Source organism: Mercenaria mercenaria, chromosome 8 (assembly GCF_021730395.1).
Source record: "Mercenaria mercenaria strain notata chromosome 8, MADL_Memer_1, whole genome shotgun sequence".
In the NCBI taxonomy this organism is placed as follows: Eukaryota; Metazoa; Mollusca; class Bivalvia; order Venerida; family Veneridae; genus Mercenaria; species Mercenaria mercenaria.
In genome coordinates this window covers 14,376,447-14,520,625 of record NC_069368.1, presented here as the reverse complement: position 1 = coordinate 14,520,625, position 144,179 = coordinate 14,376,447, and the positions used below count along the sequence as shown (strand labels likewise).

The 144,179-nt window shown below is 35.9% G+C and overlaps 4 protein-coding genes across 4 annotated transcripts in view; 2 read left to right on the top strand and 2 right to left on the bottom strand.

Annotated features, from left to right (window-relative positions):
- Positions 1-38,214: 38,214 nt before the first annotated feature.
- On the top strand, positions 38,215-95,549 carry LOC123523015 (importin-11-like). The gene is made up of 26 exons (XM_053549417.1): positions 38,215-38,291; positions 43,619-43,764; positions 47,178-47,278; positions 48,165-48,237; positions 50,663-50,866; positions 52,201-52,330; positions 53,197-53,304; positions 56,290-56,360; positions 58,585-58,678; positions 59,023-59,115; positions 60,361-60,513; positions 61,253-61,293; positions 70,479-70,617; positions 72,567-72,672; positions 74,167-74,330; positions 74,944-74,984; positions 75,191-75,256; positions 76,109-76,273; positions 77,609-77,801; positions 79,403-79,482; positions 80,126-80,302; positions 86,621-86,734; positions 89,088-89,209; positions 89,892-89,993; positions 91,379-91,454; positions 92,961-95,549. Exons 2-26 carry the CDS (start codon positions 43,627-43,629, stop codon positions 93,120-93,122), a joined length of 2,913 nt encoding a protein of 970 aa, XP_053405392.1. The 5' UTR covers positions 38,215-38,291; positions 43,619-43,626; the 3' UTR covers positions 93,123-95,549.
- Positions 95,550-98,236: 2,687 nt separating this feature from the next.
- Positions 98,237-106,936, bottom strand: LOC123523016 (aquaporin-3-like). Its single transcript, XM_053549418.1, has 5 exons — positions 106,370-106,936; positions 105,430-105,694; positions 104,591-104,709; positions 102,734-102,951; positions 98,237-98,811 (listed from the first exon to the last, which is right to left on the bottom strand). Exons 1-5 carry the CDS (start codon positions 106,454-106,456, stop codon positions 98,625-98,627), a joined length of 876 nt encoding a protein of 291 aa, XP_053405393.1. The 5' UTR covers positions 106,457-106,936; the 3' UTR covers positions 98,237-98,624.
- A 7,103-nt stretch (positions 106,937-114,039) lies between these two features.
- On the top strand, positions 114,040-132,746 carry LOC123523017 (peptidyl-prolyl cis-trans isomerase B-like). Its single transcript, XM_045300598.2, has 5 exons — positions 114,040-114,247; positions 121,335-121,454; positions 121,917-122,013; positions 123,171-123,355; positions 131,784-132,746. The coding sequence occupies exons 1-5, from the start codon at positions 114,155-114,157 to the stop codon at positions 131,916-131,918; spliced, it is 630 nt and encodes a 209-aa protein (XP_045156533.1). The 5' UTR covers positions 114,040-114,154; the 3' UTR covers positions 131,919-132,746.
- Positions 132,747-143,593: 10,847 nt separating this feature from the next.
- LOC123565857 (transmembrane 6 superfamily member 1-like) overlaps positions 143,594-144,179 on the bottom strand; it is a 13,427-nt gene continuing 12,841 nt past the window's right edge. Inside the window, exon 7 of the mRNA XM_045359632.2 lies at positions 143,594-144,179. This exon is cut by the window's right edge and continues 1,732 nt beyond it. The gene's annotated coding sequence lies outside the window, so the exon portion shown is untranslated.

Below are 144,179 nucleotides of genomic sequence, written 5' to 3'. Positions count from 1 at the left end.
AGTAGGAATGTCATTGGATGAGTTTAAGCAATTTTAAGTTGTGTTTCATATTTCATTTCATCTCATCAATAAAATCACACCAAGTATGCTTATATTTTCCTAGGTTGTGTACAAGCTTCCAAAGATAATTGTTATTTTGTACAATTTTCTCACTGGCGCAGTGGTTAGCAGGTTGGACTACAACGCTAGCGTTCCGCGTTCGATTCCCAGCCGCGGCTGATATCCCGGCTAGTGTTCAGTGCTTGATGATTTACTTGAATTGGTACTTTTCCAGCAGTATCAGCCCAGACTGGGTGCTGGGGAGGTAAATACGACACCTGCCTTGGGCTCGGCTGGAAATAAGTTGTTCCATCCATTCCAGGTGGGGACTTTCGTTGACTACCCACGTTAAACAAGAAAGTACCTTTACTTTTCAAATTCATTGAATACAGTTTTGTAAGCAACATACCTACATTTTTCTGAAGTTCCATCCTGCATTAGCAATATGTATAGTTATCAACAAAGTCATTTATGTACATTGTCTCAAACTAAAAGTGTATAAATGCATGATAATCCACACAAAAAAAACATCCTGTCAGTTTTGACAGATTTTAACGATCCATTTACTTTGAACTTAATTTTGAAACATTCTGTATTTATGATAAATGCTAAACTAATAAAGTGTGACAATGAAATGATGCGCCATTTCGTAGCGTATCCGTAATACCGCTTTCGTCAGTTATTTTATCTTTTTAATAAATGCTATATTAAAAAGCACGTATAATTCATGAAAACTTACCCAAAACGTAGATATATTATATCATGAATATTCGATGTTTTCAGTTTCAGTTTCAGCTTAAAGTCAACCCGTTATTATGATTTCAAATGGCTTCAGTAAGCTTCAATATCGTTTAGAACGTACAATATCAATATAATCATGAAAGTTCTAAACAATCTTCTTCATATTTCTTTCTATTATAATTTCGAACGATTATAATTATCTAAAATTTATTTAGAATGCATTTTGGTAATAATAATACATATTAAGTATGTTTTAAGAAACAATCTCTCAGTGTGTATCAGAATGTTCAGGATATCTAGCAATATTTCAGTACACGTAAATCGCTGTATAATGTTGCCAGTGACTGCATGTTATACAAAATATTACAAGGTTCTTAGTATATTTTTTACATTTTCAAATGTTCAAAGTGACTTCAGTGCCTCTTAGGCAAAGTGAACCGCTGACGATTAAGCTGTCCCTCACCGATGTGTATCCGAAACCTCGATTCGGATGTGGAATTCATCGTAGTAGAAAGCTATCTACTTGCTTACGAAAGGCCGATGGTTTCCACCAGGAGCCCTCGCCCATGAATGAAACAGTGTTCAGAAGGATATCTAGAGTCTTAATCCATCATCAAAAGCTAAGGGAATTGTCAGTTGACCTAGATTGTGTCGATGTAACTCGAAATCCAACAAAAACACAAGAAATATATATATAGTACCATGAATACCTTCCTGTGTTGTATATATTCTGAAATTCAAAGACAGTTATGTATTAAAAGCTATTTTGCCTCAACGAAATACTGCATAGATACATTTTGTCATTACAAGAATTAACAAATCGAAACTATTGTGTACCCAGTTGATATTTTAACTAAAGTTCATCTAATTTAAATTGAAACGGAAATACTAATTATATAATGCTTGTTTCAAATGTTTGGGAATACTCATTGCTTGGAAAACATGTATATACATTTTATTTCACAGTACTTAATAACTTGTAATTTGTTTGTAATATTCTTTTTTGAAATAAACACAAAACTAGTGACATGTTAACGTTACAAGTGTAAGGTATGTAACTAACTGATTTTCCATCAATATTGCGTTACAGGAACTTTTCCATTCAATATTGTTCATAAATAAATACAATTCATTACAACTGCTTTTAACAAATATAAAAAGGTAACGTATTTAGGTTTCTGTGAAATGACTTGCTCACCAACTGGCAGACATCTGCTAAAATTTTCTTGTACAAAAAACTTTCGAAAAAAAATATTTTTTCTAATAAAACTGAACTTCTACTTTAAAGAAATTACAGTGTACATATTTTGGTGACGTAGAAAAATTACACCTTCTTGGCATCACTGACACTCCGAAAGCCAGCTGGATGACTTCTTCATATCATAAATTCTACAGCTCATACGAGGCTTCGGAAACACATCGGTTAGGAGCAAGTGATTCGAAGTCAGTTAACTTACTCACTCGGCCACGGAGGCACGTTGTAAAATGTAAACGTAAAGCGCTAACAAATAAAAGAACTTTTAACAATGATACTGAACTAATAGCTGAATAGTAGGATGTCCGATCTGAGTTTGGGATGCCGGGGGTTCGGTCTCTGGCCGCTTCATTCCAAACACATGGTAGTGGTAGCCTCCTTTCTTGCCACTCAGTATATAAAGAGTTTACATATGTTACTAAATACTTTACTGGTGCCACAGAAGCATTGTATTAAGCTTACCGTTACTTTACAGTGCGGTGGTAAACTCGGGCTCTTTTTAATAGCTCGAGGATGGACGCCGCATCAGGAAGCTTTGGAAGTGGCCATTAGCACTTTCTCCAGACAAACCCGCTTTTAGCCAGTGCTACAAGTATTACAATATTGACATGATATACTGTATACACATATAAGACATAAAACAGACCATCGGAATGGTACATTCAACACACGCACGTACGCACGCAGTTGTGGTGATTTTCTCCTTTAAAGGTATTGATATATGTTTGATTCTTTTAAGTCTGTCTTCAGTATCTCATTTTTACAACAGAAACCTTTAGATACACCTTGATTGCCAAAGCCCATCTATCGTGGTTTTACATTTATTTATAGAAGATTCTTTCGTCTTTCTTATGCTGAATATGGAACTAAGAAGTACGAAAGAAGCCATTTATCAAAGAGACTGTTTGTAAAAAGCAAAGAAGTATACAAACAAAACATGTATTACATAAAATACATTACGATTTGAAAGGTGAAAACCATCTCTCATCCTGCACTTAGCATAATTGGATATTGTGTCTAAATTGGTCACAAACTAATGCTTCTAGAAAGTAATAATAAAAAGCCACAAAATTTCATGAACACCGCATTCCGACTGCAGGTTATGTAATCCTGGTGTCTGGTATCGCTATAATAGCCAGTCTGAACACAGCAATCATGGAAATGAATCTAGAATACAATAAGGGAATAAACAAAACTTTAAGACTGTAAGATTTTTTTGGTACATTAATCCAATTTTCTTACCATTATGTTAATGTAGACATCGGCGTCATGTCATAATTGCGTATTGGATGGTCAGAAGCCCTGTTGGAGTCAGAAGATATTCCGGAAATGCAACAGAAACACAACAACGTAATTGTTTTGTCAAAATATAAACCTGTTTCCGGAGTACTTACTGTGTTACGAACATAAAGTCCTTTACAGTTAAAACTCGATATCTCAACTCGCTTATCTTCAAAATTCCGGCTATATCGTAGACATTTGAGCCGTGTCATGAGAAAATCAACATAGTGGCTTTGCGACCAACATGGATCCAGACCAGCCTGCGCATCCGCGCAGTCTGGTCAGGATCCATACTGTTCGCTAACAGTTTCTCTAGTTCCAATAGGCTTTGAAAGCGAACAGCATGGATCCTGACTAGACTGCGCAGATGCGCAGGCTGGTCTGGATCCGTGCTGGTCGCAAAGCCACTATGTTGATTTTCTCATGGCACGGCTCAATTTTTCATGTCGCGTCCCGAAAACATGTGCTTAAAATATCATTTTAAGTAGGATTGTGGTTATCTCGAAGATAAAAGTTCCCTTCGAATTCTAAATACCGAGTTTAAGCAGTATGGATGTTCTTTGCAAACTAGAAAATCAGGCATACCCGTATCTGTTGCAATTAATCTGGTATTCAATAACACAAACAAACACAACTGCTGTAGTTTGACATCACGCTTGCTTACACTCACTGTTAGTATTCAATACGATGATCAAAGGAAATGCTAATGTTGTAAGAAAATATTAGCATTCAGCCATTATAACGTGCCTGCAAATAGAGCGATGATCTGACAGGCAGAAAAAAATATAAATGAGCCGTCAATTTACTTTCCTGTGTTTATACTCTCATAAATCAATGATGTTTCCTTTTGAACGATAACATATTCCTTTCTCAATTAAACATTACCGAAAGTAAACTCTAACAAAGGTAAAGTGAATAATGAATAAAAGGCGTAATGAAGCATAAATGTCATAATTAATAAAATTAAAGTAAAGAACTAATATGGTACCACAGTCCCCGTAGCCGGTATTTAAGTAACGCATAAATATGGTACCACAGACACAAAAGCCGGTATTTAAGTAACGCATAAATATGGTACCACAGTCCCCGTAGCCGGTATTTAAGTAACACATAAACATGGTACCACAGACACAAAAGCCGGTATAACGGTAATGCATAAATATTATACCATAGATATCAAAGCCAGTATTTAAATAATGCATAGTCCTGGTACTACAGACACCATAGCATGTATATCAGAATGCATAAATATGATACCAAAGTCACCATAGCCGGTGTCAATGAGAAATAAAAACATGGTAGCCCAGTCGCTATAGCGGGTATTACAGTAATGCATAAATATGATACGACAGTCACCAAAGTAGATGAAAATGAGAAATATAAATATGGTGCGACTTTTACCATAGCCGCTATTGAATTAATGTATAAACATGATAACACTGTTACCATAGCGAAAGGTGTCGTAAAACGTAAATATGTTAAAACAGGTATTACAGTGTAACATAAAATGGTACAATAGACACCATATCTGGTATTAAAGTTATGCATAAACATCCTGTATGAAATTTTACGCACGTCACTGGCACGGATTAGAGACGGAAAATGCTCCATTTTTCCAGGCGGAATTCAGTTTTTAAGTATCAATATAAAACAGAGATTCTGTACCTCATCGGTCAGGAAAAGAGACACGGAATACATAAATTAGCAGGAACTGGGATTTTAAAAATCCACCTGGAAAAATGTCCGTGCGGATTCCGTGTGGAGCAGCTTAACTCACGTCATTGGGCAGGAATATAGGCATGGAATATGTAAATGAGGCAGAACTCAGAACAAAAACCCGTGTGGATTCCATGCGGAATTATTTTACGCACGTCATTTATCTGGATAATTGGCATGGCCCATATGTTTATTGGGTGGACAATGGGTAGTGACCGTTGTACTGAAATAAAATGATCATTATGAAGAGATCCACTGTACATCAGTTTCCTAGTAAAGATGAAAGATTTCTTGCTAATTATGAATGATGGAACATTTTTGACCTTCATTGCCCTGAATTAAACAAAAAGGTAAATATTAGAATACCTTTATTAAAAGATAATGTCTGAATAAAAACTTTGCAAACAACTAACAGCCATGATGATGACACTGTCGTTCTTAGAATTTCAGCAACCTTTAGATTAAAAGTTCTAAAGTTTCATTTTACATCTTCTTTTTCCGTTTTTTTTTTTCTGGCATATGACACCATCTCTGTAATTTGCCATGGTTCATGGTTGTATCTGATGGCTTTGACATTCCATTTTCGGCACACCAGATGATAGTGTATTGACTGAAAAGAGGAATTAGTAACTGATGTTATATGTTAAACAATTACAACTTAAATATAAAAGACATTTCAAGAAATTAAGTCACATCTTACGTGTTTAAATACATGTATTGGGGTTTTATTTTGTTTGTTTTTTTCTTTACTGCAGTAAAATTTTTAATGTTTAAACAGTCATAAAAGCATGTCATTTAAAATCTGCAAGATCACTGTTTTGCAGAGAAAATATGCTCTAAGCAATGTAAATCTACCTATCAGGCTGTTATAGTTAAAAGTATTGAGCATTCTGAGGTTACTGCGTGGAAACAAAACCAGACCAATGGATTAACCAACACAATCACAATATTTATTATGTCCATCTGATATTGAAAGGATTATCTGAGCAGCTTTTAGGAAGAATTTACACATGTGTTTTCATCATACGGTATAGATCTACTGAACATTAAAAATGTTCTGACATCATTAACACTGTTAATATAAACACAGACTTAAGACAAAAAATAACAAAAACACTTACATATCCTTAACAGATAAACAATTTGAATCGAAAAAACTTACCACCAATTCTAATAATTGTGCCAACCGATACAGAGATTTCGGTTTTCCAGCAGGTTTTGTATCCCAGAGCATCTCAGCACTTCCATGCTGTGAAAATCTCCAGCGACAGACAAATCTTTATCATTTTTGTTCACAACACTTAAAGTAGCATCCTCTTGAGAATAAACTGATGCAATGCAATACATTTTTAAATTCCAAATATCCAACTTTTAACTAAAACATCTAGAATTATAGTCGATGCAGCTAGCTTTACATACACATCCTGCTTGTACATAAGATTACTGGACAAAGAACATCTGTGGCTGCAATAAAGGGGCACCAGCTGGGTCATGTCAACACAGATAAGTCTTTTGGTAAATTAACTAATCACAGTCCCTTTGTTATCATTTATATTTCCCCTCTCATGTTCCTCACAGTGTACATTACAGTAGATATACCACAGGCTAACAATACATTAATTAGCTTTTAGACCATGTCTAATGAACTTGAAATGGTTAAATTATGTAACATTAAAGAAAGTGCACTGATCTTTGCAAGTACTTTATTCTGTAGATCTTTAACATTCCTGCTCAGACATACAAAATGAGCACATCTGAATAAAAATATACTAAAAATTAAAAACTTTGGTTGTTTTAGCTGAATGTAACAAATTACTGTTAAAGTTTGTTTATTAAACATGCTGTTAAATGTTTGTAACAATTGCTGTAAAGATTTAATTGCATTACAGAATGAAACATGTTTTTTGTCAATATTACCAACTTCTTAATTATAACTGCTTAATTACAATGGAGCTTACTGTCTGAAATTTACATAATAAATTTATAACAAAAATTCAACAAAATAAGAAATTGTTATATATTTCTGTGAGGTTCATTAAGAAATCTACATAAGCCTAAGGCCTGTGATTATTCAATGATAACCTACAAAATGTAGATGAATTAATGGCTCAAGCGAAATTCTATGGACCCTTTGGTAAATACTGGGGATTGTAGGAGTGTACATATTTCTAATTGGAAAAACTCCATGTTGTAAAAATGCCTATAAGTGCTAAATTCCGTCTGCAAAATTTGATTAAGTCGAAACAGTCTGTGTCTACCAAAATGACGTGTGGGTTGCAGCAGGAAAATAATGAAAGTTCGCACGGAAAAATGAATTTATCCGCACGGAAAAATGAAACTGTCCATACGGACTTCGAAACAAATCCGTTTCCATGTCATTTTCACATGGAATATTGCAATTTCTGCTCAATTCCTGCCTAATGACGTACCTTTTCCTGACGGATTCTGTCTGGACTTTTCGTACAGGATGGTGCCACAGTCACCCTAGCCGGTAATAAAGTAAACTAGAAACTAAATATCACAGACACCATAATTGGTATTAAAATAATGCATGAACGTGGGGAGAGCAACATCATACGGTGTTTATATTTCACAGCTTATTCATTTTGCAAGAGCTTGCTCAAAGTTAGAGGATTTTAATGATAGAAATATTCATATCACCAAAACATTAATACAACAGGGTTACTGTTATCATAAGCTACGGAAAGCTTTCAGTAATTTTTCCTACAGATCGTCGGAACTGTTAAAGAAATATAATACTAACCTTAAAACACTTTTAAAAATTGGTCTTACACACCCGGAATACTATGGAGATGTAGTTTATAAAATTCGGAAAATTAAACATAGTCCCTTTTTTAATCAAATATTTGTAAAATGTGTTAAAAAGTTTATCAAAAGAGGATACGATGCAAAAATCGTGAAGCACAGTGCATGTTTGTTGATTGGCCCCTCTACAGTTAATCGATACGCTTTCCTATTTGATGGTGCGATGACTAATAAAGGGTAAGACTCCTTGATGCTTTTCTCCTAAATCCTACATAAAACGGACGGAGGGAGTGGATTTTTGACTTGCAGCTTTCTTAGTCGCACCCTTAAAGGTGTTCTGACTTCAGACAAGTTGTTGAGTACATTAGTGCAATTATACCTTAGATTAATATAATTTTATGTTTTACTTAATATTATCTAGTATTTTTACATTCATATTAGAGCCTTACTCAGCGGGGAATGTTTTTATTAGTCCCCTACTGGTTGAAAACCAGTTTCGGGGACTATAGGAATGCGCTTTTCCGTTATTCTGTCATTCCGTCATTCCGTCCGTCCGCAATTTCGTGTCCGGTCCATAACTCTTTTATCCATGAAGGGGTTTTAATATTACTTGGCACAAATGTTCCCCATGATGAGACGACGTGTCATGCGCAAAACCCAGACCCCTACCTTAAAGGTCAAGGTCACAATAGGAGGTAAAAGGTCAACAGGGCTTTTTTCCTATCCGGTCCATAACTCTCCAATCCATGAAAGGATTTTAATATCACTTGGCAAAATTGTACCTCATAATAAGATGATGTGTCATGCACAACTTTTAGACCCCTAGCTCAAAGGTCAAGGTCACACTTAGCAGTCAAATGTTAACATGGCATGAACAGCGTCTGTTTCGTGTCCGGTCCATAACTCTTTTATCTATGAACGGATTTTAATATTACTTGGCACAAATGTTCCCCATGATGAGACGACGTGTCATGCGCAAAACCCGCACCGCTAGCTCAAAGCTCAAGGTCACAATTTGAGGTCAAATGTCAATAGGGCTTTTTTCCTATCCGGTCCATAACTCTCCCATCTATGAAGGGATTTTAATATCAATTGGCACAATTGTACCTCATAATAAGACGATGTGTCGTGCACAGCTTTCAGACCCCTGGCTCAAAGGTCAAGGTCACACTTAGTAGTCAAATGTTAACATGGCATGAACAGGGTCTGTTTCGTGTCCGGTCCATAACTCTGTCATTCATTAAGGGATTTCAATATTACTCAGCACAATGTTCCCCATGATGAGACAACATGTCATGCGCAAATCCCGGAGCCCTTGCTCAAAGGTCAAGGTCACCATTGGTGTCAAATGTCAATAGGGCTTTTTTCCTGTCCAGTCCATAACTCTGCCATCCATGAAGGGATTTTGATATTACTTTGCACAAATGTTCCCCATGACGAGGCAACATGTCACGCGCAAAACCCGAACCCCTAGCTCAAAGGTCAATGTCACAATTGGAGGCCAAATGTCCATAGGGTTTTTTCCTGTCCGGTCAAGAACTTAGTCATCCATGAAGGGATTACAATATTACTTGGCATAAATGTTTCCCATGATGAGACGACGTGTCATGCGCAAACCCAGAACCGTAGCTTAAAGGTCAAGGTCACACTTTGAGATCAAAGGTCAAAAGGATATTTTTCCTGTCCGGTCTATAACTTTGTCATGCAAAACAGGATTTAGATATCAGTTGGCACAAACATTTCCCTGGATGAGACAACAGGTTGTGCGCAAAGCCCCGGCTCTAGGTCTAAGGTCAAGGTCATACTTAGAGGTCAAAGGTCAAATTCAAGAATGACTTTGTCGGGAGCATTTCTTCTTTATGCATGTAGGGATTTTAATGTAGCTTGGCTCAAATGTTCACCACCATGAGACGAATTGTCGCGCGCCAGATCCAGGTCCCTAGGTCTAAGTTCAAGGTCATACTTGAAGGTTAAAGGTCAAATTCAGCATTGACTTTGTCTGGAGCTTTTCTTCTTCATGCATGGAGGGATTTTGATGTAACTTGGCAGAAATCATCACCACTATGAGGCACACATTTTTTTTAGAATTATGTCCCCTTGTTGTTACTATAAATAGATTATAATTATTATAACTTTTTTATTACTGGCCGTAGGGAAAAATTGAGACCACTTTTCTGTGGTACAACATGCACGGTACATCCAAATTTAAGGTGTATTTTGATCTATCTCTACCTGGTAAAGAGTTTCTTTTAGACTTATATTTTATATATTTTTTTAGGGTTACCTCCACTTTGTTGTTACTATACTTTTATGATAACTTTTTGTATAATCGGCCAAAAAGTCCAAATGAAAACAACTGTATGGTTTTATATATGCAAATTTTAATCCAAGTGCTTTGTTTAAGAAATAATAAATATGTGCCTATATTTTATCAGTTAATAAAATATGGGCAGGAGTTCGGATGCGTAATAATTAAATCACGAGTGCGTAGCACGAGTGATTAAATATTCGCATCCGAACGACTGCCCATATTTTATTAACTGATAAAATTATTGGAACATATTTATTATTTCGATTCTAACCACGTAAATTCTTCGCATTTTACAGCACTACATTTTAGCTCGATATGTCATTCGGCTGGCCATATGCTATTATAAAAAACCTCCCCACGAATGGAAAGCGTTGCATAAAACGGAATTTTCCGATATTCAACAAATTTTAATTAAAGTATTAAGTAGTTACCTCGGTTAAAATGTTATTTTCAATAACATCTAAGGTCGGATATAGAAATCAGAAGTAAATACTTCGTTCAATGTTTATATATGGAGTTTCTAAAAATAGTGCACGTCACCTACATGATGGCACTGAAACATACACGCCAGAACATTGCGGCGGTATATAAACACGTAAACACTTTAGTCTGGAAGATTGGAACATGAATTACAATTTACTTACTGTCAAAGTAGAATCTAGTTGACATTTGTGGTGCATACAGCGCAGAAATTGTAAACTACAGACACGACCAGACATAGATGCACTGGTGTTGAAGTTGAAACTTACCGGGCTGAAACATTTACTTACGGTAAAATTAAAAACAAATAAATTCATCAGTTACAAATTGTTTGTTTCAGAAAATTTGATGTACTTTTTATTACTAGTCTACTAGATCTACATATCACTGAAAAAGTCGAGTATTTAGTCGGTATATAACAGAAGCAGAGTAGAATCTCGCAGTCGTGTGATAATCGTAGGGTGGAATGGAAGAGCTATATTTTATCGTAGATTCATGTATAGGCGATTTCGCTATATGTTTATATAGCAACTGCTGCGGATCGTGTTAGAATATATTATATTGTATATATAGTACAATATGGTTTATACATCATTGGCAGATATCAGTTCATTATGTTATACTGCAGTAGAGAAAATAAGGTGCCTTCCAGTAGGGGACTTTGTATTGCATGGCAATACTTCATTCACTTGTTTACATTGTGTTGTCTATCTGGTTTAAAATAGGGTAAGTGCGAGGTTGGCATGCCCTAAACGAGTTTAAACCCCCCGTTTCCTTTATATAAGTTAATGACCCTATTTTCAACTTGTTTTCTGTCTGTCTTGTATTTTGTGTTGCGTAGGTTGTCTAGGTTATTGTTAGCGTTTCTTTCCTTTTTCTCCCTACTCCCCCTATCGCCCCCATCCTTATTCCTTGCATTTGCGCCCCCTTGCTTTGGCATCTCCTCCCCTTTTACTATGAGTAAGTCATCATGTCTACCATAAGTTTGGCTGCCGGAATCCTACGGCGGTGCCCGATTGTTGTTTTTTCCTGCGTGCTTGTGTGTCTTGGGCGGTGGCCTACAGTGTTGTTATATTTTACTTGTCTGTTTGTCTTTGTAAGTTATGTGTGTGCGTGCGTGCGTGCGTGCATGCGTGCGTGCGTGCGTGCGTGTGTGTGTTTGTCTTTTGTGCATGAGTGTCTTCGCTGCTGTGCTTTACGTTGTAGGGTAACTGGGATTAAGGAACGTAGCATTCCCTTTCGAACTTTCATCCTTATTCCACTTTCCCCTTCACCCACCCTTTTTCTACCCCCTATCCACTCCTGCCCCCCCCCCCCCCCCCCCCCCCCTACCCCCACCCTTTTTTCTATATTTTGCATAAATGTTTTACATTTTTGAAGCAACCCGTCTATAATATGTTTCCGTTACAGCTTCATTTGTTGTTGGCCTACTTTGCAAATGCGTGGTTCTGAGGTTTTGTTTGTGGTGCTCTGTGCTTCCGAGAAATCTACCCTGATCTATTATCTTTTCTATGGTACCAAGGTCACCCTAGCCAGTAATAAAGTAAAACACAAACTAAGTATCACATAAATCATAACTGGTATTAAAATAATGCATAAACTTAGTAACACAGTCACCCTAGCCGGTAATAAAGTAAAACATAGATTACTTAGCCGGTAAAAAGTAGCATAATATCACAGACACCATAGCTGGTGTTTAAATAAAGTCATCCTTGCGGGTAATAAAGTAAAACATAAACTTAATATCACATACACCATAGCTGGTGTTTAAATAAAGTCATCCTTGCGGGTAATAAAGTAAAACTTAAACTTAATATCACATATACCAAAGCTGGTGTTTAAATAAAGTCATCCTTACGGATAATAACGTCAAACATAAACTTAATATCACATACACCAAAGCTGGTGTTTAAATAAAGTCATCCTTACGGATAATAACGTCAAACATAAACTTAATATCACATACACCAAAGCTGGTATTACAATAATGCATAAACATGGTACAACAGTCACCCTAGCCGGTAATAAAATGAAATATAAACTAAATATCACAGACATCACAGCTGGTATTAGAATAATGCATAAACATGTGCATGGTACCACACTCACCCTAGCCGATAATAAAATGGAATATTCACTAAATATCACAGACATAACAGCTGGTATTAGAATAATGCATAAGCACGGTACAACAGTCACAATAGCCGGTGTTAAAATTATGCACTAACATTGTTCCACAGTCACCATAGCCGGTAAACAAATCTAATTTCACAAATACATTAGCTACTAGGATCAAAATAATGCATAAATATGGTACCATAGTCACCACAGATGGTTTTAATTAAAGCATATATACTGGCAGAACGATGTTAATTTCAATTTCGATTTCAAAACGATTATAACTTCACACATACAATGAACACCAGTGCATTACACATAATTTTGTAAATAAAATATTATATATCGTGACAAGAGATTTGCTGTACGGACCATATAACGGTTATTTTAGGCAATTTTACTCTCAGAAATTTCATTACGTCAATTGATTATAGCAAGTGTAAGGAATACTAAAAATAAATCAAGCTTCAGTGCTTTAATGGTTAACAGTTGTAACAGCTTATATGAAAAAATACTTTTTTTACCTATGGCAGTTCTTTTCCGAACTTTTATAAGCTTGCCTTAAAAGTTATCAAGGAAAACTGGTCTTAACATAACTTATCTTGATAGAAAATGATAATATCTAAACGTTTTCGAAATCTGCGTCCGTTTATGAGATTTATAAGATAAAAACTGTGTTTGTTGATTTTTTACACGGAAATAGTCCTCAATACTAAAATTATTGTAGAATATTCCATACACTTTAGACTATTTAACACAAAATAACATACAGCTTTCCTGTGCTCTTTCTTCCATCTGAGATTTCAAACGATAGAAATGGCCAGTACCCGTATGTCAATATGTGTTTCTGGTATATGGATTGTGGACAAGGCAATTTTTGCACGTACAGGTTTCCGACCTGCTCCTAGCTTTTTCGACTGCGACATGGATGGGGTACACTTATGGGTTGAGGAAAGGATATGTTCGGGCTGTAGAGTTAATACATCACTATTTCCACCACGTCCGAGAAGTTTATGGATTGGTTTGAACCCTGATGTCCAGGAAATAAACACCTAGTCTGTATATTATGGCTACAGTACGAGATGAAGTTGTGGTAGTTGAGTAGCCATGGAGGCAGATTATAGAAGATGACCGGATAGTATTCGAACCTAAAAGTTACTATTTTGACCATAAGGTAAAGTTTGCAATATGGATCAAGCATTATTGACTGAAGCATATACCCATACAATATATATGTGTAAGTATAGGTCCTTGCTGCAGTCTACGACCAAGATAAGATAGGGTACGTTGACTAGATCCAATGGTCATGTCAAATTAAGTAAATTACGGCATGTAAAGATACTATCGTACATTTTGACCAAAGTCCCTATGTGCCGTGTAGCACACTTACTGCAAATGTACCGATTAGCTGTGTAGAAGTCAATATGATGCCTTCCAAACAAGGGGTAAACCTGCCACAAAAGTTAGGGTGCTGGTGCCGGCTAATTTTGCTGAGCCCATAGACCAGCCAGGATGACTATAATGTGTCGTTATACTAGTAGTCATAAAATACCATTACCACTTGAACTGCCCACAATACTTCTGGAATATTACCAACCTAACATTACCAAAGATATTAGGTAAGGGTAGATTTCTCGGAAGCACAGAGCAGCAAAAACACAGCCCCAAAGCCAGACATTTGCATAGTAGGCCCACAACAAAAAGAAGCTGTAGGTCAGAGACCACCAATTCAAAAAAGTACAGGTAACTTACTGGGAATGAGGTAAGTGTATACCTGGGAATAAGGTACACCTGTGCGTTCTGATTGGTCAGTCATGTAAACAAACCCTGGAAGTTATTGTTTTTTCAAAATTGATATTTTTTCACTGCATTTACAGTATTTTATTATACATTTTGACAAAATTTGCTACATTTTATGTGTATTATCAAACGAATTTCTCCCGCCATGTCAATGATGTAAACAGGGGGTCATCTCATTCACACGAAAATTACTTAAATAAAGTATCACTATTCATATGTTTTTCGTCCGATATTTTGGTAGAACTAAGATAGTTCTTGAAAAACTTGTAATTAGATATACATGTTTCGATGTATGGAAGGCCGTACACGCCATAATGTTACAATGTAAGTCAATGGGAAAACAATTGGTGGTCTCTAACCTGTAATGGAAAAATATTTCAGACGGGTTACTTCAAACATCCAACAAGTACATACTGATTTATGCTAAATATTGATGGAGGGGAAGGAAATGGTAAAGGGCGAAATGGGGTCGTGGGGGAGGGGGGGGGGGGGGGGCGGGGCGAGGAACCCGAAGAGGAAAGTTGAACAAGGACGAATATACAAGGGGATGCCATGTTCTTTAAAAACAGTCGCACTAATAGGTAAACCACAATAGCGCAGACACTCATGTACCAAAGATAAACATACAACCACGATCAACTGAATAACATAGAAAAACGAACAAGCAACACATAAGAATGAAGCATGAAGCATGAAAAAGAACAGAAAAGGACATCAGATCTAACAGTCTGGTATTGCAAAAATAAATTTTGAGTAATGAAAATACGATCATCCCTGATACATTTGTCATGAACTTGTGGATATATCATACGTGACAAGGTTGCAAAAAATATTTGAAAGGAAACGAAAAGAGGGATTTCAAAATAGCATTAGAAATAATGAGGTTTTGCCCACGTTCCTTCTTTCATTAAAGGAAGTAAACTCCTCTTAGATTAATTGCAAAACAAGTTAGGATTCCCATCTGCAATTTACAAAAGCATATTCGATTAACTCCCACGTCTGGTTTCAAAAATACATACCACATAAATCTTATTTTTTAATTTGTTTCCTTTAATAAAATATTTGTATAACATTTACTTTTATTTTACATATTTGTTGGGTTAACCCCACAGTTTTTTTTTTTTCAAGAGAATTATTCTGTAGATTTAAATACCTGTCTGCTACTCCAAAGTTTCAAATGAATTTTAAAAAATGAATTACTTACTAAGAAACCGAGTTATTCTCAAGTAGTTTCTTTTTTTCTGTTGAAGATATGAAAGCAATATACATCTTGTCTTTATTTCCGTTCAAATAAAGTTGTACATGTTTTGTACCATATACAAGTCTGCCAGGTACCAATGATGATTTCACGTTCGGAACCCCAACAACAATTCTGGGTGCAATTATGAATTAATATGACTGCAATGTGAACACGTAGTTGAGTCAAGTTTCGCACCTGATATTAGGCAGTATGATACATTGACATATCAACCTTAAGCAACCGGGACGGCACAATGTAGTTAATTCCCTACTGTATGACATGAAGTAGGACCGAGTCTGATAAAAGTACTAATTTGGACCTACTTCTGAGATTTCTAGTGATATGATATAGTCGCTGATAAAAATGCACAGAAATTTTGGTTAGTATCCAAAATACGGCTAACCTAATCTCTATGGCCCATCATAGGCAGCGATACGCAATACCTAAAATCTTGTTTTCTTTGAAACTAAACAGTTACAATGTTTCGAACCAGGTTTTTACCAATGTAAAATTACAAAATTTAGAATACTATAATGTCTACTGTTTTCAAAGTTAGAAATTCTTTGTTAATTGCTAGTACCTATCGTACATAAAGTTCAAGCTGTAGTCGAATAATTCTATATAGAAAGTTGTAGCGGTAATTAGACCAAGGGTTGATCAAATAAAATATGTGACAGCAACGCAACTTTATAACCCAAATTTGGATACGTATAAATAACACTTGATGTAGAAATTCATAACGTTAGAATACGTATAATTATCGCGTATATTACCCTGTATTTTCTATAATGTGAAGAGTTCATAAACACACATAAACCGATACTTTTTGCAACATTGTATGTCCTTAAAAATCATGTTGCGTTTACAGCAATATTTTTTTTAGATTTACATATTTCTCAGCAGTCATATCAGTTTTATTCTTTATTGCAACGAGTTGTTTTACTCTACAAACACTGCCATGCCCAATTAAAAACATATTAACTATATTAAACAGGGATATAAATCATCCACTAATAATGTCTTCCAGATATTTGTAGTATGCATAAACATCATTATATTCTGGTGACATCAGCATGCATATCCGCAGGAAACAGGTCACAAAGTATACGTTATGATTATTACGGGGGCGGGCCAGTAAGTAACCGGCCTCAGTTACTAAACAACAAAATATTTTGGCAATAGTGGCTTCAATGCGTAGAGTAGTGTTTATCAGGAACATTTTATGACAGAATTTATAAATATTAATCAGTTTTCTTTTAATACGGTCACTTGTATACATCTATCCTCCAAAATCTCATTTTCGCCGAAACATTCTGCTTCAGGATAAAAGTATTACAGAAAATTTCAAAATACAAAATGAGATACAGCAACATATCCTATTTACATAAATGAACTGAATTTCATAATAATATAATGTTTCGTTAAGAACTGGGTATTTTATTAAGGTTTGAATCCATGCGGGGAATAGGAAAATCCAATGTTCGCCATTTTCGGGATTACGCCGTCTATCTTTGGATGCAATTATCTTTCCAACAAAATGGTGTTAAGTTGTGAAGATACCTGCTGTATATTGCCAAAGGATTGTGTTGAAGAGCCATGAAAATATGTTTTATTTCTTTGACCTCTTATGGCACTCACATACATGTATATTTTATACAGCTTCCAAAGATGCATGAGCTTGAATTATCTCCCCTTACCTCGGGACATTCATGATTTTAGAATACCAATTATTCTTTAGAAGACGTACAATGCACCAACACATACTTTTAAATAGGTAGTATGTTGACACATATTATTTCCTTGACGGAATGCAACATTTAAGTGAGACCTTTCCCTTTTAAATTTTCGATAAATGGAGGGTAAATGAATATTATATCTCTGTAAAATATTATGATTGCACAAAATATTTATTCCTTCATACTGAGTATGCATAAAGAAGTTGAGATAAGACCGGCAGTGGTCTAGGCTGGATATATATTGACCCGCCCTCGTATTATATATAAAATGTTTCTACAGAACATGATTATTGCCAATATATTAGATAAAGTACATCGTTGTGCAATCGTGTGGCAGTGATATAACCAAAAGGCTTTGCTGGAAAATGCTGAAAAGGTTGACTGTATAGTATACCTAAAGAGAAGAAAACTTGCCTGCACAAAGAAGCTGTAAATTTTAGGTTGAAACATGCTAAACATTATAAAAGCAAGCTTTACAAATGAAACTGTTGTGAATTGTTCCAACAGACGCTGGATACAATCTATAACGGAGGTATTCACATGCATCTTTTTATGTAGGTATTCACGTACATTTTAGGTTGAAACATGCTAAACAAAAGCCAGCTTTACAAATGAAACTGTTGTGAATTGTTCTAACAGACGCTGGTTACAACCTATAACGGAGATATTCACATGCATCTTTTTATGTAGGTATTCACGTACATTTTAGGTTGAAACATGCTAAACAAAAGCAAGCTTTACAAATGAAACTGTTGTGAATTGTTCCAACAGACGCTGGTTACAACCTATAACGGAGATATTCACATGCATCTTTTTATGTAGGTATTCACGTACATTTTAGGTTGAAACATGCTAAACAAAAGCAAGTTTTTTCAAATGAAACTGTTGTGAATTGTTCCAACAGACGCTGGTTACAACCTATAACGGAGATATTCATATACATCTTTTTAAGGGGATCCACACAATGTAGAAAGATTGACCGAATTAACTAGCAAATCGACGAATCGTGTTACGACTATACAAATTATTAGCGTGCAAATTAGAGAAATGGTTGGTAACGTGCATTTTGTCATCAGCGAACCTGTGCCAAGGGATTATATATCCTACTTCCCAAATCAACAAAATATTATTATTTATTAGTTTAATATTTTACAAGGTTTGACAACCGTTACTGCTGTTTTCTTGGAAGATAAAGTTCTTTTGACTTTGAACAGCTTTTCTAGTATTTATTCATATTTACATTAACTTTTAATTTTGTGTAGAAAGAAAACAAATATATATTTTCGTATAAACTACATTGATGCAATATTATCAAATGTCCAATTCCGTTCCATGATTCGATGTCATTTAAAGAAAGACCATGAACAAAATGGTGTAGCTCAAAACAAAATTTCACAATCGAACACAGAACACTACGGTGGTATGTTTAGGACATGCCATTATTTCTTTAGGATTAAATTATCTTGAGCGATCAACATCTTATCTCGTGCGCACGACATCTTATCTTGAGCGATCAACATCTAATCTCGACCGATCAACATATTATCTTGAGCGATCAACATCTTATCTTGAGCGATCAACATCTTATTTCGTGCGCACAACATCTTATCTTGAGCGATCAACATCTTATCTCGTGCGCACGACATCTTATCTTGAGCGATCAACATATTATCTTGAGCGATCAACATCTTATCTTGAGCGATCAACATCTTATCTCGTGCGCACGACATCTTTTCTTGAGCGATCAACATATTATCTTGAGCGATCAACATCTTATTTCGTGCGCACGACATCTTATCTTGAGCGATCAACATCTTATCTCGAGCGATCAACATATTATCTTGAGCGATCAACATCTTATCTTGAGCGATCAACATCTTATTTAGTGCGCACGACATCTTATCTTGAGCGATCAACATCTTATCTCGAGCGATCAACATATTATCTTGAGCGATCAACATCTTATCTCGAGCGATCAACATATTATCTTGAGCGATCAACATCTTATCTCGAGCGATCAACATATTATCTTGAGCGATCAACATATTATCTTGAGCGATCAACATCTTATCTCGTGCGCACGACATCTTATCATGAGCGATCACGATCTTATCTTGAGCGATCAACATATTATCTTGAGCGATCAACATCTTATTTCGAGCGATCAACATATTATCTTGAGCGATTAACATATTATCTTGAGCGATCAACATCTTTCCTCGGTCATCTTATCAATATCTATTAAGGACCTTTGTGTGAATTCAGATCATTAGTAAAAACAAACGGCTGCCACCGTTTTTGTTTTTATTTAGATTATACTTATAACCGTTTTACATGTTTGCAGGGTTAGACATTTAAATATGGAAACTGATAAAAAAAAGGCAACTATTTTAATCTCAGCGCGGGAAACAGACGCGCGTAAACAGACTTGACGTCAGACGTGCTGTGACGTTATAAAGACGCATGCAACATAAAGTTCCATTTTGTTTTATTTTTTGCTGCATAACGGTATGAAATTCTCTTTATGTGAAATAATTTGAATCGAGAAATATACTATAAAGAACAAAGTGCGGCTACAATTTTCATCCTGTTTTAAGCAAATAATTTAAAATTCATACACAATGTAATGAGAGGGCGGAGCTATATCTCTCACAGTGTGAAAATATAGATTTCATATTTTCACAGTGTGAGTGATGAAATATGAATATATTTAACAAAAAAAGAAAGTTGGCAGTCAGAAGTGCGGAAGTTGGAAGTCGGAAGTCAGGAAGTTAGAAGTCAGAAGTGTGGAAGTCAGAAGTGCGATAGTTAGAAGAGGAAAGCAAGAAGTCAAGAAGTCGGAAGTTAAGAAGTGTGGAAGTTGGAAATCAGAAGTCGAAAGGCAAGAAGTTAGAAGTGCGGAAGTTAGAAGTCAGAAGTGCGGACGTTTCAAGAAGGAAGTAAGAAGTCAATAAATCGGAAGTAAGAAGTGTGGAAGTTTGAAATCAGAAGTCGAAAGTCGAAAGTTGGAAGTCAGAAGTGTGGAAGTTAGAAGTCAGAAGTGCGGAAGTAAGAAGTAGGATGTAGGAAGTCAAGAAGTTGGAAGTGAGAAGTGCAAAAGTTAGAAGTCAGAAATCAATTGTCCCTCCAGGGCTTCCATACTTCGCCCATATATTAAACGATTTTCCTTGTTTTCCCTTAATTCGTACATGCAACTTTTCTGTGCGAATTTATCAGTCGAACTGAAATTTGTTGCTGTTCTAACATGCAGTATGCATCATTGATTATGTTCATTTGATTTTGAAGATAGGATGACCAATTATATGCATTGCTTTCCCAATTGATGTGATAAACTTGTACATGTACTTGTGGGAAGTTTAAATAACAGCAGAATAGGCGGGACCCTAATTAACAACTTGTCCGTATGTTTTACTGATGACCTAAATGCACACACAAAGGGCCTTAATATATATAAATAAGATGTCGTACGCTCGAGATAAGATGTTGATCGCACAAGATAAGATGTTGATCGCTCAAGACAATATGTTGATCGCTCGAGATAAGATGTTGATCGCTCAAGATAATATGTTGATCGCTCGAGATAAGATGTTGATCGCTCAAGATAAGATGTCGTGCGCACGAAATAAGATGTTGATCGCTCGAGATAAGATGTTGATCGCTCAAGATAATATGTTGATCGCTCGAGATAAGATGTTGATCGCTCGAGATAATATGTTGATCGCTCAAAATAATATGTTGATCGCTCAAGATAATATGTTGATCGCTCAAGATAATATGTTGATCGCTCAAGATAATATGTTGATCGCTCAAGATGATATGTTGATCGCTCGAGATAAGATGTCGTGCGCACGAGATAAGATGTTGATCGCTCAAGATAATATGTTGATCGCTCAAGATAAGATGTTGATCGCTCAAGATAAGATGTTGATCGCTCGAGATAAGATGTTGATCGCTCAAGAAAATATGTTGATCGATCGAGATAAGATGTTGATCGCTCAAGATAAGATGTTGTGCGCACGAGATAATATGTTGATCGCTCGAGGTAAGATGTCGTGCGCACGAGATAAGATGTTGATCGCTCAAGATAAGATGTCGTGCGCACGAGATAATTTAATCTTAAAAAAAATAACATATGTCCTAAACATACCACCGTAGAACACAAACATTTCAAAAATAACTAAAAGTTATTCTTCTCACAGTGAAGTTCAATACAGAATCACTGCGACTCTGTTTGTGTGTGTGTGTTCGGGTTTAACGTCTTTTTCAACAATTTTTCAGTCATATAAATGACGGTGTCTACTTGTAGCAGTGAGCACAATGCCCAACTTTATAGTGCTGCCTCACTGGAATATCACGTCGTAGACACGTGGCATGATAGCCCACCCAGTCACATTATACTGACATCAAGCAGACCAGTCCTAGCACTATCCTCTTAATGCTGAGCACCAAGCGAGGAAGCTACTAGTACCATTTTTTACGTCTTTGGTATGACGCGGCCGGGCGACTATGTGATTTTTCACTTCATTAACAAATATTGTAAGTAACAATCAGGCACTGTATTTTTATCTGAAGGCGAAATATAATTCAACTTGGATTGTTCTACTTAGATAAGATCGATAGCCAGTCATTTATTTTGATTGTCTGATACTCATTGAAAGAGAAATAAACTTACGTTAGTAGCGAGCAACTGTAAAACTTTGTGTACGTTTAAACTAGCATAAACCACACTTTGGCTTCTTGCATATCATTCAATAATCGCTAGCTCTGTTGATCGATTTGTACGAAGACATATAAAAATAGAGTTCTAATCCTGAAAGTTACAACTGAACAACGTGGTAAGTAATAGTTATAGTATGTGTGAGAGTGTGTTACCAGGATATATCAGAGCTAGGGGTACATCGAGGGTATTTTTCTCTGCACATATCGTCGAGGCCGGTAGGCCGAGACAGATATGTGAAGAGAAAAATAACGAGATGTACCCCTAGCTCTGATATATCCTGGTAACACACGAGCACTACATATTATAACTGTTTTATCGCATAGTTTATCATTAAAATTTATATATTATTTTCATTTAAATTTGTTTATTATTATTTTTACTATTTTGATTCCCTTTCTGCGCCTCGCTGACTGAAACACTAAAACTTCTGTTTTAGAAAATGTGTTCCCCAGATAAAAGTACCCAACAAATTTCTGCATTGGTTTTAAATCTTTGCATTTCATTGGCCAGACATATTGTAAAACTTGTTGTTTTGTTTGTAAAAAAATCAAAGAAAAAGAAACATTTGAGAAATCTCAGAATTTCATATATTTCATGTATTTCTGAATTTGGCAATAACTATCAAGTTTTTGAAATATTCTAGTTTATTTATTCTTTTACTTTATAAATGTAGGTGTTTGTGACAATTCTTTCTCTGTGAACTGTAAATTGGAGCTAAATAATCTTTTCTTTGAAAGGAAAAAATTATACTCCCTTGATAGGACCTCAATAGAGAAAAAGTGTTCCGATATATATCGGAACAGTTTTACTGTGCTGATATATATCGGAACATTTTTTTTCTTATGAAACTCCATAGAGATTTCCGTGTTGATATATATCGCAACAGTTTTGTAATATATCAGCACAGTTTTGTAGTAATAATGTGTGTTACTATGTATAACATGCTGCAAAGATCAAAGGAAAATTGCCGCACTATGCGATAAATGTATATATCAGTCATCAATTAATGGCCAAGATATCTTGATCAATGTTCTTATCTTCAGTAAATACTAAAACTAAATTACATTCAAGCAAAACAGTTCCTTTCTCATGTAAAATTGACCGTTTTTCTCAGTAGCTGATAAACTATTTCAAAATATGACCAGAACAAGTTGGTTTGCCTACAAATACTGGTCAGCAAGACAGTTATTCTTTTTCTAAGCTTCTGCTATCTAAATTGTGTCACATTAGTAAGATTAGATGCGTAATAAAACACTAAATGTATTTCAAAGGCAATCATCTCCAGATTTTGGCTAAAAATGATTTGTTTTAAAACTGAAGTTTAGTCATTCGGGCATAATTTTTTGTGTCTACTCTATCTTAAAAATGCCATCAAGAACAAAAACATGCACGTGTTGGGAATTGAACCCGGGTCGCTGCGACCGCTCTTAACATATTCCTGCGGACTTAACCAATACACCATAGAGGAATACCTACTTAACATAGTCGTCAAATAAAAAGCTTTTATTTTTGTTGTCTACGATCTGGAGGTCAGTGCCTTTTAACGTACATTGCTTTAATGTAAGAATCAAAATGATTAAGACCGACAAGTCTCGAATTTTCCCTCTTAATATACTAGTGATTAGGTAGATAAATAACAAAACATTACAAACGCATCTGCAGCTTGCAAAACAAAACAAGTCCAATAACACCTACTTGCGGTTATGATGTCTAGGAATCTAGGAATAAATTGAAGCACATGACATCTAGCGATTAGATTCTACTTTATATATCTATATTGTTAATACAAAAACTGTATTGCAGAAATATAAATTCAATACAATATATAGTTATGTGTATTTCTTATATGAAAAATTCCATGCATTAATTTTGTTAAAACATGACAATAACGTCCCTCGAGGAACGTCCACAATCGTTCTGATGTCGACGTTATATAGCATATATAAAATAATAATATCATTCTAACATAACTCGATTTGATTTCCAGTTAAACAAACAAGGAAATCGAGCTCTGTATATTCTGCGATAAACAATGGTTGACGCGCGGACCGGTAAGAGAGCATTATGACGTCAATATGACGTCAAATTGCCGTATGTCGCATTACTCCTCGAGCAAATTAAGTCTTGCATAATATTTATTAAAATATGTCAGTGAGCATGTCAGAATGAAAACAATCAAGGCCTTTTTGTGATTTATCGTCTAATACCACGGTTCATCGTTCAGATGCTTCAGTGTTGAACCACTCGGGCTAACGCCCTCGAGGTTCAACTCCTACGCACTCGAAGGCCTTGATTATTTGTTAAATAAACGTCTGGTAAGTCCCTTCTGGTTGTAATGGTACATGCAGAATATTACATGTCAAATTGAGTGTCTTTTCGTACTGAATTTTATTAAACCTCATTGAATAAAATAACAAAATATGCGGCTCTGCTGAGAATTTTATCAATTTTATTCAACTAAATCTGTATATCACATGTTCCCTGCTGGGACAACAAAACTTCCTCTTTCTTTATTTATTTGTTACAGACAACGTTATTAGACAAACTTCCCCTATATCTATATTACAAATGACGTCAACGTCAAAATGAGTTTACACTAGGTATATAGGCTGATAAATGGGAAAGCGGTGCTTTTGAGTGATAATGACCCTTACCATATTCCACGCAAAGCCATGCTCTACCATTTATTCGCCTGTTTATTACATGAGTACCTATAACATAGTAAGACAAGTAAGACTTTTGTAATGTAGTATTTTCATTTTTATTATATTTCATTTATTTATAGTTCAAAATCCCGTTTTTATGAAACTAAAGCATATTATTTCTTATACCAGAATCATTTTAACAACTTTTTAACTAGCTTCTTTTTTTTTTTAATTTTCAATCAATATCACAGTATCATATATCAACAACGAACACATATGCAAAAATTAGAATAGCATGTTCACGTAAGCGTTTTAGAGAGACATTACAGCTTTTTCTGTAGTGCTAAATTATGCTTACAACACCATTAAATGTGCATCCTCCGGAAAATCAACAACATTGGGTTGAATTTTTGATATTTCATGTGAACATTACCACCAGGACCCTGCATAAGAGGAAGATTAAACACGGTTTCTGCATTATTCATGGTTGTGAATTGCTGACAATGCATTTTCAATACCTTGTGATGCTGCAATTAACTCATCGTCTGACAGTGTTCTCTCCATCCAGTTTAATGTCAGCAGAATGTTGTTGGCCCTCTTGCAGAGAACGTACCGTTAATATAGAAGGTACATCACTCGTGCTTTTGTTGTTTAACGGTTGAAACACTATGATACTGATTTAGTAACACGAGATATGTATGTCCCAATAACCGAGTCCCTTCGTTAGGATAGCAGTCAGCATTTGGGATGCTGGAAATAGCCGGGTTTTTGTGTTTGTTTTTTTTTTTGCCTGAGTGATTGCAGTGACTGGAATGAAAGTTCTCATAACCTTCGCAATACATCCAAACTTATTTTTACCAATCGCTGTGGACCATAAGTTTCCTGTTACATATAATACATTGTTATTTTTAAATTGTTTGATGAAAAGATATTTTCCAATTGTCTGCTAAAACATAGCGTCTGAGGCATATATTATATTCAATTTACCTGGCTGTGCAACCACTTTCTGACCCATTCCTCGTTTTTGGTGACTCGTTCCGTAAATGCTACGTATTCTGTACCATCTGCATGCAGTTACTCCTATGTCTAAGCCCAGTCCTCCGCCTTCCTCCCACATCCCCACGCTTCACAAAGCATTGTATGTTCTTGGCGACTTCTCGGACGGAAGTGTACTATGCTTAACCACATCGAGCTGAGCAAAACTTGTGGGGATACTGAAGAGGAAACATATCAGTGCACAATTGTCACAAAACCTTTGCACCAGAAACGAAAATTTATACTGTTCCTATGCAAACATTTATAAATGGCTATATATAGGAATCGGGTAAACGTTAAAACAAAGAGATTTAAATACCCTACATAAAATAAAATCCATTTCCACTTACTCTTGTATTATTATTTTTCTTTTTTATTATTATTTTTTTTTTTTTTTTTTTTTTTTGCTTACTATAATAAATAATTATTTGAAAGTTGTTTATAAAAATACTTTAACAGTATCTTACATATTACCTCACATTATTAAATACACAATCGTGACAATGTTTAATATGGTGAAGGTTAAGGGCCAAAACTTTCAATGGGTCGTTCTATTACACATACACGATATAATTTTTGAAAAGAGGATGTCATAGTAATCGAAAATCAAGGTATTACTTTTCTGAATCGGTGGTCAAATTTGAGAAAATTACAAAAGAAATATTTACGTTCTATGACCTGTCTCCAGTATGTATGATTTTACGAAATTCGCATGATATGTATAATCTTGTATACTAGAATGTTATACATTTTCCCACACAATGGGTCATAGCTAAAATGATCACTTTTATCACCGTCTTTGACATTAATGTTGAAAAGAGTTTGAAAAATCCGATTAGATGGCGAAAGGCAAATATGTCTAGAACACTCGGAGACATCGATTTTAAAGGCACTCGCTACAGTTTTTCCGGACGAGTCGATATTTACCCCAACACCGTGCCAATTTGGTTTCGATGTAGCTCACTGCAGTGTTGGTGCGGTCTTCTGCGCATGTCCGGAAGTGATTATCTAATGTCGCGTACGGCAAAAATTCGCAAATTATTGTATGTTCGCATGCATTTAATGTATAAAAGGTATAATATACTGACTAAAGGTTAGGGTAAGTATCACCATGGTTACAAAATATATACATTTAAAGTACTTTTAGTTCAAATTGCTTCAATCCGACATATACTGGAGTCTGTTATTTATACCAACATTGAGTCACAGCTGTTTCTAATCACGTACCGTACCCGTACCGTACATTCGTAAACTATAGGTTTTGTTGAAAAAAAGGCGGAAACTTTCATCGTTCTATGCCATCAAAATGCTTCAGAAACACCTTAAAATCCGATTATTAAGAAATCTGCCGTTTGATAATTTTATATATACATTTCTAAGTCATTTGCTCAAACACTGAAAGAGTATTTCGTGCCAACATGCGTTGTATAAATGCCCGCCACTACCCCCCTCGTTGTAATTTGATTGAAGCGAAATCTAATATGGTGACCTATCAATTTTCTTTTTGTTTTAGATTAGGTAGACATATTTTCAAATATCAACCCCAGGACCATATCATTTTCGTCATTTTATTGGCTGAACATCATTTGGATACAGTGATATTTTTAACAAAATGATTTAATAAAATTCTACATTGTAAAAAACATATAGTTTTTTTTTCAAACATGCAGAACTACCTTAACGTCTGGTGTTATTGAATCTATACTTGCAGATTTTCCTTACCTGCATCGTTGTTCTGTGCAGATTCAATGAAAGTTACTTAAATATGTCAAGTAGCGATGTCAAAACATCAAAATAACACACATTTTGAAATAAATAGTTGTCTAAATCATTTGAATAGAAATACGGTCTGGCTCGTCAGATGGTCCAAATTGTCCCTAATATAGTCCAAGTTGTCTGGCCCTGGTTGTCCCTAATCCATTGAAAAAAAATGATTAGGAAAAATTCTAGGCTGTAAAACAGTGTTCGTTTTAAATGCGCAAAACTTTCTTAAAATATTCAAAAGAGAATATTTTGCTTCGTAATTGACTGTTAGTTGAGAATTATGTACTTTGCTGTCGATCAGCCAATATGCTAATTGCCAAATGCTAAATGCCAATTACTTAATGTTAAATGCCAGTTAATTGATGCTAAATGCCAATTACTTAATAATAAATGCCACATACCAAATGCTATAACATATTTAACGCTAGATGCCAAATGCTAAATGCCAGACTGCAAATGCTCAATATCAAATTGCTAAATGATAAATGTTAATCGTTAAAATTCTTAAGTTAATGAGTCAATGATCTGTATCTTTACACTAACAAATGTGTTACTTTTAAAAATCTGAAAACATCTACAATGTTCTATCAGTCTGGTTCGAAGCAATAACATGTTCTGTCAGTCATATGCGACCGGGCCGCTCTGGTTGCTGTATATTTTCTATAATGTCTGTTTTGTATAACGGCTTAAGAGGGGTTCAACGTGTAACCCTCAAAGCGCTGGCAGCAGGGACTGGGACCTGTGGTAGAGCTAAGCGGTACCGGTAGTTTCTGGGGGGAATTAACTATGGTCCTATTGGGAGTCCCACTGTATTTTCAGTTCATCCAATGAGCAGCTCAGGTCACGGGGTCCACTCTACTTCCAGTGTGTAGAGAGTAGAAGCAGAATGTAAAACCTCAAGAGAAAACTGTGAAACGTCTCTCGATTCCAACTTAATTTATTTTTGTAACAATATGTAAATGTCCAACAAGAATTATATCTGATATCACAAATGCTCCACAAAATGTTTGTTTATTGTTTCTATTTAAATTAAATAAATTCTTATTCAATATTTTTCCAAGTTTTCCTTTTGATGAAGATAAAGAATAAAATTGCAATGTTTTCTTATCGAGCGTTTTCCCAAGACTGAAGTTCTGTTACCAAACAAAATTCTAACTTGAACATAACAACCAATGAAATTTTGAATATAAAGATAAAAACTGACCAATAAAAATGTCAATACAAAATTAATGACTTAAGAAAACTGGACAGGAAAATTGCCTTATGGCTTCATACCTATCAATTAGATAATCAAAAGATTTAACCAAACAAAGATAGTATGCAAGCTGTAAAATTTACAATCTTTCTGAAAGCTTAATTCCTATGTGTCATAATTATTTGAGAACCAAAAAATGTTTTCCTGTCAAAACTTGATACCTTTCAAAAATTGCCTAAAGTGAAAAAATACTGTAATTTCTAGATTACTTAAAAACGTATAACAATAACATTACATCTGAAAATAAGCATATCAATTAAAAACATTATATTAAATCAACATACACACTCACTTACAAACTTTATCATATTATTGTTATTTACAGAAAGATATTTTATTTTATTATTTTTATAATTTTACTATTTTTATTTATTTTATTATATCATAAAAGTTGGGGTCATTTATGCCCACGGTGGCAGTACCCCCCTCCTTAATTTAGTTCGTCCTCGAACATAGCATTCTTTATAATTACATTATAACAATATACTATTAATTGATGAAGTCGACTTCTATATACAAATATTAAAAATATTCACTGTTCATTCATTGATTCCCGGGAGTTATTTACAAATATATACAGATCATGCATGAATGTTTTCTTTTAAGCACATAATTATATTAGTATTTAGACACACAATCTACTGTTGTGTTGTCACCAGTTCCTTCCAGCACAGTTTAATGTTCTACTGGTCCAATGAATATATTTTTCACTCTTATATAATAAACACATGCAGACCAATTAGTTCCAAATTGAATGTTTTAGAGTTAGGTTATCTGAGTGCAAAATTTATTAGTACACAACAAACATACACCTGATTAAATGTGACCAGTTATATACCCTTTAAGTGGCATTGGCTTACAGAGATAGAGTGAAGGACATTCACTCCACAAAGGACATTCACTCCACAACCTTACAGAAAAAAAAAATCTTAACCTTAAGATCAAGTCCATCCATCAAGTTGCACTGTTCAAGCAGCAGTTTAAGGGTCAAGCCCGGCCGCTGTATAACTCACAAGTGCTCTAACTCTAGGATGAGTAAAAATTTTACAATGAAACATAATACATAGGTGGAGTTGTCCAAAGTAATGAAACAATTAAAATTCATTAACACGTAACACATTTGAAAAATATTTTTACATGACTACAAAAGAATAGTGATAATATTTATAAAAAAAATTGTTTTTGCTTATATCAGATACAATAAAGGTTGGGGTTGATTAAATATGTCGCGACCATATCAAATCATAGCACTATAAGAAACCTACGAATAGGTTGTAAAAATACCTTTAAAGTATCCAAGATCAGTCCACCATATGTAGACTTATTAAAATTTAATAGAAAAATTGAAAATTTGTGTACTACGAAAAAAAAACAACATTTTGTTATAAACTGTTTATAAAATTAATTCCATTTATTAACAAATCTTCTGTAGTTTGCTTTCAAAGTGTTGATTAGCTCATTGTAACATCCAGGTGGAGTGTCATCAAGATCAATCCATTCTGGTGAAATATTTGGGTTCTTGTAATCTACAAAACACTGTATCTGGTCATTTTGGTCAATAGATATTTCATGAATATTGTTTATTGTAAGACACATGTAATAATCTTTGAATTTCTCTTGGTTCAGGTGATGTAAAGTTCTGTTTTGTTTGTGTTGAATGTACTTTATTTTCTCTTCTGTTTCAATCTTTTGTTTCCACTCTTCAAGTTTAAATAAAATTTCCCTAGCAAAGTCATATGCAGCTGTAATTGTTCTAATTTCAGGGGTTTGGTTGCCAGTTTGAATAAGAAAATAGGGTTTTCCACTTATAAATTTAATTCCTACTAGTCTTTGCCTGTATTCATTGTTACTTTTCACAGATGCTGAGTTGATGTTTGTAGATTTTACTTCTTCAAAGAATTTGTGACCTTGTAGAGGTTTCTTTCTCTTTTTCCCTGACATTGTTCTATTTGCGTGGAACTCTCGGATTAACTGCCCTGGAATTTTGCAGTCAAAGTGCCATTCTGTATGGTTGTCTTGCCATTTGACCTTGTAGTACAAAGCTCCATTGCTGCGACTGGACGCTTGTATGGATTTGATGTCTTCTGCTCTGAAGGGTTTACATGTGCCGCTTTTACAGTCTTTGCACTTTGGTGTTATCTTTGATTTAGCTTTCATGAGCTGTTGATTTGGTGACTGGGGTGACTTCTGTTTTTCTGTTGCTTCAGTCCTTGTGTGTTGTTTCTGTGCTTGATTTTTGCTTAAATATCTATCTTCTCTTTCCCTTCTTGGTTCATTTTTACTTTCTTCATTTGTTCTTTTCTGGAAATTTTTCTGCTGAGCTCTATTTGTCTTATCTTCATATTTTCTATTATTGTCTTGTTGACGTCTCTCATTACTGTCATTTTTGGCTCTTGGCCTTTGCATTTCAACATTACTATTATCTTTATTTTTCCATTTTTCTCTTTTTGGCGCCTGTTGCTCATTTCTATGGTTTCGCTGACCATAATTTCTACTATTTTGGGCATTTTGCTGCCGTTGATCTGTATTTCTATTCTCCTGTTTTTCACTTCTTTTATTATCATTGGTTCCTGGCCTTTTATGTTCATTATTTTTAACTTCTGATTTTCTGTTATTTTGTCTGTCTCTCTGGACATTCTCATTTCTTCTTTCAGAATTTCTGTTTTCATTCTGGTTTTCTGTTGGAGTATTTCTGTCATGAATCTCATCAGGATCCAGCTCATCTTGCTCATCCTGTGGCTCTGCTGGCGGATTTGTAGGTCGACTCTCTGGATCAAAGTAGGGTTTTTGCCTCATCGCATTTACCAACGACTTGACCTCCTTGTTTGTTCTGGCGTGGCGTAGCTTGTATGTATAGTTTGATCCCATCATTGTGATGTAGTATGGGCCAACCCACTTCCGATGTAGTTTTGGTGCTTTCCCATGTGGAACTTTGGTGCAGTATAGCCAGACTCTCTGGGCTGGTCTGTATTCTGGTGGTTTGGAGTACTTATCGTGCTGGTGCTTATATTTCTCTTGAGCATGCTGAATATTTTCATTTGCGATTTTTCTGCAGTTCTCAAGATTTTGCAGTATTCTTCCAAGATGCAACTTGTAACTCTGGGGTAGATGGTCTTTTGGTTGTAGCACTGTGTCGATAGGCAACCGCATCTCTCTACCATATAGAAGAAAGAAGGGGCTGAAGTCGGTCGACTGTGTGGCTGGTGTAGATCTATATGCCATCATCGCACCAGGTAAAAGCTCAGGCCAGTCATCTTGTTGTCCTTTACAGTATGCTCTGAAGGCTTGTAGAATGTAAGAATTCTTCGATTCTACCAATCCATTTGTCATCGGATGATATGCACTTGTAAAGGTTTGCTTGATACTGAAGAGTTCTGACAAAGCTTTTACCAAGTTAGACATAAAGTTCTTACCTCTGTCACTCAGAAGTACTCTTGGGGCACCATATCTTGTAATGATTTCTCGAAACAGCACGCTTGCAACTTCCTCACAAGTTTGTGTCCGGAGTGGAAAGCATTCTGCCCATTTGGAGTAGCTGTCAACTACTAGCAAGATGTGTTTGTACTTGTCCTTTGTGGTTGGTAGTCCACTCAGGATGTCCATATGCCATCTGCTGAAGACATCATCAACTGGCTGCGGTTGTAGTGGAGGAGGTTTGGAATTAAATGCTCTTTTGGACTGCTGGCATACTTCACAAGTCTTAACATACTGCCTTATGTTTTCATACATAGATGGCCAGTAGTATTTGTTTCGAAGTGATGCGTAGGTCCTTTCAAATCCTTGATGTCCACCACCTGCGATACAGTCGTGATATTGCTTCAGTACATCATCCCTTAGGATTCTTGGAATCGCGATCTGCATGACAAGACGTTCCTCTAGTGGCACTTGTTTTCCACGTCTGGAGTAGAAGTGATGTAGAACATTGTCAACCAGCTCATAGTTGTAGGATTCTGCAACTACTGTCCTGGCTTTATGCGGATCTTCAGGGACTTCATGATAAGCAAGATAGTTGTAGATATCTCTGAAGTCGGGACATTCTCGCTGATGCTTGGCCAAGTCTGTGAATGTACCTTCTTCAGGATCACTGGCATTGTCTGTTGTTAGAGCTGCCATTATAGTTTCTTTATCTTCACCAGGATACACAAGTGTCACCTGTGCGTATTCCTTGTTGTCTTCTTGTACGGAGCCAATGTGGTCTGCTAACTCACTAGAGGCTGACGGTGTTGAGTCCTGGTAACGTTGTCTTGACAAGAAGTCTGCATTGCAATTTGATGAACCTGAACGGTGCTGGATGTCGAATTGGTATGCTTGTAGAAGGATACTCCATCGGCCTAGGCGACCTTGACAGTCCTTGATTTTCTGGAGATATTTAACAGAGACACTGTCAGTGTATACTGTAAATTTCCTTCCAGCAAGGTAGTGTCTGAAATGTTGTATTCCTTCCACCAGTGCGAGACCTTCCTTATCCGTAATATGCCACCGTAGTTCGTTTTCGTGCAGTGCTCTTCCTCCGAAACAGATTGGATGTTCTCGTCCTTCATGCCTTTGTGATAAAACATAACCAATCGAATAATCAGAAGAATCTACTGCGAGGATAAATTCCTTGTTGAAATCTGGGTATCTTAATATAGGCGCGGTTATTAACTTTTTCTTCAATAGCTGAAAGGCATTAACACATTCTTCTGTCCAATTAAATTTCACATCTTTCTTTAATAAATTAGTAAGTGGTTTTGCAATTTTGGCATAGTTTAACACAAATTTTCTGTAGTACCCAAACATTCCTAAAGTCTGTTTCACTTGCTTGGCATTTTTAGGTCTTTCTGCATTTTTTATCTTATCGGTGTTTTCTGGTTGGACTTTCATTCCATCTTTTGTCACAATATGGCCTAAATATTTCACTGATTGAGTTGCGAATTTGCTCTTTTTCGGGTGTAATTTTAAATTTGCTTCTCTGAGATTTGAAAAAAAAACTAGGTCTAAATGGTGTAAATGTTCATCAAAGTCTTTTGAAAACACAAGGAAATCATCGATAAAAACTAACGCGATTTTAAAGTTCAGGTTTCTGAGCACTTTTGTCATGAGACTCTGGAATGTCATTGGCGCATTGACAAGTCCGAAGCTGAGACGCTTGAACTGGTAAATTCCCTGGTCTGTAATGAATGCACTTTTATGTTTCGTCGACTCATGTAGTGGTACCTGCCAAAATCCAGAGCGAAGATCCAGCGTTGAATATACAGAAGCTTTGGCATCAGCTAGCGTATCAAACACGTCTGTCATGTGTGGAATGGGGAACGACATCGGTTCTGTTACGGCATTGACCTTCCTGTAGTCCACGGCAAAACGCCAATCGTTGTTCGGTTTCTTGACTAGTACCACAGGACTGTGCCATGGTGAAATGCTTTCTTCAACAATGCCTGATTCCTCCATTTCTTTGATGAGCTGATGTAGTATTCTGCGTTTCTCGGGTGTCTGTCTGTATGGTCCTGAACTGACTGGTTTTGCATCGCCAGTCTCAATAACATGCTGATGTAGATTTGTTTCACCCAGTTCTGATAAGTCCTTTGCGAATATGTCACGATTTTATCCAAGAAATTTATATAATTTTTGTCTTTGTTCAGCACTTATTTCTCTTTTATCAAGGTCTATTCCTAAATCTTTCACAATAGTTTCATAATTTGGACTTTGTTCAGAGTCAGAAGCACTTAGATGAGAAATGTTTGATGAACTTTGTTCTTTTAGCACTGATATTGATGATGGATTCTCTATTACACTAACCTTTGCAATCCTTTGTTTTGCTGATAAAAATACTGGTACACTTGTTGGGTTAATCAGCCTATAAGCACCTTTAGAATTTTGTACAATAACTACAGTTTTCCCACCTGCTATGTCTAAATCATGTAAGTTTAACCTAGGTTCTAATAGCACTGTTGTTTCAGACGGTATTCTTGAAATATGAACAGGAATAATTATCTCACTGTGAGGTGGAACAATGACTTCTTTAGTTGTTGTTGCCCATGATGTTTGCGGAGGTGTCTTGGTCCTGGTTGGTATTTTCATTGTTGTAACTGTTGTTGAATTTGGCACTAACATTTCCAATTCACCAAAGTTAATTTGAACATTATATTTCTTCAAAAAGTCTATTCCCACAAGAATTTTAGAATGTAATTGTTTGAAAACATGGAAATTATGTGTAAAAGTCACACCTTCACATTCAAGCGTAATATCTGCCTGACCTAAGACATGATGTCTTTCACCACACACACCAATAATTTGCTGTAAATGACTTTTTCTAAGATTTATATTTGGCGCAACAATGTCCAACAAGTATTTGCTTATAGCACTTATATCAGGACCTGAATCAACTAGGCAAGGTGTATTTTGTTCACCTATTTTGATTGTCATGTAATTTTTCTCCATCTTTGGCTTGAATCCTACATCCATAATCAGCTGTTTACTTTGAGCACTATTTACTTTACAATTTGTTTTCGAGCAACACCATTTTTCCATTTTAAATGTTTAAAGTTGTAATTGGTTTCAAAATTGAAAATGTATATTGTATCATTTTAACAATAGCAAGTGACAAAGAACAAAAAAATAAATATAAAATAATATAGTTTAATTTATGTTATAATAACAAATTCATATAGCACATATCCCAAAAATATTTCTTTTATGCCCTATTTTGCACCTTTTTACAATATTTTAGCAATGATTGGCGTAAACCTTAATACAAATGTGATTTATTCATAAAAATCTCTATCTCTTGCACCCATGTTTCAAATTTGGCCATAGATTCAATATTGGTCACAAATAAACAGGTATATGAGAGGTATGCACACAAAAGATTGCACTCACCCAGCATCAGTGACTAAATGATGTCCTCAAGTGGTCTTCTGCGGCTTGCTCCTTCGTCTGATCCTGTCGTCTTGTGTGACACAACATTTACTTTCTATACCAACAGATTGATCATCTGGCCCATTTATTTCTGGCTTCAGTTTCATCAAAACCTGTCCCTTGATTAGTCCACAATTTAAACGTTTCGCCACCCTGCTTCAATTGTTCATCGTATTTTCCATCCTCTCAGCAGTCTGCTGAGTACCCGGCCATTCAACACCAACTGCGACCGGGCCGCTCTGGTTGCTGTATATTTTCTATAATGTCTGTTTTGTATAACGGCTTAAGAGGGGTTCAACGTGTAACCCTCAAAGCGCTGGCAGCAGGGACTGGGACCTGTGGTAGAGCTAAGCGGTACCGGTACTTTCTGGGGGGAATTAACTATGGTCCTATTGGGAGTCCCACTGTATTTTCAGTTCATCCAATGAGCAGCTCAGGTCACGGGGTCCACTCTACTTCCAGTGTGTAGAGTGTAGAAGCAGAATGTAAAACCTCAAGTGAAAACTGTGAAACGTCTCTCGATTCCAACTTAATTTATTTTTGTAACAATATGTAAATGTCCAACAAGAATTATATCTGATATCACAAATGCTCCACAAAATGTTTGTTTACTGTTTCTATTTAAATTAAATAAATTCTTATTCAATATTTTTCCAAGTTTTCCTTTTGATGAAGATAAAGAATAAAATTGCAATGTTTTCTTATCGAGCGTTTTCCCAAGACTGAAGTTCTGTTACCAAACAAAATTCTAACTTGAACATAACAACCAATGAAATTTTGAATATAAAGATAAAAACTGACCAATAAAAATGTCAATACAAAATTAATGACTTAAGAAAGCTGGACAGGAAAATTGCCTTATGGCTTCATACCTATCAATCAGATAATCAAAAGATTTAACCAAACAAAGATAGTATCCAAGCTGTAAAATTTACAATCTTTCTGAAAGCTTAATTCCTATGTGTCATAATTATTTGAGAACCAGAAAATGTTTTCCTGTAAAACTTGATACCTTTCAAAAATTGCCTAAAGTGAAAAAATACTGTAATTTCTAGATTACTTAAAAACTTATAACAATAACATTACATCTGAAAATAAGCATATCAATTTAAAAAACATTATATTAAATCAACATACACACTCACTTACAAACTTTATCATATTATTGTTATTTACAGAAAGATATTTTATTTTATTATTTTTATAATTTTACTATTTTTATTTATTTTATTATATCATAAAAGTTGGGGTCATTTATGCCCACGGTGGCACATAGAAATGTGGAACTAAAACTGTTTACTCTAAAATGTTTAGGAAAACGTTTGTAACCCTTACCTGCTAAATTCCTATAATGAATGTATCCATCTTTCAATTTGGACAGTTTCATTGACTGTCAAAAGGGATGCTTACCAAAAAGATACTGACTGAATGGCGAACAGCTAGTGCAGACCACGATCAGACTGTGCAGGCTGATCTTGGTCTGCACTGGTCGCAAAGGCAGAATCACTTGCGACAGCAGGCAAAAGGTTAATAGGGACAAAAGTTATGAAACAAAGGCCAATGATTATAAATAAAGGAAGCATAATTTTAGAAAGAGCACTTAGAAATAAGAATTTGGCATTTATTGTTTTTCATTTAGCAATTAAAAATTAGCATTTATCGTTTGACAATTACCATAATACAGTCAATATTAAACAATAAGCATTTAGCAAATAGTATTTTGCACTATCTATTGGTCAATTGAAGGGGTCCGTGCAAAAAGGTACCTATCTCCATTTTTGGTCAAAATGGAATTAGGGCATTTGTGGCATAAAAAAAAGAACATTCCGCGCCTGATTAACTCCCCCAGCAGTGTATTCTGCTGTTTAAGAGTGGAAAAAATGGTATTTCACGTATGCAACATTGGGTTTAACTCCACAATGAGTTGACATGAAGGAGTTCAGGGCTTTGATGACTGTTTTGATTAATGAAAAAGAACACAAGCCTAATTTAAATAGTGTATACCAATAATTTTAAAAGTCATCAGGTATGTGAAATTAATATATTGCATTGATAAATTTAGGCAAAAATGATTCGCAAATCATGGTTTAAATGCAACAGTGGTCCTAACTCCATGGACTTAGAACCTTTGTTGTATAACTCCATGGACTTAGAACTCTTGTTGCATAAACATAATCGACAAAAACAAGATTTTTTGTTATAAAAATGATATAAATATTGCAAAATACACGAAACTTTGCAATATGACTGTTTAAATAGTATACAATGTACAGCTGCAATTATTTTGGGAAATATCATATTTCACCGAAATTTTACAAAAATGCGTTTTCCCAACATTTTTACTAAATGGAGATTGGTTCCTTTTGCACTTTTTTTACATTCCATAGTTGCCGTTGCCGCTACAATAGAAACGTTGGGTTTTTGTTCACGTGCGGTACCGGAAACAGTACTTACTTCAAAGTAAAGGGAAAAATGAAATTTCATACAAATTTGTGGTAATTATGTTAATTAAATTGTTTTCGTAATCGTGAATAACTTATTTCAGATCAGTAGATAAACATCTCTGAATAGAATATGAAAATATATTTCATCAACATTACATGACAAATTTATACAGCTTTTTTCTAGCGGGTGCGAATATTCGTACGTTGTAATGTTCGACCTCTCGTTCTTGATTATCAAATTCATATATATGTAACAATCGAATATTTCAAGGGAATTGAATTTGAAAAAGTTTTCAATGGCATATCAAATTGTTTATTATTACTAACAAGTCTGATAACATATGGTAGGCAAAAAAATGGTTCGGATGGGCACAAATATTGATCAGGTCGGCGTGACGTCACATCCGGAGCAATCGATTATGCAAATTACCTTGGAGGTGAAAGCAGGACCTCGCAATTCGTAGCGAATTAACTAGCGGTGTGGGTTGTGATGTTTTAATTCTCAAATAAAACAAATCAAGAGTCATCTTTTTTATCATCTGCAGTCCTTACGCTATGGTACAATCTATATATTTTTCAAAAAAGTAGGGTTTTTGTGATAATTGATTTTGTGGCATTTTAAAACGGTCTGGAAAAAGTGACAGATTATGTATTGTCTGCTCTTCGGCGCTACGGATCAGATATAATTAAAACAAGTTCCCAAGCTTATTCAACATTTTCTCAGTTTGCTATATATATATTAATCCAAACTAAATATCTGAGAACAAAACATTTTTTTTATTCAACTTCTTTGCTTGAAATCGTAGCAGTTGTTTCTTTCATCTCTTTCAAGTGTCTTGATTTTTTTTTTCTTTTTAAGAAAGAACAGATCAAATAAATAGTAAATTAATTTTCTGATATTTTTATGTCTTTTTTAAATAAGCTGATTTTCTAAATGTTTTAATGCTCTGAAATAATTATATTGTTGCCATTTTCTGAAATGTATTTTGTGCGATATATTTTATTTAGTTAATGTAAAATGCTATAATGTCGAAGTACATTAAGTATGAAAGTCATTTAAATAAAGTTGAAAACTTATACTTTATTCTATATGTAATCTTATTGCAGACATTTTTTTTTTTGAAGAAATGTCCTTCCAGCCAAAAAATAGTTTGGTGAATTAATTTTAAAGTTTCAAATGAACTAAATGTTCGGGCATGTGTATTGGTTAAAGTTTTTTTTTATGTAGTAGCTCTATTAATTCCTTTGTCAACTGACACGCAAATAACAATAATGTGCATCTTCCAAATATCATAAGACCCTGAAGGCATACATCAAACGGATAAGACAGGAAATTACCATAAGGCCCCGAAGGGGTACATCAGAGGGATAAAACAAACAGGAAATCAATCTATTAATAAGTGATAGTCATTAGGAACTGGTCAAAACTGATTTTCATCAATATACCACATACTGATTGGTTTCCATAGTGATTTATGACTGGAATGAATGCTTTAATTTTGTGGTATGTGGAAGCAGTCAATTGTGACAGTCTAACAATTAACAAAAAAAATGGATATTGAAAACTACAAGATATGACTAACATTATTCTAGACAAAGCGTGCAAATCATCGTTCTCAGTTTTAAATAATTGACAAAACAGAGATCAGTATTTTTTTTTAGTATTTTCGTAATTGGAAGTCATCAATTTATTGATACGTCCTGGCTTTTCGTAAAAAAGAAACTAGCATGCAGTTATTATATATATCATTTTATCTCCGCGTGTAACACGGTAGCTCTAGATGTCATATTACATTTAAAACAATTGTAACATATAAAAAACCGCTTTGTGTTATAAATGCTTTTGTGATCCTGATACCCTTCGAGGGAGAAAAAAAATCCCTTCTCCAGTATTTACGCATAATGTGCTATTAAGCTTTAAATTATGACACCTCTCATTAAATTTCATACGAATGAGAATTTAGGTAAGAGATGTTGATTTGATTAAATTTGGAGTGACTGAATCACTTTTGACACCACAGTATAAGCTATCTGGCTTTCAGAACTATTTTAATGGCAGGCTACTAAATAGAACGAGAAAAGTGAAACGAATGGAGAAACTTAATTAGATGAAATAGATTTTCTGTTTTATTTACTTTAAGAAGACCTCCGATTTTTTAAATTATAATTTTCATCCAGTCCGTCACAAATATGAGACCTTGCAGCTTACACGGATCAATGATGAATATCACGTCTGAAACCTAAAAAAGAAAGGTTTCTTTCTCGGGAGTGGTTTCTGGAACATCATGCTACATTATAAATTCACTGACTTTTTAATATTTCTTTAAGCAAAGAAAAACAACCAGCACTAGTGAAACATGAAACGCTTTTCAATTACAATTTAGCGTTTGCTGTCACCTCCGCTTGTTGCTACGCAACGCGATACGCTGAAGTGCCCGGATATCCGACCTGATCAATCGTGCAGGGTTCTACCGGTGGAAGGGTAGTACCGGTGAAATCTCGTTCGCATGAATGAAGTCATCAAAAAATTTGCATATCTATGTAAACACAGACTTCATGCCGGTCTGTCTAAATACTTTGAAGCCCTAAAATGAGTTGCCTGCAGGAAAGAATTTTATATTTTACCAAAATATCATTAAAAGTGGACCATTGGTCGAGAGGGCTAATACACTTTCCTACGGAGGTGAAGGCCCCTGGTTTGAATCCTGGCTACTCCCATTGCGGTGTGTCCTTGGGCAAGGCACTTTATCACGATTACCTCAGTCGACCCAGCTGTAAATGGGTACCAGCAAATTGCTGGAGGTGAGGTATAATTAGTTTTAACTGTTCTTAATATAGGGTCGCAGAAAAGCTCTATAGAGCTTATGTTAATTGTTTCACAAAGTGACGGTAAATGAAACTTACCTTTTTTTTTTTTTTTTTTAAAGCTCTATAAACTCCTAAAAGTTCCTGCTATTATTTTATTATTTATACTAAATAAATCCTCTACAGCATAAGATTGCCCCAGAACGCTGGTTGAATCGTAAGAATAACACACTGTGAAAATTTTAATTATAGGTCAAACACACCTAAGTAAGTTAAAATTTCAATTTTGTTGAACCATATGTTGGAGTCAGTAATGTTAATAGTTATATTTTGCAGCTTTCAACTTAGCTGAAGAAAAAGAAAATGCAGTATGGCCCCAGCCTAATAGAATCTGCATACCATGCGGTGTCTTAGGCAGTGACTTAAAATGTCAAGGATGTGATCCTTCATTGGCTTCAACAGTTTTATAAACAAATGAAATGTTTAACCTGTATATAAGTTCAACTTCCTATGTTGGCAAGTTTAATTTTACAGAACTTTGAAGAAATATTTTAGTACCTGACCAGTTAAAATAATGTTTATGTTTGTTATTTGGTATGGAAGAATGTGCAAACTTGATAAAACTGACAAAGTGACCCCAATAATGAGACAGAGACTCAAAACTTTTAGTTGTGTTTGACCTATGACGTAATAAGAGACAAATGATCAGATGCACCGGTAATACCCACCAAAGTTGTTTCTAAAAGTAGACTCGATAGTGTTTCCATTTGTCACAGATTTACCTTGAAGAAAGATAATTCAAATGATTTTCTTCCACCCTGTTTATTGATTAAAGTCAACTAATAAAGGAAAGCAAAGAAGACTATAAAATACATAGAATGGCAACTGGCTGTAATCTCGCGTGATCTTGTGTCAGAGCGTGAATTGGCGTTATCTTAGTAAAAACAAACATCGGCAAGCATGGAGTTACAATTTGTACCTTTAAAACTACATTTAATATACATGTTAGCTTCTAAAACAACAGTAGTTTAACGTGAAATAGTCTTAAGACACAAAGTGCATGTTTGTTACCATCAAAAGAAGCGTGGTCATACGGTGATAATTAATTTACCAATGAATAATTGCTTTCGCATACAACATGGCGCGTGGAGAATACGTCACTTCCGGTAAACAAGATCTCATCCAGTTGTCACGTTTTTTTTGGCGAGATCTGCTCTATATGCCTTTCAAGTTACCAATCTATTTATTTTTATAGCTCTTTGAGGAAAGATATATTTGATCAGTTAAGTTTTCTTTTTGTTCAATGTATTTTCCATTCAAAGTTTAAATACACTGGTAATACCCCCGACCAGTATACTCCTTAGGAAGTCCTATGAAATATTGTATCAATTAGCTTGCAGATGTCTATTTTAAAAAAATGAAACAACCTATATATGAAATAAAAACCAGGAATGAAACGCAAAAATCCAGGGTCATCTGAAAATACGATCAGAACACGGTGATCGCAATCTAGCAAGCATGCTCGATGAAAAACACCAAAATACACCTACCCAGCTCGACAGTCGTTGAATCTGTTACACTTTACGAGAGTAATCAAACATTTCCGGCAGTTATCAGAGATTTTCAAACATCGCTGAAACCATTTGCTGATGTCACAATAAAACAGTTACAGTGCAAGAGCAAAGTGGTAAAGTGCAGGTGTCTCAACAATTTTCATCTTCCTTTAATCTTAAATAAGGAGGTACCTAGATCTGTACCTCTATCTATCTATCTTCGTATACTGCTTAACTCCCCATTCGAGTATTATTAGCAGATTATTAGAATCTGATTCAAGTGGTAAAGATCCGTACCTCTAGACAAGTCTGTTGGGGAGTACAGGCCTCCTTTTTCCAGATGTTTTGGGTTATTTACATCCTAATTTGGTAGAAAATAAAATTTCAAATAAGATTTGATAAATATTCAACTAAAACTTGAATCTAAGTGACTTATAGATACCAGCATTCACCTGATCTGTAACATTTTATTTCGAAACGTTAATAATCAAAGAACTCCAGATGCATTACATGTATACACTGTTCAGTGCCGATTAATTTATTGTAAACTAAACTGTTGATAAGACATTAATAAGCGTATTGAACCCTTTAATGAATAATATTTCAATTTGAAATACAGCAGAAAAAAATAAACTGATAAAACAAACTTTACGATATGAAAAAGTATATGCACCCATTTATGTTGTTAGTAAATGGTAAATAATTGACACAGAACAGTTTATTTTATAATCAATAAACTGTATATCGTAATGATCACCAAACATACGGAAAGTATAATTATTGCCCTAATTAATATAATCAGTGGTTTGTCACAACATAATTAAAGATCATTTTGTCAAAATCTGTTTTGTGTCAGTTCGATTCCTTGTCATTTTTTTGGTGTTCCTTGGTTATTTATGTTTGAAAGCAAATGTTAACACTGGCAAATGCTGGTATCAGGGAACAATTGAGATTCAAGTTTTAGTTGAATATTGGTTAATTGTTGAAATAGTTCATTTATTTGCATAAATTTATTTACAGAAAAAAGAATGGATATGGACACAGCAGGATCATTGGTCTTGGATGTCCTTACGAAAGCATGCAGCCAGGATCCAAATGTTCTAACCCCTGCAGAGCACCAGCTGATGCAATGGCAAACACAGCCAGGATTTTATACAGTACTCTCGGTAGTCTCCCTTCTATTCAAATTTTAATCCATATCTCTGATAGTTAACACATACTGTGAAATCACTGATATTCATAGGGTACTAATTTTTTGGGATTTCATCTGTTGAGTCAATCCATTAAATTAAATCCCAAATGAACATTAAAATCTGTAAAAAAAAGATATTTTGGAAGCATAGAATGCAACAAAGAACAATAATAGCAGACTCGGTTTGATTGAATCTGTTACAGGTTATGAAATGCGCAACACCTCTCACGCCACCTAGCTCTGGCTTATGTGGAACTCTACTATACATACATTAAATGAACTCCATGATCACAAAGGATCAGAAAATACAACAACACTGAATCCAAGTAAAGGGAGACTTTTTACAGCTGCCAAGTTTAGAAGTTAAAATCCATGAATTGATATCCTCATGAAATGTCAGTTTTGCAAACCATGAAATTATATACCCACCAAATTTACTGATTCCATAGTATTTCAAATGTAAAACCACAGGGCTCTCGCGAGTGGGCGACTTGAGCGAAACAGGCGCTCTAGAACTTCAAACTTCGCTCAAATCTAACCTCAAAGCGAAATGCAAGTCGCCCGATTTTCTTTGATTTCCGCACTCGCTAATTAGTGCTACCCGGACTGTTGACAATTTGCACGGTGTCATAATGAGTGCAGAATACACAAACACACGCCGGTAGCATAATTTAAGCTCCTCCTACTTCAGGTACTTGCGAGATTTTCCCGAGAAGTGTGAAAGCGAATCAAATTATCAGATACACCTCGTTGATTGTGTTCAGCCAATTAGCGTCGCGTTTACGTCTTTGACACTTCGTTTTTAATTTTGTCAACATGTTCGAGTGCGAAAAGCAAAGTGTTTTTTTTTTTAAGAAACTACTGATTAACCATGCGATTAATTGGAATTTGGTACACAATTATTTGTTATCTATGATAAAAGAACGACATGTAATGTATTAACAATGTTTAAATTGACTTCCATCGATGAATTTATTTGAATATGTATTTCTAGATTACACAGTTTACTTTCAGTTTCATTCGAGTGAGATTCTGACATTCCTGGGTGAATGACTCGGTGTTAATAATAAACACTTCATACAAGATATAACCAAAATTTGGCGGGTTACATTTACAGAATCGGCTAGAATTTTGAAAACGATTTTTTTCCAGAATTTTTTTAACGAAACAATAACCACTGTATGGGAAATGATCTAACTAAGAAAATGAATGGTCACATCAATACTTTTAATCAAGAAACAAGAAAATTACAGCCACCTTTCGAATCACTCCACATCATTGCGGTAGGAAAAGTCTTCCCACTTCTCCCTAAAGTCTCCCCACTTCTCCCTAAATCTGCTTGAGGGAGAAGTGATTTCTCCCAAAAAATTGGACCTAGCTAGACCCCTGAACCATATCAAATAACTTAGTAAAAAGTGAGTTTAGAACAGTCTTTCTGTTTTAATTAGCTCACCTGTCACATAGTGACAAGGTGAGCTTTTGTGATCACCCTTCATCCGTTATCCGTCCTTCGTCCGTTTACAATTTCTTGTGAACACAATAGGAGAGATCGCCCTGACGTCACGCATGAACACCTGTTTATCTGGTGGTGGGCAAAACAAAATATTTTTTCATCGTTTGTGTATGGGATCGGAATTTTTATTTTTTAATTACTTTTTCGTTCATTTATGGATTTTAATAATTCAAAAAGTTTTGAAATGCTTACGATTTTCATATTTTCTTATTCAAATATCTTTTTACCGTTTTAAACGACATATGATTTTAATAGCGGCGTAGTGATGTCCCATAACTTTTAGAAAAAACACTAAGTTAAGCGTTCATAATTAATCCATTTTATTTCGAAATGATAATTAAAAGTTATCAATAAATAGCTTGTTTTATATCCTTTCCATTGATCAAAAAAATTATAGATATTATTTATGTTTTAAGAAAATTTAAGCAGTTAGAAAAAACATCACTATTAACAAAAAACATGGTCGCTCGGCGTCTGCCCACCCGATCTTGGTCTTATCAGTTCTAAAAATAGAATATACAACGGATTTGTGTACAAATTGACCACATTTTGCAACCAATTTTAATCAGTCTTGCACACAACTTGTATTGGCATAATATCTCGGCTCCTTTTGAAAACTGGCCAGATCCCATCATTCGTTCTAGAGTTATGGCCCCTTAAAGGGCCAAAATTTGTTGTTTTGGCTTATGAACACGATAGAGACCACATTTTGCAATAACTTTAATCAAACTTGCATACAACTTGTATTGGCATAATATCTCTGTTCCTTTCGAAAACTGGCCAGATCCCTTTATGGGTTTCATAGTTATGGCCCCGTAAAGGACCAAAATTTGCTATTTTGGCTTTTGCAGCCATATGAAGACTTCATTTAAGGTTTGATTTGATACAAACTTGCAAAATATCTTTATAAACAATAGATCTTGGATTTCGTGATGAATCCGTCAGATCCAATCATAGGTTCTGGAATTATGGCCCCTGATTGACCCCTGAAAGAGCCAAAATTTGTTAATTTTTACCTTGTGAACACGTTAGGATTCCATTTTAACCACACTTACACACAACTTAAGTCACAATTAGAGTTTATTTCCTTGGGAAAACCGGCTAGATTCCTTCATGGGTTCTAGAGTTATTGCCCCTGAAAGCCGCAAAATTTTCTATTCTGGACCTTTCAGCCATATAGAGGTTTCATTTATGCTTTGATTTGCTACAAACTTGCACAGAATGTTTATCTTGATGATCTCTTGGCCAGGTTTGAAACTGGGTCATGTGGGGTCAAAAACTAGGTCACCAGGTCAAATCAAAGGAAAAGCTTGTTAATACCCGAGAGGCCACATTTAAAACCTATCTTCATGAAACTTGGTCAGAATGTTTATCTTGATGATTCCTTTGCCATGTTCAAAACTGAGTCATCTAGGGCCAAAAACTAGGTCACCAGCTCAAATCAAAGGAAAAGCTTGTTAACACTCTTGAGGCCACATTTATGACCCTATCTTCATGAAACTTGGTCAGAATGTTTGTCTTGATGACCTCTAGGTAAAATTTGAATCTGGGTCATAATTATTTATGGGGTCAAAAACTAGGTCACCCACTCAAATCAAAGGAAAAGCTTGTTACCACTCTTGAGGCCATATTTATGACCCTATCTTTATGAAACTTAGTAAGAATGTTTATCTTGATGATTCCTAGGCCCAGTTTGAAACTGGGTCATGTGGGTTTAAAAACTAGATCACCACTCAAATCAAAGGAAAAGCTTGTTAATACTGTAGAGGCCACATTTATGACCCTATCTTCATGAAACTTGGTCAGAATGTTTATCTTGATGATTTCAAGGCCAATTTTAACAGGTGAGCGATATATAGGGACTTATTTTTCAGAGCATTTTCTGTAATCATGAGATAGCAGTAAATGTGAGATGGTTAGCAGTAATGTACATCAAGAATGGAGTGGACAGATACTGGAGGAGAACTGCACCAAAGTATGTTGTCTTACATTACTCACAGTAAACTTATTGATAGTGGCAGTACTAAATTGTAAATATTAATTAGTGTACATTGTGGTCTAGTAGTCAAAATTTTGATGTTTAAATTATGTATATAAATATTTCATATGAAAAGGAATCCTGCTCATTTGGACTAACCAGATGAACATTCTGTTTTCAAATGGGATATTTGGGAGGGGTGATGGTGGATGTAGTGGGGAGGTGGTGTTTTGCATTTAATGGTTGAGGAAGAACACATATGACTAGTTCACCCACATGGCATTTTGTCAAATATAGGCAGACACTTCCATAAATCTTGCACATAGCTTGCTCATATGTCAAATTTCTACAGTTTAATAAGATTTGAACCCATTATGTGTAGGGGTAAGTCATTTGGACAGAAGTCAGGGTAATCAGTGGTCATGTGGTTAAGGCCGCTGAGTTGGATTCAATTGCCTCTCCTTACTGTGTGCTGAGAATTTAGAATTGAGAATGCTCTCTAGAAAGTCTATGGCTCTATACAGATTCCCAGCCATGCTTGAAACAATTCCCAGAGGGGCACCTTTGGCCTTCCCTTTACCACCAAAAGCTGGAAAGGTCACGTATGACCTGAATTTTGCCCGTATGACCCCAGTATTTTAGGAAGTCATCCAGTTGGCTTATGGAAAGTTTGTGGTTCTACCCAGGTACCTGCCCTTGATGAAATAGTAGGAGGGGCACCAGGTGTCTTTTCCTACATGGAAAGCCGGAAAGTCGCCATATGACTTACAGCTGAGTTTGTGTGATGTTAAACTCAACAGTAAAAAAATGGAAATCATGGACATTTTCATAATACAGTCTCTACTTCTACCGGGTATTATTGTTTAGTTACACATTTTTTCAGTGCAATGAAAGAAGAAGAAAAAGAGATAATACGACAAAGGCTTCTGGTGAACTTCAATGAGCCATCGGCACAGGTATACTGTTGATGTTTCGGAAATTTTAAGCTTTATTGTTGGGAGAACAGATAAAGTTATTGCACATACCCTTTACCTGGTTGCCTAGTCAGTTGAGATTTTGTATGTAAGCTGGTATCCGGGTATCATAGTAACTGCTATTGGGAATGGATTGGAACTTCACACACTTGTTGTGATCTGACATACAAACAACCATAAACAAAGGTTATGAGGGGTAAACTGGAGTAACCATGTTTGTGCTTCCATCTGTCCATCCGTGCACCTAAGGTTATACTTGAATGGATAGTTGAATTGAGTTCATTTTTGATAATAGGTATATAATCATAAGATACAGGTTGGGGAGGATTTTCATTACAATCCACTAACTTTTAGCTCAGCTATTCAAAGAATAGGTGGAGCTATTGGACTCACCCGCATCCCAATTTGGTTAAGCTTTTGTATGTAAGCTGGCATCTCAGTAACCACTTATGGCAATGGATTGAAACTTCACACTCTTATTCACTGTGAAGAATTGACTTACATTGCACAGGTTCCATAACTCTATTGTTGTTTTTATGCCCCCGGCATCTACTGATGTTGGAGGCATATAGTGGTTGTCCGTCCGTCCGTTCGTCCGTCCATACGAGGTTAACCAAATGGAACCGTTTCGTCTAGCATCAATACCCCTTACTAGAATGACTTGATACTAATGCAGATGTAACCTGTGACTATTCCTCATCTTCAGACATCACCTGACCTCAGTTTGACCTTGACTTCATTTTGGACTTAGGTTGCTTTATATGGGCCATCTCTTGGTTAACCAAATGGGACCGTTTCGTCTAGCATCAATTCTGCTTACAAGAATGAATTGATACTAATACAGATGTAACCTGTGACCATTCCTCATCTTCAGACATCACCTGACCTCAGTTTGACTTTGACCTCATTTTGGACTTAGGTTGTTTTATATGGGCCATCTCTTGGTTAACCAAATGGGACTGTTTCGTCTAGCATCAATACCGCTTACAAGAATGAATTGATACTAATACAGATGTAACCTGTGACCATTCCTCATATTCAAACATCACCTGACCTCAGTTTGACCTTGACCTCATTTTGGACTTAGGTTGCTTTGTATCGACAAGGATGCCACCGGGGGCATCAAGCGTTTATTGAAAGCAGCTCCTTGTTTTTCCAAATTATGCCCCTTTTTCAGCTTGTATTTTTTCAGTTGACAGAGCTTTTGAATAGTCGAGCATTGCTGTCCTCCGACAGCTCTTGTTCCAAAAGTTATTGCCTCTTATCTTCCTTTAAATTCAACGAAATATCAATGTCCATGTGGTAACTTTTTAAAGAATGATTGAATTGAATTCATTTTTGGTGCACATATAATTATTAGTTACGAAATTAGAAAATACAGGTCAGGTTCAGTCTACCAATTTTGATGGAGTTAGGCTCCTTTCTGTCTTAAAATTTTGTTGTCCATTGAGTAAATTTTCATTTTAAGTAGAAAGGTATATCACGACAGGTATATCACCATAAGATAAAGGTCAATTTTAGTTACAATCCACCAATTTTGGCCAGTCATGGTCCTGAATTGGCAGAAGTATAGCCCCTTTCTTACATAAAATTGTGCAAACCTTTTAAAAAAATGAATGGATTTGAATCCAGTTTTTGTACACAGGTATATGATTATAAAATGAATAAAAGGACATGTTTGACTTCAGCTACACTCCACCAAATTTTGATGCAGTTATAGCCCCTTTTTGACTTCAAATTTGTAAAACAAGTCTTGCTTTCCTTACAAGAAGGTGGTGGTCATGGGGCTATTATTTAGTCTGCCAAATAGGCAACAGTTTTAGTTGTTTTTGTTGATATACATGTAATGTACAAACTTTTTCAGACAGCCCTAAAATTTGTTTATTTGGATTTAAAATTAAGAAATTTAACATGGTTTAGTTTGTTACATTCCGATATGAAATAAATGGGTGTGTTTAGAATAAATGTGTGAAGGTCTATTACATACCCAAAAGAAGTTACTGAACAGTGACTTGTATCTTGTATTTAGTTTAGTTTGAAATTAGTTCTCTGAAACCACAGATCACCTAACAATGGCTGCTGGAATAGGAAACATTCTAACTAGCACATATGTGAAGCATGCTTTCCATGGGAAATGTCTCAATGGTAAAATGCACACATCTCATATGGCAATGTAACATATACATGTAATGGAAGGTAGCTTTTCCAGCTTTGTGGCCATTTGAACGATCGGTCTTGACATGGTGTCATAGCCATGGGAGTTTATTGGGAATTGTACACAAGCAGGTCATATAAGCTTTGTGAATGCAGTAGCAATTTACATGTAAAGACAAGAGGTGTTTGATACAGAAAGCTTCTGAACATGTAATGTTTTATTAACAATGTCTTTCTACATTTCATTTTGTAGATATGTACACAGATGGCAGTTTTGGTTGCAAAGATAGCTAGATTAGACTGTCCACGATTTTGGCCTACGTTGTTACCAACCTTACTCCAGACTGTGCGCTGTGATAATTTACTCCTGCAAGAACGCTCACTGCTTATACTGCATCATGTAGTGAAAACACTAGCATCTAAACGACTTGTATCTGATCGGAAGCTATTTGAAGATGTAATACATTATGTTTTGTTATTTAGTGTTGTCTGACCAAAGTCTAGAAGAATAAAATGGCCTGCAAGTAGATTTAGGATTAATGGAAACTATACAAGAAAAAACAGTTTTTCCACTTCATTAATTTTTTTCTCCTTTTGAATAGAATGCACCAAGGTAAAATGCAGTTGAATTTGAATTCAAACAATGCTCTGTCTTACAGCTGCATCATTGTAGAAATTTTAGCATGCAGCTTGTAAATTCAGTATCTGTTTTGGAATTATTATAAAGGTAGTTTCATACATGTAAGCAAAAGAAAAACAGACCAGTTTACTTTATTGTATATATTATGATACTGTGGTCTGTATTGAAGAGTAGGGGGCAGGCGGAGGGGGGGGGAGGGGGTGGGGGGTAAATTGTTTTGCTTATAGTCAGTCGGGTGATCGATGGGCCTATGTGTTGAGACCAATTAGTTTCCAATCAATACCTGGAGAATGTTTGGGCTCACCATGGTCAAACTTCATAGGATGATTTCATGTGGTCAGTACACAATACCTATTGTATTTGGGGTCAGTAGGTCATAGATCAAGGACACAGTGACCCTGAAACTGAAAACTGATTCTGCACAGTAGAAAAAGGATGATTGCTTGTAGGCTGTAGACAACCTATATTGTTTTTGGGGTCAGAAGGCAAAGGTCAAGGTCACAGTGATCACAAGACGGAGAATGGTTTCAGCTCTGTAACTAATTAACACTTAAGCCTGCAGCCATCAAAATACATAGGATGATTGCTTGTTGTCAATAAATGACCCCAATTGTTTTGGGGGAATTAGGTCAAAGGTAAAGGTTGCAGTGATATAGGCTGAAAAAAGTTACACTGAACAACTAGAAAACGCTTTGGCGTACAATCGTCAACTTTCATAGGATGATTGCTTGTAGTCTGTAGAATTGTTTTTGGGTCAGTAGGTCAAAGATCAAGATCATAGTGACCACACTGAAATGGTTTCTGCCCAATAATTAAAGAACACTTTAGCAGTCAATCTTCACTGGATGATAACATTTGGTCTGAAGATGGTATAGGGGTCATTAGTTTAAAGTCAATGACTCAGTATATTTCAGACCTACTTTTCTCGGATAAGTCCTCATAGGGGACAAGTTGGTTTAATTAATAGCAGTTGTTTCATTTGAATTTGGAAATTTGGAGAAGACACATCACTTTACCTGCAGGGCATGAGCCCTGTCCCCAGTTTAAGGGAGAAACAAATACTGCTTAGTGTCTGCTTAGATTTCACCCAGTTTTATGATTATTGTGAAAATAAAATGTAAATTAATATGCATTTTTTCTAATTTTTTCAGTTAACCAATGAAATATTTGGCTATATATATGGCTTATGGACAGATCAGTTGGCAGAATTTCTTCAGTTAGCGTCGATGCACAGTGAGGAGATGAACACCATCATTGACAGAACTACCTTGTCTTTGAGAAGTAAGATACTACATTAAAAGCAGAAGTTTTCGTGAGGGTTTAATTTTCACTATATTTCCAAGGCCCTACATCTAGCGAAAATTAATCCTAACATAAATATGCACCATTAGTATAAGTCTAGTTCAGATAGGATACCCTTTTTATAATTTCTTGAATATTAAACTTGCGAACATACTCAAAATTTCAAATTTGCAAAATTTGGACCTAGCGAAAATACGTACTTTTACAGTAAATTTTATTTTATTAGAGATGCCAGCGTTAGAAATATTTGTATGTTGTTACCGAGCAAAGGCATCTCTGTACCTCTTTATTTCAATGACAGAAGGAAGAGTGGGGAACATGTACTTTAAAGTAAAGCTGTGTCTAGTTCAAAACTGTTAGCTTCCATGCTTGAAAATGTTACCATATCTTTAAACCAAAATCCTTAATGATGGTTCTCCACTGCCCACACAGGCTTCCTTACTAGAAGATAAATGTCAAGGGCTGTAATATTTTCATCAAAAGTCAAGAGTTGTAACATTATCACCAAAAGTCGAGGGTTGTGACGTCACAACCCACTGCCACTAAACTAAAATTAATGGCGATGGAGAGCTTTAAAGAAGCACTCTGCACAGTTTTCACTAAAACATTTTATCATCAGATTAACTTTGAATGTATAAAGTCATTAACAAATGTATTTAGTTGGAATGTTATGGTTCAGTGGTTTTCCCTAGTTATGACCCTTAATTTTTGGCATTTTACAATATCCGCATGGTAAGTGGTGAGAAACGTATGTTTTTCCTGAAAAACAATCTGTTTTATTTATAGGTTTATTTCAGGCGTATAAATTTCTTTTCTCTGATGGCTTTGTTAATGCTCTGTTTCAGTTTTACGACGGTTGGTTGTGTTTGGTTTTCGAGACCCTGCTAGTAACCAGGAAGCCATGAGCTTTCTGAATGATGTATTTGTAAAACTAGATTCTATGCTGGAATGCCGTAAGTACCTGGCAATGTTTTTTCAGTAGTAGGAAGTGATAGCTATAATTTTGAAAAGCACTTGATACCTGTTTCTTAATCTTGCTGTTTGTTATTTAAGAAAATCGTTGTCTGAAATGGAAATTAAGTTCAGTTATAACAACAGTGTAGGGATAATACACGTTTTTTTGTGTATTAATGTCTGCAGAAGCCCGCGGGATTGTGACCGAGACCGAAGGTCTCGGTCACAAACATATCCCAAGGGCTTCTGCAGGCGTTAATACACAAAACAAACGTGTATTGTCGCTATTCTTGCATAAAAAACATTACACGACGACTAAATGCATTGTTTTTGTCGCCGACGGCCGCGCTACGCCCTTTGATGGGGAAGGCAGAGCTGGGACAAGATATTTGTTTGTCTATTTGTCTGTATCAATATCTAACAAACGCAGGTTCGATTACTCAGAAGATGTATTCTATATAATTTAGATGACCTGTAACAAATAATGAAACAACATAAATATATAATCTCATATATGTATATATATGTGGTTATTGACATTATGAACGGTGGTGTGACGAATGAATTACGGACAAAGCAAACAATGACCCGACATTTCAAACCGAATATCTCAACAAATATTGAATAACCAACTAAGATAATTATTACATATATGGCAAAAATATACAACAATATAGGACAATCATTTACCTGTAGATATATGAATGTATAACTACAAAAATGGCATTTTCATTTGATGCACAGAAAATGGCGTTTGTTTATTTGTATTTGAATAATGGCTGTAAAGTGAAAGTAAGTAATCGATTGGTTATGACAGTCACGTGTTAGAGTTAGTAAAGAAAGGTAACCGTGCAATAATATCTCTAAACTACGGAGTACTGGACTGAACTTCTAACTTAGAATGACTTACGATCAAACTACTTCAAATACTACTGATAGACAGCTAAACTAGACTAAAGTAGACACGGAATAATTGCAATGTATGGGGAATAAGAAAATAAGTGAACACTGATACTATTTAATTTTAAATATGATTTATTACTTATTAATGGATATACACCCTATGACATTTTCATATGTGATGACTTGACGATTCTGGTACATTTTTTATTTACCATTCTTGTTGTTCTTGGAAACGGTAAACATGTTTTAAATATCCATAACCGGGGCACACATAACAACAACACTACTAAAAGCGTGATTTGAAAGTTTTTGAGCATCTTATTTTTATTTTTAGTTATTACAAACGTTACATTACACATAATTTTGCATACAACTTAAAAATTTGATAAACAGGAACACAATTATTTTAAGAATAACAACTTTACATTCGAATTAATTTGAGTACGAACAAACAGAGTATGGATGAGTACGAAGCTAGTGACTAGCTTTCGAGGTTTATTATATGAATTCTGCGAACAATCAGGTAAAAACAAACAGACTGATACTAACAAAAGTCATTAATATAATACCTAAAAACGGGCAATAGCACAAGTTACACGCGATACTTATTTATTCACAGTTATTTACAATAACTGAACAGACGCTTTGTAAAGGGAGTAAACTCTAAGAGAAGCTAGTGCGTACATTGATGGGGGCAGTACGTTTGGGGTTAGAAACTGATACAGCTAAACATACTATGGATTACATTGTGTCTATAATGCTACAAGAAGAGGTTATTATGGAAGAAACAAGATTCAGATGCCAAATATCAGTCTGCGCAGAAATACATACATACGTCCCTGGCAAAGCATTTCAAAAATAAAAATCATGTATTAACAGCATGTGAATTGCCTTGTTTGCACACGATTTTTCTCCCGTTTATACATGGGCAGATCCAGTGAAAAAAGTAGTTTTTATGCAAGAATGTATGTTCTCTTGCAGTAATATTATTTTCTCAATGACATTCTTTTTTATCAGTAAAAAAAATTGTTTGACAGAAAAAGTACGATTAAGGAAAAATGCTAGACAGAAAGAATAAGGTTCATGAACATTTGTATGAAATTTTCAGAAACATATTTCTATACTAAAAGGAATAAGATGAAACAGGTATTATGTATACAACTTGTATACAACATTGTCAAGTATTTTCATAATGTCACTATAAAGTCACATGCCCTTTTTGCACATACATTAGTTCGGTCAATTTAACATTTCTTAGAATAAAAACACACTAAGAATAGGAGCACTCAGAAACCATGGCAGATATTTCTTTAACAGTCTTTAGTGTTGTCCACAGATCTAAACATGTCTCTTCTGTGTAGGTCCATTACAGAGTATGTAATTGCAAACTTACAAAACCACGGAAGTAATTGTCTTAATTATTAGGGTTAGATAATATGTAGTAGAATTTCTAAACTATTGTTGGAAGTAAGCCTGAAAAAATATTGCAAAAAATTCCCCAAAGAGAATGTGCCCTGGAATTATGACACTATAGCAGCACTAATTTTTATCAGGGCTTTTGTTGGCCATGCACTATACTTGAGTGCAAGGTTTGTTTGTTTTGTTGGGTTTAACATCGTACCAACACAACATTAGGTCATGTGGGGGCTTTGATAGCGTTGATGGTGGAGGAAGATCACAGGCCCCCCTCCGTGCATTATTTCGTCATTGGCAGGCACCAGGGTAGAACCACCAACCTTCCATATTCAAGCTGGATGACTTCCTCATATGAAGAATCGACGCTCCGACTGAGGCTCGAACCCACATCGGTGAGAGGCAAGTGATTCTAAGTCGGAGACCTTAACCACTCGGCCACGGAGGCCAAGGTGCTTTTTCATAAGCATCCATACTTCGATTCTTCTTGGGATAAATAAGTTTACCAATTGAAATTATTGATCTTGTCAAGTAAGGTTAGTGTCACTACTTGGAAACAAGAGACAATGAAAATTATAAGAAAGTGTCAATGTACTTTATGTATTTAAAAACAAAAATCTTCTGTATGAAACAATGCATGCAATATTGAAATGTGATATCATTTACAGGGCAAAGTTTATGGGGTGATCACAGAATGCTTGAAAAATGTGAAAAGATGATCAACATCTTGACCAAAGTCGTAAGTACTTATATCATTTCAAACCGTATAAAGTTTATTTTAAGGTCTTACAAGATTTTAAAGTCTTACCTAGGGATAGGAAAAGATCTAAAATTACCAATTGTAAAAAACTTCCAAGAGTGATCTGGGATTTAGGATTGGCATTGTCTCAAAAATTTATCATTACCTGCGGCCTATTGGAATGCAACAAGTAGTATAGCACATGGAGACTGGGTGATTTCATGTGACTTTTTACCGATATGCGAGTGGCTTATCACATTTATGGAACGCCGTTTTTGCAATATAGCTAGCACTCTATATGATATATAGAGAAATGTTTGTGACCTGAATTCCTCACTCATTATTTCATATAATTTATTCAAACTTACAGCAATGATCAATATTGATACCTTATTGTGCATAAGGGTTTTTATGTTAATTGCTCTTCAGTTTCCTAGATTATGGTCCTCTGTTGTCAAGCAAGTCCAGGTGAAGACATGAATCACATTTGTGAAAGCTCTAGTAAAGTATTCCAATAGTCAAGGAATGCAACCAGTTGTGCTTAAAGTTATGTTATACATGAAAGGGAAATTGCTCAAAACAATAACTTTGAGAATTAAGAAATACATAGTTCATATATCTACTTGTAAATCATGTAGAATGGAGTAATATTTCTTACATTAAAGCGTAATGGTATAATAAAAACAAAACAAGTACGTTATTCACCCATAAGTTACTATCAACAATATCTGGTCTGTATAACTTCTGGCCGCAGGAAATCTTTCGACTTGTTTCTTACAATTGTATGTTGGAAAAAAGTTTGGTGAGTGGTTAGAGCCTTCAGGGCCCACTTGTTTCTAATTAAGGCGGTCAGCATCCAAAGCATGTCCACTCAGTCAAACAGTTTTCATCCGATCTTCACCAAACTTGCTGGCAATGTTTGTGGGTATAATATCTCGGCCAATTTCGATATCCAGCCAAATTGTCCTAGGCACTCGTGGGTTATGGCCCTTGAATTCCTTGAAAAACAGCGAATTTAGCCTTGTCCGCTCTCTAAGTCCAACAGTTTTCATCCAATTTTCACCAAACTTGCTGACAATGTTTGTGGGCATAATATCTTGGCCAGTTTCGATTACCAGTCAAATCGCACTAGGCACGTTTGGATTATGGCCCTTGAATTACTTGAAAAACAGCGAATTGAGCCTTGTCCGCTCTCCAAGTCCAACAGTATTCATCCGATTTTCACTAAACTTGCTGACAATGTTTGTGGGCATAATATCTCAGCCAAATTCGATAACCAGCCAAATTGCCCCAGGCATTCTTGGATTATGACCCTTGAATTACTCGAAAAAACTGCAAATTTAGCCTTGTCTGTTCTCTGTCGAACAATTTTCATCCAATCTTCACCAAACTTTCTCTGACATTGTTTGTGGGCATAATATCTCAGCCAAGTTGTCCTTGAATTACTCAAAAACCTGCAGATTTAGCCTTGTCTGTTCTCTGTCGAACAATTTTCATCCGATCTTCACCAAACTTGCTGACAATGTTTGTGGGCATAATATCTTGGCCAAGTATGATAACCACCCAAATCGCCCCTGACATTCTTGGATTATGCCCCTTGAATTAGATCAAGTTCGATGAGGGGCGTATTTTGTGACAGTCACTCTTGTTTTACTTTTCCTTAGTTAGCAATGTTCTTGTTAACAACATTATTATGAATTTTCACTGACAGATGGAAAAACCATGGCTTTTATTGTCATAATTTTAACTACAAAAATGCGAATATTATAACAATATAATTTTATTTTTATTGAGTTTTAAGCCACACTAAGACAATTTTCGACCATCTGCCATCTTTCCAGCTTGAGATGGTTAAAGAAGACCTAAGGTGTCCATCCTAGTGTTCTTTCAGGCACAAACAGGCACCTGAGTAGAACCACTGACCTTCGATAAGCCAGCTGGGTGCATTCTTTACATAACAGAATTCTACTCCTCGAGTGGGGTTTCAAAACCTACAGTGGCAAAGGGCAAGTAGTTTCAATCTTTCGAGCCTGGATGCCAGTACATATCTGTAAATTAAAAACAATTTAAATGGCTGACTTACTTGCCCTACATTATTGTTCATGTATTTGAATGCAATGTATTCTATTATAAATAAGGCCTTTGTGAAACATTTCAGAGTTTTTGTTTTAATTTCTTATATTTTGATTTATGATGAAGCAGAATAAATGTTGTATTTTTGCAGTTACTGGACTCTCTGGAACACCACCCAGTCTGCTATATGCAGTTTATACAGAGAACACTGCAGTTTGTTGTCAGATATAACTTCTCACAAGCAGGTAGTTAACCTTTACCCTGCTAAATTTCTAAAATGGACTACACTATCATTGAATTTGGGCAGTACCATTTATTATTGGAAGGGGTGTTCACTGAAAATTTACTGACTTCATAACGAACAGTGCAGACCAAGATCAGACTGCATTGGTCGCAAAAGCAGAATCACTTGCCACCAACAGGATAACAGTTGATAATGCTCTATACACAAGTTGATATTTATTGTTGACTAATATATGTGGTTTGCCGGTTTATCAGTTGAAGCAATATTTACTGCAAAAAGTTTAATCACTCAATTTAATGAACATTTGACTGTAAGTATAATTTTTTTCTTTTGTTATTTTGCCAGGATTGTTGTACGAGAGATTTACTGTGAATAGTTTCAACCTGATGAAAAACATACTGTTATGTGATACCTACAGACCTGGCAAACATGAAATAGGTAAGATAATGTATATAGTCATCTGTTTATAATATGAAAACAAGTAATCTTTGTAAACGGGTCGTCTGTCACAACAGGTAAATTAGCAATGTTTATAGGTTACAGAGAAGAAATGGTGACATTTTAGGAGGTAGCCTTGCAAGTGATTACGGTCCCTGGCTTCAAATGACTTGCCCATCACCACTTTGGGTTTGAAATCTAGCTTAAAATGAAGAATTTTTGTTGCGCGTCCACCCAACCTCACTCGCCATACATACTCAATGAAAAGATGTGGGTCAAAATTTGTGTTGCATTTGTTATTTTTTTTTAATATTACAGAGTAATAAATCTTTTTATGACCCCGAAGGTGGGCATATCGAGGGGTGAATGCGAAAGAGTTCTTAGTGCTTCTTTATTTATATGCACTTAGAACTCTTTCGCATTCACCCCTCGATATTAAAATCGCACTGTCCGTGTGTGTGTGTGCGCATGTATTTGGCCTTTGTGCCTGAAATTATGCCTGGAAGGGCACCGGACTGTCATGAAAAGCATCAGAGTAGCCAAGTGACATAAAAAATGTGTGCCATTTAAACCTACCCCACCACAATCACCACCACCTTCAACCAAGAAAAATGAAAGGTTGTGATCTTTATTTGCGGAGGTGGTCTGTAGTAGAAATTTGACTTTAAACTATGCAGTCACTCATTTTCTGTACCAGTTGCATTTCGAGAAATTTGTGACATTCAGGTAACTTGACAATTTGAAGTAATTCATTACATAACTCAAAACCTTGAAATGCTTTGAATGAGTCTATGCGATTCACATACGTGAAAAATAACTGGATTTAATATCAGATCTGTTCCATTCTTAACTTTGTATACATTTCCGAGCATTAGTATATATGCAGACTTCTGAAATGACGTATGTAAAAGCAGAAATTTTCAAAAGGGTTTAATTTTCGCTATATTTGCGAGGCCCTACATCTGGTGAAAAAATAATCCTCACGTAGATATTCACCATTAGTATAATTCAAATTCAAGTATGATACCATTTTTACAATTTCGCAAATTTCACAAAAACCACATGAACATACTCAAAACTTTGACCCAGCCAAAATATGTGCTTTTACAGTATATCTAAAGTATATATATATATCAAGAAAAAACTTCATTTTTATGCACAATTGTGTCTGTACATAACCTTTTATTGTACTTCGTCCAGTTGCGATATCTTGACATCTTGTATCACAAAATATTGATATTTCAGAATCGGACAGTATCAAGGTGCAAGCCCATAAGATAAAAGGAGCTTTCTTCACATTTGATATGTTGACCGAGGTTTGTCATCGACTGATTTCCCAGTATTTCCTTCTCAATCACGAAGACTTGTCTACCTGGGATACTGATCCTGAGGAATTCTGTAAGTTCCAAGGCTAAGTTGGACAAATACATCTAAAATTTGATTATTTTTTTTTACTTTTGTTTGATTTTGATCTGCGTTTTTTCTGGAATATCACATGAATATTATCTGTATTACTCAATGCGAGTTATGCTTGGTTAAGAAAAGATTTGTATATTAGGACTAATCAAATTCTACTTTTGTATAGCATTAATAACTTATGGTTTTTATGGTATTAGCTCTGTTAACAAGACTGCAAGGCTAATAAGATCTGAAAAGTATTTACCAGTATTGTATTTTATAAGTATGCATAAGAAAAAGTGTTGATCACCTGAAATAGGAAGAAGAGATCTTTTAAGGTAGTGGATCTGTAATGAAAATCAGTAATTTCTGTTCGATTTCAATTTCTTCATTTGCATTTTTGGTATTCTCCGATTGCTATCAAAACCATTTCTTGTATTAGTTACATTTGTTGCCAAAGAGTGACGAAATATCAGACGAGAGAATATGAATTGTCACAGAAACTGTTGATTGTCATAACTGGTCCACTACCTTAATTTTTAGTTGCACAATAGAACTGTGATGTAAAATTTAGATATACATGTACTTTACCTAATATTTCCAAAGACATCAGCTGAAATAAACTCATTCACAATTTTTGAAATGTATGTTCTGAACTACTCTCTCTCTCAGTTTGAATGTTTTTGAAATCTTGACTTTTGTCTGCCCATTTAATTAATGTGTTTTTCTTTCAATTTAGGTCAAGAGGAGGCAGGAGATACCTATAAATATGCTTTGAGGGTAAGTAGCAGTATAAATACACTTCGGGTAAGGATCAATATAAATACACTTTGTAAGGAGCAGTATATATACACTTTGTGTGAGGATCAGTATAAATATGCTTTGAGTGCAGTATAAATACACTTTGGGTAAGGATCAGTATAAATATGCTTTGAGGATAAGTAGCAGTATAAATACACTTTGGGTAAGGATCAGTATAAATACACTTTGTAAGGAGCAGTATATATACACTTTGGGTGAGGATCACTATAAATATGCTCTGAGTGCAGTATAAATACACTTTGGGTAAGGATCAGTATAAATATGCTTTGAGGATAAGTAGCAGTATAAATACACTTTGGGTAAGGATCAATATAAATATGCTTTGAGGATAAGTAGCAGTATAAATGCACTTTGGGTAAGGATTAGTATAAATATGCTTTAAGGGTAAGTAGCAGTATAAATACACTTTGGGTAAGGATCAGTATAAATATGCTTTGAGGATAAGTAGCAGTATAAATGCACTTTGGGTAAGGATCAGTATAAATATGCTTTGAGGGTAAGTAGCAGTATAAATGCACTTTGGGTAAGGATCAGTATAAATATGCTTTGAGGATAAGTAGCAGTATAAATGCACTTTGGGTAAGGATCAGTATAAATATGCTTTGAGGATAAGTAGCAGTATAAATGCACTTTGGGTAAGAATCAGTATAAATATGCTTTTAGGGTAAGGAGCATATCACACCTTAGAGAAACAAATTTGTTAGAAAATCCATTTGAAGCAAAGAACTTAACCAAGCAGAATAATATCTGTATGTGATAGAGCCTATTCATAGTAGAATATGCAAAGTGTAGTACCCCAAATTTCCCTAATCACCAGTGTAATCTGAACTATTGTACTGAAATACGGAATAGGTTCCATGGTACCAAAAGACACGTTTATACATGAAATGAAGCCAAACTGATTTATTTAGTTAACTGAAAATACATTACCATAGTCATCATTTTTCTTAGTTGTATTTAATAAGGTTAGTTTTTCAATTGTCTTAGGATGTTATATACCCACACCATTGTTACTTTGGACAAGTCCGTGACTGCAAACCACTTGACTTGCTTAGTAACTGCAGGTCCTTCAATCTGTGTAAGATAAATGTTTTTACATAAGTCAAAATATATTTTTATTTTGCATATTCAGTAGATAACCTCTCATTTAAAGGTCAGTTGGTGATGAAACCAAATGATTTGGGGTCTGTTAGGTAAATTAGGGCCGCTGTGGCCAAATGGTTAACCCTTATTATGCTGGACATGACTGATTCTGCCTTTGCAACCAGTGTAGGTCATGGTCAGCCTGCACATCCATGCAGTCTGATCAAGATCTGCACTGTTCGCCATTCAGTCTGTATCTTTTTTAGCTCACCTGTCACAAAGTGACAAGGTGAGCTTTTGTGATCGCGCAGCGTCCGTCGTCCGTGCGTGTGTACGTGCGTAAATTTTTGCTTGTGACCACTCTAGAGGTCACATTTTTCATGGGATCTTTATGAAAGTTGGTCAGAATGTTCACCTTGATGATATCTAGGTCAAGTTCGAAACTGGGTCACGTGCGGTCAAAAACTAGGTCAGTAGGTCTAAAAATAGAAAAACTTTGTGACCTCTCTAAAGGCCATATTTTTAACAAGATCTTCATGAAAATTGATCAGAATGTTCACCTTGATGATATCTAGGTCAGGTTTGAAACTGGGTCATGTGTGGTCAAAAACTAGGTCAGTAGGTCTAAAAATAGAAAAACCTTGTGACCTCTCTAGAGGCCATATATTTCATAAGATCTTCATGAAAATTGGTCAGAATGTTCACCTTGATGATATCTAGGTCAAGTTTGAAACTGGGTCATGTGCCATCAAAAACTAGGTCAGGAGGTCAAATAATAGAAAAACCTTGTGACCTCTCTAAAGGCCATATATTTCACAAGATCTTCATGAAAATTGGTCAGAATGTTCACCTTGATGATATCTAGGTCAGGTTTGAAACTGGGTCATGTGTGGTCAAAAACTAGGTCAGTAGGTCTAAAAATAGAAAAACCTTGTGACCTCTCTAGAGGCCATATATTTCACAAGATCTTCATGAAAATTAGTGAGAATGTTCACCTTGATGATATCTAGGTCAAGTTCGAAACTGGGTCATGTGCGGTCAAAAACTAGGTCAGGAGGTCAAATAATAGAAAAACCTTGTGACCTCTCTAAAGGCCATATTTTTCATGGGATCTGTATGAAAGTTGGTCTGAATGTTCATATTGATGATATCTAGGTCAGGTTCGAAACTGGGTCATTTGCAGTCAAAAACTAGGTCAATAGGTCTAAAAATAGAAAAACCTTGTGACGTCTCTAGAGGCCATACTTGTGAATGGATCTTCATAAAAAGTTGTCAGAATGTTCATTTTGATGATATCTAGGTCAAGTTAGAAAGTGGGTCAAGTGCTTTCAAAAAGTAGGTCAGTAGGTCAAATAATGAAAAAACCTTGTAACCTCTTTAGAGGCCATATTTTTCATGGGATCTGTATGAAAGTTGGTCTGAATGTTTATCTTGATGATATATAGGTCAAGTTTGAAACTGGGTCAACTGCAATCAAAAACTAGGTCAGTAGGTCTTAAAATAGAAAAACCTTGTGACCTCTCTAGAGGCCATACCCTTGAATGGATCTTCATGAAAATTGGTCAGAATGTTCACCTTGATGATATCTAGGTCAGGTTTGAAACTGGGCCACATGCCATCAAAAACTAGGTCACTATGATAAATAATAGAAAAAACGACGTCATACTCGAAACTGGGTCATGTGGGAACAGGTGAGCGATTCAGGACCATCATGGTCCTCTTGTTTGGTAAGCACCCCTTTTAACAGTTAATGGTACTGTCCAAATTGAAAGATGGACAAGTTGATTATAGAAATTTAGCAGGGTAAGGGTTAATGTTGTTGACCTTGAATCACTTTCCTCTCATGAATATGAGTTCAAAACCTCTTTTTATCCCCCGACGAAAGTCTGAGGCATATAGTTTTGGCGTTGTCCCTCCGTCCGTCTTTCCATCCGTCCGTCTTTCCGTCCATCCGTCCATCCGGAGCCATATCTAGGAAATGGTTGGGAATATTTATTTAAAACTTCATATACATGTTCACCACTATGAGTTCTTGCGGCCCGTCAAGTTTCAGTCAGATTGCCCAAGTAACACCAAAGTTATGGCCCTTAGAACTTTCTAGTGTTAACTATATAGGGTACTATAAATATGGCAATTTCTGCATCATAACTTTTGATATATTTGACCTAGAACTATGAAACTTAAACAGAATTTAGATCACCATAATGTGATTGTGTACACACAATTTCATTCGGATTTATTTGTTAATTAAGAGTTATTGCCCTTTAATTGTATAAAAATCCACATATTTGTACATAACAAACTTACCATTTGGTAGAATTTCATTAAATTTCTTTCATTCTTTTCCATGAACATTTATTGTAAACATGTGAAGTTGTGTACCCACACCTGGTCACCCCCTTACCTTGATCACACACCTCCCCCCCCCCCCCCCCCCCCCCCCCCCCCCCCCCCCCCCACCAAAAAAAAAAAAAAATCATTCCTTATTTTAGATTTTTTTTTCAAACAAACTTCATATACATGTTTACCACTGTGAGGTTATGGGGCCCATCAAGTTTCACACAGATTGCCCAAGTAACACCAGAGTTATGGCCCTTAGAAGTTTCTAGTGTTAACTATATAGGGTACTATAGATCTATAGATATGGCAATTTCTGCATCATAACTTTTGATACATTTGACCTAGAACTATGAAACTTTAACAGAATTTAGAGCGCTATAATGTGGTTGTGTACACACAATTTTGTACGGCTTTCTTTTGTAACTTCAGAGTTATTGCCCTTTAATTGTCTAAAAATCCACATATTTGTACATAACAAACTTAACATTTGGTAGAATTTCATTAAATTTCTTTCATTCTTTTCCATGAACATTTATTGTAAACATGTGAAGTTGTGTACTCACACCTGGTCACCCCCTTACCTTGATCACACACCTCCTCCCCATCCCCTGACCCCTCCCCCCCTCCCACCAAAAAAAAAAAAAAATCATTCCTTATTTTAGATTTTTTTTCAAACAAACTTCATATACATGTTTACCACTGTGAGGTTATGGGGCCCATCAAGTTTCACACAGATTGCCCAAGTAACACCAGAGTTATGGCCCTTAGAAGTTTCTAGTGTTAACTATATAGGGTACTATAGATCTATAGATATGGTAATTTCTGCATCATAACTTTTGATACATTTGACCTAGAACTATGAAACGTTAACAGAATTTAGAGCACTATAATGTGGTTGTGCACAGACAATTTTGTACGGCTTTCTTTTGTAACTTCAGAGTTATTGCCGTTTAATTGTCTAAAAATCCACATATTTGTACATAACAAACTTACCATTTGGCAGAATTTCATTAAATTTCTTTCATTCTTTTCTGTGAACATTTATTATAAACATGTGAAGTTGCGCACCCACACCTGGTCACCCACTTGCCTTGGTTACACCCCCTCCCCCTCCCAACCTTTCTTATTTTAGATTTTTTTCAAACCTTCCAAGTTGTACCATTCCCCCACCTCACTTCTCCAACCACTGATCAACTGATCATGTCATGTATCCTCCCCCCCCCCCCCCCCCCACCCAACTTCAACTTTTTTTTTTTTTTTTTTTTTTCATTTTTCATTTTTAATTTTCAATCAATATTTATAATCCGCATGTGAACTTTTGTTTCCTCTCCCATTCCCCTGCACCCCCACCCCCTAAAAAAAATATATATACATATATCTATATATATACATTATATACATATATATATATTTCCATTCCTTTTTTTTTTTTCTTTTTTTTTAAATGTTCAAACCTTCAACATTACATGTTAAGTTGTGACTGCACAAACCTTGCCCTCAGCCATGTTCAAGATATCTTACCTGTGTTCTCTCAAGGACATCTGCTCTTTTAAGTTCAAATGTATATGTTAAACAGCAACACCTGGTGCCAAACCACTCAAAGACAACATTTCGTTCCAGTTAAACTTCAAGCTCACATTTCAATTAACTGCATTTAATTTTAAAAGCTAAGCTTATTACAATAAGCATATCCCATTTAAAATAAATTCTTTAGTCAGGATCAAAGTATCATGCATTTATTATGTACTCTTTAATTATGTCTCCCCCAGGAGACATATTGTTTTTGCCCTGTCCGTCCGTCCGTCCGTACGTCACACTTCATTTCCGAGCAATAACTGGAGAACCATTTGACCTAGAACCTTCAAACTTCATAGGGTTGTAGGGCTGCTGGAGTAGACGACCCCTATTGTTTTTGGGGTCACTCCGTCAAAGGTCAAGGTCACAGGGGCCCGAACATTGAAAACCATTTCCGATCAATAACTAGAGAACCACTTGACCCAGAATGTTGAAACTTCATAGGATGATTGGTCATAAAGAGTAGATGACCCCTATTGATTTTGGGGTCACTCCGTTAAAGGTCAAGGTCACAGGGGCCCGAACATTGAAAACCATTTCCGGTCAGTAACTTGAGAACCACTTGACCCAGAATGTTGAAACTTCATAGGATGATTGGTCATGAAGAGTAGATGACCCCTATTGAATTTGGGGTCACTCTGTCAAAGGTCAAGGTCACAGGGGCCTGAACATGGAAAACCATTTCCGATCAATAACTAGAGAACCACTTGACCCAGAATGTTGAAACTTCATAAGATGATTGTACATGCAAAGTAGATGACCCCTTTCGATTTTGGGGTCACTCCATTAAAGGTCAAGGTCACAAGGGCCCGAACAATGAAAACCATTTCCGGTCAGTAACTTGAGAACCACTTGACCCAGAATGTTGAAACTTCATAGGATGATTGGTCATGAAGAGTAGATGACCCCTATTGATTTTGGGGTCACTCTGTCAAAGGTCAAGGTCACAGGGGCCTGAACATGGAAAACTATTTCTGATTAATAACTAGAGAACCACTTGACCCAGAATGTTGAAACTTCATAGGATGATTGTACATGCAAAGTAGATGACCCCTATCGATTTTTGGGTCACTCCATTAAAGATCAAGGTCACAGGGGCCTGAACATTGAAAACCATTTCCGGTCAGTAACTTGAGAACCACTTGACCCAGAATGTTGAAACTTAATAGGATGATTGGTCATGCAGAGTAGATGACCCCCTAACAATTTTGGGGTCACTTTATGAAAGGTCAAGGTCACAGGGGCCTGAACATTGAAAACCATTTCCGGTCAGTAACTTGAGAACCACTTGACCCAGAATGATGAAACTTCATAGGATGATTGGTCATGCAGAGTAGATGTTCCCTAACGATTTTAGGGTCACTCTGTTAAAGGTGAAGGCCACAGGGGCCTGAACATGGAAAACCATTTCCAATCAATAACTTGAGAACCTCTCGACCCAGAATGTTGAAACTTCATAGGATGATTGTTCATGCAGAGTAAATGACCCCTATTGTTTTTTGGGTCACTCCGTTAAAGGTCAAGGTCACAGGGGCCTGAACATTGATAACCAGTTCCGATCAATAACTTGAGAACCACTTGACCCAGAATGTTGAAACTTCATAAGATGATTGAACATGCAGAGTAGATGACCCCTATTGATTTTGGGGTCAGTCTATTAAAGGTCAAGGTCACAGTGGCCTGTTCATGTAAAATCATTTTTTGGAAATAACTTGAGAACCACTTGACCTACAATGTCGAAACTTAATAGGATGATTGGACATGCAGAGTAGATGACCCCTATTTATTTTGAGGTCACTTGATCAAAGGTCAAGGTCACAGAAGCCTCAACAGTGACTTGAGAACCACTAGGCCAAGAGTGTTGAAATTTTGCGGGATGATTGGACATGTAGATGATCCCTATTGCAGCCAACCATCAGTGTCTCTTTGACTTTCGCTCCTGACCCCTATTGACTTCTTGCCTATAGGACTTTGCATTGGGGGAGACATGCACTTTTTTACAAAAGCATTTTCTAGTTAAACATTTGTTTTCTGTTAAATTGATTTTGACTAATGAAATTATTTGCTTCTTATTAACATCCTTAACTATTTGCCGGATATATCTTTTTGCCATTCCTCACCACAAACCCTTTCGACGGGGGATACCAATTCATCGAATTTGCTTGTTGGATGTAGAATTCAAGGGAGGATGTCTTCCAGCAGGCTTATGAAATATGAGTGGTTCTACCTACTTGCCCGCTCATGCCCGGTGCATGCAACAGTGCCCTGATGGGCTCCTCCTGTCTTCTTCCAACATCAGAAGGCTGGAAAAATTATTTTGTGACCATAATTATGTCAGTGTAATCTTAGCCCATCCCCCCACACATACACACAGAAAAGGTCAGGTTTAGGTCACAGCAATCATTGTCTTGAAAATAGTTTCTTATCTTTAACTTTTGGCCAAATTTCAAAGAATTCTTGCGTTTAAGTCAGCGGGTTGCATCTTAAGGAGGTAGGTTTTACCTTGTTACCAGGGTAAATTCAGATTAGTTGAACCGCAGCAATTTTTTGTATTTTGTGTAATTTAATGTTTTAACTGATAGAATCTCAATTTCGTTTATCTCTGTCCCTTCAAGTACATTTTTTATCCAGGTTTGAAGTACATGACCCTCAAAAGGTATTTCATATTAAACGAAGAAGGAAAATACGGATATTTAACACTCTTTAGTGTACTTTGGTTTCATAGTTATCCGTAGAAGTCTGTATAATTGATAATTTTACTAGTATGCGTGTTAGCTTTCTAATATAAGCTTAAAATGTATATGTCGCGGGGCTTGTGTTTCCATGGTAACGTATTTTTCTCTCATTTTTGAACAACTATGTATGGAAACGTGTTTTTCGACGGCTTCAGTGCCATTCTGTTAATGGCCAACATGGAATATTTGGGTAATATTATTAGCAAAATGCCAAGCACTTTACATGATACCCTATTTTTCTTAAAGGTTAAAGTAACCATGGCAACAGCGATGTTTAAAATAGCTTATATCTTGCTTTTTATTGAATTTCTTATAAAAAAAAATATGAAATAAAATTATATTTCTTGTTAATGTAGCTTTAAAACATCTTATTTCTAACGTAAGTAATATTTTCGTGTTATTTGCATTTATTTAAACAAATTTCACAGCTTAAAATACTTTACCCCTCGTCTGACATTTTTTATGAAAAAATCGTTCTGCATGCTGCTATTCTTCTCATGGATATTGTTGAAATGCAAATAAAAAGCCGAAGCTGTGTTCCTTACATAAACCAGTGTCAACACTTTTGAATTTTACATTTGGATTTATAGGTCACGGGCTTAGTTTCCATGGTAACATCTATTTAACTCAAGAAACCACAATTTTCTACTGAAATTTGAACAACTTCAGACCTTAGTTTTAGTATATAAGTAAGAAATTACAAAGGGAAGCTGAAAAATATGTATTACAAATCAAACTGCCCAATTTTTATTTGAAAATGGCCATAATAATTAACCTTTCACCCAACTATATTCTAAATAACATTAATTACCATCATCCATTTTCTTACATTCTGCATAACATTTCAATATAGCTACATAAAAGAAGCAAACTATTGATCATTATTCAGAGTGAAAGACTCATAAAAATATTTCAGCAAATAATGGCTGTTTAAAACTATTTCAAATAAAGAATATACATAAAATTACGTACTTTCAAAATAAAAACTATCAATTTTTGCGCGGTAACTGACCGGTAATGTCATGACGTCAGTGACGTCATTTTAAGGCAACAATGTTTTGAAGTGTTTCTGCGGCAATTTATTCATTTTTTCTGCCTTATTAAACCGTTAAGCATCAGATTGGAGACAGGTTCAGGATTTGTTTTTAGAAGAATGGATATACAAACACATTTAGTTTGTCGTAAAATTCGTCGTAAATCGTCACGGTAGCTTCCGGTTGGGCATGCGCACATACATATATTAAGGTAACCTACCTCCTTAAGAGCCTTATTTACTAAATAACGTTTTTGGTTAAATTGCTGCACTTTGAATAGGTTAATATGGGTAAAACTTGATTGCGAATTTGTATATATGGTGAATATGTGTTCTATCCGAAGTAACATACCAGATTTTTCCTGCTCTTATTTCAGCCATGTACAGAAACATTGTTTTTAAGCCTGTTTAAAGAGTATCGGTTATCTCTGAGTTCAGTGTTGATAAAGATGGTACGTGAAACACAAGGACCATGTGATGTGGAGAATATGTTGCCAATACTGAGAAAAGATGCAGGTATGTATAACAGTCAGTTTTCAGAAATTGCTGTCAGTCTTCATGGCCAATCGGTTAATGTCCCTGAGGTCAAATAATTTGTCTGTCACCATGTAGGTTCAAAACTGGCTCAGTGCGTAGAATGTTTTCATTTGAGGAAGCTATCCAGCTGGGAAGTGGAAGGTGTCAGATTTGAGAAACACCTGATGTCTTACTGAAACTAACTATATTTAAACCTTTAAAGAAGTATATAAGCCTACCCACGTAGCTCAGTAGGGGGAGTGCAATGCGGGATCTTGATTCAGTTTCCAGGTGAGGCGTATATTCTCCGTGACGAATTGATTAAAGACAGTTTGTCTGAAGTCATTTGTTCTCCACCTCTGATTCATGTGGGGAAGTTGGCAGTTACTTGCAGGAACAGATTTGTACTGGTACAGAATCCAGGAACACTGGTTAGATTAACTGCCTGCAGTTACATAACTACAACTGCTGAAAAACGGCATTAAACCCAAAACCAGCAAACAAACATAAAAATGTATAAAGCATCAACCCTGCTTCATTGAGTTTTGTCATGTTTTTGACATATTTGTTTTTAGCTCACCTGAGCCAAAGACTCATGGTGGGCTTTTGTGACTGCTCAATGTCCGTTGTCAGTCATCCGTCGTGGGTCCGTCAACATTTTCTAAAAAAATCTTCTTGAAAACCACCGGGCAGAATTACATTAAACTTCACAGGAATGATCCTTGGGAGGCCCCCTTTCAAAATTGTTCAAAGAATTGAATTCCATGCAGAACTCGGGATGCCATGGCAACCAAAATGAAAAACTTTAAACATCTTCTTGTCCAAAACTGCAAGGCATAGAGCCTTGATATTTGGCATGTGATGATTGTTCAAATTGTGCCCCTGGGGTGAAAAGAGGCCCTGCCCTGGTTTTACATAGACTTGTATAGGAAAAAACTTTGAAAATCTTCTTGCCTGAAACTGCAAGGCCTAGGCTTTTGATATTTAGTATGTTTCATTGCCTTGTGGTCCTCTACCAAAATTATTCAAATTATGCCCCTGGGGTGAAAAGAGGACCCGCCCCGGGGGGTCCCAAGTTTTACATAGACTTGTATAGGAAAAAACTGAAAATCTTCTTGCCTGAAACTGCAAGGCCTAGGCTTTTGATATTTAGTATGTTTCATTGCCTTGTGGTCCTCTACCAAAGTTATTCAAATTATGCCCCTGGGGTGTAAAAGAGGCCCTGCCCTGGGGGTCTCAAGTTTTACATAGACTTACATAGGAAAAAACTTTAAAAATCTTCTTGCCTGAAACTGCAAGGCCTAGGCTTTTGATATTTGGTATGTTTCTTTGCCTTGTGGTCCTCTACCAAAATTATTCAAATTATGCCCCAGGGGTGAAAGGAGGCCCTGCCCTAGTGGTCCCAAATTTTACATAGACTTATATAGGGAAAAAATTAAAAATCTTCTTTAAATTTCTGAAAGTTCAAGGCCTAGGCCTTTGATATTTTTGGTATGTAGCATTGCCTAGTGGATCTCTAACAAGATTATTCAAATTATGCCCCTGGGTTGAAAAGAGGCACCGCCCTTGGGGTCACTTGTTATATGAGTAATATAGGAATAAATATTTCAAAAATTATCAGATCATATTTCCTAGACTGTTTCATTACAATTACCTGATGACCCCAAGCGATTAGGAGTCACTTGACTGTGACCTTGACCTACTGACCTACTTTCTTGTTTTTTAAGATACAGCCTTGAAATTTGGATGATGTGTACAGTTTTGCATTCCAATCAAATTCTTTCAGTGACCATGAATGTGACCTACTGATCTACTTTCTAATACTTTAGCGTCAGTTTGCCATTTGAAACATTTGGCTCATACTACTCAGGTGAGCGATTCAGGGTCATCATGACCCTCTATTTTTTTTTTCACACACAAAAGATTTTGAATCTATATGTGAATTTCAGTGTACAATGCAGTGGGACTGGCAGCATTTGATCTGTTTGATGATATAGATTTTGATCAATGGTTCACAACACATTTGCTGGAAGAGCTGAAAATATCACATATAAAGTAAGAGCTAGTGTTTTCCTAGTTGTAAGGGTGTTGATATCTTGATCTGTTAGAGCCTGTTGAATTTGTCTTGAGGAGAGACAGTTGCTTTAAAATGCTGCTTGTTTAACAAGGGTAAATGTTCTCCTAGTTTCCCATTTTTAATTCTGATATTTTAATCTGTTACATGTCATTTTATTAGCTCGACTATTCGAAGAATAGGGGAGCTATCCTACTCGCCCCGGCGTCAGCGTTAGCGTGAGCGTTAGCGTTAGCTTGAGCATCACACAAATGTTAAAGTTTGCGTACCACCCCAAATATTTTCAAAGTCCATTGAGATATTGCTTTGATACTTTGCATACTTGTTTACCATCATGACCCCAGTCTGTAAAAAGGAGGAGGCAACTCTATCAAGCATTTTGACTGAATTCTGGCCCCTTTTCGACTTAGAATAAATGTTAAAGTTTGCGTACCACCCCAAATATTTTCCAAGTCCATTGAGATATTGCTTTGATATTGTGCATACTTGTTTACCGTCATGACCCCAGTCTGTAAAAAGGAGGAGGCAACTCTATCAAGCATTTTAACTGAATTATGGCCCCTTTTCGACTTAGAATAAATGTTAAGGTTTGCGTACCACCCCAAATATTTTCAAAGTCCATTGAGGTATTGCTTTCATATTTTGCATACCGGTACTTGTTTACCATCATGACCCCAGTCTGTAAAAAGGAGGAGGCAACTCTATCAAGCATTTTGACTGAATTATGGCCCCGTTTCGACTTAGAATAAATGTTAAAGTTTGCGTACCACCCCAAATATTTTCAAAGTCCATTGAGATATTGCTTTGATATTTTGCATACTTGTTTACCATCATGACCCCAGTCTGTAAAAAGGAGGAGGCAACTCTATCAAGCATTTTGACTGAATTATGGCCCCTTTTCGACTTAGAATATGCTTATTGTAATGTTAATAGTTTTACTCATTGCTTATATTATACTATCAAGCACTGAGAATAGTCGAGCGCGCTGTCCACTGACAGCTCTTGTTATTGCTGAAACTGTTACATGTCATTTTATTATTACCTAAACTGTTACATGTCATTTTATTATTACCTAATCTGTTTCATGTCATTTTATTATTACCTAAACTGTTACATGTTATTTTATTATTACCTAAACTGTCACATGTCATTTTATTATTACCTATGCTGTCGCATGTCATTTTATGATTACCTAAACTGTTACATGTCATTTTACTATTACCTAATCTATAATATGTCATTTTATTATTACCTAATCTGGTACATGTCATATTTTATCATTAACTTACAATTCAAATAATTATGCTTTTCTTTTCATTATGAATTTTTTGCCTTTGACTCTGCTCACTTGTACAAAATTCAGCAATTTCTTTTAAAAAAATAAGTAAAAAAAAATTTTTTCATTTTAAGTACATGTGCAGTTTTGGTAAAAAAGTTCATTGTGTATAATTTTCTGGTATAATTTTCTTATTCAGTTATAGAATAATACGACGAAGAGTGATATGGCTTTGTGGTCAGTGGGTGGGTGTAAAATTGTCTTCCTCTTTACGTCCAGCTCTATACCAGGCCATCTGTCCCCTGCTTCAACACACAGAGGATCTGGTTGTTAGACTGGAGGCAGCAAACACTCTAAAACTTGATATCCTTTTTGCTACATCTGCAAATAGTTTTGTCTACTAATGCATAGTTTTGGCTATGTAGACATACAATGTAATATTGATTACTGATGCATACATTAACTGTGGATGTATATTTTTGGTTGAATATGTGCACTTATAGGTACCAGTACTAGGTATGCTTGGTTTTGTCTACATATGCATAGTTTTTAACATTTGCATAGTTTTTACTACATATACATACTTCAGGCTACAAATGTTTGATACTGATACAAATTTTTGGCTTTGTAGCATACTTATGGCTACATATGTTTTGCAAGGGTTGCTTGTTTTTGGCCAGGTATGCATAGCATTGACTACATAATTATGTTAATCCAGCAAGAAATTTTCAATAGCCATAAACTTTATGTAATTTTGCAGTTACTTTTATTTAAAGAAATTTCAAAAGTTTATTTAGTATGATGTAATAATTTACAGGTATGTATATCCTAGCCCCATTAAGTACTTTATGATATAATGAATAATAGCTTTCACCTTGACTGTTTTTTTTTTTTTTTTTTTTTTTTTTTTCAAAATTAGTTGGCAGAGGATCCTCGTTGATATTCCAATGTTCATTATTCCTTAACTTTTTCTTACCTGTAGATGATTTTGAATTCAAAGTTGACCAGTTTCTCCCTGTAAGTATATATATAATACCTCTAAATAATTCATAAGAATCTCCCAGTTTGTATTTGTTAAGGTATGGAGCTTTATGGTTTCTCTTAAATTTGGTATTTATATGTGCTATTTGCCTTGTTTAGCACATGACCTTAATTGTGGAAACTAAATATTATAACTGTACTATGGGTTCATGTTTGATCTAACCATGTTTTCATATTTTCAGTTTTTGGAAGTGGTATTTTCTCTGTTATTCCAACTGTTGAAGGAAGTGAAAGAGTGTGATACTAAGGTAAGTACTAGGTGCAAGGCAATAGCGTAAGTTTGAGTTTTAGAATTCAAGCAAGTGACAGACTGTCTTTAGTACAGTTTCAGAATTGACCAATATATCAGCTGACTCATTTGAAACTGACCATCAACTTACTCGTTCAAAATTGAACAAATTATCAACTGAATTTCTTTCGAAATTAACCAAATTACCTTTTGCAAGTACAGTTATAGTTTCATATAGTGTTGATTGAAATAGACTTTTGCCTTGAATTTTCAGGAGGTCAAGGTCACCCATTTCACATCACTCCCCTCTAACTGTTAGTATGGACTTACTTCTATTTCTAAGACTGCCAGCTTTGAGTATTTGATCAAATATTCAGATAGTGCTTAGTTTGTTTTGACATGAATATTGCAATTTCACATTTATGTGCACCCCGGAATGTTTTGGGAGAAGTGGGGGTCACTCAAATTTGCCCTTGTTAGTCCATGGGTCCTTTCATCCATCTGTCCAAATTTGTGTTGTGCGTATCTCCGGAAAAGTTTTTGACCTATAGTCATCAAACCTCACAGGATTGTTATTCAGCATGTGATGTGAAGTTGTGCATCTGGCATTTTAATTGGGATCACATACAGCCAGGCCAGAGTTATAGCCCTTGACTTAGTTAGAATATGCATACAGTGATAGGAATGGGGGCACCAGTGTCCTATGCAAACACATGGAGTAAAATATAAAATTATTGCGAATTAATTGTGATTAATTTCTTTTTGTTGCAACACAAAATCTAAAGAAATGGTAGCCCCAATTAATGTTAATTATTTTACAGTAACCTGATGGTATTAAAGAGATAAAATGGAGAAACATTTTATGTTTCAGATGCAAGTGTTACATGTGATATCATTTGTGGTGGAGCGTGTGGGAGTACAGATCCGACCACATGCCACATCCCTAGTGTCATACCTACCCTCATTATGGGAGGAGTCGAAGGATCATAACATGTTAAAATGTGCAATACTTACAACACTGATACATCTTGTACAGGTAGGGATGCAATATTTACCACCTTGATACTTAACCCTTACCCTGCTAAATTTCTATAATGAGCTTGTCCATCTTTCACTTTGGACAATACCATTAACTGTTCAAAGGGATGCTTACCAAAATGATACTGACTGAATGATGAACAGTGCAGATCATGGTCAGACTGCATGGATGTGCAGACTGAACATGATCAACACTGGTCACAAAGACAGAATCAATCATGTCCATCATGATCAGGAATAATGGCTTTATTTAACTCCCGCATTGAACATCAAACATGTGATAAACAGTATTTTTCATTAGTACATTACACTTGAAAAGAAAAAGACTTAAAAGCACATTGTCTTGTACTTTAAATGATATTTTTAAATAGTAATATGGATCTACTACAAGTTTTGATTGGAATACTTAAGAAAGAGGACCTGTAATGACACTCAGCATTATTCTTTGTATGTGATTTAGGCATCCTTCGGGGATTAATAGAGAGGCAATTTACTGTTATGGCCGAAGGATGCTGAAACAGCATATGAAGAATATTCAACCCTTATCATGCTGGACACGATTGACACTGCCTTTGCGACCAGTGTAGATCATTGCAGTCTAATCAAGATCTGCACTGTTCGCTATTCAGCCAGTATCTTATTGGTTTTAAAGCACCCCTTTTAACTGTTGATGGTACTGTCCAAATTGAAAGATGGATAAGTTCATTTATAGAAATTTAGCAGGGTAAGGATTAACTGCTTGAAAATTGCCTAGTGTCATTACAGGTCCACTACTTTAAAAAATTGAGGGGAATTTTTGTCAAAGTAGGGGGGGGGGGAACACTTGAAAGAGGAATGGGTCAGAATTTTTTCTCCAAAAATGGCCCAATAAGTTATTTTAAGGACTGATATTCTTAACCTTCAGCCTGCTGGCATCAAGTGATTCTGCCTTTGTGACCAGTACAGACCAAGATCAGCCTGCACGTCCATAGGATCAGTCGTGTTTAGCTTGATAAGGGTTAAAGAAGGCTGTATTTGAATCAAAAATAGCCCAGACATTATCTGCAAGCAAATGAAACCATGAATAAAATATCTGTATAACTCATGCAAAATGCTGATCTTGTTTATCAGTCTTAGTGTTTCCAGCAGGTACTCTAAAGGAACAAAATTGTAGTCTGATCAGATGAGGTGGTGAGGCTAATTGTTAACAAAAAATCTGAATGTTTCACTTGAATAATCTTGTCAATCATTACTCTCTTCATGATTCATTGTATGCCAGAAATGTACTGTTACAGTACAGGAAAGATTGTCAGTGTTTTGTCGTGTGATAATAAACATTTGTCTACATTTCCAGGGCTTCGGAACATTAAGTTCTACAATGTATGAATTCTTGCTTCCTGTGATAGAGCTGAGCACTGACACTAAGCAACCTGAGCACGTGTACCTGATGGATGACGGTCTAGAACTCTGGCATATTACATTGAGTAATGCAGAGAAAGTTACTCCAGAACTTCTTAACTTGTATAAAAATATGGCAGATTTACTGGGTATGTATTGTCATAGATAGATTTTTATCAATTTTTAATCACCTTAGTGTAAATTATTATGCAAGTTTGATAAAAGAGCAAGTACATGTGAATTGCCTCATACAGTAGGTCCGCCCACTCAGTAGGGAGAGCGCAGATCTACAGATCTTCGGGTCCTGAATTAGATCCTCGGATGAGGCGCATGTTCTCCATGACGATTTGATAAAATACATTTGTGTGTAAAATTGTTTGTGCACCATCTCTGTCTCAAGTGGGCAAATTAATTTCCACATGCGGAGAATAGGTTTGTACTGGTACAGAATCCAGGAACACTGATTAGTTTAACTGCCCATCGTTACAAAACTGAAATACTGTTGAAAAACAGAATTAACATTCTAAGGATTAAAACCTGTTAGTATACAACTGTAACATTTTATAGGATAATTGCCTTTATGAGTAGTTGCACGTTGTTGCCTTAGAGGCTAGAAGGTCATAAGAAAAAACTCAAATGACCTTTAAACTGAAAACCATATTAGCTGGATAAAGAATTTTTGCAAATTGCCATCTGACATTTAGTGTTTACCCTATTTTTTGTGCCCTTCAAAATTTTTGGGAGGGTGCACACGTCTGTCCGTATGTCAGCTCGAATTTGTTTTACGCATATCTCAAAAGTTTTTGTCCTAGAATGATCAGACCTCACAAGATTTGTGAGTCTGTGAAGTTGTTCACCTGGTGTTTTTAGTGGGATTTCACACAGACAGATCAGAATTATGGCCCTTGACTTAGTCAAAAATATGGATACAGTGACAGGAGTAGAGGCTGCAGTGTCCTATGGACACACATCTAGTTTAACTTATCACATGCAAGACATTTCCAGAATTTTCCAATATTCATTCAGGTGTGATAGTATATTAGCCTCTTTATTAGGTAGTGTGTTATCAAAAGGCTGATCTTTTTAGACCTGCACAGTAAAAATAGTAGAAACAGTAAGTCAGGTTTAGGCTTCTGTTACGTCCCTTTGGGTTTCTTAATTCTGAAGAGTTTTCTTCATAGCATGTACCCAATACATGATTGCTGCTGTCAGTAGATGATTTAACCCTTAACCTGCTAAATTTCCATAATGAACTTGTCCATCTTTCAATTTGGACAGTACCATTAACTGTTAAAAGGGGTATTTGCTAAAAAGATACTGACTGAATGGCAAACAGTGCAGATTATGATCAGACTGCACGGATGTGCAGGCTGATCATGATCTTCACTGGTCGCAAAGGCAGAATCAATTATGTCCAGCATGATAAGGGTTAAAGGTCAAAGTCACACCTTTGCCTTGAAAGTGTTACTCAGTCCTGAACTGAAGAAATCTTAGGAATAAACACAAATCAACATAGGATAAATGCTTCGATCTCATATTACTCTTACTGATCTTGGAGGTTTGTTTTTCTTGTTGTTGTTGGATAAAACTGCAGTTTGGAATCCTAGGGCAAAATCCTCACTTCAGAACAGTAACACAAGAAAGGCATGAACTTTTTATAACAATTGCTCATTGTCATTAAATGGTTTGCACGTCACAGGCCATGGTGTGTACACTCATATTCAAACTGGATTTTTCTTCTAACTTGCAGAAGGGAGCACAGAGAACTTGAGGCTATGTTTGAAAGTAATGGAAGAATATATATTGCTAGGTCCTAGAGTGTTTATGGAGGTGTGTATACAGAAATCTGTCTTAACCTTTACCCTGCTAAATTTCTTAAATGGACTGCTCCATCATTCAGTTTGGTACTATTCAAAGGGATGTTCACTGAAAATTTACTGACTGAATAGCAAACTGTGCAGACTATGACCAGACTGCATGGATGTGCAGGGTGATCTTGATCTGCACTGGTCACAAAGGCAGAATCACTTGCTGCCAGCAGGCTGAAGGTTAAGGAATTATTATTTGAAGTCAAGTAAGTTAACTTCATTGCCATAGCATAATGAAAATATACAATTTTGTGCAGTAGCTTGATTGATCTTGGACTGAAATGGGCAGTCAGTGCTTTAATTGGTAGTTAATAGTGTTCTGGCAAGGGAAGTAAAAATGTAAGCAGATTTTCAGACATAGTCATAGCTTCTGTTCCATCTAAACAGGTGGCCGTATGTATTGACATGCTGCCATTTGCTGACTGAGATCCAATATGGGTAGCCAAATTCTGAGCTCTCTCTATAGATCAATTGCAGACAGAATTGTTTTTATTCAAATATTTGTTAGTATTTGTTCCTAAAAGTTCTGTCCTGTAGAAGTTAGTTGAATATGTGTGTCCTTTATAATTATCTATCACAATGTGTTTTGGCTTGTTTCATTTCAGCGATATGCAAGAGATCTGGTAAAGTCATTGTCTTCACTCGTGACAGACTTACGAACAGAGGGAGTGATTCTGGTGCTGAAATTAATAGAGCTTGTGTTCCGCTCGTTCCCATCAGAAGGTCCGGAAGTCTTCTCTTCCATGTTACCTGGATTTCTCCAGTCTGTTCTCAATTCAGATGTAAGTATTTCAACTTTGAAAGATGGGATATATTGAAGTTACACACATTTGTCTGTCTGTCATTCCTTTCTGGCAGCATATTTATGTCTCCCCCAGGAGACATATTGTTTTTGCCCTGTCCGTCCGTCCGTCCGTACGTCACACTTCATTTCCGAGCAATAACTGGAGAACCATTTGACCTAGAACCTTCAAACTTTATAGAGTTGTAGGGCTGCTGGAGTAGACAACCCCTATTGTTTTTGGGGTCACTCCGTCAAAGGTCAAGGTCACATGGGCCTGAACATTGAAAACCATTTCCGATCAATAACTAGAGAACCACTTGACCCAGAATGTTGAAACTTCATAGGATGATTGGTCATGAAGAGTAGATGACCCCTATTGATTTTGGGGTCACTCCGTCAAAGGTCAAGGTCACAGGGGCCTGAACATTGAAAACCATTTCCGGTCAATAACTAGAGAACCACTTGACCCAGAATGTTGAAACTTCATAGGATGATTGGTCATGAAGAGTAGATGACCCCTATTGATCTTGGGGTCACTCCGTCAAAGGTCAAGGTCACAGGGGCCTGAACATTGAAAACCATTTCCGATCAATAACTAGAGAACCACTTGACCCAGAATGTTGAAACTTCATAGAATGATTGGTCATGAAGAGTAGATGACCCCTATCGATTTTGGGGTCACTCCGTCAAAGGTCAAGGTCACAGGGGCCTGAACATTGAAAACCTTTTCCGATCAATAACTAGAGAACCACTTGACCCAGAATGTTGAAACTTCATAGGATGATTGATCATGAAGAGTAGATGACCCCTATTGATTTTGGGGTCACTGCATCAAAGGTCAAGGTCACAGGGGCTTGAACATGGAAAACCATTTCCGATCAATAACTGGAGAACCACTTCACCCAGAATGTTGAAACTTCATACGATGATTGTACATGCAAAGAAGATGACCCCTATCGATTTTGGGGTCACTCCATTAAAGGTCAAGGTCACAGGGGCCTGAACATTGAAAACCATTTCCGGTCAGTAACTTGAGAACCACTTGACCCAGAATGTTGAAACTTCATAGGATGATTGGTCATGAAGAGTAGATGACCCCTAACGATTTTGGGGTCACTCTGTGAAAGGTCAAGGCCACAGGGGCCTGAACATTGAAAACCATTTCCGGTCAGTAACTTGAGAACCACTTGACCCAGAATGATGAAACTTTATAGGATGATTGGTCATGCAGAGTAGATGACCCCTAAAGATTTTGGGGTCACTCTGTTAAAGGTCAAGGCCACAGGGGCCTGAACATTGAAAACCATTTCCAATCAATAACTTGAGAATCTCTCGACCCAGAATGTTGAAACTTCATAGGATGATTGTTCATACAGAGTAAATGACCCCTATTGTTTTTGGGGTCACTCCGTTAAAGATCAAGGTCACAGGGGCCTGAACATTGATAACCAGTTCCGATCAATAACTTGAGAACCACTTGACCCAGAATGTTGAAACTTCATAGGATGATTGAACATGCAGAGTAGATGACCCCTATTGATTTTGGAGTCAGTCAATTAAAGGTCAAGGTCACAGTGGCCTGTTGATGTAAAATCATTTTTTGGAAATAACTTGAGAACCACTTGACCTACAATGTTGAAACTTAATAGGATGATTGGACATGCAGAGTAGATGACACCTATTTATTTTGAGGTCACTTGATCAAAGGTCAAGGTCACAGGAGCCTGAACAGTGACTTGAGAACCACTAGGCCAAGAGTGTTGAAATTTAGCGGTATGACTGGACATGCCAAGTAGATGATCCCTATTGCAGCCAACCATCAGTGTCTCTTTGACTTTCGCTCCTGACCCCTATTGACTTCTTGCCTATAGGACTTTGCATTTAGGGAGTCATGCGCTTTTTTACAAAAGCATTTTCTAGTTATGTCTTGTTTTGGATTTAAGTGATAGCTTGTGATAAAGCGATAATTTGTTGACCATTGAATTTTGGATTAACAATATAAAAGTTTTTTTGTAAATATGGCAATTTTTTTGTTTCCCTTGGTATTTCCCTGACTTCCCAAATACAACAGTTTTGCTTAGTTATAAGTTTTATAACGTTCTATAAGAGGGATGAGTATTTAAACAGAAGCTTTGCATTATTTTTATCATTTTCAAGGCATGTTTGCATGAAAATTAAGTTCAGTCAGAATTTTGCATAATTGTGATTTTGGTTTTCATGATCAGGATAATGATACCCCCACAAAACGAAGTTTGGAGTGGGGGAGGGGGGTGTATATAGGAGTGAGCTTGTCAGTCGTCTGTTGGTTTTCATGTTTTCCAGACAATAACTCGCGAAGGGCTTCACAGATTTAATTAATTTTTGGTACACAGGTGTAACATTATAATATACAGGTCAAGTTCGACTTCGAGGTCAGTAGGTAAAAGGTCAAGGTCACAATGACCCAGAACGGTTTAAACGGTTTCTGGATGATAACTTGAGAACGCTTGGGTCAAGGATCATAAATTTTGGTACACAGGTGTAACATTATAAAATACAGGTCAAGTTTCATTTTTACATCAGTAGGTCAAAGTCATGGTCACAATAACCCGGAACAGTTAAACGGTTTTCCTGGATGATAACTTGAGAATGATTTGGCCTAGGATAATATATTTTGGTACACTGGTGTAACATCATAAAATACAAGTCAAGTTCGACTTTGAGGTCAGTAGGTCAAGGGTCAAGGTTACAATTACCTGGAACAGTTAAACGGTTTCCGGATGATAACTTGAGAACACTTGGGCCTAGGATCATTAAAGTTGATAGGGAGGTTGGTCAGGGATTTTTTTACCGTTTCAAACCTGGGGCCCGGGGCCCATTCAGTTGGGGAAAATGGCGCATAAAACCTATAAATTGGGAAATTCATAAAATAAGTTTTACCATCATACAACCTTTATTTCAGAACTGTTTAATTTTTGTTTTTGTTTTAAGTCACATCAAAAGTCTTTTATTTCCTTTTTTTTTGTCTTGAAAGTGTTGAAAACCTGAAAATTGAGACTAGCTAAAAATTGGTATTTTTTGGCAGATTTTTGGGAAATTTATACCTCAGAATTGGGAAAATAAGCAAATTTTTGGAATTGGGATGGGGCCCATATTCGGCCCCAAAATCAGCCTTAAAAAATCCCTGTTGGTCATGACCAGCAGATGACACCTATTGATTTTGAGGTTCGGCTTTGACATTGGCTTACTTCTGTGACAAGGCTTTATTGTGGGGGTATAATTTGTCAATCCTATGATAGCACTAGTTTTAAAACAATCAGCAAATTGTAGACAAGATTTTTTTATACATTTTCTATTCTGATAAAAGAAGATTGTCATACCTTGGTGATTGAGAACTTAAATGTCAAAATTTTATCTCAAACAGTGTTCTGTGTTTCAGTTTTTAACTTTTCCCAATTATTAAGATTGAATAATTGTTGAATTCTAATCAAAAGTGTTAACATACATAAAGCTTGATCCATTTTTAAAAGCCTGAAATTTCACTCTAATTTCACTGGAAAATACACATAATATTAACTGGTTATACTATCTGCATGTATATCTATCATTGGAAGTGCAAATAAGTTCATGTTAATTGATATGAGGCTATCTATAGATTATCAAGATGGTTTGCTATAAAGTATAAGGTCAAAATTAATTAAGAAAACAGTACATTGTTGATATTGTGTCATGAAGTTATTGAAACAGATATGCACAATATGAAAAAAAAAAAAAAAAAAATCAGGGATAATCTTAGAATCTAGACATTTTAACCCTTACCCTGCTAAATTTCTATAATGAACTTGTCCATCTTTCAAAATGGACAGTACCATTAACTTTTAAAAAGGGGTGCTTACCAAAAAATTACTAACTGAATGGCGAACAGTGCAGATCATGATCAGACTGCATGGATGTACAGGTTGCACATGATCTACACAGGTCACAGAGGCAGAATCAGTCGTGTCCAGCATGATAAAGGTTAACAGTAATAAAGTATACAAGAAATAAAGTACCTCTTAAATGTTGTTTATCAGATTTCAACATAATAAAATACCGTTTTCTTCAAACTGATACCACTCGATTCTTACCTGACAAAAGGAAATGACTGTTTCTGTAAATCATTTAAAAAAAACTAAGCTTAAAATTCTTGAATCAGTAAACTGTCAAGTCAATAAGATAAGCAGGACTGATACTTTAAACTTTGACATTCACATGTTAGTGTATTCACATATATTTTATTTTTACACACTAAACTGTCAACATATGGGATTGAGTGTTTATCTGTATTGATCACTTGATTTAAGAGATAGAAAAACTTTATTAAATACAAACAGTTCACCTTATTGCATGAATTTCCAACTGGTAGTAAAATCTACAAACCAAGTTGCTACATGTTGAATTAAACTGCTGACACATCTCCCCTGTGATCAGTGAAGTGATTTAAATATGTCATACCAGAGTTAGAGAGGTGATAAAAGTGGTTGCTAAAACAGACAACATGTCAGTTTACCAGTATATAAATTGCTATCTGGGCTAGTTAATCTGCACTAATCCCTTGGCTGTTTGGTGATCATGTTTTCAGACATAACATATTAATAAATGCAATCTGGAAGGAATTTATTGTATTCCCATCTGTTATGTTAACAAGTAACTATGTATAAACACATACTATCATGATAAAACAAGATACAGGCATGACCTAGGTCACTAGGCAAGGGTAAAAAGAGTTTGTTGCTTCATATCTTGTATACTACTGGAAAAAAATTTTCATACAAGTGATATCTATTGTTACCTCATCATGATCATATGCAGAGAGCTTGTGCAAGGTCACTAGATGCAAGGTCAAGGTCACACTAGGAGGTCAAAGGTCAAATTCATCACTTTCATTTTAGAGCCATATTTTCTTAACCACAAATGTTATTTTGTATAAAACTAGCATGAGTTGTTTACTTCACCAAGATAATATACAGAGCTCTTACCTTCTCAGAGTGGCATATTGGTGTATTAATTCCTAACAGTTAAAGCTTTTAGTCTAGTTTTTGGTTGCGGGTTTATACCGCAAACAAAGTTAAGTGTATTTCTGACAATCATGTAGCTTCTTTATTTGATTCCAAATCACAACTAAAGGAATTTGTTCATGTGCTACACAAAGGAGTCCCATTCATGAACAATGCGGATGAATATTATCAATGATCAAGCATTTCTTATTCATCCTCTATCCATTCACACTGGCCATTTAGATTATATAAGATTTGTCAATGATTAGGTATTCCAGCCCATGGTTACATCACTGACTTCCAGCTGTTCATGTAAGGTCAGGCAGAGTTTATCTTAGATAAAGGCATATTAGTATTTGTTTCTTATACATGTATATTTATAGATTGGCATTTAAAATAAAATAAACATAGCAAAACCCGCAACCACCAGACATCTCAAGGCTTTGATTATTGTTGTCCAGTAATCTGTCTCATGATTTTCACCAATGGTATTTATCCCAGTTGCTAGAAGTGTGTCTAGGTTTTTTTCTGTGCATGCCTTTTGTCATGAAAATTATATAACTACAAGAGAAAGTTGCAGTGTGGAAAACAGCTTAAAATTCTCATCTTTTTTCTTGGAAGTGATTAAGTTCATCTTCAAAACACTATACATTTAGTCACTTTAAAATTTGTTTCATGCTTGTGTTGTTTCTTTGTAAAAAAAAAAAAAAACTGCATTCTTTAAGAGTAATTTCTGCTTGATAAATACTGGTACTACATTTGCTAATAATATCTTTGCTGTCTAACTCCGGTATAGTTTTCATAGATGTAGATGCCATCAGAAAGAAAATGTCAGAAAAAGGCAATGCTGTAACGAAAGATAATGTTGTTTTATAAGTGTGTTAAATTTAATATCATTTTCTATTTCCCTGTCGGTTCAGATTTGGTTTTGATTAAAATGGAATATGAAATTTACTCCTTAAAATAAGGTTAATATAACTCTGTGACCAAGTGGTTTAAGGTTGCTGACTTTTCAAATCACTGGCCCTTCATCAATGTGGATTCCAGACTTCAAATCACTTGCCCCAAATCGATGTGGCATACGGAAGGTCAGTGGTTCTACCCAGATGCCCCCTCGTGAGAAAATAATGCACAGAGGGGAACCTGGAGTCTTCCTCCACCATCAAGCTGGAAAGTCGCCATATGACCTATAATCGTGTTGGTGTGACATCAAACCATACAACAACAACAACAAAAAAGTCCTTTTTGTGAGTATTTCTACAATTGTACCTATTTATTATAATTATACAACTGAATTTCAGGAACATCCAATGGTTATGTCAATTTATGTGACATTGTTTGCACGCATCATCTTACAAAACCAGGAGTATTTCTGGACATTTCTTGAGAAGATTGCTGCAGAATCTCATACTCAAGTAAGAGCTTTTAACTCATTTAAAAATAATGAAAAGCAGTTTTGTAGTTCTCATTTGGTATGAAATAAATTGGTTTTACCATGACCATGGAAGGAAAATTACTCAAGCTGCGATTCAGATCTTATTACGTCTCCCCCATAGGTGGAGGAGACATATTGTTTTTGCCTTCACCGTTTGTCCGTCCGTCCATCCGCATTAAGCTTGTCTGGCTTTCACAGGTCAAACTGCCTAGTTTTGCTTCGCTGCACAAAATGGCTGCAAGAGCTAAAAATAGAAAAATCCTGTCCGGCTTTCACAGGTCAAACTGCTGGCCGGATTGCGTCGAAACTTCACAGGAGTGATCAGTACCAAGCCTAGTTGTGCATTTCGCTGACACATCCCGCTTCGCTGCACAAAATGGTCGACAGAGCTAAACATAGAAAAATCTTGTCCGGCTTTCACAGGTCAAACTGCTGACTGGATTTCGTCGAAACTTCTCAGGAGTGATCAGTACCAACCCTAGTTGTGCATATCGCTAGCACTTTCTGCTTCGCTGCACAAAATGGCTACCAAAGCTAAAAATCAAAAAATCTTGTCAGGCTTTCACAGGCCAAACTGGCGGACAGATTTTGACGAAACTTCTCAGGAGTGATCAGTACCAAGCCTAGTTGTGCATATCATCAACATATTCTGCTTCATTGCACAAAATGGCCACTAGAGCTTAAGGTTTACATAGGGGTGAGACATACGTTTTTGTGACAAAAACACAGTATTAATTTACAGTTTTATTTTCTCTCATTTTCATTATCTGAATTTAATTCTGTGTTGAAACTTAAGATAAACTGATGAACAAATTTATATACTAATAGAGATTATTGGGTCAGGGTACAGTGCAATTTGTCACCACATGATCACAAAGATTCTTTTATCAGCCAAGAAAAGGTAAAAAATGTGTAAATACAGTGGAACCCCTCTAAACCGAACGGCCTCTGGACCAGAGAAAAAGTTCGGTTTGGATGGATTTTCGATTTACAGGTAGAGGGGCTTTGCCAGTGGAATATGAGCTTACAATACTAAAATAATAATACAATTACCAAGCAACTTGATTCATTTTAAATCCTGATCTTGTTTGGTAACTGTATGAGACAACACCAATAATGTTTTTATGGACATGGGCAACCATGTAGAGTAATCTCTGATAATGATGATAAAAGATAAGTACCAAAATTCTGATTACCTTTAAAATTGTTTGATTTTCAGGGGTAATTTTGTGTTGATAAATGAAGATTTGTTCTCTCTCCGGAATAGAAGGGTTCTGACGTACAGGGGTACTTTCTAAATGAAATAAGAAGGCCAAATTTCAGTACTGCAAGATTAGTTCAGTTTGGGGGGAAGGGGTGGCTTCATGGAGTTTGGCTTTTGGGGTTCCGGTTTAGAGAGGTTTCTCTGTATTTCCTATATACATGTAGGCACTGATAAACAAGTTCTGTTTATCAGATGCTGTTTCTGCGGAAAATCTCTCCTTTTGTTCAAGAAGATGAATTTAATCATTGTATATAGTTTTATATTAGGAAAACACAGTTACACTGCAAATTTTTATCATTTGTCAGAAATCAAATCATTTTGAAAGGGTAGGTTTTAACTTTGGTTAAAAGTAAAATTTAATATCTTGATTGTGTGTCTTTAAAATAATTGTGTTTTCTTAAATTCATTTGATAAGATATGGGGACAAAAAAATTGTCATTGATAACTTCTATAATTATGTCTCCCACCACACAGTGGTGTGGGAGACAATCATATTGATTTACTCCTGTCTGTGTGTCTGTCACAAATCTTGTCCGCACTCTTAAGTCAAACATTTCTCATCCGATCTTCACCAAACTTGAACAAAATGTGTTTGACCATGAGTCCTTGGCCAAGTTCGATAATTAGCCAAATCGGCCCAGGCACTTAGGAATTATGGCCCTTAAGTTACTGAAAATCCGCCTTTTTACACTTATCCGTGCTGTAAGTCGAACATTTCTCATCCGATCTTCACCAAACTTAACAAAATATGTTTGACCATAAGTCCTCAGCCAAGTTTGATAACTAGCCAAACCAGCCCAGACACTTCAGAATTATGGCCCTTGAATTACCCAAAATCAGCCTTTTTACTCTTCAAAGGTATATTTGTAGTGAGTAAACAGTATATAAAGACTGACTTTCTATTTAGATGATTAGGAAGTTGTGGGAGACATGCGCTTTTCTCAAAAGCAGCTCTAGTTTTGTATAAGTTTGAGTATATTGATATTTAATTGTATAATCAGTATTTCTCAGTGGATCTGTTCATGAAAAATTTCTGTCACTGCAGCATAGCATCTCATTGTATTTTCAGAGCTCTGGATTAATGAAGTCCTTTTTAGCAGCTTGGATGGAAACAATAGACAGTATGACACAGCCAGAAAGAAGAAAATTGTCAGCACTTGCTTTAGTTAGTCTGATAACTGTAAATAATAGGTAGGCAGAGACAGTTGGACCTTTGCTTTAGGAAGTCTGATTACTATAAACAGGGGCCTCCATGGCAGAGGGGTTAAGGTTGATGATTTTGAATCACTTACCCCTTACTTGTGTGGGTTTGAGCCTTACTTGGAGCATTGAATTCTTCATGTGAGGAAGCCATCCTGCTGGCTTATGCAAGGTCGGTGGTTCTACCCAGGAGCCCGCCCATGATGAAATAATGCCTGGTCTTCCTCTACCATCAAAGCTGGAAAGTCACCATATGACCTGTAATTATGTTTGTACAACAAAAAATACTTTAAACAATAGAAAAGTAGAGACTGTTGACCCTTTGCATTAGCGAATCTGTTTACTGTAAATAATAGTTAAGCAGAGACGGTTGGATCTTTGCTTTAGCTAGTCAAATAATTGCAAATATGTTAGGATTTTCATTGGAATGTCCAAGAACTGATAAGGAATGTTGAAATTACTGTAAACAACTACAATTTGAACTATGTAAAGCGCCTTTGAATGTGAAATTGATCATGGAAAGGGCACTATATAAATCTGGTATTATAATTATAATTATATAATAAGCAGGAGAAAAAACTAGAGGTGATAGTATTGATTTTCAAGATTTGAATTAAACTGTGTTCTTTTTGATAAGGAACCTGTGTTTTAACAAGATATTTTAATATTGCAGTGTGGTGCTAGAAATGTTTGGTGGTATTCTATGTGTATGTGTTCAAGTTTTACATGATGTGTGCAGAGTACCTGTCGATGAAGAAACTGTGATACAATTTGAGTAAGTTTTTAGCTCGACTATTCGAAGAATAGTCTAGCTATTCTACTCACCCTGGCGTCGGCGTCGGCGTCGGCGTCGGCGTCACACCTTGGTTAAGTTTTTGCATGCAAGTACATACAGCTATCATTTAAAGGCATATAGCTTTGAAACTTATTTATTCTTTTTCTAGGTCAATTACCAACCTCACTGGGTCAAGTTCCATAACTCTAACATGTATTTTGAGCAAATTATGCCCCCTTTTGGACTTAGAAAATTCTGGTTAAAGTTTTACATGCAAGTTACTATCTCCAAAACTAATGCAGATATTGAATTGAAACTTCACATGTGTCTTCGGGGTTATAAAACTAGTTGATAGCACCAAGTCCCATAACTCTGACCTTCATTTTGGCCAAATTATGCCCCCTTTTGGACTTAGAAAATTCTGGTTAAAGTTTTGCGTGCAAGTAGATACAGCTATTACTAAAAGGCATATAGATTTGAAACTTATTTTTTCTTTTTCTAGATCAATTACCTACCTCACTGGGTCAAGTCCCATAACTCTGGCATGTATTTTGGCCAAATTATGCCCCCTTTTGGACTTAGAAAATTCTGGTTAAAGTTTTGCGTGCAAGTACATACAGCTATTACTAAAAGGCATATAGATTTGAAACTTATTTTTTCTTTTTCTAGATCAATTACCTACCTCACTGGGTCAAGTCCCATAACTCTGGCATGTATTTTGGCCAAATTATGCCCCCTTTTGGACTTAGAAAATTCTGGTTAAAGTTTTGCGTGCAAGTACATACAGCTATTACTAAAAGGCATATAGATTTGGAACTTATTTATTCTTTTTCTAGATCAATTACCTACCTCACTGGGTCAAGTTCCATAACTCTTAACATGTATTTTGAGCAAATTATGCCCCCTTTTGGACTTAGAAAATTCTGGTTAAAGTTTTACATGCAAGTTACTATCCCCAAAACTAATGCAGATATTGAATTGAAACTTAACATGTTTCTTCGGGGTTATAAAACTAGTTGATAGCATCAAGTCCCATAACTCTGATATGTCCCCTTTTGAACTTAAAACTCTTTTGATATTTAACATTTTGGGTAATAATTTCCAGCTTCTGTGACAATATTTCGAAAAGTCGAGCTTGGCTGTCTTATGGACAGCTCTTGTTTTTTATGAGATTAGTTCCCTTGTGGTGTCAGACATACATACATTATTTCAGTGCTCTTGTGATATCTGATATGATGTGTTATTTCGGTGCTCTTGTGATATTTTACATGATGTATTATTTCAGGGCTCTTGTGATATCTGACATTATATGTTATTTCAGTGCCCTTGTGATATCTGATGTGTTATTTCAGTGCCCTTGTGATATCTGATATGTGTTATTTCAGTGCCCTTGTGATATCTGATGGAGATGAGAGAGGGGAAGAGGAACATGAAACAGAACATGAGAAGAGGAAAAGATCTGTAAGATAATAAACTTTGTCTGATAAATGAGATTGAATTATCTTTCTTGTACTATTAAATAAATAAGTGTTAAATAACAGCTTAATAAAAGCTGGTTTTCATTAAAAGCAGTAGTAGCATTGTAGCTCACCTGAGCCAAAGGCTCTGGGTGAGCTATTGAGATCGCTCACCGTTCGGCGTTTGTCCGGCATCCAGCTACACTTTCCTTTAAACAACATCTCCTCCTAAACCACCAGTTTAATTTCGATGAAACTTCACAGAAATGATCCTTGGATGGCCCCCTGTCAAAATTGTTCAAACAATTGAATTCTACACAGATCTCTGGTTGCCATTTGTCCAAATCTGCAAGGCGTAGAGCCTGGATATTTGGCATGTAACATCATCTAATGGTCCTCTATGAAGTTTGTTCAGATTATGCCCCTGGGGTGAAAAGAGGCCCCACCCGGGAGTCTCAAATTTAACATAGACTTGTATAAGAAAAAACTTTAAAAATCTTCTTGTCTGAAACCACAAGACCTAGGCCTTTGATATTTGGTATGTAGCATTTCCTTGTGGTCCTCTACCAAGATTGTTCAAATTATAACCCTGGGGTGAAGAGGCCCTGCCCTGGGGCGTCTCAATTTTTACATAGACTTAATATATAGGAAAAAACTTTAAAAATATTCTTGCCAGAAACTGCAAGGCCTAGACTTTTGATATGTGGTATGTTACATTGCCTAGTGGTCCTCTACCAAAATTGTTCAAATTATGCCCCTAGGGTGAAAAGAGGCCCTGCCCTGGGGGTCCCAAGTTTTACATAGACTTATATAGGATTTTTTTTTAAATCTTCTTGTCTGAAAGTTCAAGGCCTAGGCCTTTGATATTTGGTCTGTAGCATTTCCTATGTATATTTTTTTAACAGATTTCAGAAGTTATTTTGAATAATTTTTACCATGACCTACTCAACTAGTTTTTGAACCTATAGCAAAGAAATTTGTTCAAGCAAGCAACTAAGCTCAGATGAGCGATATAGGGCCATCATGGCCTTCTTGTCATTGAAAACAGATGCAGCTTTTCTTGACAGCTGAAGCAGCTTTTCTTAGACAGTAGAAATAGCTTTTCATAAACAACAGATGTAACTTTTCATTTACAACAGACAGTCAGTTATCTTGTCTTGAAATGGCTGAAAAAGTAATGATAATGATTAATTTTAAGAAAGAATTCTTTCAGATTCTTTTGTTGATATTAACTATTACCCAGCTAAATTTCTAAAATAGACTGGTCAATCATTCATTGTGGGTATTATCATTTATTATTTGATGGGGTGTTCACTGAAAATTTACTGACTGAACAGCCAACAGTGCAGACCATGATCAGCCTAGCCTGATCTTGGTCTGCACTGGTCGCAAAAGCAGAATCACTTGCCACCTGTGAGGAGGCTAAATGTTAAAGTTTCACAGCATTATGCGGTTGCTTTCATGCAAATTTTAGACATGTAGTTACCTCACTTACAACTCTCCTTTGCAGTTAACCAAACAAGACCCAGTTCACACTATACCACTGAAAGACTATGTGTTCCAACAATTGAGACAATGTCATAATATCCATGGTGATAAAGTGTTTGATGAACTCACACATCTGATTGATCCAGATGTTTATTTACAGCTGCAACAGTTTACAAAGACGTGAGGCTTCCACAGTTACAGTGACCGTGATGGACCTGATAGAACCATGATTACTTTGATAGTAATAAGATATGATGTAACCATGGTTACCATGTTCATAGTGAACCTACTAGAGCCATGATTGCTTTGATAGTGATAAAAAATAATGTTACCATAATCATGATAAACCTGAAAAAGTCGTGGTTGCTTTGATATTTCAAAATATTATGTCACCATGGTTACCATAATCATGATAAACCTGTTAAAGCCATTGTTACTCTTGTACAATGTAGTGATAAAATATTATGCCACCATGGTTACCATTATCATGATAAACCTGATAAAACCATGGTTACTTTGATTGTGATAAAATTTGATGTTACCATGTATTTGATCATGATAAAGCTGATAGAGCCAAAGTTACTTTGATACGGTAACTGATAAAATATGATGTCACTGTGGTTACCATGATCATGGTAAATCTAATAAAACCATGGTGTCTATGATAATGACAAGATAAGATGATGCAGTAGTTTCTATAACATCATCCTAATAAATATGATGGAGCCTTGTTAGTGATAAAATATGACATTGGATTTTATGATCATTTTAGTAAATGGAAATGTTTCCATTGTTACTGTGATCAATATAAGATGCAGTCATGATAACCACTTTTCTAATACAATGTGATATATCAAGGTTTCCATGTTCATTAAATTTGATGTAGCTATTGTAAACTTTATTCTGATACGGCATTTTATATCGAGGTTACCATGGCTCCATTTGATTTGATGTAGCCATGGTAACTTTTAATTCTAATTTGACATGTTATGTCAAGGTTACCATTGTCAGAAGATTTGATAAGTTATGGTATCTTTTCTTCTGATATGTTAAGGTTACTATGCTCATAAGATTTGATGTTTCTCTGGAAACCATTAGTATAACAAGACTTCACAGGTTCTAAGATTGTATTAAGATTTTATGTTGCATTGGTCTTGATATGCCTTGCTATGATTACCTTGCACTAAATAAGAAAAATGTTTACACAGCTTTTTCTACCAATCACATCCAACAAATTGTCTAATGTTAATGAAGAGTGTACAAATTGTAATATATGAGCCGTGCCATGAGAAAACCAACATAGTGGGTTTGCGACCAGCATGGATCCAGACTAGCCTGCGCATCCGCACAGTCTGGTCAGGATCCATGCTGTTTGCTTTCAAAGTCTATAGCAATTTGAGAAACCTTTAGCGAACAGCATGGATCCTGACCAGACTGCACGGATACGCAGGCTGGTCTGGAACCATGCTGGTCGCAAAGCCACTATGTTGGTTTGCTCATGGCATGGCTCATATCTGCGACTTTCCTATCTTTCTGAAGTTACGATGTTAAAACGTGACATCCTAAATAGTTTAAAAAAAATTACTTAAAATCAGTTTGAAATGGTCAAATATATATCTCAGATATAAGCACAAAGACCTATACAATTTATTTGACCCCATTATATGCCATGTGTTTATTAAGGACTTTTAGAGTTATGTTGTAGAAAAATTTCTCTTAGTGAAAATGTTATCAAAATTGAGATTTTCCATTATGAAAAGTTGTGTGAGGTCAAATTAATCAAATCTGTATAGAAAAAAATCAAGCACACAACCCAATCTTTTTATTTACGGAATTTTCTCAGTGTATTCTGAAGTTTTGAAAAATCAAGGTTTAATCAAATTCTACATTGTAGAAAAAATTTTGATCCAGACTTGCAAAACTACCGTGTTGGTTCCTTAATAATAAAGAGTTTACTTCAGTTTCTCTCATGTCTTACATCCATTTAGCTGATGCCAAAGTCTGTACAATTATATATAGATTTGACTTAATTATTGTTACTGTATCTATTAAATGGATATTTTCTTCATGCTAATGTGGTTATGAATGTTTATAATGTAAATAGAAACCATTTACCAGAGGACATATATCACACAAGCAAATACCCTTTTTCAATCTTCATCTTGTGCATCAAACTGGCAATATATAAGCATGTTCAGATATTTTATAATTTTGCTGAAATGTTATGATAATTTTTTGTGTGTAAATTTTGCATTAAGTTGTTGCCAATGTTTGCTATCAGGTTCATGGGTGAAAGTTACTGGAAAAATAGGAAAACGTGCGACCTGAGTAGGGTCATGTAGTAGTAGGCCAAAGCCATGATAGGAGGTCCCGTTCTGTACCGGTATATGTTGTTTTTTTGTCATTGGAATGCTGTTTGTTTTGCATTTTCCTCCAAGAATTTAACGCTGATCATGTTTTCAGCAGGTCTAGTTTCTTCAACCATTTGCCTGATTCATTTGTAATGGAAATTCCTTTTCATTTACCCATTTCAGTCTCGATTTGTATCATCTGTCTCTAACTCAGAGTATCTAAATAAGCATTTAGAAATGTTGTTTGCTTCATTTTTTTTTAATAAACGCATTTGTAGTCCTGTTTGGCGCCATATAACCTATCCTGTGTTGGTGCGCCATAAAACCCAAATAAATAAATAAATAATAAATGCTTTTCACAGAGACAGAGTAGCATCTCTGGGGACATCTATTTCTCCTTACATTTTTTGTAGCTGATTTTCTACATGGTATTTCATCCATTTTGGTTTAATTTAATGGAAAAACTTTTAGTTTAATGCATGCAGTACAATGAAGTTCCACTCAAAGCTTGAAGGACGGTTATGGCCCTACAACCCCCTCCCTCCCACCCACACACACCCACACCCTGCCAGCACCACCACCTCAGTTTCTCAACGGATTAACACTATCTGCTAAAATGACTTCTAACACCATTCAGAAACCAGAATTCACAACTTTCACCCATGTAACTTACAGCTTCGTGTACACATTGCTACCTCTATTTAATGTTGTTTTTCAGTAATTCATAGTCCATTATAGCGCTTCTGAGCTGTTGCTTTGTCCATCAGTCATATCTGTCCGTGTGTCCATTTAAAACATTGTCCATGTCGGGAGTGTAACTCTTAGGAGAGAGAAACTATAACTTGTATTGAATAGTTTTGAAATTACCTCCCTTTTGTACTTTGTTTTTCTTGTCTAGCATAACTCTGATTTATTTGGAACTTTAAATATGGATGAAGATGAAAGGGAGTGCTGTGTGTAAGAACCATAATCTCTTTATAATACTTTTCAAATTATCTCCCCCTTTTTTACCTAAGATTTTCCTTGTTCTGATTACATCTCCTGAAATGCTGAAGAGATTCCATTGAAAGTTAAGTATATATAGGATCAGAGAGAGTTAATCTTTATTAATATTTGTTTTCAAATTACCTCCCTTTATTTATGTATAACTCCAAAGTGACTGAAAAGATTTCAATGAAACTTGTTAAATAGATAGATTTCAATGAGGAAGAGAATATACACAACAATAAAACTTTAATAATATTTTTCAAATAATCTCGCTTTATGTTCTTGGCTTTTCCTGTCTGGAACATAGTTTCTAAAATGCAAAAGACATTTAAATAATTAAAATATAGGTAGATATCAGTAAAAGGGAGTGCTGTGTATCGGAGCCTCAACCATCTTGTCAAATATTTTTCAAATTATTTTCCTATTATATGCCCATGGTACTAGATATATAATGTGATCACCTGAAGTGGCTATTGGCATCCACAAATTTGTTCCCAGTCTAACTTGAGCATTATTAGCACATGTTCACTAAACTAGTCACAATGTTTATAGGCATAATATCTTCAGCATCTCTCAACAGCCCTTTGAATTCCTCAAATCGCAAGTATTGACAATGTTCGCTCTTTATATTGAGAAGTTCCTTTCCATTGTTCACCAAATGTGCAAACAATTTTTATAGGCGAAGTTCAGTAGTCAGCAGGATTTTCGAAGTCTGTCTCGTATTTTTGGCATTGAATGACTTAAAATTGCTTCATTTTCACCAAACTTGTTCTCGGTGTATATGAGCATAATATATGGACAAAGTTTGATAACCATGCAGATTGTTCCAGCGGCCCTGGAGTTACTGCCTTTGATTTATTAAAAATTGTGAAAATTGACAGTATCTGTTCTCTTATTTGTTCATAGAGGTCACAAGTTCAAACATTGTCACTTTCCCCTTTAAATAGTAATCATTAGTAGAGTCCACTTACTACAGTAGATTTATTCTTTATTTTAATAAGTATGATACTTTCATATGTCGCATCTGTTTCCAGTTTTAGTCATATGTTGTGTTTAATTTGATTAACCACGCAATCAATTTTATTAACTGAAGTACATGTGTTGAAGAATTTCATTAACAGTGCTATAATTGATATTGTGTTGAAGAATTTTACATTAAATTATTTTTGCACATGCTAAAGGATTTTGTCTTTACTGTAGTTTTCTCTGAAATTTTGTAACTTGATATCGTGTTGAATATAATAATAAACCCCCTCCTAATATTACCAGATTAAATCTTGCATTCGTCTTTCCTTGATGATAATATTTGAAGATTCCATCAGGCCTGTATGCGGTATTCACAGTTAGACATAATGATGTAAAAGAATGAGAATTTCGTTTCAGAATGTCCTGTTGAAATTTTGTAACTGAAAAATATCCTGTCGATATAAACGTGAAAGTACTTTGAAAAACCTTTTATCGTTCATATAGTAGTTTGCATTTATTTTCAAACAAATTGATATATAAGCAGATGGATGTGGTCAAAATTTTTTGCAACATCTTAATGACAGATCTCCATGTATCCTGTCCGTGCAGAATTATGGATATTACCTAATGTAGATTATTATTTACAGAACGCCATTATTAAGGGCTTGCATTTCATCAATTATATTTGAGCCATGCCATAGTGGGTATGCGACCAGCATGGATCCAGACCAGCCTGCGCAGTCTGGTCAGGATCCATGCTGTTCGCTAACAGTTTCTCCAATTCCAATAGGCTTTAAAAGCGAACAGCATGGATCCTGACCAGACTGCGCAGATGCGCAGACTGGTCTGGATCCATGCTGGTCGCATACCCACTATGTTGGTTTTCCCATGGCACGGCTCATTTAAAAATAAACAGCATATTCAACCAAATGAAAGTTCTGAGTATGAAATTTACTTATTCAGACATACACCGAAGAAACAATTAAAAATAGAAAAATGTCTTGTATGTTTACTTTGAAATGAAAGGTTGCATGCCTTGAATACAATGAATAAACAATATTTTGCTGAACTGCTCAAACTCTAAGAGTATTTGAACTTTCAGTAATGTCTGCATTTCCAGCCCGAGTTGTCACAAGAAATGAACATGAGGTAGCAGATTAGGTGTATCTTCCAACATTTGACAACATAATATGTCAGACAATTTTATTTTACATCTGCATGATGTGTGTGGTACTATTACCTGAACCCCTCACTTGCCCCAAGTAGTTGAACTAGAACAAACACTTTTAGGTACATACAGTATCAATACACTTTTGTTATATATTCAAAACACACGTGTATATAGAATGTAGATTTTTCCAGAAAGTATGTTGATCAGGGTTTCACATATGAGTATTAGATGCACAAGGTCCATTATATTCATGCTTTTCAGTAATAGGTACTGGGTGTGAATCCTGGTCCTGTGACGGCCAGTGTAATCCCACACACAACTGATAGGTGAAGGCACCAATCACACCGCCCAAGTGAGGCCCCAACACAGGTACCCAGAAATAGTTGTGCTCGCGGTATCTGAAACAAAGGAACTTTGAATAAAGAACAAGCATAAAAAGTATTATAAGCAAAGTTGACGATGACTTTAGACTGAAAATGAAGAACATTTGGCCGTAGATACCAGATACAAAATTGTACAATCTTACTTTAATTCAATCAAAGTATCATACTTAAACCCTCGAACTTGATAGAATGAAGATCTTTGGTCGTTAGATCACAGTATCATTTAAGAGATGTTAAAGGTCAGCGTCACATTGATCTTGGGACTGAAATTGTTTCAGATCTGTATCTCTCCAGAACTAATGGATATAATGACTGGCAGTCTTTAGAGGCGTTTAAGTGGATCCTAATGTTTTGGGGTCAAGGTCACACTGGCTGCTAGACAAACAGTTTCTAATAAACAACGTGGACAAACGTTATAAGATGAAGTCCGGTGGCCGATATAGGTCATTCCGCATTGCTGCTTTTAAGGTCATAAGGTCGAGGTTAAAGCATGCTGGACTCGCTGACACATGTGTACAAACCGCTCTAGTTTTGATTTAAATAGCGCATTCTATGCTATATCAAAAGTCTTGAAAAAGACTTATGTTGGTTTTTAAACAGTATAATATTTGGTAGTATCTTATGTCAATGAAACCTTTAATGCAAAGCCAGTTAAAGTAACTCGATTCGTCTTCTTTACACACGTGTCCCGTTGTTAAGGCTCTTAGTAGAGGGGTGTGTGATTTGCAATAACGACAGTCCAGTCTTTAGATCAGTACGGATCAGTTTACCTGTAACTTTTGGCTTTTGTCTTATATATAGCAGAGACAGAAAAAATAAATAATCGGGCAAATTATTCATACGGCTAACAAATAATAATTATGAAACGATGAAAAATGCCTCCATTTTATGTATAATCAGAGAGAGCTACAGAATATGTATCGCTTTTTAATTTGCATTTTACGCACCGATCTATCAAGCAATACTAGTTTTTATGCATATAAAATTTAAGACTCATTATTCTTTCAGTCGAAATATCTAAATGTGAGGGATGAGGTAATATGACACGACTGTATCACCACGGTGGTGAAACGCACGCCGAATATAGCCCAAAACAAGAAATATCTTTAAAAATGATGGTCGGCGAATTGTAATAAGGAAAGAAGTTTATGAATTTTTCATCTAACATTCATCTTTCATCTAACATTTTTCAAATTGCAAAACTAAACACCGCACTTTAACAATTTAAATGGTTCTCTTTTAATTTTTCGCAAAGGTTTCTAAGGTTGCAATTTTGTTTCGTTTATGCTTAGACGAATAATTACAGCAGTAGTATGATGAAGATTCATGAAGCGGTTCATGAGAAGAGGTCATTAAACGTGTTTATATTTTAGCTAAATTGGTCCCTATCCCTATTTGTAACAAAATAGCAGGAGACCTTACGATATTGTTACACATCGAGTTTGATAAAAATCCATTACATTTTAGTGCTTAATGCAAAGAAAGGCATATCTACTTTTAGCGATAGTGGTACCTAATAGGGCCCAAGTTCCTATATAAATAAATTTGGAAGAGGACCTTATAATGATGCTCCAGACCAAGTATGACAAAGATCCACCAAGCTGTTCATGAGACGCTGTATAAAGGCATTTCTAGTTTCAGCTCTAGCAGCCCCTAAAAGGGGTCAAATGTCCCAGCTGAACAAAGTTGGCTGCGGGCCTAATAAAGATGCTACAAATCAAGTTTGATTAGAATACATGAGAAAAATCAATTAAAGGATTTTTTTATTTATTATTTTTATTTATTTCTAAAATAGGCCTTCTGATCCCGCTTTAACAAATGCATATTCGCTATTCATGAATCTTTGGACAATGACGTCACACCTATAAAAAGTGAAGGTCAAGCAAAACATACAAATATAATTATTTCAATATTTCTGTTTCATAAGCAAAGTTCGATCATTGTCATAACACATTGATAAACTGTATGCAGCGTACCTTCATTTCAGTGTAATGAGATTCAGTCATTATATAGCATATATATAATGAAACAGATTTCAACTGAGTTCAATATTTGCATACCATACTAAAGAAAGATATTCATATATAATAAATCAGTTAAATAATTCATAACAAATATATCAAAGCAAACAAGTACTCATTTTAATATGCAATCTGAATAAGTCACAAAAGCAAGAAACCTTTTCATATACAGACGACAATTGTAACAAGGATAATCTTTTAAAAAGCACTTCTCTACATAAAAGACTCTTATCACACCCTTATTCATGTGATACGCACACCGTATTCAGCTCTTTCTTTAATTTGATATATGTTGATATTTGAACAGGTTTTTATCATATTTATTAAACTTACTTATCATTTTGAGATATATCAATATTCTTGCTAAATATACTGAGCCAAAGTTAGCTTTAAAACTGTGAACAGCGTCGTTTAGGATAAACGCTTTGTCTACATTTCACTCAGCGTAGCACAATCAACAGAGTGAAAGAAATTGACACTCTCGTCCAATCAGGCAGACTGTTGCATAAATCTTCCATTTTGATAAATTATCTATAATGCGTTATCAAGTAGTTTGATTTGCAAACTGAAGTCACGTGGCATAGGTAACGAAAACCAATTTAGACGGCGTCGCCGAAAAATTATGAGCATGCAAATACGCATTGGACTTCGCTATCAGGTTAGTGACATTCATACCAAAAAAGGAGGGTAACAGATCTCTTGATGTATGAGTGTTATTGAAACATATCTGTTCTGATATCTGTTCTGCTATATACTAAACCAACTATCGCTGAAAGATGCATGATCGCACAGAAAAAAAGCTCGCATCAAACAATTAATTCAGCTGTTTGTACATTACGATGTTTTGTTGTTTTACGGAGATACACTTTTTGTACCCCCCGACAACAAAGTTGTAAGGGGGGTATACTGGTTTCAGGTTGTCTGTCTGTCTGTCCGTCCGTCCGTCCTTCCGTCTGTCTGTCCGTAGACACAATCTTGTGCGCACCATCTCTCCTCATCCCCTTGACACAATTTAATGAAACTTCACACAAGTGATCAGTAACAACAGTAATTGTGCATGGGACATGTTAGGTTCTTTCAGAAAAAAAAATGCAGAGTTACGGGACTTTGTTTTTTGTTACTATACTATATACATAGACACAATCTTGTGCGCACCATCTCTCCTCATCCCCTTGACACAATTTAATGAAATTTCACACAAGTGATCAGTAACAACAGCAGTTGTGCATGGGGCATGTTAGGTTCTTTCAGAAAAACAATTGCAGAGTTTCGGGACTGTTTTTTGTTACTATACTATATACATAGACACAATCTTGTGCGCACCATCTCTCCTCATCCCCTTGACACAATTTAATGAAACTTCACAAAAGTGATCAGTAACAACAGTAGTTGTGCATGGGGCATGTTAGGTTCTTTCAACGACAAAAATTGCAGAGTTATGGGACTTTGTTTCTTGTTAACATACTATGTACATACAGTCTGCAAATGCAATCTTGTGCGTGCCTAATCTTCCGAACCCTTGCACACAATTTAATGAAACTTCACACAAGTGATCAGTACCAACCCTAGTTGTGCATGGTGCATGTTACGTTCTTTTAGATAAATATTCTGCATAGTTATGGGACTTTGTTCTTTGTTACTATACTGTATACATACAGTCTATATACATACAGTCCACATAATTATGCAATCTTGTGTGCGTCAAATTGCAATGTACTGTGTCAGTGCATGCGGGGGGTGGGGGGGTGCGTACATTCATCACCTTTAGTGATAGCTCTAGTTGTTACCTGCAGGACTAAGTCAGTAAATTACTACACAGAGAGTAACTAACGTTGTTTTTTAACACTTAAAATGTGGTATTATACAAATAATACACCATTGAATACGAGATGACTAACATATATGTTTATACTAACGTGAATGGGTCTGATCCCCAACCTGCTACGGCAGTGAAAATTCTTGGTCCCAAGTCTCTTGCAGGATTAATAGCATAGCCACAGTTAAGGCCAAAGGTCATCCCTATGACGACAACAACAAGTCCTATGCTTAGTGCTGTTACACCTTTTGTTGGCTGCATGTTCCTGGGGTCAGTGACTGCCAGAATACATATCAGCAATAACGCTGTACCAAACACCTGATGAAATATTGTATGTCATTAACAAAAGAAAATCTCATGAATTACACGCAAGGTTGTAGATGTGCTCAATACGTGTATAATAGGCATTTACCATTATAAGTAGTGTGTGCTAACAAAATGTTCCGCTGAAATAATTGTTAGCATAAAATGTACGACTAAATTTAGCTAAAATGATCTGAATTTTGAAATCTTATAAGTAGCCGAACAACGTTAACGTAATGCGAAAAATAAATTTCGTTCGCAGACATGTATCACGGTACGGACTTGGTCACGTTAGGGGACAGCGGTAGAGCACTCGCCCTGTAAGCGAGAGGTCCCAGGTTCGAGCCCCGTACTGACTGTACATTTTTTCTCACCCTGTGACATTTGGCGCCCCCAGCATGGGACCGTGATGGCATAACACTGGTTAGTCTCCGACGCCTGTAACTGCTTATATATGAAGTACCCACTGAAATTCGAGGACGAATTTCAAAATGGTGGAGAAATATGTCACGGTATAGAACTTCAATATTAAAACGGGTAGAAGATGTGTAGGCGGCCGGGTAGCTCAGACGGTAGAGCATCGGAACGGTATTCCTAGGCCCCGGGTTCAAATCCCGGTCTGGTTGCACATTTTTCTCACCCTGTGACATTTGGCGCCCAACTTGGGACCGTGGCATGCTTGCTTGGTCAGCCTTACGACGCATACAATAGTCTGTACCTCCGGAACTCGAGGACGAGTTTCCAATTGGGGGGGGGGGGGGGGGGTGCATGTCACGGTACGGACTTGGTCACGTAAGGGGAGAAGATTTATCAGGCAGCCGGTTAGCTCAGTCGGTAGAGCACTCCCCCTGTTCGTTCGTAGACATGTGTCACGGTACGGACCTGGTCACGTTAGTCACGTTAGGGGACAGCGGTAGAGCACTCGCCCTGTAAGCGAGGGGTCCCGGGTTCGAGCCCCGGACTGACTGCACATTTTTCTCACCCAGTGACACATGTATATAGTATAATTCGAACATATGTTAATGCAAATGCATGTTTTATATAGCAGTCTGTTTAAAATCGTATTTATCATCACTTTCAGGTAAAAACCTATATATAAGAGTTCCTCGAATATTTTGCTATTTTGCGTAATTTCCACGAAAGAATGTTAACACTGAAAGTGTACTGAAGTGTTATCACGTCCAGTTTACATCCGTTTTTCGTGTCAGTAGGATACATACATTCGTAAATTATTATCGGATAATCATAATGTTATCATCAAAATATAAATAAATGTGACAACAAGTACGAAATTATAAATGCTGCATTCTGAAAACAAATAATCTTGAGCTGTTCTATACTGTCGCATACGTACCGCTCGTAAATGTTTCCTACGACGTAAATAGAATATTTGAGCCGTGCCATGGGAAAACCAACATAGTGGGTGTGCGACCAGCATGGATCCAGACCAGCCTGCGCATCCGCGCAGTCTGGTCAGGATCCATGCTGTTCGCTTTTAAAGCCTATTGGAATTGGAGAAACTGTTAGCGAACAACATGGATCCTGACCAGACTGCGCGGATGCGCAGGCTGGTCTGGATCCATGCTGGTCGCACACCCACTATGTTGGTTTTCCCATGGCACGGCTCATTTATGATTTTGAACTCATTTTGTACCTGATCACCAAAACAGTTCCAAGTGGACACGTAAGCTTGTGGGTAGGTAGACCATATGCCGGCTGTGCCAAATTCTCCATCTACGTGGCGTACGCCTCCGTCAAAGTTGTTCAAAGCATCTGCAAAAGTGATTGGATTGTCCGGGGGAAAAATCAAATGCTCATTAAGTGTCCCCATCACCTTGCTGCGAATAAGGTAAAGGTAAAGTGCGACACGTTTTATGTTCTAAGTCGGAGTTTGAAGAACTGTAGCAAGAGAACTGATAACTAAACGGAAACGAGTAAAATATGAATGTTTCGAAAATATCGCCGATCAGTTTAAAGTTTAGTCAAAGAGCAGACGTGAATTAAATATAACTCACAGGAGCACACTGGATTTAGCTTATAGCAATTCAAGCCAGGGTTCATAAAATGCTGTCTTCCTTCTGCAAAGACCGTAAGGAAAATAAGGTGAACGACGTAGTTTGTTTGTTTTTGTTGGGTTTAATGTCGCGCCGACACAATTATACGTCATATGGCGACATTCCAGCTCTGATGGTGGAGGAAGACCTCAGGTGCCCCTCGGTGCATTATTTCATCACGGGCAGGCACCTGGGTAGAACCACCGACCTGGATGGCTTCCTGACATGAAATTCAACGCCCCGAGTGAGGCTCGAATGAATGACATAGTACTCTGATCCCGTAATATGCCAATTATTGCTCAATACTGTGCCAAACGTTTCAAGAGAGAGGACGTAGATACATTTTGAATGTGGTCAAGAAGTTTGATCAACAGCCGATATAAAATACAGTCACGCTTAATTCTAAATATTTATCTAAAAATGAAGAATAACCCATTACCATAATATACCAGATAGACACACGCCGAGGCAACAAACGCTCCAAAATACTGAGCCAACATATACGGGATCACTTTCTTCCAGGAAACTCTACCAAGAGAGGCTTGAGCCACAGTGACAGAAGGATTAAGGTGTGCCCCTGACACACCTCCAGCTACATAGATACCAAGCATGACCCCTATGCCCCATGACCAGTGTATAGACAGGGCGGATCCTAGTTCTCCTTTGCTAAGAACTTTCTGGGCAACGGAACCATCGCCAAATACCTGAAAAATATCGCGATTTTGAATAGCATAATTACTGAGAAATGACAGTTGATTTTATTTTGGTGACGGTGTCAGTCGACAACATACATTTCGGTATAGATTATAATAGATGTACGTAGATGTTTTCGAATCGATTGGTTTGCGTTCTGTTTGTACCCGCTACACCGGAATTAATTTAAATTCCTAGCCTAGTTGTCCAGCAATATACCTACAGTTTCTTCAGACTATGGGAAGAATACATTGTTTTAAGCAATTCCACCTTAAGGCACAAGGCGATCACATCTTTTTTATTTGTAAAACGATACGGCAGGACTACTCTGTCATTATTAAAATCAGAAACCATGAAACTAGTAATAGTTGTTGTCAAACCACATGCATGACTGCAGCAACTGCGGCTCTAGGAACTGATCCACAAAATTCACTGTTTGCTAAATCTTGAACTTTCTTGGAAATATTTTGCTGTACATGTACTAGGTCTCGTTAATGCACGTTTAAACAAATAAATGCGACTTTTCACTGAAGGTGTCTCATTTATATGTAATTACGATATCAGTTATGAAACATATGTTTACACGTATTTAGTTAAATCAGATAATATTTTACATTTTGATAGATGATAGCCACTGTTTATCAAAATTGGATTTATAAAATGAAGAGTAGATTAACTATACTTACCAATAAAATAAACGTTCCTAGGAATTCTGCTAGACATTCTCGAACAAGGGAATTTTTTATATGCAATTTCTCCAAAACTTTGCCCATCTGGAATAAATCCACATGAAATCTGCAGCACCAGATAAAATAACTTGATCCAGTTTTGTGTAAACACAACCCAATTGCATTAATTTAAGCCGGAATATTTATTTCATTAAGTTGTTCGCTGCCAATAACATGAATCGTATCTTATTTAGCGACTTGTTATCAGTTTCTAAATCCTTCAGAAATAAATCAAACACATAAGTATCACCAGTTCTAGATAGCTTCAAGTATTTAACAAACACATTTGCAGCAGATACGCATTTAATTTGAAATATTGTGTACGCTAGTTTTACACCTTGAGCAAGTTCCGTCCATCGATCATAATTATCTTTAAATCACTTGAAGAGTAAATAAATACCTTTCAACGATCCGCTCCGATTTACTTATGTATGAATGGGGCTTATCAGCAAATTTCTAGGTCAAGTAAAACACATAATGTAAATATAGTTGCTCCCAAAGATACGCAGACCTGAGAAAGTATTATGAGCTGATGATTTATTTAGGGAAGGCCAAAACAAAACCAAAACAGGTTATATGTCACAATGGGAGGGAATGTTAGTAATTTAAACAATGAAATTGGTTCACATACAGAGCCCGTACTCCAAAACTCCTAAGACAAAATGGAAATTAAATATCTTACATCAAAACACTTACACAAAAATAAGTTACTGATGGAGCAAAAATATATCTTTTAATAGTTCCAACAGATATAAGTTTTAATTGATATAAAAGTTTATGTTCATACAATTGTTAGTCGTTTCCTGCTTGTTTGACACTGTATAATATGTATTGTTGACAGTCATAAATGATGCTGTTTTTGTTTGATACATTTATCCTACTTCAGTTTGTTGTTAGTTACTTTTAACAATCTAAAATCTAACTTTCTTTAGAAAAAATAGGCACAGCGAACAGAATAACGACTAGCTTAAAGAACTATGATATATTATTTTCAAAGTTGTGAATGTAATCTTCTAGCTATATCATTTACATGTAGTCCAATATCATAATATCATAATCTTATCGTCGGTTCTTTTAAAAAATCCCTGTAATACACTGGTTTTGGTGCTATTATTCAAAATAAGAGAAACGTTACAAAAGTCTGAGTTATTCTGACAAATACTTAGCTAGTTTAAATTGGAAAATATGTTGGTGATGATGAGACAATTTTAGGAGTGCAACAATTGGTTAGAGACCACCAATTGTTTTCCCATAGACTTGCATTGTAACATTATGGCGTGTACGGCCTTCCATACATCGAAACATGTATATCTTATTACAAGTTTTTCAAGAACTATCTTAGTTCTACCAAAATATCGGACGAAAAACATATGAATAGTGATACTTTATTTAAGTAATTTTCGTGTGAAAGAGATGACCCCCTGTTTACATCACTGACATGGCGGGAGAAATTCGTTTGATAAAAGTTTTTTTCAATACACATAAAATGTAGCAAATTTTGTCAAAATGTATAATAAAATACTGTAAATGCAGTGAAAAAAGATCAATTTTGAAAAAATAATCACTTCCTGGGTTTGTTTACATGACTGACCAATCAGAACGCACGTGCAGACGTTACCTTATTCCCAGGTATACACTTACCTCATTCCCAGTAAGTTACCTGTACTTTTTTGAATGTGTGGTCTCTGACCAATTGATATAACTTCCCTATCCCGCAAAAAGTTGGTTGTGCCTCGGTATTTCGTCACCATCGCCGCACAAATCCCCAATCAAGCCACACCCACATTACACACACCCCTCTACATCACCAACACCCAAAATATGTTTTTTCTTTAAATTTTACTTCCTCCTCTGATCTAGAACTTCGGCTTTGTATAATGCCCCGCTTTAAGGAGCTTCTGTTTAGAGATTAATAACATATTATTTAAAGAGCAAGTGGGTCTTAAAGAGCATTACAGTACTTTGACCATATATTTTCAATGAAATCTTAAACTGATAATGTATCTCTTGCAATAAGAAACTGTTCTGAGCTTTTATTGATTATAGCAAAGCATTCGAGCCAGTTAATCGTACAGCTTTAAGGCATAAGATATTATAAGTTATAGTTAAGATGAAAAATGTTGCAAAATTATAAATAGTATGTATGAAAAAGCTAAGTCATGAATACAATCAAATACATGTAATACTTTTTCAGATTTTTTCCTTGTCAGATCGGTTTTAGACAAGGTGAAAAATTATCACCCGCACTACTTTCATTATTTCTAAGTGATTTGAATGACAAATTCAGGTCTGCAGCTTTTGTCTGAACATGTTAAGCAGTTGTTACCTGACAATGAATTAGAGGTATTCCTATTTTCGGTGTGCGTGCGTGCGTGTACGGGTTTAGCGTAAAGTGGTATACATAGTTGTAAACGCATATGTACCGACAAGCAAAACTATCGCAAGAACCTGTTTATCTTTGGTTTTTGTTTTGTTGAACGTCACGCCGACTCAATTATAGGTCGTATGTTCTCCGTGAAGATTTGATAAAAGACATTATCTTGGAAGTCATTTTATCCTCCTCAACCTTTGTAGAAGATGGTAGTTACTTGCTGAGGACAGCTAGTACTAGTACAGTATTCAGGACCACAGGTTAAGTTAACTGCCCGCCAATCTGTTGAAAAAACGGATGCTAAACCCAAAACAAACAAAATATACCAGTCAAGTTACTATCTACTGCAGTAAATCGAAATTGCAAAACAACGGGAATAAGAACGACAACAGTGTGTGACACATTCCCCCTGAAAATACTTGATAGAATAATTTTAAATTTGTACCTAGTAAATGAATATAATCTAAAGCAGAAGCTTTTCACAGCAAGAAGTCTTTGTTATGGGTTTACTACCTTTTTTAACAAGATTTCATATATGATCTCGTTGTACATTCAAGTAACTTATCCGCTACCGAGCCTGCAACATTTTCATTTTTGTCGTGTTGAGCAACCTCCATTTTTCTACATAATGGATAATAAGTACTCAGATGAAATCAGTATTGATGAATGCCCATAGTGGGGCACCGCCCTGGGATATTTATTGAATACGCCGAACACGAAAAGCTGCAGCATACCGATATGGAATAAGTCAAATAGTCAAACGTTATCATTTATGATGTAATTGGACTGGGCATCAACTTTTCACATGGGAGAGTTTAATTAGTACCCACTGAGAAGGAACATCATGTGCAGGGTACTGCCTTATGAAAACTAAAAGGGAAGGGCAGATTTCCTAGAAAAACAGAGTACAGTAAAAACAGACCCATATATGCAGAGCAAAGTAGGTCTGCTATAAATAGAAACTGTAGTGGAAAGATATAGCAGACGGGTTGCTTCAAAAATCAATTAAATGTTAATTATTTACAAGATAAAAATGGAAAAGGGCTGATGGGGGGAAAGGGAAAAAGGAAAGATGGATATTTAATAGGGAAAGCTAGGTTCCGAAAACGCAGACTACCTAGCCCACTAACCACAGTTAACCACAGTTGTGTAAGCACGGACGCGCACAAGACCAAATCAAGGCCCTGAAAGGACTGATAGCCAGTGCTTATTGAGTGATATTTCAACCGATACACCTGAAGAATCAACATTTCATTGTGCATAGACCGGTCATGATTTGAACAATGTTGGTACAGGTCCACTAGACAATGATACATGCCAAATATCTAAGCTCTGTGCATTGTGGTTCAAGACAAGAAGATTTTTAAAGGTTTTCTCTATACAACTATGTAAAACTAAGTTTGTCCCCAGGTTGGGGCCAATTTCAACCCTAACCCTAATCCTAACCCTAAAACCCTAACCCTAAACCTAACCCTGGAGAGGAGTGATTTCGAATATTTCGAATGTGAATATAAAGTTCATAATTATTCTAGAATCCGTTGCTGCTTTTTTTGCTGTTTAAAACAGTAGTCCTCAGTTGCTCACACACTCACGCTATACCAATATTATAAAAAAAAAATATGGGGCTATTTTTTACACGTCCAGAATATTTGTGTGATGTGGTCATATATAAGGAATAGAAGGAAAACTCAAACGACGCGAGGTTGATACTTGGTAGTTGATTTAGAGCTATAGCCAGTTGCTAAAGCACTGGCTAAAAACACACACAAAGTAAAACAGACAAGTAGAACGAATGAACACAGTGGGACACAGCTCAAGGACAGTCGGTGGCAAAATCACTAGCTAGGAGCACCAGCCGATGTATGGTGTGTACCCGTAACCTCACTCATAGTAAAAGGAGGGTTTGTTTGTTTGTTTTTGGTTTAATGCCGTTTTACAACAGTATTTCAGTTATGCAACGGCGGGAAGTTGACCTAACCAGTGTGTCCGGATTCTGTACCAGTACAAACCTGTTCTCCGCATGTAACTGCCAACTTCCCCCACATGAATCAGAGGTGGAGGACAAATGATTTCAGGCACAGTGTATTCTATCAAATCGTCCCGGAGAACATACGCCTATCCCAAGGATCGAACTCATGACCCTGCGATCCGTAAATCTGCGCTCTCCCTATTGAGCTAAGCGGGAGAAGGGCGAGTGGAGTAAGGGATATGACATGACAATATACATAAGATATAATACGAAAGGGAAAGTTTTTGTAGGATCCTGACGGAGACTTACATTTTATTAGTCGTTGCAAAATCAAAGAGAAAAGCGTAGCGACTAACTGTACAGAGGTCTATTACCAAATCCAAGCCGGTCACCGCATGGGAAGCGACAGTATTTATGAAAAGTGACCATAGAGTAGATTCAGCATATCAAGCAATGAATCCTTCGCCATGCGTGTAGTTTAAAATTATTGTATGCAACTTTTCAATACTTACATAGCAGATACTTTAGTTATTGAAGCAAAGAGAACAGAAGACCCAGTTTGATCGAGCAATATCTCCATGTCCCAGCACCAGCTTAACCGGAAGTCTATTATAGTAAATTGAATGTTTCAAGTTTATTGATAAAATCAAGGCCCATAAAGTGCACCTGACAACAACAAAATAAGAAAATAAACAGCAAAAAGAATGTACTATGAAAGAAAAAATAACAGTAAGTGAATAAAAGTAATGGAATAGTAGTTCGGTTGGAATACTAGTACTACAAATTAAAAGACTTATGTGTAAATGGAGAATGAGAATATAAATGTCGGTTATTTGCATACATGCATACCATGTGTTGCACAAAACCACGTATAAGAGAAACAACTATCAAAACAAATACCTTAAAAATAAGGGGCGATTATTTATTTCATTTTGTTGGGTTTAATGTCGCACCGACTCAATTACTAGTATAGGCCATATGGCGACTTTCCAACTTTGATGGTAGAGGAAGATCCCAGGTGTCCCTCTGTGCATTACGATCACGGGCGAGCACCTGGGTTGAACCAAGGATCTTCCGTTAGCCAACTGGTTGGCTTCCTCACATGAAGAATTCAACGCCCTGAGTGAGACTCAGAACCACATTGGTGAGGGGTAAGTGACTCAAAGTCAGCGACCTTAACCACTTGGCCACGGAGGCCCCCAGGGGTGATTAAGCCGCACCAGAGGTCTACCGTTCTCTTATATACATCTTAAAATATTCATATATGGTCACACATAACATTCATATATATATATATATATATATATATATATATATATATATGTATACATGTCTATTGTGAATTATCTATAAACATGCACATAAAAAAGTATGATTTCTTTGGGGGCAATTACGCCTCCTCGCCAGAGGTCTATCGTTCTTTTCTCAATACAGCTAGGCTTTTTGCTGCCTCATCCATTTGCTCGTAAATGTCTTTGCAAATTTGATTCTTCGTTTTTGATTCTGTTTTCTGCCAGTTGTACTTATTTTTGCATTACTAATTAACCGTCTGTTGAAGTCACAAATTGTACCTTTGGCCTATTAGCAAATCTTATATTTTTTCAAATAAATGCCTTTTGCATTTCAGTTTTAGTTTTCCAGGCAGCTAACAATGTTCTGAGTGAGGATGCAGCATGTATCAGTTCATGGTCCCCGTTTCCGTACAATTCTCCTTTGATTACTGTCTCCAGCAATTTAATTTCAGAATACTTTTTTCTACCAGATCAGGCAAATTTTGGGGGTTCAGTTTTGATTTAGCTTCAAAACATGGTACATCAACTCACAGTTGTTGTTTTTTTTTTCAGTTTAAAGGGACGTTATGTTCTTGACGGGCATCAAAAATACACACTTCAATTGTCTAAAAAGTATGAGCCAGCTGTACTGGCATACTTCGCTTTAATGTTTGCTGACTCAAGTTCTTTCAGAATCTACTATCGCATCCAACCCTGTTAACCATTTTTACCAGAGATGTTCTTCTTTTGTCCCCTTTCGTTAAGTTTTGCTTTGTTTTTAAGGACTGATGATGTAGGATCATTTTTTCTATAAGATTGTTTTCATACTCTGTGGGCTTGAAGAAAATTAGTTTCTAAGACAAATAAGAGCAGAAAAGGCACCACGCTCGTTTCATTTTCTAGAGCATTTTCTTCACCCACTGTTTTTAAATGCATTTCTGAAATTAAGTAAAATTGAAAAAAAGTGGGGTACTTCATAAAATGTGTGATATTTCTTTTAATTTTATCGGGATTTCAGGTCTTACAGGTTACAATAAATCATCATCAGGTACGGTATATATCAGTATTATAATATAAAAGGCATAAATGTCACCAAAGAGCTATAAAAATAAATTATATTTTACTTTGATGTCACTAACAAATCTCTTTCATGTTTACATGTTGACATAATTACCCCAGCCTCATTTTTCAATGAAAAAAAAACGTATTTTCATCTACAAAAACATCTGTTGTTAAGATTTTGAAAATATTTTGCTGCATTAATAACACACAAAACTGCTTCAAAGTGGAAAGAAAAAAGTTGGGGTCATCGTGCATCTAAGAGATATATTTAGAAAAACAAAACCTTTTAAAACTGGTGAACTTTGATAATTATTTTTAGTTCTTTTTGTTTTAATATATACTTCATAGATAATATATAATATAAAGTGCTATATGCTATAAACTTTTAGTTCAGTTGTAGCTTATCATAATTACCTATTTAAAATTACCGACCTCTACCACGTTGTCTTCTTCTTCTTCCAGTTTACTGACCATCTTCAACTGACTGAAGTAACTGCCAGGGAATGCACTAATTAAGAGATAGAAAAGAGTAAAAAGTGTGAAAGTATGTATAGTGCAGTTAAAACGGACAAAGACAATTAGATAAAAAGTCGGGACAGTTTGAGCATGGAATGACTCAACTGAACCGGCTGACATTGTACATCTTACATCAAATCAAGGCAAATGCCGACCAAAACTAATTAAGGGTGAAAAACTTTTTTCGCTGTAAAAATTGCTTTTAAATGGTACATTATCCATATTTTAATTATTTAGCATTTATTTTTGGCATAAATTTTGATATTCAGAGAAACATTTTTTTTTTCAAAATGGCGGATATCCTGAAAAAAAGTTTATTATGAACAAATTCTTATTGTTATTATTTGTCAGAGTTCTGTAAAACATTTAGAATGGCCTGCATTTTAATCCGACTCTTAGTTCCAAATCTGCGCGAAATCAAACACAACCTTGCGGATATCGACCAATCAGATTCCGACAGCTACACCGGATCCATTGTTGACAGTGAGACCGGCAATCTGAAGCGCATTCTTTCTCTGATCCCTCGAAGTAGGAAGAAACGAATATATATAGCAATGGCTTCAGCAACTATTTTTCTATTAGTTGTATTGCCACTTGCAATTTGGGCAGCTGACGAAAAGCCGAAAGGACCCAAAGTAACGGATAAGGTAAATGGGTCCTACCCCACCCACTCGTATTTACACGTGTCAGTTTTGATTTTTATATATTTCAGTTTTAGCTCGTCTGATTTTTGAAAAAAATCTACGAGGTATTTACCGTATTGTCGTCACTTGTTCGTCAGTGTTGGCGTTGGTTAAATTTTTTGTTTAGGTCCACCTTTTCTAAAAAACGGTAAGAGCTGCAGCTTTGAAACTTTACACACTTGTTTGTCATCATTAGTTGACTTCGTAGGCCAAAAACCATAACTCTGATGTGCATTTTGTCAAAATTATGGACCTTTTTGTACTTAGAAATTCTGAAGTATTTCTCTTTTCTTACATACTGACCAGCACTTGCACTAGTTGCAGACGAGCGATGGCACCCGCAGGCGTAGTCGAACTAATCCGACGTATAGTTTGTTTTATATTGTGACGGTCAAACTGTAACGTCGGACCAAAATGTGCCAAAAACCAAGAGAAATTGAGTTTTATGAAGTTTGCATTTAACACCAAATTTTGACATTTTTCTGCACTCTACTTGTAATACATAATAAATACAGACGAATACCTGATAATCTTGCTTGATTCTATCAGTAAATCGTTAAAAAATATGATAGTTTCAAAACGAAACATGTTAGCTGAAATCCTATGTAAACAAGCACCCAACTGCAGTGAAGTATGTACCGCGTCAAAATCGCCGACAGGTGAACTGGTCAATTTCGTCCCCCGTTCTTTTCTCGTAATTCACCTGTTACATGTTTTGAATTTGTTGAACTTTAGCGAGCAGTTTCAGTATGTTTTTTTTTTTTATCTGTTACAATGAAATTAATATAAATCTTCTAAATTCACGAATGTATAATTGATCCAAACAACAAAATGTAAAAGAAAAGTCAAAGGATCCATGCATTATATTTGATATTATGTTCCGCGAGAGTGAAATTCGGTGAGCGGCAGGAAATTTCCGTAACTGAAATGCACCCGTATTTTTAAGTAAGTTGTGCTTTTGTTGGCTTTATAACAAAATTCATTTGTATATAACATGAATAATTGTAATACAAAAGAAAAATGAAATATATTCGCACAAAACGTTTTTATACCACATTGAAAATCGGCGAGCCTAAGGGAATTATGAACTCAAATTACCTAAACTTCTGTTACATAAACAATTTGTTTAGCTTTTTTTTTTTGAAGCTCTATAATGCTGTTCAGTCAGAAAAAAAAAATAATTGAGAGAAGTTTATTATAATTTATTTCTGTATACGAGATTTACAGAAATAGTGTTCGCGACATAAGAGTCGATATCTCCAAGAAATAAATGTTTATTTCTGATCATCATCTTGACTACTCTGGTTTATTTTGAAAGATTTTTGATACTCGTCACATGCTTTTTTAGTTAAGTAATGGATTGATACTGGTTACAAGACCAATTCTGAATCGGCAGATTCTTTAGAAAGTTCGAAGCATAGATTTTTTTTATTCTAAATAATTTTTATTACGTTTTGAATATTAATAGATAATTGTAATTAATCGTCTGTCACAATCAAATAGATTAACAATAATTCAGGGCTTCGGAAATTTGCCGGTTTGTCGGTTTCGGACCGATTTTTGACTTTTCAGACTGATACGTGAAGTGAAAAAACGAAAAAAATCGGTCCGTAAAAATGGAGAAAAGTATAAATTTCGGTCTGATATCTCAATACACGATCACCTGCCAAGCAGGAAATTGTTGGTCGCACCCTCAGATAATCAATAAACGTGTCAAACGGTCTGATTGTCACTTTGATAATCGGTCCGTAATCAGCATGTGACGCAACCAGTGCTCGCGCGGCACATCCTTTAATGTTTGCAGACAGCCGACTGCAATGCATTAAACATTTTTGACTGGTTTCCAAATGTTTCTGACTGGATCCAAATCATTTCGACGGGGATCCACTTCTTTTATCTAGAATCCGATGGATGGTTTATTTCAAAAGGCTATGTTTGATCGCGGTAAAAAACAAAGGGTCACTGCATTTAATCAAGGAGTTATAATTGTGCATTATAGGTCTTTGATTTAATGAGACATCACACGGAAAACCAATAAAAATAATTTTTATAATTAATTTATTTGAAAAAATTTCATGATTCATTTGTTGGGGCGCCAGTTGAAACAAGTGTGGAAAATCTTCTTTGCAACCCGACTGTACAAAAAAGAAAATGAAAACAATGGACTGGCAAACACGAATGATAGAGAGAACCGGAGTGGCGCTGTTTATCAAATCGGTCTTTTAAAAAACGTTTCAAAATGAAATTTTGTTTACATCAGAAGAGAACATAACTTTATAAAATGTAGTTGCTTATTGAAGTACAACGTAAGTGAAATGAAATATCAGTGGCCAACCCGCGTGACATTTTGGTACTATGCATGCGGGAAATTTGATCTCAGCATTCACATAACGTACACATTCGGTCCGCGGCAGAGTATTCTTAAAATACTGAGGCTGTTTAGCAGAGAATATGTATCGTGTAATTCACTTTGACGCATTGTATTTTATAGAATTCCGTCAAAGAATGAGGAAACATCACAAAGTATCTGCCGTGTGTACGGTACCGAAGTCACGTGCGTTGGCTTTTAGACTAGTTACGTACGCGTTGTCAATGCCTCGGCAATTTTATCCTTGCAAGTATTTTCGTGGAAAAACATCGAAATTTAAACAAAGTAACGATCACACATAACACTGAATAACTGTCTTCATTGTATGGTAACTTGCGGTGACCGGTAACTCAGTTTTAATGCATGACATGCTTATTTCTTTACTCTATCACGTTTTACAAAATATGTAATATTGGGAATGCGGTGGGTGGGGTAGCGCCGATGTCAGGATTTTTGTTTCGGACCGATTGAGTTATCAAAATTTCCGGAGCCCTGCAATGATTGCAATAGGGGTGCAAATTAATAAAGTAAGTCTTTTTAAGCTGAAGTTGTTTGCAAATTAATTGATATCTCGTTTGCATTAAGTTTTACTTTACAGTAAATGCCCTTAGATTCTCCGGACAACAAAATAATTATTTTTTGAAATGATAATAAAAAAACCGACTTCTAACAACTCATTCTTGGCGGATTATTGAATGTCGCAAGTTTTCTTTAAATATAGTCACTATGCCGATTTACAAAAGATACGCATATTACGCGAAATATATAATTTGTAAGTCATTATATTTATATAGAAATATAACCACGCATAGTTACTTGATTTTGTTATCTAAAAAATATATATATTACTGTGCCCATGACAACAGAAAGGAGCTTGTTTGTTAGAGCCCGTTAGTTTAATTAGTACATTGGCAACACGTGTCACCATCATACATAACGCAGTCAACAATATAAAATCAAGTTGATTAGAGACATAAATTGTTAACACTTTCAACATATCAAAGGAAACACGGTAATGAAATTTCCCGCGTGCTTGGCGAATTTCAATCTTGTATAAAATATTTTTGCGCGAACATTTTTTTTTTATATATTCTTCTCGTAATTAATATATTTGTGAAAGTATTTAATTGAATTCTCTCCAAAAAAAAACAAAAAAGAACATCAAAACTATAGAACTTAGTTAAAAAATAAAAGTGTAATACGGTTAAACGTGTGATCGCTTCTCAAGTCTGAAACCATGTTACTTCTTCCCAGGATGACACGGGTGTAAGCTCCTCCGGTTTTGAGCCTTTCAATAAATACGCCCATATCGTCCCTACTTAACTAGATTCTTTTACTGACAGTGACATGAAAACAGTCGCGGGATCTGAAAATTGTTCAAGGAGGGCCGTTCTGAAAAAATATACGTACAGTAACTTTAAATACATACCATGAAGTTTGCATTCGTAGACAAAGTGACTTTGTATATTTTCTAGGCTGTTTTTATGTAGATATATTTTTCTGTATATTGTTCTTACGCTTTAAATAATAAACAACACAGTTAACATCATATTTCGCGTTCATTTCTTTTAAATTCACAATGACGTAAAAAATGAGAATTCAGCGTACAGGTTTCCACAGATTCTCCAATAATTGAAATGTAAATGCTGTAAAGTGCGCGTTTTCTGATTGGTCGAAAAAGGATCAAAACAATGCATCATGAAATATCATGGCTGAAAAACAAGGTCAATACTGCTCGCAGCAGATCCCAGGTTTTTGACATACTTTGGCTTGTCGTGGTGGCTGCAAAAGTCAGACATTGAAAAGCAGCCACTGAGCGACAGTAAGCTTGTCAACCGCAGGCGGTGCTCTTGTTTTTTCTTAATTGCTGAGAGGAAGCGTTTGATATGGATGTTCTGTGGCTTTCTTGTGATACGATACTCAGATAGTTTTCAAAATCCAGTTTTACGACTTTTTGTTACTAGAATAATGAAGGTTTGTTACTGGTCACAAAAATAGTGATAGCTGAAACTGGCCATATATGAAAAATTGGGGTAATTCTGAAAACTACAGGAAATTACTAAAAAAATATAAAAATCAAATGATTGAAATTTGACTATTATTTACTATTTTAATCTTTTTTATCAAAGCTTTTGACAGTTATTTACTATCACAGTATACACCAGAAGAAACAATCCCCATAACTCTGATTTGAATTTTGACAGATTTATGCCCCTTTTTAACTTGGAATTTTTTGGTTAAAGTTTTTGATAAAGTCAAATATCTCTGTTACTATCAAGCTTTGACTGAAACTTAAATAGTTATTACTATCAAGTACACAAGAAAACCCATAACTCTGATTGAATTTGAAGATTATGCCTTTTGAACTATCAAGGTAACACATAAGAAAACTCTGTCTCAAACCTTGATAAATAATGCTACTAATTTGCAGATTTTTGCCCTTTTACTGGCAAAGCCTATTTCAGAGTATAGCACTGAGAAAGCCAGCCGTGCTGTTTTACGGACAACTTTGTATAAATAATCTAGCCTTATTGCTTTTTTCGTTTGCCAATTTTTTCGCACCCAATTTCCGAATAATTTGGTCATTAGAGAAAGACTACTCATTTGGATAATTTGTCATTACCAATCACCTACTTTCTTCATTACATTTATTATCAAAGAAGACTACTCATGTTACCATTCATGTAATGTATCCTTTACTGACACTATCACTACCATTTTAGCTTTTATACCTACACACCTCACCTACCAAACACTACCACACAATTCAGACTGTGATTCCTTCTGATACTGCAGCCCCTCTGATGTTAACTGATATTAGCTGTTTAGTTTATGTTATTTATCTCAAAGAAACAAAGAATTTTACCTTAAGAAAACTTTATTTTATTATTTTTCCCCCCAAATTTAACAGGTTAACTCATAAAAATGTGAAAATAAGGGGCATACCGGTATTGTATATAAAATTGCAGTGGAAAAGGTGTTCTTAAATGCTCCCAAAATGCCCCAGAATGCAGGAAATCCAGGGGGGCATGTCCCGGACCCCTGACTTTAACACTGAAAGCTGTCTCGTTCACCCAGAACCTTCTAACCCTAAGTCTCGGTCACAAACTTCATGCCTGTCAGATCCCCCATGCAAAGTTCTGACAACAACAAAATATTTACATTTCTTAATGCATAAACCACCACTTTATGGCACTTTATATAGGTAAATACATTATTTTAACATAATCAGAGTTCAAAATATTTCCCTTAACAATGAATTTTTAAATTTTTTCCAATTTGACCAATTTTGCAAATCAAAATTGGTACTTTTCCCCAAAAATAGGCAGAAAAAGGCCTGATGCAAATTTATGTTTTCTATGTCTTAATTCTGTTAAGAAGCAGTGTGTTTTTAGCCCATCTGATATTTGAAGAATATCTACGAGGTATTGTCTTCACTTGATCATTGCATTGGTTAAAATTTTTGTTTAGGTCCACCTTTTCTCAAAAACAATAAGAGCTACAGCTTTTAAACTGCGTTTATCATCATATGGTGACTAGGTAGACCAAGAACCATAACTCTTAATACACATTTTGTCAGAAATTTGGCCCAGTTTATACTTTAGTAGTTTCATTTTCTTGGTTAAAATTTTTGTTTATGTCCACTTCTTTCCAAAAACTATGAGCTGCAGCTTTGAAACTTTGCACATTTATTTATCATCATTAGATGTCAGTAAATAGACCAAATATTACTTTAACCTGTATTTTGTCAGAATTATGGTTTTTTTTGTACTTCGAAAATTAGTGTTTCTTGGTTGTTTTTTTTGTTGAAGTTCACTTTTCTTGAATACTTACTGGGGCCTTCATGGCCGAGTGGTTAAGGTTGCTGACTTCAAATCACTTGCCCCTCATCGATGTCAGTTTAGAGCCTCGGGGCATTGAATTCTTCATGTGAGGAAGCCGTCCAGCTGGCTTACGGAAGGTCCATGGTTCTACCCAGGTGCCCGCTCATGATGAAATAATGCACGGAGGGGCACCTGGTGTCTTCCTCCACCATCAAAGCTGGAAAGTCGCCATATGACTTATAATTGTGTCGGTGTGACGTTAGACCCAACAAAATAAAATGAATACTTACTATAGCTTTGAGTAAGAAGGCTAAGAACCATAACTCTTCTCTTACATATTGATTAGTACCTGCAGATGAGCCATGGCACCCACAAGGGGTGCTCTTGTTTTATTTTTTAGGCTTATTTGGGGACCAAATTCGGCCACAATCCCAAATGCAAATAGTATGTGTTTTTTCACTATTTCAAAGTTTTAAAAAAATCAACCAAGACTGCACCATTTAAACATTGTTCATTTGAAACACAAGACTGTTTGCTAACTTAATACATTTATGACTTTAATTGTAACATTTTAATAAAAAATAAGACATTTAACAAATCCCAATTTAAGCATTTTACGACGCATTTTTCCCAGATGTTAAGGCCCTTGCCCCATTCCAAAATCAATGGAAAAAAACAACTGGAAAACTGAAAAGTTGGCTAGCTCCATTTCAACAGGCATGCAAAAATATCTAAATAATCAACTTAAGTTTTGTTTAGATGCCAGTATCTCCGAATCCTTCGGAAAATCACTACGTTTAAAGCATTTTCAAGAAGCACAGGGGACACAGTGTAGTGATAATGCATTTTCTTTTTTCAGGTTTATTTTGACATTGAAATAGGAGGCGAAAAACAAGGGAGAATCGTCATCGGATTGTTTGGAAAAACTGTCCCTAAAACAGTGGAAAATTTTAAGACACTGGCTGAAGGAAGTGCAGATGTAAGTTTTCGTTTTCGAAATGATCCTGTGTTGGCAACCTTCACCCAGTGTTGGCAACCTTGAATTTCATGTCAGTTCTTGAACTGTGCTTTAATTTGAAAAAAAAAATCAGGTCTTTGTAAAAAGCCATTAGTTAGAAACTAGTGTAAATTCTGCTTTTAGTTATGAATTTTTACTAGCCTTCATATTAACAAATTGGGTAAAATGCAAACACAGTATCAACATATTGTCTGTATGCAGAAAAGTCTTTTAAGCTGTTTCAATGCCAACAAGTAGTCCAGAAAAGGAAGTAAAAGTACTAACTTAAAGACTTTCGCTTTGACTTTCTGTATGAACCACGAAATCTACCAAAGATTCACTATTGTGTATATATATACATACTAAATGAGTCAAATTTATTTTAATGTAATTGTTGGATTTCTGTTATCTCGGTATCCTGTTACGATTCTTTTAAAATTGCAGGACAAAACATTGACGTACAAGGGAAGCAAATTTCATCGCGTTATTAAAGATTTTATGATACAAGGTGGTGACTTTACAAGAGGAGATGGCACTGGAGGTTTGTATTAATTTCGTTAATTTAAATTATCTAACACATATTTAGGCTATTAGCTTTCTATTAGAAAATATGCTAAAGTTCTGCAATGGAAATATTGCGCAACTATAAGATGGCAGTACTATGCCGCTAAAGAATGAGTGCATTTTTCTGTATGCAAAGCTTGTAAATTTTTTATTACATATGTATCTACATATATAAATATTATATAAATATTATAAATTTGTTCAGTAGTCTGAACAAAACTGATCTAAATGAAAGAACAACACACATTCTAACACAACCCGATTTGTTTTCCTATTAAACAAAGAAGGCTGAAAATCGTGTGTTAGGCGCAACAATTCATTTTACTGAAGTCACAATTATGACGTCATAGTGTCAAACAGCATAGCGGTGCGCTGGAAAAGAAACCAACAGAAATATTTGGTGAATGACGTAAAGGATGTAAAAAATAATCCTTGATTACATATTAGAATTGAAATAATATATCTCATTTAGTGATTTGCTCTTGCATAAAATCGTTGTTGTTCAGGTGCATATAAATATATCAATCGGGCTGTGTCCTCGTGATATAATTCTTTCGCATCTGAACACCAAACAATGATTTTAATCAACGACAAATCACTAAATGAGATATATTATTTCTTAATTAAATAATTTAACAGAACAGAATGTCATTATTATACTTGGAGAAATCTTTTTAAAAGATATTATAAATCATTTATGTTTTATATTTCAAAAGTATCAACACCAATTATGCAGTCTTTTGAGATGCAATTAGCTATATACTTTCTTTGTTGAACGAAATTGAGACATCTACACTATATGCTAGAAATGAGACACCGAATGAGTTTTTTACCAATTTTTGAGCTTGATTGTATGACCTTACTTGAATCATGCTTGAGTCTGTTTTCTGGGGTGGGGGAGGGGGGGAACTGTACGATCCAGCGGCCATTGCATTGAGCAGGGCGCACCTTAATCTCTAGACCACTACTCCGCTTCTATGCCAACCTACTCATAAAGTCAAAACATGAGAGTTGAACTGCTCGGAGTGCCTACAGTTTCAGGTATAGTTTCAGGTATGTCCTTAGATATGCATTTCAGGTATGCCCTAATTAAATAAGATTCCGTCATATGAAGGTTTTGTTGTCTAATTTCAGGGAAGAGTATCTTTGGTGAGAAGTTCCCTGATGAGAACTTCAAACTGAAGCACTATGGCTCTGGATGGCTGAGTATGGCCAATGCTGGTAAAGATACAAATGGATCTCAGTTCTTTATCACTACAAAGAAGACTGAGTGGCTGGATGGTCGACATGTTGTTTTTGGAAAAGTTCTTGAAGGAATGGTTAGTTGTTTTTAGCTCACTTTAGCCAAAGACTCAAGGTTCAAGCTTCTGTGACCGCTTGATGTCCGTCATGCATCTTCCGTCGGTCAACAATTTATAAAAAGATCTTCTTCAAAACTACTGGTCAGATTTACACCAAACTTCACAGGACTGATCCTAGAGAGGCCCCCTTTCAAAATTGCCCAAACAATTAAAATCCATTCAGAACTGTGGTTGCCATGGCAACTGAAAGGAAAATCTTTAAAAATCTTCTTCTCCGAAATTGTTAGCTGGATGTCAAAAATATTTTGTAGAAATGATCTCTAGGTGACCCTCTACCAAAGTTGCATAAGCTGTTCTATTTCGGTAAAAAATGTGGCTGTCAGGGGGCGGGGCTTATTTGCCTGTATGGATTTCAAAAACGTTTTGTAGAAATGATCTCTAGGTGACTTTCTACCAAAATCGCTTCAGCCATTCTATTTCGATTTTCCATATATAGCTGTATTTTAAATTTCAAAAATCTTCTTCTCTGAAACCTGAAGACTAGAGCTTGGATATTTGGTATGTGGCATTGTCTAGTGGACTTTTACCAATATTGTTCAAGTTATGATCCCAAGGTCAATATTGGTCCCTCCCCATGGTCCCTTGAATTAACATAGAGGTCTAGAGGAAAAACATACAAAAATGTTCTCCTCTGAAACCGAGAGGCACAGAGCTTAGATATTTTACATGTGGCATTGTCCAATGGTCCTTTACTAAGATTGTTCAAATCATGATCCGGGATCTATTTAAAGCCCCGCCCTGGGGTCAAATAATTTTTATATGAGTTATATAGGAAAAATATACTTCAAAAATTATCTGATCATATTTCCTAGACTGCTTAATTATAATTACCTGATGACCCCAAGTAATTAGGGGTCACTTGTCTTTGACCTTGACCTACTGACATACTTCCTTGTTTTTTAAGATACACCCTTGAAATTTGGATGACCTAAACAGTTTTGCACACTGAACTTAAAACTGACTTTCAGTGACCATGAATGTGACCTACTGACCTACTTCCTTAATATTTTAGCATCAGTTTGACATTTGAAACATGTAGCTCATATTACTCAGGTGAACGATCCAGGGCCATCATGACCCTCTTGTTATTTTGTTTCATCATGCTCCTAAGGACATAATAACTGAATTGCACGAACATCATACCCACTGAGATCCAGATTTTTCATGTTGCTCTAACACTTTTTATTTGAAAAAAAAAAAGGTTTATTTCAGTATTATAGTATTTTTGTTTGTTTTATTAGCTCACCTGTCACATGGTGACAAGGTGAGCTTTTGTGATCGCCCTTCGTCCGTTCTTCCACAATTTCTTGTGAACATGATAGAGACCACATTTTGCAACCGATTTTAATCAAACTTGCACATAACTTGTATTGGTATAATATCTCGATTCCTTTCGAAAACTGGCCAGATCCCTTCATGGGTTCCAGAGTTATGGCCCTTAAAGGACCAAAATTTGCTATTTTGGCTTGTGAACACGATAGAGACCACATTTTGCAATCAACTTTAATCTAACTTGCACACAACTTGTATTGGCATAATATCTCGGTTCCTTTCGAAAACTGGCAAGATCCCATCATGGGTTCCTGAGTTATGGCCCCTTAAAGGCACTGACCTCCAGATTTGGTTAAAAAATAATCTTTCTTTCGAATTGGAGTTTGGTCATATTATGAACATTAGGAAATGAGTTTTTGTTAGCTCACCTGAGCAATGCTCAGGTGAGTTTTTCTGATCGCTCGATGTCCGGCGTCCGTAGTCTTGTCGTCCGTCGTCTGTCAACATTTAGCTTGTGTATGCGATAGAGGCTGTATTTTTCAATTAATCTTCATGAATATTGGTCAGAATGATAACCTTGATGAAATCTAAGCCGAGTTCGAAAATGGGTCATCTCGGGTCAAAAACTAGGTCACTAGGTCAAATCAAAGAAAAACCTTGTGTATGCGATAGAGGCTGTATTTTTCATTTAATCTTCATGAATATTGGTCAGAATGATAACCTTGATGAAATCTAAGCCGAGTTCGAAAATGGGTCATCTCGGGTCAAAAACTAGGTCACTAGGTCAAATCAAAGAAAAACCTTGTGTATGCGATAGAGGCAGTATTTTTCAATTAATCTTCATGAGTATTGGTCAGAATGATAACCTTGATGAAATCTAAGCCGAGTTTGAAAATGGGTCATCTCGGGTCAAAAACTAGGTCACTAGGTCAAATCAAAGAAAAACCTTGTGTATGCGATAGAGGCTGTATTTTTCAATTCTTCTTCATGAATATTGGTCAGAATGATAACCTTGATGAAATCTAGGCCGAGTTCGAAAATGGGTCATCTGGGGTCAAAAACTAGGTCACTAGGTCAAATCAAAGAAAAACCTTGTGTATGCAATAGAGGCAGTATTTTTCACTTGATCTTCATGAATTTTGGTCAGAATGATTGCCTTGATGAAATAAAGGCCGAGTACAAAAATGGGTCATCTCGGATCAAAAACTAGGTCACTAGGTCAAATCAAAGAAAAACCTTGTGTATGCGATAGAGGCGGTATTTTTCAATTGATCTTCATGAATTTTTGTCAGAATGATAACCTTGATGAAATCTAGGCCGAGTTCGAAAATGGGTCATCTTGGGTCAAAAACTAGGTCACTAGGTCATATCACGTAAAAACCTTGTGTATGTGATAGAGGCAGTATTTTTCAATTGATCTTCATGAATTTTGGTCAGAATGATTGCCTTGATGAAATTTAGACCAAGTTCGAAAATGGGTCATCTGGGGTCAAAAACTAGGTCACTAGGTCAAATCAAAGAAAAACCTTGTGTATGCAATAGAGGCTGTATTTTTCAACTGATCTTCATGAAATTTAGCCAGAATGATTCCCTTGATAAAATCTAGGCCGAGTTTGAAAATGGGTCATCTGGGGTCAAAAACTAGGTCACTAGGTCTGATCGAAGAAAAACATTGTGTATGCAATAGAGGATGTATTTTTCAATTGATCTTCATGAAATTTGGTCAGAGTGATTGCCTTGATGAAATCTAAGTCGATTTTGAATATGGGTTATCTGAGGTCAAAAACTAGGTCACTAGGTCAAATTAAAGAAAAATCTTGTGTATGCGAAAGGGACTGTTTTTTTCAATTAATCTTCATGAATATGGGTCATCTGAGGTCAAAAACTACGTCACTTGGTCAAATCAAAGAAAAAACTTCTGTATGTGATAGAGGCTGTATTTTTCAGTTGATCTTCATGAATTTTGGTCAGAATGATTGCCTTGATAAAATCTACGTCGAGTTTGAACATGGGTCATCTAGGGTCAAAAACTAGGTCATATCTAAGAAAATGCTTGTTACATCGCAAGAGACCAATTTTTTGGTCCAGTCTTAATGAAAATTGGTCAGAATATTTGTTTCCATGAAATCACTAGGTCAAACATGTTTTACACTGTTATGGAGTGTTTCTTAGGTGAGCGACCTAGGGCCATCTTGGCCCTCTTGTTTCTAAAATTTTTTTAAAATTCCATATTAATAAAATAAGATGACCGCGTCGGGAATTAAACCCCGGACCACCGCGGCAATAAAGACATTTTCCCCGTCGTCGTAACCAACAGCGCTATAGCGGAAGTAGTGAATTATGACTTCAAAATATAAATATTTATAATCGAGACAGTTTACCTGGAGTAAAAGCGTTACAAACGCTTTTTGATTTTCATCGTAAAAAGTAGTAAAAACAGCAAATTCTCATGTGTTTCTGTAACATATAGTTTGTCAGTAATTAAGTTTTAAAGCCTTCTTAAGAAATATAGCATTTATTTCCAGATATCTAAAAAAAAATTTGTTGTCGAACGATCTGGAGGCCAGTCCCTATAAAGGGCCAAAATTTGCTATTTTGGGCTTGTGAACACGATAGAGACCACATTTTGCAATCAACTTAAATTAATCAAACTTGCACACAGTGTGTATTGGCATAATATCTCGGTTCCTTTTGAAAACTGGCCATATCCCATCATGGGTTCCAGAGTTATGGCCCCTTAAAGGGCCAAAATTTGCTATTTTTGGCTTGTGAACACGATAGAGACCACATTTTGCAACCAACTTTAATCAAACTTGCACACAACTTGTATTGGCATAATATCTCGGTTCTTTTCGAAAACTGGCCATATCCCATCATGGGTTCCAGAGTTATGGCCCCTTAAAGGGCCAGAATTTTCTACTTTGGCTTTTGCAGCCATATAGAGACTACATTTATGGTTTGATTTGATACAAACTTGCAAAATATTTTTAACAACAATAAATCTTGGATTCCATAATGAATCTGTCAGATCCAATCATAGGTTCCTGAGTTATGGCCCGTGATTGACCACTGAAAGAGCCAAAATTTGTTGATTTTTACCTTGTGAACACAATAGAAGTGACATTTTATATTTGATTTTAACCACACTTACACACAACTTAAGTCACAATAAGATCTTGGTTCCTTTTGAAAACTGGGTAGATTCCATCATGGGTTCTAGAGTTACTGTCCCTGAAAGGGGCAAAATTTTCTTTTTTGGCCCTTTCAGCCATATGGAGGTTTCATTTATGCTTTGATTTGATACAAACTTGCACAGAATAATTATCTTGATGATCTCTAGGCCTGGATTGAAAGTGGGTCATATTGGGTCAAAAACTAGGTCATTAGGTCAAATCAAAGGAAAATCTTGTTAACAACCTAGAGGCCACATTTATGACCCTATCTTCATGGAACTTGGTCAGAATGTTTATCTTGATGATTTCTAGGCCAAGTTTGAAATTGGGTCACTTGGGGTCAAAAACTAGGTCACTCGGTCAAATCTAAGGAAAAGCTTGTTAACACTCTTGAGGTCACATTTATGACCTATCTTATGAAACTTGGTCAGAATGTTTATCTTGATGATTCCTAGGCCAAGTTCAAAACTGGGCCAAATGGGGTCAAAAATTAGGTCACCCGTTCAAGTCAAAGGAAAAGCTTGTTAACACTCATGTTCTATCTTCATAAAACTTGGTCAGAATGTTTGTTATGCCCCCCTTCAAAGAAGGAGGGGTATATTGTTTTGCAGATGTCGGTCGGTCGGAATGTAGACCAGTCTGTTTCCGGATGATAACTCAAGAACGCTTGGGCCTAGGATCATGAAAGTTGATAGGGAGGTTGGTCATCACCAGCAGATGACCCCTATTGATTTTGAGGTCTGTATGTCAAAGGTCAAGGTCACAGTGACCCTGAATAGTAAAACGGTTTCCGGATGATAACTCAAGAACACTTGGGCCTAGGATCATGAAAGTTGATAGGGAGGTTGGTAATGACCAGCAGATGACCCCTATTGATTTTGAGGTCAGTATGTTAAAGGTCAAGGTCAAAGTGACCCTGAACAGTTAAACTGTTTCCGGATGATAACTCAAGAATGCTTAGGATTAGGGTCACGAAAGGTGATAGGGAGGTTGGTCATGACCAGCAGATGACCCCTATTGATTTTGAGGTCAGTATGTCAAAGGTCAAGGTCGCAGTGACCAGGAACAGTAAAATGGTTTCCAGGCAATAACTCAAGAACGCTTGGGCCTAGTGTCAGGAAAATTGATAGTTTGGTTGGCCATGACCAGCAGATGACCCCTATTGATTTTGAGGTCATTAGGTCAAAGGTCAAGGTCGCATTTGCCAGGAACAGTTAAACGGTTTCTGATCTTCTGTTCCAAAACCATAGGGCATAGGGCTTTGATATTAGGTATGTAGCAAAATCTAGTGATCCTCTATCAAGATTGTTCAGATTATTTCCCTGGGGTCAAATATGGCCCCATCCTGGGGGTCACATGGTTTATATAGACTTATATAGGAAAAAAACTTTGAAAAACCTCTTGTCCAAAACCACAGGGCCTAGGGCTTTGATATTTTGTATATGACATCATCTAGTGGTCCTCTACTAAGATTGTTCAAATTTTTCCTCTAGGGTCAAATATGGCTCCGCCCTGGGGGGTCACATGGTTTACATAGACTTATATAGGGAAAAACTTCTTGTCCAAACCACAAAGACTATGGCTTTGATATTTTGTAATGTAGCATCATTTAGTGGTTCTCTACGAAGTTTGTTCAAAGTATCCCTCTAGGGTCAAATATGGCCCCGCCCCAGGGGTCATATGGTTCATATAGACTTATATAGGGAAAAACCTAGAATCTTCATGTCCATAACTTACATCATTCAGATTTTGACCACATGTATAGTTTTGAGTAGCAAGATGAACCTTGACATGAGTTGACCTTGATCTTGGCCTAGTGACCTACTTTCACATTTTTGTAGCTACAGCCTTCAGATTTGGACCACATGCACAGGTTTGTGTACCAAAAAAAACTTTGACCTTGTTATTGACCTAGTGACCTACTTTCACATTTTTGAAGGTACAGGCTTCAAATTTGGACCACTTGCATAGTATTTTGTTTCAAAATAAAATTTGACCTTGATTTTGACCTAGTGACCTACTTTCACATTTCTCAAGCTACAGCCTTCAAATTTGAACCCTAAGCATAGTTTTGTGTACTGAAATGAACTTTGATCTTGAGATTGACCTTGTGACCTACTTTCACATTTTTGAAGGTACAGGCTTCAAATTTGGACCACTTGCATAGTTTTGTGTTCCGAAATAGAATCTGACCTTGATTTTGACCTAGTGACCTACTTTCACATTTCTCAAGCTGCAGCCTTCAAATTTGGACCGCGTGCATATTTTTATGTTCTGAATTGAAATTTGACATTGATTTTTACCTGTTACCTTACTTTCACATTTCTCAAGCTACAGCCTCCAAATTTGAAGCACATGCATAGTTCTGTCTACCGAAATGAACTTTGACCTTGAAATTGATCTAGTGACCTGCTTTCACATTTCTCAAGCCACAGCTTTCAAATTTGGACCACATACACATTGTTTTGTACCGAAAAGAAATTTGAACTTGATTTTGACCTTGAGCTAGCCTTGAAATTTGGAACATTCGAAAATGGCTCAGTGGATGGCGCCAAGATCACTCTGTAATCTCTTGTAAGGTTATTAGGTTAAAGGTCAAGGTCAGATTAAACCAGAATGGTAGAACTTTAATTTACAGTGAGCATATAATTTCTGTTCCTTGTGCAATTACTGAATGCATCAAGGGGGGCATTTTGTGTTCGACGAGCTCTTGTTATCATGAAGTCTTGGTTGATTTCAAATCTGGGTCAAGTAGGGTCAAAAACTAGGTCAATAGGTCAAATCAAAGGAAAAGCTTGTATACACTCTAGAGGCTACTTTTTTGCTCCAATCTTCCCGAAACTTTGTCAGAATGTTTGTTTTCATGAAATTTTGGAGAAGTTCGAATCTGGGTCATATGGAGTAAAAAACTAGGTCACTAGGTCAAATCAAAGAAAATGCTTGTTTACACTCAAGGGACCACGTTTTTTGCTTCAATCTTAATGAAAATTGGTCAGAATATTTGTCTCCATGAAATCAGTAGGTAAAACATGTTTACACTGTTATGGTGTGTTACTCAGGTGAGCGACCTAGGGCCATCTTGGCCCTCTTGTTATCCATTTACAGTTGCTTTATTTAATGTTTATTCATCTGTCATAAACTCCACTGACACCCGCCTGCTTAGCTCAATAGAGAGCACCTATCTACGGATCGCGGGGTCGTGGGTTTGATCTTCGGGCAGACTATGTTCTCCGTGATGATTTGATAAAAGACTGTGTCTGAAATCATTCTACCTCCACCTCTGATTCATGTGGGGAAGTTGGCAGTTACTTGCAGAGAACAGGTTTATACTGGTACAGAATCAGGACCACTGGTTAGCTTAACTGCCTGCCGTTACATAACTGAAATACTGTTGAAAAATGGCGTTAAACCAAAAACAACAAATCAAAAAACATAAACTCTACTGTGTTTGTTTTTGCTCACCAGAGCAGATTTGCTCAAAAGGAGCTATTGTGATCACTAACAATCAGCCAGTCATCTGTCAGTCAATCTGCCTCTACATTTTTTCAAGCCGTATTTTCAGGGTGGCCAACTCACCTGACTTCCTTGGTATCTACCTCACAGGGAAAATGGCTGGATTCAGGTCAAGTGAGAAGTGACCCATTCATTTATTGGCTGCTATTTTATAATGAAAAAGCATGATTACAGTACAACCTCACCCTATAGTTTTTCCAGCTGATAGTCCAGTGAGAGTAAAATGTGTGATGAAAAGTACATTTCAGTATTAAGAGATTTCACATACCAATAATGCAAAATTGTCACAATAATTTGCTGTAATACCAGTAGAATCACATTTTCTGTGAAATACCAGTAGTATGCAGTAATCCTAATAAGCCTAACTAGTCACCTTTACTTCATTATAAACAATATGGAGTTAAAATTTTATTGAAATATCATTTCAGAAAGTGGTGCGAAAGATTGAGAGTACAAAAACAAAACCTGGAGATAAACCAGAGAAAGACGTAGTTATAGCAGATTGTGGATCGTTACCTGTAGATAAACCATTTGCTGTATTGAAGAAAGCATCAGAAGAATAAACTAGATGTATATAATTGTATTAAAATTTCTTCTATGTGTTCTTGCTTCTGATTCTGTCAGTTTTTCAGCTTTGGACCTCTATTTCATTTTGCAAATGGATAGTATAAAAAACTGGTCAAAACTAATTATTACTTAAAAAAAATTAATACCTCTGTCTGCAGTCACTTTATTTCAGCAAGTGCTGCTGCTATAGTGGATGTACACAGATACAATGAAAAAAGTAGATTTTGTAGACAATAGAAATAACGGCTTGTAGGATTGGCAATTATTCTATTAAATTTAAGAAGAATCTAATGTGTATATTTATGGAATTTTTGAAAAATTAATAGATCAGTGATGACTTTTTCCCAGGCTAGCAGTTAACTAGTGCCAAGTGTATATTTTTTGTATTCTTTTGCTGAATGTCTTGTCAAAAATGCTACCTTTTATCATTGATGAATCCATAGCATTTATGCCTTATTTCTTTATTTTATAAAAACTGTTTGTTTGTTTTGGAAAGGTATGTAATGATACATGTATAACAAATTCACTATTACAGTGCTGGAGCATTAGCTGTAGGAGTTATTTTGCTTTTATAAAATTCCATACTTCATTTGTACGTAGGATAGAAATTAAAATAGATGCTTTTCTTATTACTCTAATATTTAAAATATTTTTAGTGAATATTTTGCTAATAATTTTATATACTTGTTTTTCTTATGTTTTGCTCTTTACATGTAATAGAAACTACATATGTTTTAAATTTTATTATATTGGGTCCCTTTTCATCAATGTTTAGTCTGAAACTTAGAGAAGAATGACAAATAATTTGCTGTAATTTTATTGCATATCTATATTTTTGAAAGCTACACACAGCTGCACACTGCACAATACACATTTGTGCAAAGTTTCATCGCTATATATGCAAATTTAAGAATAACACAGCAAAAATAATAATTAGCATTTTGAAGTCTTCAGTTTCAGACTTCAAATATTGATGAATATAGGCCCTTTTGTTGAGCATACCATCATCAGAGACTGGGAAATGCAATGACGAACTGGTTCCTTATATATAGAGTACTGTCTAAAAATAGATTAGGCAATAAGAATGGTTTTGTAAAATGTCAAGCTCTATCCAGCTCTTTCCAGGTTCTTAAAATTTATATTTAATAAAATGTTGTCATCATGGGAAATTTTTAACAAGGACACTTAGAATTTCTGAAATTATTCTTAAGGGCGTCAAACAGCATAATTTCTTTAACATTTTCTACATTTAGGTAATGGCTTTTCCACACAGAAATTTTTATTATATGTTCTGAAGGAAAATTGTTATTCAATGGATGAAAGTTTTTGTATATGTATGTATTGTTGTATATTCTGTATGGTGAGAAAATGATGATACTTATTGTTTATTGTGCAGGGACCGAGTACTTACAGACTTCTATAATTGTTATGTTTTTTGGGTGTTTTGACAATTAATTTTCATGTCTTATACTCAAGATATATTTTGAATGCTGTTTTATGTTGTAACATGAATACTAACCAAGGAGAAGCCTTGTTTAGCACAAGCCAAAAAAAATGAATGTTTTGTTATGGGAAACCATTCAGAAATTCCAGAAGTAGAAAATGTAACTTTGTAACTTATTTAACTTACATTTTTTAACAGCACTATATTTACCCCAAGGCTGTTTCTTGTATTTAACGTGCCTCGACTCATTGATGTTGGATGTCCATCTGCAAGGTTACATGCAGTTGAAAATGATTTATGCATGTGCAGTTATGTATTCAGAATCATTAATAACAGCTAAACACTATCACACTCCATTATTATTCTGTAAAACATACAGTATAGCTAATTACCTCATTGTGAAAATTCCATTGATTCAGTATTTTCAGTATGCTCAGGCATTTCATGTTTTAAAAGCTAAAAAAAAAATCTGTATATCTGTAGCAGTCTGCTAACTAACAGCCCATTAGGATTTTACCATTCTATCAAACATCTCTGATTTTCTGTGGGAAACAAACATATATTTTGTATCTACCTGTGTGAATGTACCGGAATGTGTTATGTACAGAATAATTGTGGTGTGTTGATTGTACCAATTGGTGTATCAGGATGCAGAAGATGCAGGCTCATCAAGATAATGTGATGACCATTAACTATGCACTGTATGTATGTATATCATAACTGTCACAATATTGAAATAAATTTTTTGTCCATGTCTAAATGAAAGTTGTGTGTTCTTTAAAGGTTTATTTATTTGGATGTCGGCACAGAACTGAGCCCAAAGCATCGGTCACATTATCTTCTCCAACGGTCAGAGTAGGACACTGTTGGTAATATTAGTTACACTGCTTGCTGGTGACAGGATACGGGATATACGCTGTCGAGGAAATCCATATCAGGAGAGAGCGAAGCTCGAGACTGATATGGATTTTCGAGACAGCGTATATCCCGTTTCCTGTAACCAACAAGCTGTGTAACAATTTTATCTTGCTGACTACCCTTTACTCACATGTTATAATCTAGTATTTTGTATTTTGTTTTAATCAAAATTCACATATGAAATGTACAAGCAGGATATGGAATATATCCTGTCTCCACGTGACGTCTGTTGACCAATAGAAATGCAAGAAACTTGTAGGAGGCAAGATAATAGTGCTTATTTAAGTAAATCTTCTAGAACCCTAGGCAGGGTATCAGCCATGACCAGGAATACAACTTGGCCTACTAGCATTGTAATCAAACAAGCTAATCATTTGGCTACCAGCTGCTTCTTGACAGATTTCAGAGGTCCGGTGAATTTAGGTGTTAGGAAAAAGGCTAAATATTAAGGAGCTACATTTTAAAGGTTTTGTATCTGTAAGATCTTAAAATGGTCACATGAACAAGAGGCCCATGAAGGCCCTGTATTGCTCATCTTACCTATTGACCTAAAGATCATCAATATTAACATTCTGACCCAAGTTTCATTAAGATATGGCCTCTAGGGTGTTAACTAGTTTTTCCTTTAATTTGACCTAATGACCTAGTTGTTGACCCCACATGACCCAGATTTGAACTTTACCTAGATCATCAAGATTAACTTCTGACCAAGTTTCATGAAGATAATGGTCATAAATGTGATCTCTCGAGTGTAAACAAGCTGTTCATTTGATTTGACCTGGTGACCTAGTTTTTGACCCCAGATGACCCAATATCAAACTCTGCCAAGATTTTATTGAGGGTAATATTCTGACCAATTTTCATTAAGATAGGGCTAAAATTGTGACCTTTAGAGTGTTAACAGTCAAATTGTTGACGACAATGGACAAACACAGGGTGATCACAAAAGCTCACCTTGAGCACTTTGTGCGAAGGTGAGCTGATGAAAATTGTGTGCAGGTCATAAGTCTATTCGACTGGTTTAAGCTTTACAAGATTTTCCAATAGAAAAGGAATTAATAGAGATATGATTTCATTACTGACAATTAGCAAAATACAAATGATGTCCAGCGGTGACAGAAAATGTGAGATCTTCACAAATCTGATCCCTTGGCGAGGTGAATATTCTCCAGGACTCCCTTAATAGACAGCAGTCGGAAATAATTTGTCTATGCACTGTGCTTCTTGTCACTGTTACATGACTAAAATACAGTTAGACAATGTTATGATGTGCATATAAGCATACTGAAGACTTCTGTGACATTTTGTCTACTATAAAACTTTGTCGAACCAATCGGTTATGGGGTTAAATACTGCTATAATTTACATTACTTACATATATATTTAGACTGATGGGCTTGATTAAATCATTCAATATTCCCCAGGTCCAAAAACAGTAAAAAAAATGTATAGAAGTGCTCTGACTGGTTTGTTGTGTGAACTGATAATATGGCTCTAATGTAACAGAACTTCAAGAATCTACCAATCTTTAGGGCCATTACTAATACAATCATGTAATGTTAAGTACTGATAAAAATGACTTAAGTATAAACATGCTTCATCTTCATGAAACTTAGTCAGAATGTTAATCTTTATTATCTTCAGGTCAACTTTAAATCTGGGCCAGGTGGCGTCAAAAACAAGGTCACCAGGTCAAATCAAAGGAAAAGCTAGTGAACACTCTAGATTCCACATTTATGACTATATCTTAATGAGACTTGGTCAGAATGATAATCTTGATGATCTTTAGGTCAACTTTAAATCGGGTCAGGTGGATCAAAAACAAGGTCACCAGGTCAAATTGAAGGAAAAGCTAGTTAACACTCTAGAGGCCACATTTATGACCATATACTAATCGAACTTGGTCAGAATGTTAATCTAGGTCAGATGGGGTCAAAAACAAGGTCATCAGGTCAAATCAAAGGAAAAGCTTGTTACACTCTAGAGGCCACATTCATGAACATATCTTAATGAAACTTGGTCAGTCAGAATGTTAACCTTGATAATCTTTAGGTCAAGTTCAAATCTGGGTAATGTAGGGTCAAAAACTAGGTCACCAGGTCAAATCAAAGGAAAAGCTATTGAACACTCGAGAGATCACATTTATGACCATTATCTTCATGAAACTTGGTCAGAAGTTAATCTTGATGATATCTAGGTCAAGTTCGAAACTGGGTCACGTGGGGTCAAAAACTAGGTCAGTAGGTCTAAAAATAGAAAAACCTTGTGACCTCTCTAGAGGCCATATTTCTCAATGGATCTTCATGAAAATTGGTCAGAATGTTTATCTTGATGATATCTAGGTCAAGTTCGAAACTAGGTCACGTGGGGTTAAAAACTAGGTCAGTTGATCTAAAAATAGAAAAACCTTGTGACCTCTCTAGAGGCCATATTTTTCATGAAATCTTCATGAATATTGGTCAGAATGTTTACCTTGATGATATCTAGGTCAAGTTCGAAACTGGGTCATGTAGGGTCAAAAACTAGGTCATTAGGTCTAAAAATAGAAAAACATTGTGACCTCTCTAGAGGCCATATTTCTCAATGGATCTTCATGAAAATTGGTCAGAATGTTCATCTTGATGATATCTAGGTCAAGTTCGAAACTGGGTCACGTGGGGTTAAAAACTAGGTCAGTAGATCTAAAAATAGAAAAACCTTGTGACCTCTCTAGAGGCCATATTTCTCAATGGATCTTCATGAAAATTGGTCAGAATGTTCACCTTGATGATATCTAGGTCAAGTTCGAAACTGGGTCACGTGCGGTCAAAAACTAGGTCAGTAGGTCTAAAAATAGGAAAACCTTGTGACCTCTCTAGAGGCGATATTTTTCAATGGATCTTCATGAAAATTGGTCAGAATGTTTACCTTGATGATATCTAGGTCAAGTTCGAAACTGGGTCACGTGGGGTTAAAAACTAGGTCAGTAGATCTAAAAATAGAAAAACCTTGTGACCTCTCTAGAGGCCATATTTTTCATGAGATCTTCATGAATATTGGTCAAAATGTTCATCTTGATGATATCTAAGTCAAATTCGAAACTGGGTCACGTGGGGTCAAAAACTAGGTCAGTAGGTTTAAAAATAGAAAAACCTTGTGACCTCTCTAAGAGGCCATATTTCTCAATGGATCTTCATGAAAATTGGTGAGAATGTTCAGCTTGATGATATCTAGGTCAAGTTCGTAACTGGGTCATGTGCGGTCAAAAACTAGGTCAGTAGGTCGAAAAATAGAAAAACCTTGTTACCTCTCTAGAGGCCATATTTTTCACGAGATCTTCATGAAAATTGGTGAGAATGTTCACCTTGATGATATCTAGGTCAAGTTTAAAAGTGGGTCATGTGCCTTCAAAAACTAGGTCATTAGGTCAAATAATAGAAAAACCTTGTGACCTCTCTAGAGGCCATATTTTTCAATGGATGTTCATGAAAATTGGTCAGAATTTTTTATCTTGATGATATCTAGGTCACATGTGCTCAAAAACTAGGTCACTATGTCAAATAATAGAAATAACGACGTCATACTCAGTTGAACACTGGGTCATGTGGAGATAGGTGAGCGATTCAGGACCATCATGGTCCTCTTGTTTACACTTTATTTTCTGTAAAATTCAGAATTGTTGTGCTTTGATCTATGAAATAGTAATATACCGGTCTGATATAGATGAAAAAGTGAACATTGAAGACGCATAAAGGGCAAAAACAAGCATCTGAAATAACAGACTTAAAGGGAATTCCTATAGTTTTTTATGCGCATCTTTCTGCGCAGCCAACACTTTCTATGGAAAACTGAACTGAAGTCAACATTTGTCGAAACATGTTACAGACAATCTTTGATATGAGGTTTCTTGAATGAAATAACATTTTTTGATAAGTTTTATCAGTAATCAAATGTTGATACTGGTTTATGTTGTTACGACAAGTGTCATGCCTGACAGATATCTTGCTATTTTTAGATCACCTGTCACATAGTGACAAGGTGAGCTTTTGTGATCACCCGTCGTCCGTCGTCAATACGTCCGTCCGTGCGTCCGTCCGTCCGTCCGTCAACAATTTCTTGTCTGCACGATAGTGGTTTCATTTATGGTTTTATTTTAACCAAACTTGCACACAACTTGTATCACCATAAGATCTCGGTTCCTTTCTTGAACTGGCCAGATCCCATTATGGGGTCCAGAGTTATGGCCCCTGAAAGGGCCAAAATCAGCTATTTTGACCTTGTCTGCACAATAGCAGCTTCATTTATGATTTGATTTTAACCAGACTGGCACACAACTTGTATCACCATAAGATCTTGGTTCCTTTCTTGAATTGGCCAGATTCCATTATCGGTTCCAGAGTTATGGCCCCTGAAAGGGCCAGAATTAGCTATTTTGACCTTGTCTGCACAATAGCAGCTTCATTTATGATTTGATTTTAACCAGACTTGCACACAACTTGTATCACTATAAGATCTTGGTTCCTTTCTTGAACTGGCTAGATTCCTTTATGGGTTCCAGAGTTATGGCCCCTGAAAGGGCCAGAATTAGCTCTTTAGACCTTGTCTGCACAATAGCAGCTTCATTTATGATTTGAATTTAATCAAACTTGCACAAAATTTGTGTTGCCATAAGATCTCAGTTCCTTTATTGAACCGGCCAGATCCCATAATGGGTTCCAGAGTTATGGCCCCTGAAAAGGCCAGAATTAGCTATTTTGACCTTGTCTGCACAACAGCAGCTTCATTTATGATTTGATTTTAACCAAACTTGCACGCAACTTGTATCACCACAAGATTTTGGTTCCTTTCTTGACTTGGCCAGATTCCATCATGGGTTCCAGAGTTATGCCCCCTGAAATGTCCAAAATTGGCTATTTTGGCTTTTGCAGCCATATAGAGATTTCATTTATAGTTTTTTTAGCTCACCTGTCACAAAGTGACAAGGTGAGCTTTTGTGATGGCGCGGTGTCCGTCGTCCGTCCGTGCGTCCGTAAACTTTTGCTTGTGACCACTCTAGAGGTCACATTTTTCATGGGATCTTTATGAAAGTTGGTCAGAATGTTCAACTTGATGATATCTAGGTCAAGTTCGAAACTGGGTCATGTGCCGTCAAAAACTAGGTCAGTAAGTCTAAAAATAGAAAAACCTTGTGACCTCTCTAGAGGCCATATATTTCACATGATCTTCATGAAATTTGTCAGAACGTTCACCTTGATGATATCTAGGTCAAGTTCGAAACTGGGTCACGTGCCTTCAAAAACTAGGTCAGTAGGTCAAATAATAGAAAAACCTTGTGACCTCTCTAAAGGCCATATTTTTCATGGGATCTGTATGAAAGTTGGTCCGAGTGTTCATCTTGATGATATCTAGGTCAGGTTCGAAAGTGGGTCACGTGCGGTCAAAAACTAGGTCAGTAGGCCTAAAAATAGAAAAACCTTGTGACCTCTCTAGAGGCCATATATTTCATGAGATCTTCATGAAAATTGGTCAAAATGTTCATCTTGATGATATCTAGGTCAAGTTCGAAAGTGGGTCACGTGCCATCTAAAACTAGGTCAGTAGGTCAAATAATAGAAAAACCTTGTGACCTCGCTAGAGGCCATATTTTTCATGGGATCTGTATGAAAGTTAGTCTGAATGTTCATCTTGATGATATCTAGTTTGAGTTTGGAAGTGGGTCACATACCTTCAAAAACTAGGTCAGTAGGTCAAATAATAGAAAAACCTTGTGACCTCTCTAAAGGCCATATTTTTCATGGGATCTGTATGAAAATTGGTCTGAATGTTCATCTTGATGATATCTAGGTCAAGTTCGAAACTGAGTCAACTGCGGTCAAAAACTAGGTCAGTAGGTTTAAAAATAGAAAAACCTTATGACCCCTCTAGAGGCCATACTTGTGAATGAATCTTCATGAAAATTGGTCAGAATGTTCACCTTGATGATATCTAGGTCAGTTTTGAAACTGGGTCACGTGCCTTAAAAAACTAGGTCAGTAGGTCAGATAATAGAAAAACCTTGTGACCTCTCTAAAGGCCATACTTTTCATGGGATCTGTATGAAAGTTGGTCTGAATGTTCATCTTGATGATATCTAGGTCAAATTTGAAACTGGGTCAACTGCGGTCAAAAACTAGGTCAGTAGGTCTAAAATTATTAAAATCTTTTGACCTCTCTAGAGGCCATATTTTTCAATGGATCTTCATGAAAATTGATCTGATGTTCACCTTGATGATATCTAGGTCAGTTTCGAAACTGGGTCACGTGTGGTCAAAAACTAGGCCAGTAGGTATAAAAATAGAAAAACCTTGTGACCTCTCTAGAGGCCAATTTCTCATGAGATCTTCATGAAAATTAGTGAGAATGTTCACCTTGATGATATCTAGGTAATGTTCAAAACAGGGTCACGTACCTTCGAAAACTAGGTCAATAGGTCAAATAATAGAAAAACCTTGTGACCTCTCTAAAGACCATATTTTTCAATGGATCTTCATGAAAATTGGTCAGAATTTTTATCTCGATAATACCTAGGTCATGTTCAAAACTAGGTCACTATGTCAATTAATAGAAAAAACGACGTCATACTCAAAACTGGGTCATGTGGGAAGAGGTGAGCGATTCAGGACCATCATGGTCCTCTTGTTTATACAAACTTCCAAAATATCTTCAACAACAATAAATCTTGGATTCCATGACAAATCAGATCCAATCGTAAGTTATTTTATATCTGATTACCTCCCCTGATTGTAGTCAAAATGGATTTATATCAGTAAGTACTTTTAGGACTTATTTGAAATTTCATTATTGTCATTAGTTGGACTGAGCCAATCAGAGTAGATAACTATGGACTGATTTTATGTCAAATTACCTCCCTTTATTTCAAATTAAAATGGGCATATCTCCGTAACTAATGAAGATACTGATCTGAAATTTCATTTATGTCAACAGATTTATTTGGCAGATCCTTCTTTTGTTCACTTACAACTTTCTTTTTAATTACTTCCCTTTTACATTTCTATAAATAGCTTATTTTTAGTAACTTTTTTATTATTGGCCGTAGGGAAAAACCAAGACCATTTTTCTGTGGTACAACATGGATGGTACCTCCAATTTTTAGGTGTATTTTGACATATCTGTACCTTGTAAGAATTTTTTTTTCTTTTTGGTTAAATTTCTTTCCTTTGTTGTTCCTGTCCTTTGGACTTAGATATTTTTTCTGAGGACCTTCTTGTCCTCAAGTGCAATGATAACAGGTGAGCGATATAGGGCCATCATGGCCCTCTTGTTGTGGTTGTGTTTCATATCGCATTTTAGTACAAAGACAGTGTTGTTCATATAATGTAAGATAATTGACTTAGTACTGATAAGTCAATATCACCTTTCAGATTATTTAGTATTCAATTATAGAAAGAATTAAGAATTTTTAAAACTTTTTTTAACTTCTAGCGCACATACATGTAATCAATTTGGCCAGGTTCGCGCCACTTTCCGTCCTAACAGGTGTTGTATTCTAGCGGTTTTAACATAAAATTTAGCCTGGTGACCCATACATTTTTAGCCATTTTTATGTTCACAATACAATTATCGATACACAAGAAAAACAGGGAAAAAATCTATGAAAGAGTTTTTTCAAAATTTAAAAAGATATTCTTCATCATGGGTATTTTTCATTGAAAAAGTTCACAAAAGTAAATATGAAACAATATTTTTTTTCATTTGTACCAATTACTGTTAGGATGGAGTATTACAAATATGGCTATAATATCAAATAAGCATATAATAAAATTTGTAAAAAGAAAAAAAATTATTGTGCTGTCTTGATTGTATATTTTGGTTATGAAAATGTTGAAAAATCACTGGCAGTTTCAGCAACAGTGGATGTGTTCAAAACAATTTTTCACAAAAACGAGCCTGGTGACCTATTGTTTTTATTTGTTCATTGTTTTCAGCACAAAATTTCATATCATATATGTGAATTTAAAAAAATTCTATGAAAGGAAAAAAACTATAGGAATTCTCTTTAATAGCTAAGCAATTACTTAAGTTTTTTTCGTGAAATTGGGGCCTGGTGGCAACTAATTCTGCCTTTGTGACCAGTGCAAACCAAGATCAGCCTGCACAGATTTCAACATCTGCATTAGTTTTGGAGATAGTAACTTGCATGCAAAACTTTAACCAGGATTTTTTAAGTATCTTGAAAAACAAGAAAGTAGGTCAGTAGGTCAATGTCACAGTCAAAAGACCCCTAATTACTTGGGTTAATAGGGTAATTATAAGTTAGCAGTCTAGGAAATATGATCGGATAATTTTTTAAGTATTTTTTCCTATATAACTCGTATAAAAGCTAAGTGACCCCAGTGCAGGGCTTTAAATGGACCCAAGGTATTGATATGAACAATCTTAGTAAAGGACCACTAGCCAATGCCACATGTAAGTGCCTCTCAGTTTCAGAAAACATTTTTTATGGGTTTTTTTATATAAAAATCCATGTGAATTCAAGGGACCACGGGGCGGAACCAATATTGACCATGGAATCATAACTGGAACAATCTTGGTGAGAGTCCACTAGATAATGCCACAGCTCTAGGTCTTTAGGTTTCAGAATCAGAGAGGAAGGTTTTTGAAATTTACAATATAGTCATACAGGGAAAATTAGTCCTGCCCCCTGGCAGCCATGTTTTTATCGAAAAGCAATTTTGGTAGAAAGTCACCTAGAGATCTTTTCTACAAAATATTTTTGAAATCCGGCTAAAAGTTTCTGAGAAAAAGATTTTTAAAGATTTTCCTTTTGGTTGCCATGGCAACCTCAGTTTTGAATGGATTTTAATTCTTTAGGCAATCTGAAAGGATGACTTCCTCACATGAAGAATTCAACGCCCCCTCTGAGGCTCAAAAACACATTGATGAGGAGCAAGAGATTTGAAGTCAGCGACCTTAACCACTCGGCCACAGGAGCCCAAAATATTTTTGAAATCTGGCTTACAGTGTCTAACAGGGATTTTTAAAAATTTTCCATTCGGTTGCCATGGCAACCAAAGTTCTGAATGAATTTGAATTCTTTGGGCAAGTTGGAAAGGGGGCCATCCAAGGCTCATTCTTGTGATGTTTGGTGTAAATCTGCCCAGTAGTTTTGAAGAAGATTTTTTTAGAAATTATTGATGGTTGGATGGATGACGCACGGCGGACAACAACATGAGTGGTCACAAAAGCTCTACTTGAGCCTTTGGCACAAGTGAGCTATAAAAAAATACAACTCAAGCAATGTCAATAACACAAAAAAACAATATTTGAGAGTTAGTTTACACTAATTTATTTCAGCTTGTTTGTGATTAAAGCCCTGCATATAAAAAGGGAATTAACTCTTTAATCTATAACATAAGGGAGGGTACTCTGTATGTTTCATTGTAATTCAGTAATTGTTTTGCATACAATGTACATAGATATGCATGGTTGATATTGTATCTTTACCATATTAAAGTATTTTTCAAGTAAAAGTTGATATGCTATCTCCTTTTTCTTTCATTTGACATGTTTACTACCAAAATATGAATTATTTTCAATATCTAGTTTTATCAAACACAACATAATTTTAAATGCCAAAAATAAATATAGTGAGTTCACTTAAAATTATTTGGGTTAATGGGGTATACGTAAAATATCTACAAAAGGTCATCTAACTAACATAGCTGCCAGTAGAATTTAACAATGTAAGATGAATATAAAACACTTTTATAATGATTTTTATCATTAAAATATCCACAAACATGTATATGATAGATAAAATTTCTACAAAAGATAAGATTGTTTGTATAAAATCAGATCAAATTAATTTCAAAACAATTGTACTGCCTTGCTGGTGCAAATGCTCACCTGATTTTTT

Bases quoted from the DNA above. Each gene is read 5' to 3' on its own strand.
- LOC123523015 (XM_053549417.1), top strand. From the start codon at position 43,627: ATGGATATGGACACAGCAGGATCATTGGTCTTGGATGTCCTTACGAAA. The intron at 47,279-48,164 runs GTATGTTGTCTT...ACATTTTTTCAG, and splicing joins TGGAGGAGAACTGCACCAAA to TGCAATGAAAGAAGAAGAAA. The intron at 58,679-59,022 runs GTAGTTAACCTT...TTATTTTGCCAG, and splicing joins ATATAACTTCTCACAAGCAG to GATTGTTGTACGAGAGATTT.
- LOC123523017 (XM_045300598.2), top strand. From the start codon at position 114,155: ATGGCTTCAGCAACTATTTTTCTATTAGTTGTATTGCCACTTGCAATT. The intron at 122,014-123,170 runs GTTTGTATTAAT...GTCTAATTTCAG, and splicing joins AAGAGGAGATGGCACTGGAG to GGAAGAGTATCTTTGGTGAG. The intron at 123,356-131,783 runs GTTAGTTGTTTT...ATATCATTTCAG, and splicing joins GAAAAGTTCTTGAAGGAATG to AAAGTGGTGCGAAAGATTGA.
- LOC123523016 (XM_053549418.1), bottom strand. From the start codon at position 106,456: ATGGGCAAAGTTTTGGAGAAATTGCATATAAAAAATTCCCTTGTTCGA. The intron at 102,952-104,590 runs GTACAAAATGAG...ATATTTCATCAG, and splicing joins GGAACTGTTTTGGTGATCAG to GTGTTTGGTACAGCGTTATT. The intron at 98,812-102,733 runs GTTAGTATAAAC...CCTTTGTTTCAG, and splicing joins TGGGGATCAGACCCATTCAC to ATACCGCGAGCACAACTATT.